Source organism: Crinia signifera, chromosome 3 (assembly GCF_055691185.1).
Source record: "Crinia signifera chromosome 3, ASM5569118v1, whole genome shotgun sequence".
Classification (NCBI taxonomy): domain Eukaryota; kingdom Metazoa; phylum Chordata; class Amphibia; order Anura; family Myobatrachidae; genus Crinia; species Crinia signifera.
The window spans coordinates 334,364,486-334,508,664 of NC_139219.1; the positions used below are offsets into that span (position 1 = coordinate 334,364,486).

The window sequence follows — 144,179 nt, forward strand, 5'->3', positions numbered from 1 at the left end:
CATATTCCAAAGCGCTGTACAGAGACTATTACCAGTTATTATATAGTGCACACATATTCCGCAGCGCTGTACAGAGACTATTATTACCAGTTATTATGTAGCGCACACATATTCCGCAGCGCTGTACAGAGACTATTATTACCAGTTATTATATAGCGCACACATATTCCGCAGCGCTGTACAGAGACAATTTCCAGTTATTATATAGTGCACACATATTCTGCAGCACTGTACAGAGAATATTATTACCAGTTATTATATAGCACAAACATATTCTGCAGCGCTGTACAGAGAATATCATTACCAGTTATTATATAGAGCACACATATTCCACAGCGCTGTACAGAGAATATTATTACCAGTTATTATATAGCGCACACATATTCCACAGCGCTGTACAGAGAATATTATTACCAGTTATTTATATAGCGCACACATATTCCGCAGCGCTGTACAGAGACTATTAGCAGTTATTATATAGTGCACACATATTCCGCAGCGCTGTACACAGACTATTATTACCAGTTATTATATAGAGCACACATATTCCGCAGCGCTGTACAGAGACTATTATTACCAGTTATTATATAGCGCACACATATTCCACAGCGCTGTACAGAGACTATTATTGCCAGTTATTATATAGCGCACACATATTCCGCAGCGCTGTATAGAGACTATTATTAGCAGTTATTATATAGCGCACACATATTCCGCAGCGCTGTACAGAGACTATTATTACCAGTTATTATATAGCGCACACATATTCCGCAGCGCTGTACAGAGACTATTATTACCAGTTATTATATAGCGCACACGTATTCCGCAGCGCTGTACATAGACTATTATTACCAGTTATTATATAGCGCACACATATTCCGCAGCGCTGTACAGAGACTATTATTACCAGGTATTGTATAGCGCACACATATTCCGCAGTGCTGTACAGAGACTATTATTACCAGTTATTATATAGCACACACATATTCCGCAGCGCTGTACAGAGACTATTATTACCAGTTATTATATAGCGCACACATACTCCGCAGCGCTGTACAGAGATTATTATTACAAGTTATTATATAGCATACACATATTCCGTAGCGCTGTACAGAGACTATTATTACCAGTTAATATATAGTGCACACATATTCCGCAGCGGCCCTGAGGAAGCTAAACTGCGAAGCGCGTGCCGGCTAGCGGTGCGCAGGCAGTTTCCTGTTGCTGACTTTGATACTTTTCATAATTGATTGATCTAAGCGCACTGTGAGACCTAATAGCCCTTATTAGGGCTCATACCTGCTTATGTGCTCCCAGTAGGAATACCCTGCACAGGGTTCCTTCCTTATTCTGCACAGTGGAGATTGCCCTGGAGGTTTTAGTGCTCCTGTCATTTATACAGGTCAGCTCTATACCCCGGAGGCGCCACTTTAATTGTGAATAATTTTGCTCATTTAGATACGTCTTTAAAAACTCTTTAACTGGCCACCTGGGGTTGAGGTCTCCCGGACATTTGTGCTAGAGAGACACCCCACTGACCAGGTTTCAGACCAAACTATTTCGGTGATTCCAACCAAATGTCACAGGGATACCATATATAGAGTTTCTTCTATTTCCAGTGTTACAAACGTCTCTCCCAAAGTCCTGATATTCACAGGACAAAAGGCTATACTACTGAGACGCTAATACACCTACTGTGAATACTAATAAACCTGTGACACAAGGCTCAGATCCTACTGACACCTAAATAGGGTACATATCCCATGACCCCCAGGATCTATATCCCGAATATCAGTGACCGTGATTAGCATAAACACGGCATCTGACATATGAGCAAAAACAAATCACAATCTAGGAGCACGTATTCAATCCATTCGGACTAGAGATTACGAATCCAATCCGTTAAGAGATTTAGTGTAACAGAAGAGGGTGTTGTGCTCGTATATATAATTGCAGAACCCACTGTTCGAAACTATCTCTGTCTCACACGCTACAACTCAACCATTCACTGTATTATTACAGGTCCAACAGTAACTACTGCCTGCCACCTTATTTTAAAGTGTGTCCACCCACCCTTGTATGTTATATGTTTTTAAAACATTTCGCAGCCTTTTAAAATTATCACAATAAAGGTTAAATTTTATTAGTTGATTCTAATTTTCTCCAAGGTGCACCCACCAAGAGGACACTCTTCTCTTTCTTTGTCTTTGTCCTTAAATCTCCGTGTCCAAGGGTAGCACACCCCGCCTTTTGATAAATATAATTTTCAATTGATGAATGTATAGGGGTCCTTTTTCACATCTCAGTCTTGTGCGATTGACCCCCAAAACCCCCCTTTTTCTGTACAGAGACTATTATTACCAGTTATTTATATAGCACACACATATTCCGCAGTGCTGTACAGAGACTATTATTACCAATTATTTATATAGCGCACACATATTCCGCAGCGCTGTACAGAGACTATTATTACCAGTTATTATATAGCGCACACATATTCCGCAGCGCTGTACAGAGACTATTATTACCAGTTATTATATAGCGCACACATATTCCGCAGCGCTGTACAGAGACTATTATTACCAGTTATTATATAGCGCACACATATTCCGCAGCGCTGTACAGAGACTATTATTACCAGTTATTATATAGCGCACACATATTCCGCAGCGCTGTACAGAGACTATTATTACCAGTTATTATATAGCGCACACATATTCCGCAGCGCTGTACAGAGACTATTATTACCAGTTATTATATAGCGCACACATATTCCGCAGCGCTGTACAGAGACTATTATTACCAGTTATTATATAGCGCACACATATTCCGCAGCGCTGTACAGAGAATATTATTACCAGTTATTATATAGCGCACACGTATTCCGCAGCGCTCTACAGAGACTATTATTACCAGTTATTATATAGCGCACACATATTCCGCAGCGCTGTACAGAGACTATTATTACCAATTATTTATATAGCGCACACATATTCCGCAGCGCTGTACAGAGACTATTATTACCAGTTATTATATAGCGCACACATATTCTGCAGCGCTTTACAGAGACTATTATTACCAGTTATTATATAGCGCACACATATTCCGCAGTGCTGTACAGATACTATTATTACCAATTATTTATATAGCGCACACATATTCCTCAGTGCTTTACCAAGATAATTTGGCCATTCACATCAGTCCCTGCCCCAGTGGAGCTTACATATTACATATATATTCTCTATACACACAGTCACACTAGGGTTTTTTTTTTTTTTTTTGGGGGGGGGGGTCAAATAACCAGTATATTTTTGGATCATGGGAGCAGTCATAGGGGGAAACCATTACACCACCCGTGTTGCCCACTTACTGTGCCATAGTCCATTTGCTGGCACTCCCAATCCACAGGTCCAACTACTGGGGTGCAAATCCTAGGCCGCAGTCCAAAGAGGGTAACAGCCAAATCTAGTAACACAGTCCAAAAGAGCACTCACCGGATTTCCAACTGAATTGAAATTTAAAGGTTTAATACATCACCAAATGTTCAGTATTAGGTCTGTCAATGTTCTGAGCCTCTCATGGCCCTTTGTCAAGACCAGGTTCAAGATGTTTCACAGCATCAGGACGTCCTTTGAACATTTTGGTGATGTATTAATCCTTTTAATTGCAATTCAGTTGGAAATCTGGTGAGTGCTCTTTTAGACTGTGTTACTTTATATATATATATATATATATATATATATATATATATATATATATATATTTGAGCAATTAGAGGTCAGCACAACCGGTAGTAGAAAAAAGTTTTTATAGGTGAAAAAAGTCATTCAAGACATCCATCTGACAGCGTTACAGCGTTACAGCGTTCAATTCAATGGTTCCATATACTTATCAACAACAAGGTGCAAGCATGAAGATGGCTGCCAGGGTGTCATGGTCAGGCGTGCTCTAAAGCTGTTTCGGAGGGTAGGTATCCGTCATCAGGAGCATGCCTGACTGACCAAATTACCAGGTATATATAGCAGTATAATTAGAATAAGCATACTCACCTGTGATCACGTAACAACCAGGAAGTGACTATTCATGCTGACTTCCGCCCGCACTCATACGTCATTTCCTCTTACTAAAGTAATGGGTGTAGGAACGTTCTCGTCACCAGGCACGTCCTGCAGCGTATCCCGGCTTCGCCGGAAATGGCAACAGTCACCATGGGAACAGTAAACATCCATACCGTCGTCGTCACCGGAAGTGATGTATCGCGCTGTCAGGTATGAGCCGACAGACGCGTCCATCACCATGGTAACGTTACGGCGGCCGCAAGTACATGATACATGGTAGAAGCTACCACACAAAGTGGCAGCCACCACCCGCATCAGTGCTATTTAGCGCACCCAAAAGATTAAAGCCATATGAGTTACAGCAGTCCAGTCCTGCAACGCAGGGCAACAGACCAGTGTCCTCATTGGTATTAGATATAAGAAGGATCACAGGTGTTAAATACCAGCCTCACATGCCTTACATATATACCTGGTTTACATGAGATAATACAAAAAATCAACACAAAAAACGAATAATTGCCACAAAATTTCAAACATGATTATAAAAAACAGTTGAGGGAAAACTCCTCATTGAGTCCCACGGGGGACATACAAGAAAGTTGTTTAATCCAGAAACACTCTTTTTGCAGTAACATTTTTCCACGATCCCCACCTCTCCGTAGGGGGGGAATATGATCGATCGGTAAGAAACAAAAGTCCTTTAAAGTATGTCCATGTTGAAAAAAATGTTTTGCCACTGGTGGTGTGTCCGAATCAATTTTTATCATAGCCTTTTTAATTGAAGATCGATGAAGTCCAATTCTTTCCTTCAATGTGCGTATAGTTTTACCTATGTAAACTTTCTGACAAGGGCAGACAATGGCATAAATAACGTATCTACTATCACAGTTTAATTTAAATTTAATCTCATAAGACTTCAACGAAACTGGATCAACAAAATGTGTACTAACTCTCATAAACTGGCAATTAACACATTTAGAACATTTATATGCACCTTTTTTAGGAGTAAGCCAGTTAGAGGCAGTGGCAGTCACAAGATCAGATTTGGCTATGATACTTCTGAGGTTGTTACTTTTTTTGTAACAAAACCTAGGTTTTAACTGACATAAGTGCCCAATTGATTCATCTGTTTGTATGATGTGCCAATGCCTCAAAACGGTATCTCTGATTTTTTTAGAAGCTATGGAATAAGTAGATACGAAGGTCAATCTGTCATCATTTTTTGAATCGTCAGAACGTGCTAACAGTTCGTCTTGAGTAAGTTGCTCACAATGTAAAATGGCTTCATCTATCTCTGATTCAGAATAACCCCTATCCTTAAACCTGATACCCATTTCATTCAAAGATTTTTTGGTTTCTTCAGGAGTGGAGGTGATTCGGACAACTCTCATAAACTGAGATAGGGGTAAACCCCTTTTAAGTGGCGCAGGGTGAAAACTGTCAGCAAAAAGTATAGTGTTCTTGTCGGTAGGCTTTCTATACAGACTAGTGGACAATAGTCCTTCATAATTAGTGATACAGACATCGAGGAAGTTAATGGTGGTGGCACTAAATGCCAGGGTAAATCTGATAGTAGATTCTAACGAGTTTAAATGGTCTATGAAGTTTGTAAGGAGCTCTGTGCCCCCAGTCCAAATCAAAAATAAATCATCAATATACCTAACGTAAAATAAAATATAAGGTGAAAATTGAGCACTGCCAATGATGTTTTGATTTTCATATAAATGCATAAACAAATTTGCATATGCTGGGGCCTATGTAGGGGCTGGTATTTAACACCTGTGATCCTTCTTATATCTAATACCAATGAGGACACTGGTCTGTTGCCCTGCGTTGCAGGACTGGACTGCTGTAACTCATATGGCTTTAATCTTTTGGGTGCGCTAAATAGCACTGATGCGGGTGGTGGCTGCCACTTTGTGTGGTAGCTTCTACCATGTATCATATACTTGCGGCCGCCGTAACGTTACCATGGTGATGGACGCGTCTGTCGGCTCATACCTGACAGCGCGATACATCACTTCCGGTGACGACGACGGTATGGATGTTTACTGTTCCCATGGTGACTGTTGCCATTTCCGGCGAAGCCGGGATACGCTGCAGGACGTGCCTGGTGACGAGAACATTCCTACACCCATTACTTTAGTAAGAGGAAATGACGTATGAGTGCGGGCGGAAGTCAGCATGAATAGTCACTTCCTGGTTGTTACGTGATCACAGGTGAGTATGCTTATTCTAATTATACTGCTATATATACCTGGTATTTTGGTCAGTCAGGCATGCTCCTGATGACGGATACCTACCCTCCGAAACAGCTGTAGAGCACGCCTGACCATGACACCCTGGCAGCCATCTTCATGCTTGCACCTTGTTGTTGATAAGTATATGGAACCATTGAATTGAACGCTGTAACGCTGTAACGCTGTCAGATGGATGTCTTGAATGACTTTTTTCACTTATAAAAACTTTTTTCTACTACCGGTTGTGCTGACCTCTAATTGCTCAAATACTACTCCTATTATGTGGTTTGGCACCCGAATGATGATTCCTTATGGTGTGCGGATTTCCTGATTGTCTCCTGGAACCTGTTTATGTGATCTGGCACCCGGCTTATGGATACAAATTTGTATATATTTTTTATATTTTTTCTACGTTTTTTACGTTTATTATATTCCTTTTGTGTGAATTGGACCCACATACATGGAATAATATTGATTAAACATCACAAAGATGGATGCCACTACGTCATTTGCTGAAGCTTTATCTGGTGTTAAGAGATTTGATACTAAAGATGCCACTAGAATACTGTTTACTGATACGGACTCCCTGCAATTTCATGTGGACTCCCCTGGTGAAATGTATGCTGATTTACTTAAATTAAGGAAAAGAAAAGTAGAGTTATCATTGCATGGACTTACTTTATCTCAATATTACAAGGAAAAATTAATTCCCAGGGGTTTTCGCATTAGGAATCAACCCACAGTGGGGAGATCCAATACTAATTTTTGTAAACAGTGGTGCCAAATTTTGAATGAGTGTTCTCTGCAATTAATGTTACTTGTAATCGAACAGGTTAACATCGACCTGGGTTTATTAGAGCAGGAAATAGGCACTTATGACGATGCAGCTATTGACTTGTTAAAAAATGACTCCACGGGAGACCTGACAGTAAAGTTGGAGGAGGCTATTAATGTGTTTTATTCAGATCTTTTGACTTTTAAAAAAAGTAAATATAAAACTGTGAAAGATGACTACAAAGACATGCGAGTGTATGGGTGGCTACAGGGCAGTGATTCTAGGAATTCATGGAGGGAAAGTGCTAAACCCAGGAGGAGACGTCAGGGTAGGAATGACCGTAATTTTACTGACATTGATACTCATACGTCGGCCAGCGATTCTGATCAGTCACAAAGACAGGTTTTTGGGAAGGGCAGTGTGACAAGATCCAAATACAAAGTACAACCAGTAAAAGACCTTGCAGAAGGGGAGGCAGGGGGAGGAGCAAAAATGCAGAATCAAAAATACAAAGGGAAACGGTAGTTTTCAATTTGTCCAATTATGAACCTACGGCCAGTGAACTTGAGGTATTGACCAAAGGTCTTACATTTGTAAGAACCTTTAGACAACATCCATTTGATTTTGAGGTGGAATTATTCCGCTTTCAAAGATTACTTAAACTTAAAGATTTTTTTGTTAAACATCCTACACCTGACCGTGATATATCACAGTTCAAACCTAAAAGTAACTTCGACCCTCCTTGCTTGAACCCCTCTATTGACACCTTCTTTAGACTAATAAAAAGAGATACTTTATCTTATATAAAAAATCAGAAAATTTCTTATTCTAATGTAACGAAGGATCAAAATAAAGCCATAAATACTCTTAAAGGCAACTCTGCAATAATAATACGTCCCGCTGATAAGGGGGGCGCTATTGTGCTCCTCAATCGGCTTGACTATGTAGATGAGATTAAACGGCAGTTAATCGACCATACTTGTTACAAGCCACTCACATATGACCCCACGTACATCTATAAAAAAGAAGTTGATTCTATAATTAAAATGGGACTCATGAACGGGTGGATTGATGAACCTACTGCTTCCTTCCTTACCCAGACACATCCAAGAACCCCTATTATCTACATTTTGCCCAAGGTCCATAAGACCTTGGTACGTCCACCTGGAAGACCCATTGTGTCTTCCTGTGGGTCTATTTGTCAGCCACTTTCCCAATTCATAGACTTCTGGTTACAACCAGTAGTGCAAAATACGCCTTATTATCTTAAGGATACCACCGATTTTTTGGTAAAACTGAAACTAGGAACGCTTCCCACATCGGCACTTTTAGTGACACTCGATGTTTCGAGTTTATACACTAATATACGCCATAATGAAGGGTTAGAAGCTGTAAGGAGCCTTGTGTCCTCCAGTCCCCATTACAAAGGGCCTAACGTTAATTATTTACTACTGTTAATGGAAATTGTGTTAAACAAAAATTATTTTCTTTTTGAGAATTCTTTTTTTTTGCAGACCCAAGGCACTGCTATGGGGTCAAATATGGCCCCAGCATATGCAAATTTGTTTATGCATTTATATGAAAATCAAAACATCATTGGCAGTGCTCAATTTTCACCTTATATTTTATTTTACGTTAGGTATATTGATGATTTATTTTTGTTTTGGACTGGGGGCACAGAGCTCCTTACAAACTTCATAGACCATTTAAACTCGTTAGAATCTACTATCAGATTTACCCTGGCATTTAGTGCCACCACCATTAACTTCCTCGATGTCTGTATCACTAATTATGAAGGACTATTGTCCACTAGTCTGTATAGAAAGCCTACCGACAAGAACACTATACTTTTTGCTGACAGTTTTCACCCTGCGCCACTTAAAAGGGGTTTACCCCTATCTCAGTTTATGAGAGTTGTCCGAATCACCTCCACTCCTGAAGAAACCAAAAAATCTTTGAATGAAATGGGTATCAGGTTTAAGGATAGGGGTTATTCTGAATCAGAGATAGATGAAGCCATTTTACATTGTGAGCAACTTACTCAAGACGAACTGTTAGCACGTTCTGACGATTCAAAAAATGATGACAGATTGACCTTCGTATCTACTTATTCCATAGCTTCTAAAAAAATCAGAGATACCGTTTTGAGGCATTGGCACATCATACAAACAGATGAATCAATTGGGCACTTATGTCAGTTAAAACCTAGGTTTTGTTACAAAAAAAGTAACAACCTCAGAAGTATCATAGCCAAATCTGATCTTGTGACTGCCACTGCCTCTAACTGGCTTACTCCTAAAAAAGGTGCATATAAATGTTCTAAATGTGTTAATTGCCAGTTTATGAGAGTTAGTACACATTTTGTTGATCCAGTTTCGTTGAAGTCTTATGAGATTAAATTTAAATTAAACTGTGATAGTAGATACGTTATTTATGCCATTGTCTGCCCTTGTCAGAAAGTTTACATAGGTAAAACTATACGCACATTGAAGGAAAGAATTGGACTTCATCGATCTTCAATTAAAAAGGCTATGATAAAAATTGATTCGGACACACCACCAGTGGCAAAACATTTTTTTCAACATGGACATACTTTAAAGGACTTTTGTTTCTTACCGATCGATCATATTCCCCCCCTACGGAGAGGTGGGGATCGTGGAAAAATGTTACTGCAAAAAGAGTGTTTCTGGATTAAACAACTTTCTTGTATGTCCCCCGTGGGACTCAATGAGGAGTTTTCCCTCAACTGTTTTTTATAATCATGTTTGAAATTTTGTGGCAATTATTCGTTTTTTGTGTTGATTTTTTGTATTATCTCATGTAAACCAGGTATATATGTAAGGCATGTGAGGCTGGTATTTAACACCTGTGATCCTTCTTATATCTAATACCAATGAGGACACTGGTCTGTTGCCCTGCGTTGCAGGACTGGACTGCTGTAACTCATATGGCTTTAATCTTTTGGGTGCGCTAAATAGCACTGATGCGGGTGGTGGCTGCCACTTTGTGTGGTAGCTTCTACCATGTATCATGTACTTGCGGCCGCCGTAACGTTACCATGGTGATGGACGCGTCTGTCGGCTCATACCTGACAGCGCGATACATCACTTCCGGTGACGACGACGGTATGGATGTTTACTGTTCCCATGGTGACTGTTGCCATTTCCGGCGAAGCCGGGATACGCTGCAGGACGTGCCTGGTGACGAGAACGTTCCTACACCCATTACTTTAGTAAGAGGAAATGACGTATGAGTGCGGGCGGAAGTCAGCATGAATAGTCACTTCCTGGTTGTTACGTGATCACAGGTGAGTATGCTTATTCTAATTATACTGCTATATATACCTGGTAATTTGGTCAGTCAGGCATGCTCCTGATGACGGATACCTACCCTCCGAAACAGCTGTAGAGCACGCCTGACCATGACACCCTGGCAGCCATCTTCATGCTTGCACCTTGTTGTTGATAAGTATATGGAACCATTGAATTGAACGCTGTAACGCTGTAACGCTGTCAGATGGATGTCTTGAATGACTTTTTTCACTTATAAAAACTTTTTTCTACTACCGGTTGTGCTGACCTCTAATTGCTCAAATACTACTCCTATTATGTGGTTTGGCACCCGAATGATGATTCCTTATGGTGTGCGGATTTCCTGATTGTCTCCTATATATATATATATATATAGGAGATTTGTGGTGAGGCACTCGTGGCAATTGTAATCCAGAACAAAGCTAGCCAACAGGAGATAGCAGCAACGTTTCAATTTATTACTTCAAATTTTCGTCAGGTTACCCTGTCCTCTATATATATACATATATATATATATATATTTAGGCATATTACCCAACGTTACCCCCAAAGGATGATAAGATTGACAAGCGTCACTCCACGGACTTGAAATAAATCAATTTATTTTAGTGCATAAAGAAATTCCATAGGACTCTGGCCAAGGACACAGTGACGTGGATTACCACACCTCTTGAGGGGTGTGCCGTAACTGACGGTGAAACCCGGAAGCCGGACCTTCACGCTGGTCACCACACTATATGTCTCTGAATGAGGTAAGAAATGTGCTTTATTGTCTGTGCACTATATATGTTATTATTAGACCTGATGAAAAGACCGCACCAGTCTTGAAACGTCAGCCCTGTGGATTTTCTTTATGCACAAATATAAATTGATTTATTTCAAGTCCGTGGAGTGCCACCTGTCAATCTCATCATCCTTTTGGGGTAACATTGGGTGATTTGCCTATAATATCACTTGTTTTAAGGCACCGCGGCATTCTATTAATTAATCTGGAGTGCCGATTACTACATCTGAAATATATATGTATCGCACTCACAGTGATGTCATTAGTCACTCACAGTGATGTCATTAGTCACTCACAGTGATGTCATTAGACACTCACGCGTTTCATGACTTTATCCCCACAGGCCGATTCCTCTGTATTACAAATATCTTCTAACTTTCATGTTTGTCATTGAGGAAATTAACAAAGATCAGATGCTGTTACCCAATGTTACTCTGGGATATCACGTATATGACTCATGTACTCAAACTAAAAAAGCTGTAAAAAGTGTCCTCCAGATTTTATCAGGATCAGGAACGATGATTCCAAACTATTCCTGTACGGTACGTAGAACGTTATCTGGTTTTATTGGAGATCAAAGTTCCCTAACGACACTGCCCATGGCTCAGATATTGGCATTATACGGATACACACAGGTATGGAAAGTATATCATTCATCTACAGTCATTTCATCAGTTAAAGTTAATATTCATTTGATGGATGATCCTTTAGATACAGATGGAGAGCCCGTGGTTCTTGCAAATCTCCCTGCAGCACAGATGGCAAGGGTTCACATCCCCCGCCGCCGGAAACTGGGATGCACATGTGTGAGTGGGACGCTCTGTGTTCCAGTCACTGCTGGCCACAGTGGTGGTAACTCAGGAGAGAGAAGCCACAGCTGTATTTCCATTACATTAGTTGCCAGGTGGCTGAGGAGGATGTGCTGTGGGCTGAGTGATCGGCTGTGGTCAGCAGTGACTGGAAACACCAAAGCCATCTGAAATACTGTTTCAGTGCTTGATGTGCTGGCATATAACACAGTTTCAAGCACTGTGTGTGTGTGTGTGTGTGTGTGTGTGTGTGTGTGTGTGTGTGTGTGTGTGTGTATTAATAAAGGTGGCATTCATAGATTATTCAACAAGTAAGAAAAACAACCAGACTGTGGCTTCTTTTTCAATAGTTCAGTATATGTTTTTGATAAAAACCATATTGGATTAAACATTTAAGGTGGAAGCCACAGGCCTGCTGTCATTAAAAATGCCCCTCACAAAATGGCTGATCACTCACAGCAGACAGTTATTGCGGCGGCCTCCTCTTGCATTCTTAATAACTGTCTACTGTGAGGCGAAGGCATTATGCAAGGGACATTTTTATGGTAGCAGTATGAGTGATGGGACCGCAGACACACTTCTGATGAAGGACAATATCGTCAGAAACGCCAGAAATTAAGTGTGTGAGGGTCCCGTCTGGTGTTGCTGCTTGTTGATCCCACTTCTTGGACATCTGGATCCTTGAGCTGGCACTTGGTCTCCAGTGATCTCCCTATATCCCATCGTGGGTGAGAAGTCTGGTGTGGGATTGGCCCAGCAGTATTTGCCATGTGGACATGTCTTGTGCATTTATATTCTTTGAAAATGTGAGTGCATTGTTTAATAAATTCATATCGTTCATCTTGAGATATTGCACCAATTGCTTTTCTACTTTTTGGTCTCCAATTCATCCTAATAAAACATTAAACATTGATGACATATGTTCAGAAACCCCAATAATTGTGGCAGAATTTGCGCGGTATTTTGAGGGAATCTATAAAACCAAGCTTACTTGTGAGGATAAGGAAATAGAGCATTATTTAAGCAAAATTGATATGCCCAGAATATCCTCGGATGCTAGAGAATTCCTAGAGCAGCCTATTAGGATGGAGGAGGTAGTTGACGCCATCAAAACGCTTAAAGGGGATAAGGCCCCAGGGTTAGACGGGCTGCCCGGGGAAATGTATAAAAAACATCTGAGTGTCATGGGACCATATCTGTTTAAGGTTTTTCAGGGTATGGGGTTGGTAGGAGATACTCCCCCCTCTATGATGGAAGCATCAATAATTATGCTGTTGAAAAGTGGCAAGGACCCAGTTAAGATGGATTCCTATAGACCCATTTCCCTAATAACCTCTGATGCCAAAATATACGCAAAGATCCTGGCAAATAGACTAAATAAAGTTCTTGGTCAGATTATACACCAGGATCAGACTGGTTTCATGGTAGGAAAATCTACCATGATAAATCTGCGGAGGGCCTTTGCGTATGTTCAACGCATGGAGTGGAGCTCAACGGAGTCAATACTTGCGTTGTTTGACGCAAATAAAGCGTTTGACTCCGTTGAGTGGAGATTTTTATGGGCTGCACTAAAGGCATTCGGGGTAGGAGAAAGATTTATTAGATCAATATCCTTGCTATATCAAAATCCAACGGCTCGGATATCAATAAACGGGTTTTTGTCCTCCCCCTTCTCCCTGACTAGGGGTACACGGCAGGGGTGCCCGCTATCGCCACTGTTGTTTGCGGTGGCAGTGGAGCCCCTGGCGTGTATGCTGAGGTCGGTATTAGGAGACGGTATGGGTAATTGCCTGGTTTCCCTGTATGCGGATTACCTTTTGGTGGGGATGGTTGAACCACATAAATACCTTCCAATGGTAATAGAGACAATACAAATATTTGGAACATATTCAGGTCTGTCAATGAACTGGTCAAAGTCCCACGTCCTGCAGATGGGAGGGGGGCGTAGGCTAGATTTACCACAGAATTTTCCACTACAAATAGTTGACAAGTTTAAATATTTGGGGATTACCGTCTCCAATTCATCAGCAAGTTTCATTCAAGATAATATCAATCCCTTGATAGAGGAGGTTGGGAGGAAATTCCGATGTTGGTCAAGACTGCCGATCGTTCAAGTAGGACGGATTAACCTGATAAAGATGACCATCTTACCAAAGTTTAATTATATCATGCAACAGGCCCCAGTATTTATAAAGAAGGATATTTTTAAAAGAATAAATAGTTTGATCTCTTCATTTGTGTGGCGTAATAAGAGTTCCAGGATTAGGCTGGAGACACTGTGTAGAGATAGAGATAAGGGCGGGCTTGCTCTGCCGGACCTAGAGGCATATTACATGGCCGCACAATTGGTCCACATATGTTCCTGGATCCGGCAGGATGAAGGGCTCAGGGAAGTGACCCAGCTTATAGAATTAACAGATCCAGGCATATCGCCTATGCAGAGACTAATGGTTAGGGGGTTGCATCGGAATCTCCCTCCGATTACCGTTCAAGCAATTAAGGTATGGAGATGGGTCAATAAACTAGTCAACTATCAGGGGATAGACCCAGATACCTCAATTTATTCCATACATACGGTAAAAGCCATTAACGCATCCCAAGGGAGGACGGTGTGGTGTAGACAGGGGATTAGCGCCTTGGGGCAGGTATACCATGACGGCACGATGAAATCTTTTCCTCAATTACAAAATGAATTTGATGTCCCGGCGACTATGTTTTTTAATTATCACCAATTACGTAGCGCGCTAAGGAAATTTAGCAAGAATGAACCCCTCCGGCTGGAGGAGTCCCCATGTAAAATATTCCTCAAACAATTAGCGCCGGGTAAAAGGCTTTCAAAAATCTACAAATATTTACGGATGCATAGACAAACGGAGATGCTCGGACCAATAAGGGATAAGTGGGTAAGGGATATGCCACAATTGGAGGAAATAAGCTGGCGTGGCGCCCTATGTGCTCCCTTGTCTTTTTCAAACTTGATGAGGGTGCAACAAATCCAGTTTAATATCCTTCACAGGATATATATGACCCCTGTAAAATTAAAAAGATTGAATGAATCAAGACGGGATGCATGCCCTAAATGTGGAGCAGGAGCAGCGACCTTCTGGCACCTCCTGTGGGAATGCTCATTGGTAAATAGGTTCTGGGTAGGGATAAGCGACATTATGGTTTCACTGGGTATACCAAGGGTCGCATTAAATGAATGTAATTTAATATTAGGAACCTGGAAGGTAGGCCGCCTAACGCAGGATAAAATCCAACTGGCTGGGAACTTATTGGCTTTGGCAAAGGTGATTATAGCCAGGCACTGGTTGGCAGCCGAGGGCCCTAAGGTGGATGAATGGATTAACATGGTGAATTACACCTTTGACCATGAAAGATTCATATTTGCCTCACGAGGGAAAATACAGAAATTCCAAAGGATATGGGCAACATGGTCTCAGTCAAGCCACTTTAAGGTGATGTATAGATGTGGATAATAGGGAAACAATGTTTGGTGGGATGCACATATTCAATGATGGTTGCACATGTATATCTATAAGTACGATAATATAGTAATCTTTTTTCTATTTTTTATTTTCTCAATCTGAGTGATTAATATATTTTAGTGACCTAAGGGGGTGGGAAAGCACTTTTATTTGAAATGTATAAATGTTTAGGATAGCTCCATAGGTTTTGGAAAAATGGAGCAACAGAAGACGTATTAGCACTGAAGGCACATAGCACTTATATATAGTAAAATATAACCACTTGAAATTACATAGTGTGCAGATTATATGGTTTAGGTAAATTCAGTTTACAACTGGGTAGGACTGTATGGATCGATGAAATATAGGCAAAAAAGGGTGATAAGGTGGTAGGTTTGAACGGCCATGTTGACATAGATTCGTATTTATGGGGGGGGGGGGGGGAATTTAACACAGAGACAAACCCAATAGGGTGAGGTAAAAAAAAAAAAAAGGGATATGCATAGTTTAAACAGGAATGTGTTTTGTAATGGTCTTCACGTCAAGCTTGTGTGAAAAGTGTTTGTTTTGTATGTATTTGTATGTTCTTATGTATAAAATTTCCATAAATAAAGACTGAATTAAAAAAAAAAAAAAAAACATTGAGATTTGGATGCTTTGGAGACTGATCTGATTTCAGATATGCTACATTTCATATGAAGAGGTTAAAGTTGGATGGAAAGCCCAGCTGTTATTCCCTTTTGGAAATATAAAGTGCGCCATATGCATCATATGAGTGCATTCTGTTGAATAAAATAATTTCCACCTTTGAAGAAATATTGCAGCAATTGTTGTTTCTTCATATCTCCAAAATACTTAAATTGTGGAGTTTTTGGAGATTATGTTTACAGGTTGTTTGGGGGCGATTCTCCTTTATTGCGATATATGGAACAACAGATACCTGTTCTATAAAACTTATTTATTTCATTCCATGTTAAAATATATGGTGTTGGTATACATATATAAATTGGAGGAAGCTATTACCTTTCACAGACCATGTTGGGTGGATTTAGAACAGGTTGTAAGAGCGACCACAGGCAGTGGGGAATGGAATATAATACAGAACTTGCCAAATGTCCCCATTGATGCCCTCCACACCGGGTTACCAGCCATAGAGAATATACCACAAAATAAATACACAACAGAAAGTGGGGTACAGTTAGGGGACAGAGTAACTCACAGATGTCATAGATTGGCAGCTCAGGCACCAGCACAGCCAGATATACAACAAAAACAAATGCCAGTAAAGGAATACCATGAAAAGGTTGTTACTAAGCAAGAGAATGAAGGTTACCCACTTTACAATCCAGCTATTGAAATACTGTTTAAAACTAAATTTTTGTATGGACTTCGTCCTGAATTGAGAGCTCAACTGCTTATTATACGACCCAAAGCTAACTTTATGGACATAAGTGCAATCTTGCAGATTCTGGAAGACAAGGAAGATACGGAAAGAGAGAAAAAAGAGAAGATCAACAAGACGCTGATTGTTCAGGTCAATGTCATTCAACCCTGGAACCAAAAAGACCCTACTAAAGATCCAAAGATGGCAGGTACCAAACCACCAATGGTAAGACTGGTACAACGTGATTCTGGGGGTAACGAAGGTGCAGGTACTGTCTCTCTCACCCTCCCCACAGGACACAAACTTGAATGCCTAATTGACACAGGCGCCAGTCTCACCATCGTGAGAGAGGAAGAAGTTCCAAGTGAGCTTTTGCCCGGAAGCACTATACAAGGTACAGGGTTGGGTGGACAGCCACTTCCACTCAGGAAAAGTAAGCCAACCCCTTTACTTATCAATGATGAATGCACGCCTATACCTATTGAATTTCTTACCTCATCTATTTGTCCAGTAAACTTGTTGGGAGCTGACATTCTGCAATTAATGCAAGCATCAATCGAATATACAGAGACTGGCATAAAATATAAATCCAATATATCCAAAAACTTACTACCTCAAATAGAGACAGCTGTGTATCTGTTTCTCTCCCAATCATCTATTACAGATTCTGCTGAAGTTATCATCCCAGACTGGATCACATCCCAAGTACCGGACAAGGTAAGGTCTAAGGGGAAGATGGACACTAGAAAGCTTAATGTACAACGTGTCCAACTGCAATTAAAGCCAGGAACAGTTCCAGTATCCATAAACCAATATCCACGGAATCCTGATCAAAGAGCCGCCATCACGAAGCAACTACAAGCTTACCTACAGTCTGGCATACTTGTTTGTTGTAGATCCCCATGGAATACTCCTCTGTTTCCTGTCCGAAAACGTGACATCAAAAGTTCTGGAGAAACCCAATTCAGAACGGTGCATGATCTTAGGGAGGTAAACAAGAGACTGTTAATAAATTGTCCCATTGGGGCAGATGTATTAAGCTTTAACAAGAGATAAATGCAAGGGTGTTAAGGAGAGATAAACGTCCAGTCAATCACCTGCTAACTGCCATGTTACAGGCTGTGTTTGAAAAAAGTCAGTAAGGAGCTGATTGGCTGGACGTTTATCTCTACTTATCACCCTTGCATTTATCTCTTGTCAAGGCTTAATACATCTGCCCCATTGTGCCTAATCCACACACCTTGCTGAACCAAATCTCACTTCAGGGGCTTGGGTTACGGTGATTGATTTGGCCAATGCATTCTTCTTTGTGCCCATCACGAAAGACTCTCAAGAACTGTTAGCCTTTACACATGATGGCAAACAATACTGTTGGAAAAGATTGCCTCAGGGGGGCGCCACCAGCGCCAGTGACTACTCTTAAGCCATGTCACTGGTTCTCCAGGCTTGGGGACCCCTTTACTCAGAAGAAACCCAGATTATCCAGTATGTTGATGACCTCCTGTTAACCACAACTTCTCAAGACAAATGCCAGCAGGAAACAGTGTCCCTACTCAAGTTCCTGGAGGAACAACACTGCAGGCTTCAAAAGATAAACTACAGCTCTGTAAACAAAAGGTAATCTTCCTTGGGCATTGTATCTCTCAAGGCACCAGACACCTGAGAGAAGACAGGAAGGAACTCTTACTGCAAGCCAAGATACCAAAGACTGTGAAACAAGTCAGGTCATTCCTAGGCCTGGTGGGCTATTGCAGGAATTGGATACCTCTCGCATCAGTCTACATGCAAACACTATACAATGCAATCAAAACAGAGTTTCCACATCCAACAGATGAAGACATGGCTCAAGCAGTTCAGCAACTAAAGTTGGCCATTGCCTCTTCACCCGCTTTAGGCCTGCCAGACTATACTAAACCCTTTACCTTATATTGCCATGATGAAAGAGGACATGCTCTGGGAGTGTTAACACAGGTCCACGGAACAAGACAAAGACCTCTTGCTTACTATTCTAGCAGGCTTGATAATATTATCCAAGGATCACCTACATGTATCAGAGCTGTAGCAGCGGCAGCTGTATTAAAAGACAAGTGTACAGACATTGTTCTTAATCATGAACTAACTATACAAGTACCACATGCTGTAACAGAATTCTTACAACAAGCAAGAACCAAACACCTCTCAGCAATTAGACTCACCAAATACAAAGTGTCCCAATTCGGTGTAACCAATGTGAAAATCAAGAGGTGTACCACTCTCAGCCCTGTCATACTCTTACCGGACCTATTGCAAGAACAGAAGGAGTGTGAACTTCAATGTTTAAAAGGAGGGTGAATAAGGGTACAAGCACCTTCTGTCAGCACAGTCTCATCTACAGCAGCCCAGAGAATGGAAGTAGATTCAGAGAAAGGAGGTGAAGGTGAGGAAGCAGAGGATAAAGAGGAAGATACTTGTACTCAAAATTTCCCCCATGACTGTCTTGCTTTGATGGAACAAGAAACCCAGCCATTGCCACATGTCCAAGACATGCCCATATCCAATGCTCATTATGGGTCCAGATACTATGAAAATGGCACACCCTACACTGGATATGCCGTCACTACCGACACTGAAGTAGTAACATCTGGAGCCCTACCAGCACACTTGTCATCACAAGCAGCTGAACTTGTGGCCCTCACAAAAGCATTGGAACACGCGGAGCATACAACAGCAAACATTTATACAGATTCCAGATACAGCTGGGGCAATGGACTATGGGTTTATCTGGAAAAGCAGAGATTTTAAAACAGTTACAGGTAAACTGTTTTAATGAGGTCAGCATGCTGACCTCATTAAAAAACTTTTCCAAGCATTAATGAAACCACACAAAGTTGCCATCATCAAGATCCAAGCACACACAAAGAATCAAACAAAAGAAACAAGAGGAAACAATCTTGCAGATGCCGAAGCTAAAAGAGCAGCAAAAGCCCAGCCAGTAAAAGAAAGAAACTACATGGTCGTGACAGAAATGGAAGAACCACAACACTTGGCAAATATGCAGCAATTAAAGAAATTCCAAGACCAAGCAGGTCCAGTGGAAAAAGCAGAGTGGCAAAGGAAATGAGCAGTAAAATATGAAGAAACGGAGCTCTGGAAAAGAGATGAACTGTTATGCATACCCAGAGTACTATACCCAGCCATGTGCCAAGTCACTCATGGACAGACCCACCTTGGGAAGGATCAAATGACTGCTATTACTAATGAGAGATGGATCGCTCCAGGATTCCAAGCAGCAGCAGCACTTTACACACAAGCATGCTGGATCTGTGGAACAAGCAATCCAGGGACAAGAGTAAAAACTCCACAAGGGGCAATACCAAAAGCAACAGCTCCATTTCAGAGAATGCAGATTGACAATATCCAGATTCCTAAGTGTGGAGTGTATGACTACGTCCTAGCAATAGTGGACATTCTTTCAAAATGGGTCGAAGCTTTCGCTGTGGCAAAGGCCACAGCAAGGAACACAGCTAAGAAAATCCTCTCAGTGGATTCAGTGTACAGACTACAGGCGAGTGGATTGGTGGAGAGAACCAATTATACTTTAAAGTCCAAGGTTATGAAGGCAATGAAGGACAAAGGTAAAACATGGTTAGAATGTTTACCTCTAGCACTCTTTAGCAGGAGGACCATTCCTCACAAGAAGTCAGGATACTCACCATATGAGATTCTATTTGGTAGCATACCTAGGATAGGATGTTACTACCCACAAGAACTTGTGCATAAGCATGCAGATCTAACCTGTTATGTAAAATAACTCACTAAAAGACTAACTCAACTTCATGTTGCAGCTTATGCTTCACTTCCATATTCTACAGCAGAGAACAATCCTCATCATCTCCAGCCAGGAGATTGGGTGTATCTCAAGAGACACGTTTGAAAATCGCTTGAGCCGAGATGTGATGGTCCATTTCAGGTCCTACTGACTACACCAACATCAGTAAAACTGAAAGACAGAGATTTCTGGGTGCACGCATCCCATTGCAAAAAAATTAAAAGTTAAATTTGATGACGCAGTTTGTTAAAATGTTACACGGGCCCAAACCCGATAAGGGTCTATGGGGATGCATTCTGTGTTTGGCAGCTGCAATAGTGGCAATAAAATGGTTATGTACAGTACTAGTGGCACCAGATTATGTTTCTAAGAACAGCACAGTTACCTCTATAGTCTACCCCAAATCACATTATGTGAGAAAAAGGGAAGTTGCAAACCCCAACCATGAATGTAGAAATTTGCCACTCATCTCAAGGTGTATTTGTGAGTATTGTGGACATCTACCTGAGGAAACGTGCATAGAATGGTTTAAGGCCCCTAGTGGAGTAAACCAAAACATGTTGCTGCAATTACATAATTTGGTAGGGAACGCCCTTAACACCACAAAATACGCCTGCAAGTGGCTTGCCTATGGCGGCTATGGAAATTGCACCCTAGGATGCATAGTACCTGCAGCGCAAGTCATAGACCATGAGGATCTAAAAGAGATGATCAGTGGCCAAGAAGGCCAGGTGAGGAAGTATAGTCCAACACACAGGGACAGAAGGGAAATAAAAAAGCAGGAAAAAAGGCTAAAAAAAATCTACACACCATGGCATGAGAGAATGGGATTCTTGGACATATTTGGGTCAAAATCATATTATAGAGTTGAATCACTTGCAGAACTATTAGATAACATTACTGAAATATATGACAACACTTTCAGATATGTAGAAAAAGATCTTCAAGAAGTGAAGAAAGAGCAGTTACAACACAGGCTTTTGCTTGATCATTTAACAGCACAGACAGGAGGCTATTGTATGACTTTACATACACAGACAGGAATATTGTGCTGTACATTTATTACTAATGAGACTGACAATGCTCAAGAGACAATAGAAAAACATGTACAAGAGAAAGAAGAATAAAAACGGATCTATGCCACTAAGCATAATACACCTGACACTCTAGGAGGTGATTGGGGCTGGCTATCTTTGCTGAACCTATCCACATGGTTTTCAGGAATCAGTGGATGGGCTATGGTAATTCTCATGTTCGGCATAAAATTTATAGGATTATGCATACTAGTTTATATTGCTTTCAAGATATTAATGTGTGTTTTCTCTGTCTGTCAAAAACGCTGTCGGTCTGCTGCAACTACAGCAAAGTTCAAGAAACTCATATCTGGAAGGGCACAGAAAACAGAGGATCAGTCTATTCCGATGGATGTGAGCGAAAGGCCAGTTGCCCTCTGACCTCAGGGAAGAAGTTACCCTGTCTCAGGGATATAACCCACTAGAACCATCCAATCAGACTTTTCCTTGCGTGGTTAGGCAGTTTGTATTGTAAGATGTCTGACCAGTATGAGTTTTCTAGATTTATAATAATTTTTTTGTTTACTACTGTATGTAAACAATATTAACTCAAATGTTTAATTATTATTAAAAGGAGGGAGAATGATGGATGATATCTTAGTAAAGATTATATTAGTTATATAATAAGAAGATTCAAGGTATCACAAGAACTAAAAGTTACAAGAATTAAGCAATATATTGGTCCCATCCTCCAGGATCTGTAACATGAACCAATGTATATTCTGAGTTTCAGACTTTGCTAGAAATCTCAATTAACATGAATAAAAAACAGATGTTGAGAGGCCCTAGTCACGAGAAAACTGCTGAAGGAACATTCGTTGGCAATGACCAACCATATATATACATTTGAAAGTAGAATGTACATTTCCATATAAGGTAATAGATTTTAATGGAACCCATATGTTTTTGGGTAGTTACTGAAGAAAGTATAATGTGAATTAGATTCCTGGAAGAATTACTCCCATTCTTAGAAGTTCACTCCTATTATGTCAAAAGAGACGGGACGAAAAAGCACACAAGAACCAATATCTGGATTTTAAACCCACCTAATACACCTATATTATTATATTTAAATATGTATGTTTTTTCTAATATCCCCTCCCCTGAAGGGAGGGGATGCCTCTATCTTATAGTATAAATATGAGGAAATGCCAAATAAAAGTTAGAACAATTCAAATGTTCTCCTGACATGTCAGCATTTGGTCCTGTGGTGTCTGAATGGTGTCTGTCATTATCATTCATTCATTTCAGAATGTTCTGTGGACTAGGGAAGGAGGGATTACACTGCTGCATGCTCCAATAAGAAATTCCACGGTGGTTGGAACATGTTCCTCACTTTTGGTCAATGGAGTCAGAAGATATGAGACCCGAATGTTAAATTAGACGCCCAACAATTTGGAACTACTGTTTCATGAAATTACATGGATTAGGTGTAAATTTACTAAAACTTCTAAAAATGAAAAGCTGATAATGCCAATGGAAACCAATCAGATACTGCCTATCATTTTCTATGATACAACAGAGATGTGATAGACAGAATTGGATTGGTTTTCTTTTCATTTTAAGAAGCTTTAGAAAATGTAGCCCTTGATGCTAAATCTGCTCAGAGCACAATGGTTACATTTTCCAGAAGATATATTAGAATAACTATACCTGTGGTATTTTTTTAATTATATATTTTCTTAAAAACCATCTTAAGTACATTACCTATGATAGGTTTCAGCTATACTTATCAACCTTCGATGTCAGCCAGAGGATTCATCTTCTAAGTGACGGCCGGAGATCAGTTGAAATGACACACACACACACCAATGGAGTATGCTAGTCAGACAGTGATCTGACGTTTAATCTTAGGGTGGTCATAGTTATACCAAAAATGTGGAATGCAATCCACGTCATTGCTCATAAAATGTTTCTTTTGAAGTTTTGAGCTAAAGCAATAAATTTACACTTTTTAATAAGATGTCAAAACAAAAGTTTGTTTATAATAGAAATAATTGTATCAATGTCTATAAGCAAGCAGTAACTTTGCCTCCTCCTTCTGATTCTCACAACATTCCAAAATGCTATCTTCATGTCGAAGGTGCAATATCTTCTGACCTTGGTAACATCTCTTGAAATCACCTCAAACTTTTCCATCTTATGCTGAAATTAAAATCTGTTCTGCTAGAAGCATTTTAAGGAAAAGTCATCTTAAAGGGACAGTAATAGAACTGAATCCCATATGTAAAACTTAAACCGTATATGTATATAAAAGGTGAGAATCATATCTATACTCTATAATTTCCTCCTGTTGATTCTACCTTTTACTGACTTAATATCACTATTGGTTATAATCCAGTGGCGGAACTACCGTGGGTGCAGGGGGTGCAGCTGCTATGGGGCCCGGCGGGTGGGGGGGCCCGGGCCCCATGGACAGCAAGCAAGCACTCCCCTGCACACCGTGACCGCCAATATACAGAGCCGCCATTAAGCAGGCCCCCCCTGGGCTTGCCTGTGCAGTGTGCTGCTCTATGCTGGGCTGGCCGGGGGAGAACTTGAGAAGGCAGGCAGGGGGGAGGACGACGCCGCCGTCGCCGCCGTGCACTTTGACCCGCGAGATGTAGCGTCATCATCCCGCGGGTCTGCTGCTGCTGCTGGCGTCCAGGAGACGTGGTATATTTAAAAGTCACATCTCCCGCTGGACCGCGCTAGCCAATAGACACTCGCGGTCCAGCAGCCACCAGTTGATTGGCTGCTGGACCGCGAGCACCTATTGGCTAGCGCGGTCCAGGGGGAGATGTGACTTAAATAGCAGCACCTGACCGTGCACAGTGGGGAGCTGGGAGCGGGCAGGCCCGGCGATAGCGGGGAGGGGGTTCGCGGAATGCACCGCCGCTGCTGCTGCTGCCAATAATCTCTGCATTAGTGTGTCCCACCCACCCTGCACTAGTGTGTGTGTCCCACCCACCCTGCACTAGTGTGTGTGTCCCACCCACCCACCCTGCACTAGTGTGTGTGTCCCACCCACCCACCCTGCACTAGTGTGTGTGTCCCACCCACCCACCCTGCACTAGTGTGTGTCTCCCACCCACCCACCCACCCTGCACTAGTGTGTGTCCCACCCACCCACCCTGCACTAGTGTGTGTGTCCCACCCACCCACCCTGCACTAGTGTGTGTGTCCCACCCACCCACCACTAGTGTGTGTGTCCCACCCACCCTGCACTAGTGTGTGTGTCCCACCCACCCTGCACTAGTGTGTGTGTCCCACCCACCCTGCACTAGTGTGTGTGTCCCACCCACCCTGCACTAGTGTGTGTGTCCCACCCACCCTGCACTAGTGTGTGTCCCCCACCCACCCACCCTGAACTAGTGTGTGTCCCCCACCCACCCACCCAGCACTAGTGTGTGTCCCCCACCCACCCAGCACTAGTGTGTGTCCCCCACCCACCCAGCACTAGTGTGTGTCCCCCACCCACCCAGCACTAGTGTGTGTCCCCCACCCACCCTGCACTAGTGTGTGTCCCCCACCCACCCTGCACTAGTGTGTGTCCCACCCACCCTGCACTAGTGTGTGTCCCACCCACCCTGCTGTGCACTAGTGTGTGTGTCCCACCCACCCTGCTGTGCACTAGTGTGTGTGTCCCACCCACCCTGCTGTGCACTAGTGTGTCCCACCCACCCTGCTGTGCACTAGTGTGTGTCCCACCCACCCACCCTGCTGTGCACTAGTGTGTGTGTCCCACCCAGCCACCCTGCACTATCTCACCCACCCTGTTCTGCACTATCATTTACTCACACCTTCCCTCCCTGCAAGCACATTTCAGTCCCCCTTGGCAACGCTCAATTTCAGTCCCCCTTGGCAACGCTCAATTTCAGTCCCCCTTGGCAACGATCAATTTCAGTTCCCCTTGGCATTAAGCATGAAGCCCCTGGCATCAAGCATGTAGGTAAGTGGCACTTATGTGTTAAATGTGTAATGGGCATTACGGTTTGTTAAATAGTGTGCAATGGGCATTGCGGTGTGTTAGTATGCGATGGGCATTACGGTGTGTTAGTATGCGACGGGCATTATGGTGTGTTCTATAGTATGCAATTGGCATCATGTGTGGCCTTATGTGTAATTGGCGTTATGGCTGTGGCATTATGTGTAATGGGTATTACAAAGTTCGCTAAAATGTGCAATGGGCATTACGGTGTGTGGTATAATGTTGGGCCATGCCCACTTTTCACGGAGCAGGAGCCTCACCTACTACAAATTGGGGGGGCGCGAAACATGCCCTTGCTCCGGGCGCCGTGGCACCTAGCTACACCACTGGCTGCGCTAGGGAGAGACTCAGGAGGGGGGAGTCAGGGACACTGCCTTTGCCTGCTGCCTGGAGTGGGCCTGTGGACGCACGTGCAAAGGGATCTGGAGTCTAGATCCATCATCCGGAGTGAGGACCCCTAAAAAAACATCATCTAATATATCTGGTGAACTGGGCAATATATTTTATTACTGTATTTTTCTGCATATGTGGGTCGCATAATGTGTAATGGCGGGTCGGGCACTGTGGTGGGTCACATAATGTGTAATGGCCACTGCGTTGTGTTGCGTAATGGGCATTACGGTGTGTTGCATATTGTGTAATGGGCGTTGCAGTGTGTCGCAAAAATGTGTAATGGCCACTGCGTTGTGTTGCGTAATGGGCATTGCGTTGTGTTGTGTAATGGCGGGCACTGAGGTGGGTCGCATAATGTGGGCAGGGGGGGGGCCCCATTATAAATTCTGCTATGGGGCCCACAAAGTTCTAGTTACGCCTCTGTTATAATCCATTATAAAACTAAAGTATATATGCAAAATAGTTGCTTAACATAATGCGGCTTCTCTCAGTTCCTCCTGTTTGTGACAATCTATCAGTACAGTTGGCCTGCCTAACGAGGAGCACACAGTCCACCATGATGGTGCTAATGGCTATGTCCACACGAGCAGATGCTGTCATCACTTCAGGTGGAGGGTAATGACCATTCACACATATCCATCATAGTAAACTATCTACCGCTCTTCCCTCTGTAAAGTGTTTGTGTAGTGTTATAAAACCTGGAGGTTTCAAACTGAGGTTTATAGCATTGCATCTATAGTTTCCATTATCTTTTTACATGTCATTTTCTTTGTCAGATTTCTCATCACTGAATCTTGTGAGATATACTTTCAGAATTAATTGTCCATTTATTAAGTCCATTTGCAATGTCCTTTCACTTATGATTTCCACCATAGTCCAACATGTTGAGTTCTTCTAGTACATTGTTGCCAATAGTAAAGAACATCTTGTCTATGTTGTGGCGACTTTATCTTGTAACACATCAATAATTAAAATTCATGCGATTGACGAAATCTTGTACATCACAGGGTGCGATTCTTTTTTCTTGTGTCTGGAACAAAAACCAAGTGTGAGTATTTTACCTATCAGTCATAATACAAGTTTTACCAGAATATAGGTAACTATAAATAAAACCTTTAAGCCAGGTTACTGGATTTTTCCATGAGTTTAGCCATTTATTTTCACTATAAACTTTGGCAACTTGGCTTTTTAACTCTTTAACTTGGAATAGGTGGTTCTCAATGGCTTCAACAACTTTATATGTGTCATTAAAGTAATTAAAACAAGCTTCTTTTACACCAATGCACATTCTCGCTTATTATGTACAGTTCTGGCGATTGTCATACTGTACTACATTGGATTAATTATCAATGACCAAACAAGGGTCACAATAATCACCATTAATGCAGCAGAAGACATTATACATCCCAAAAGACCCTTATCAGATTTTGAACCTATTGAACTGTATTTATGCATGGCACAGTACAATGATTGGATAATACTTCCTTTGAGGCTTTCTTTTATCCCAGTGTCCTTATTTGCCACTTTTTGATACAATCGGTGCAGTCAGCAGACCTTGGCATAGACTTTCAAATCAGGGATCAAGAACTTTTCTGATGTATTTCCTTTAGAGTCACTCAGTCTTCAAGTTGCAGCTTGTAACTTATATCTACATTAGTATCTTGGATAGACAAAAAAAACTTGACAATGGACATTTAGTCAAATCATCATATATACATTATAACTTCAAATATTCAAATTATGCCTTATATGATATTAACTATTATTTTATCTATTTTTCTTTATTTCTCCCATCATTAAATAACCTTTGAATATGTTTTTATACTGCAGCCTCAGTGTTTGCTGACTTGTAAAGCCATTTCTCCAGCCAGTGTCTGTATGTCTGTATTCACACAAGGGCAAATTCATATCTTAAGACCCTGGGCAACTGGGTGAAGATCACTTGTTTCCATCAATAGGGTGGGTACATTGTGTATGTTTACAACCTTTTCTCAGGTTCTATAATGCACACTTCAGCCTGTTGCAAAGGCCTGTGTGGACTCTAGGAGTTCTCTATTGTTTCCCACCTATAACTTTATACACATGCTGCCATGCATAATGTGGGCATTTGCCAGTGACTTGTTGGCAGACAGCGCTTTTTCCCAGACACCACTCGTCAAAGCCTTTCTCAGCTCCTTGTTTCTTACCTCCTTGCTCAGAGGCTTATTGTAGGAGCAACAAGTGTGTCTTCTGGCTTAGCACTTTTGGGTTCTATGTCCATCTGATGGTCGGGTATATTCAATAACTGTAACATGGCTTACCTGCCTTGCAGGATATTAGCCATACTATTGCCCATAGTCATAAGTGTCTGCTCCTCAGTGTGCTGTGACCTTACACCACAACTGGCTTAGACAGGCAACAAAGACAGCATCCTTGTACTAGAGCCTTCAGCTCTGCTGTTTATGTAGACATACAGTATATAAGGGTAGAAATTCCCATTTTTATACATTATGTATAGGATATCATTATCACAATGCCTTGGAAATCTCGGAAAATTTTAAAGGTGCATTTTTTCTTCTTTTTCCTTATGCTGAGATACTGTTACCACAGCATATTTTATACTTATTATGGAGCTCTGCAATTTCTCTGTAACACCTCCCCCCTTTTGAGCACAGCGTACAATACCGCTGAGATCAATATGATGAAACCTAAAGCAAACACTATCTATCAGCAATATTATTTACAGTACACATTTCTCTTATCTCTCTTTGGCTGCTTCTAATGTAACAGTCAGTATGTGAGACATCTGCAGCGTCCCCGATACACTCCTTTATTCTGACTCTAGTGTAAATAATGAAGCTGGTTTCAGACTTGTACAGCACTTAAGGATTACATTGGAGGGCATTAGGAGCGCTACTTCATATTTAGTTTGTTAAATGTTTATAAGAGTAAATCATTATCATACTAAAATAATGCAGTGTACAGTATTGGAATTTTCTGATAACCATTATAAGAGTGTGTCATTACCTTTATGAATACAAGTAGCTGATTTCTCTTAATACATGAAACAAACAAAACTTTTGTTAAATCAATTAGGATGAAATACACTTTATTTATCTTTTTGCAGACAAATATCTTATCTGTAGTAACAAATCATCTGCATTGAAAATAATACAATGCACGGGGACTCATAGCCCCTCCCTACAAAGTGCACACCTGCTGACACTTTTGTACACTGTGATATGACTGAACACAGTTAAATTAATCAAAATAAAATAGATTTTAGTTGATCTGTTCAGATTTTAACCAAATGTTCTGTTTTGCTCTATTAAATACACACCATACGTTGAGGTAGAAAACTGTTAAGAGATATATACAAAAGTTTTTTACACATTTTCAGAATTAATTATGTATATTTTCAGACTTTAAACATCATACAAGCACCTTGGACAGACAAAAGAACAGCTTCTGCCGAATTCAGGGAACAGTCATTTGCATAATCTGAGATAACATGTAATATTATTTTTGGGGAGTCACTTTTTGACTGTTCTTAAGGGCTTTTTATATTGGAGCTAAAACAAAAGCATTTCTTTAAATTACAGTACTAGTCAAGTGCTGATATGTGATATGCAAATCAGCTGTAAATGCAAATAACTAAACTTGCATCAATCTTTACAGATTATACAGATATCATTCAAATAACTTTACAAATAACGTATATACTTAGCAAAAGAGTTTCATATCATTAAAGATAAATCTGAGGGTTAAAGTATTCAGCACTGATCTTACAGCTTGCATTTCACAGTTAAAGTTCTAGCAACATATATTATTTTGCTAAGACAGAAGCCAACCCCCCCTTTTTTAACTCATCCTTGGAATTCCTTTGGTTAGCATCAAATACACATTTATTTAACAGTTTTTACTTAGGGTATCCCGCTGCACCTTACAATCAAAACCAAAATAATAGATCAAAACTGGGTCATAACAGACACACAAAGATTGGAAATCCATAATCAGTTGCAGGAATTATTTCATTTTATATTCAATGTGACTTAAGCTCACATACATGTATACTGTATTTTAAAGATTTCATTTAATATTTTGCTAAGTGTTCAAGTGTGTTAACAAATATTCTGGAAAGTATACAATCAGTATCCACTTTAGTGGTGTGATACAATTCTGTGACAACACAACTTGTACACTCTTTAACTGTTAACTGCTCCTTCTGATTATCTTTCCAAAATCTGTGCATATTCTCATGGGGGTCAAGGGTGCTAACTGTCGGTATGTTTCATACCTATATCTTTATGATGTCATTTTCCTTATAATTGATATATCTTGTCACTGTAACCTTGTGACACACCCTGTTTCTTCTAGCTGACAGTCAAATTAACCTTACTAACTACAACAATGTCTAGGGGAACTTAAAATTCAAGATAGAGAAATACTCTTCATTTAGACAAACATAAGAGTTATAATTATGGGCTTTAAACAAAAAATCAACCTAACGATTCCAGTATATCTGCAATTACATGTAACTGAAAAGCAGTTACTACAAATTTCTTATATACACAATACGGCTTTCCCCCCCAAAAAAAAATATATATAGCACAGTTCTGTCTGATAATTCATTAACAAGATAATTAAGATTTGGACGCATTTTTAGAAAATAACTAAAATAAACAAAAACCTTATTTTGATAACTGCAATAGTATAAATGTTTAAACAATGAAATCACCAATCAGCAGTTCTCCCTGTTTAAGGACACCAGACAAAAATATCAATCTACAATAGTTCTGCGAGTATATTATTTGTTTGCATAAACCTGTGTAATAATCTGTGTAAGTGCATGGACATAGGATGGTGGTGGAGAGGATGCTGTTTCTATCTCTCTCATTGGTGCACCTAGAAGTGGGGCCCCTGGTATTATGGGCGGCACAGGGTGTATTAATTGTAATGGGTTGTCATTATCCAATTTTTCCTGATTTCCTGTCTCTTTTTCTTTAGCTGCTGTTATCCAAATGGTCACCTGGTCACTGCATTTATGTTTTGCTATACAATTTTTATTACAGGAAGCAAATTTTTCCCAACTGTCAACATGTACACTGCCCTCTGGCGGAAAGCCAGCTCTTTTAAAAACCTTTTTTATTCTTTTTAGTGCCTTCTCCCCCTCACGCTGCCTAATGACATATATGGGTTTGTCTGGCCGTGACATCTTTCTAGACCGTGTTCCCATGACTTTATCCTCCCCTTATGGCCTTTTCTCCCCTCACACTGGTGTGAGTACCTTTATGGGAGACCTTATGGACTTTCCTCCCCTCACTGAAGTGAGTACCTTTATGGGAGACCTTATGGCCTTTTCTCCCCTCACTGATGTGAGTACCTTTATGGGAGACCTTATGGCCTTTTCTCCCCTCACTGAAGTGAGTACCTTTATGGGAGACCTTATGGCCTTTTCTCCCCTCACACTGATGTGAGTGCCTTTATGGGAGACCTTATGGCCTTTTCTCCCCTCACTGAAGTGAGTGCCTTTATGGGAGACCTTATGGCCTTTTCTCCCCTCACTGAAGTGAGTACCTTTATGGGAGACCTTATGGCCTTTTCTCCCCTCACACTGGTGTGAGTACCTTTATGGGAGACCTTATGGCCTTTACTCCCCTCACTGAAGTGAGTACCTTTATGGGAGACCTTATGGACTTTCCTCCCCTCACTGAAGTGAGTACCTTTATGGGAGAACTTATGGCCTTTTCTCCCCTCACTGAAGTGAGTACCTTTATGGGAGACCTTATGGACTTTCCTCCCCTCACACTGGTGTGAGTACCTTTATGGGAGAACTTATGGCCTTTACTCCCCTCACTGAAGTGAGTACCTTTATGGGAGACCTTATGGACTTTCCTCCCCTCACACTGATGTGAGTACCTTTATGGGAGACCTTATGGCCTTTTCTCCCCTCACACTGATGTGAGTACATTTATGGGAGACCTTATGGCCTTTTCTCCCCTCACTGAAGTGAGTACCTTTATGGGAGACCTTATGGACTTTCCTCCCCTCACACTGATGTGAGTACCTTTATGGGAGACCTTATGGCCTTTTCTCCCCTCACACTGATGTGAGTACATTTATGGGAGACCTTATGGCCTTTTCTCCCCTCACTGAAGTGAGTACCTTTATGGGAGACCTTATGGCCTTTTCTCCCCTCACTGAAGTGAGTACCTTTATTGGAGACCTTATGGCCTTTTCACCCCTCACTGAAGTGAGTACCTTTATGGGAGACCTTATGGCCTTTTCTCCCCTCACTGAAGTGAGTACCTTTATGGGAGACCTTATGGAGGTTTATGGACTGTATACACGGAACCCTACCTTATCTCCCCTAACACTGATGTGAGAATCCTCATGGGAGACCGAATTAGATGTATTAGTTTACAGTACCTTATGTGAGTACACTGTATGGGAGTATATGTATCCTTTAGTCCTCTCCTTGGGGACCTGTTCTGGTCAGTATCTCCTTCACCTTATGGAGGTACTGTATCTTTAAGTTTACAGGAGACCTGCTCTAGTCAGTACTCCTGTAATTCTTTCCCCAAGAGAAGCTTTAATGTCTGTCAGTGGGCAGAATAAAGGACCAGTGGGATCTTCTGCTTACTCCTGTTCTAATAATTTTTGTCAGGTATATCCTCCGTACAGCAGGAGTTTTAATGGGTTATTACTGTGGGTGCCTGTTAAAATGGTTATTTTGCTGTATGGGTTAGCCATTGTTTCAGCCACACATATTCCTCCTTTTGTTTGTTCGCCAGAGATTCCTTTCAAAACAGAAATCCCACTTTTTTTTTTCGTTTGCAACAGTATATTTGCTGTGCAGGCTGGACAATTAAATCTGGTTCTCCCTGTCTATTTGTTCTTTTGCCTTACACCCTGTGCAGTCAGGTGGGCACATATGCCTGAATGGCCCCCCCTGATCCACTATGTAGTGTCGGAATGTTATCTTTAATTCTCTGGGGGAGGAGATTTCCTCTCCCTGTCTGAGTGCGCTGGTTGCTTTGCCTGGGTGATAGGAGTGATATGTGTCTTATATTTGATATTGGACAAATGAGTGAGGGTCTGATATTTGTCCCGTTTTCCTGTATAGTGGGATATGTCAGTACCTCATGCCAGGTTCTTCCTATTACTGCTAATAGGTCACCTGCATTTACACAATGTGTTCCCACAGTTATAGTCAAATTACATCTAACATCAGGATTGGTAGCACCTCCTAGATAAACACTATTTGTTGCAATATGATCAGCCATCCCAACTAGATATAGATATCTAGTCCCTTGTGTTTAGAATATTAGATTCCCAGTAACACAGACGTAACTTGTTATAAAAAGTGTAGCATTCTTCAAAAGAATAGTGATAGAAATATCAACAATACACAACCTAATACAGTGAAAATATCAGTGGCAGTGTGGAGCATATATAATTTATCAGACTTCATACAACTGTATATTTTCAGTTCCACCAAGAAGTTTCTTAATGCCCATAAATCCTTTTGCTAAAATGTATCCCACATATCCCAGGAAGATAAGAACCATAAACAATAACGTACAGATAGTCATGATTTCAAACAGTTCAGTCATTTGAATTTTCTTTTAGTGTTCTCAAGACAAAAATATGCTTTATACTCCTAAAGCCTTCAGAAACCAAGGGCTACAAATATGAGGGATTTTTTACCATCTGCTGCTTGAGTATGTGGCAGCTTCTTAATATTATACTGACAAATGGGTTTTAAACCTGGGACTATATGATTCCTGGGCAAATAGATTAGGATATTAGAGTAATCATCTTCAATGTATTGTTCCAACAATTCCCTTTTTAAATGATAGCCTATTATGCAGTATACTTCATTATAATTTTCTACATTACCAAATGATACTTTAGTACTTGTACTTGCTACTAAACTTGGTACCACAGATCTCCTATATTCTTAAAACAACAACACAGATACACCGTCTACATACACCCCTCATTATGTAACAATCAAATTATTTACAAGCATCATAATCTATTTTATCCATATAACACTTTACAGTATTTACCTTAAAGAGAATTTCTTCTGACTGACATTGGGTTCTTTGAGATATTCTCTGATCCTCCCAACTGACATTCCACAGATACACACAAGAAGCGCTGAACCAGTGAGCAGGTAGAAATCTACACATTTATTCTCACTTACCGGTTTTTTGTTCAGCGGTTCCTGAGAGATCAGAGGAGTTTGTTGTCAGGTGGAGAGATGATGGAATATCCCGGACTCGCCCCCAAACTGATAGGGTCAGCTATACTTATCAACCTTCGATGTCAGCCAGAGGATTCATCTTCTAAGTGACGGCCGGAGATCAGTTGAAATGACACACACACACACACACCAATGGAGTATGCTAGTCAGACAGTGATCTGACGTTTAATCTTAGGGTGCTCATAGTTATACCAAAAATGTGGAATGCAATCCACGTCATTGCTCATAAAATGTTTGGTACTTGTTTCCTAGCACAGCCACAATCGCATTGATCTTGTGCCCTTAATAGTGGTATGCGATGGCCCCCGACGCGATGGACCCGATTTCCCATTGAAATGCATTGAAAAGTTAAAACATCGGGTCGGTCGCGTCGCATGCGGCTAAAAAGGCATTAAATGGTCCCGACGCAATGCCCCCGATTTCCCATAGGGAACAATGTTAAATGCCTCAATTTACCCAAATCAACAGGGAACAATGTTAAATGGTCCAGAAAGCCCCAAAAACACCCCTGAACAGTGAAATGGCCCCCCAAAATTAGTTAACGCCACCCCACGATCAACGTGAACCCGAAGCGTGGCGAGCGCAGCGAGCCCGCGAGGGGCGGCGGTACGCGTCCTGCGACCTTTTCATACCCCCACTATAAACGTCGGCGTGGAGTTGAGAATAGAATAGTGTGGCGAGTGCAGCGAGCCACCGAGCCCGAAGCGTGGCGAGCGCAGCGAGCCCCGCGAGGGGAAGCGGATACCTTCACAGGTAAACGCGTCCCTTCGCGGGCTTCACAGGTGTCCGCGTCGCCATGGACACCTGGGAAGCCCGCGAGGGGACGTGTATAACTGTGAAGGTATCCGCGTACCCTCGCGGGGCTCGCTGCGCTCGCCACGCTTCGGGCTCGGTGGCTCGCTGCGCTCGCCACACTATTCTATTCTCAACTCCACGCCGACGTGGATAGTGGGGGTATGAAAAGGTCGTAGGACGCGTACCGCAGCCCCTCGCGGGCTCGCTGCGCTCGCCACGCTTCGGGTTCACGTTGATCGTGGGGTGGCGTTAACTACTTTTGGGGGGCCATTTCACTGTTCAGGGGTGTTTTAGGGGGTTTCTGGACCATTTAACATTGTTCCCTGTTGATTTGGGTAAATTGAGGCATTCAACATTGTTCCCTATGGGAAATCGGGGGCATCGCGTCGGGACCATCGCATGCGATTTTTTAGCACGCATGCGATGCGACCGATCCGATTTTTTTACCTGCGATGCCCAAGATTAGAATCGGTGTGGCCGTGCTAGGAAACAAGTACCAAATGTTTCTTTTGAAGTTTTGAGCTAAAGCAATAAATTTACACTTTTTAATAAGATGTCAAAACAAAAGTTTGTTTATAATAGAAATAATTGGATCAATGTTGATAAGCAATCAGTCACTGTGCCTCCTCCTTCTGATTCTCACAACATTCCAAAACGCTATCTTCATGTCGCAGGTGCGATATCTTCTGACCTTGGGAACATCTCTTGAAATCACCTCAAACTTTTCCATCTTATGCTGAAATTAAAATCTGTTCTGCTAGAAGCATTTTAAGGAAAAGTCATCTTAAAGGGAAAGTGATAGAACTGAATCCCATATGTAAAACTTTAACCTGATATGTATATAAAAGGTGAGAATCATATCTATACTCTATCACCTAAGAAACAAGATAATGCTTTATCCATTTTCAAAATATGGAAGTTCTACTTTGAAAGAAGTTTAATATATTTAAACCTAGAATTGTAAAGTAGTAGTAGTAGTACGTTTATTTATAAGGCGCCGCAAAGTGTCCGCAGCGCCGTACATAGCAAACAAAAAAACAAATTACAAGGTAACGTACAGGGTGTGTTGAAAGATACAGTATAAATAGGGGTATAGCTGGTAGAACTAAAATCAGCATCAGTTCAGAAGTAGGTGTCAAAATTGTCAAGGAGACTGAAGATAAAGTAGAGGAAGGGAAGAACAGGACAGGAGCACAGGTGAGGTAATGAGGTAGGGTGAGTACGTGAGGAAGGAGGGCCCTGCTCATAAGAGTTAACATACTAAAAATAGGTGGGTGGACGAACAAAATACAATAGGATAAGTAGAAATGGAGGGGAACGGAGGCAGGATAGGAGGATCAAAAGAGGTTAGGAGGAGGGATAGGCTAGTCGAAAAAAGTGGGTTTTGAGGGAGCGCTTGAAGGAGGTAAGGGAATCAGATAGCCTGATGGGTGGCGGGAGGTTGTTCCAGTGCAGGGGGGCAGCGCGAGAGAAATCTTGGACACGGGAGTGGGAGGAGGTGATTAGGTGAGAGGTCAGTCGGCGGTCAGCGATGGAGCGAAGAGGACGGGAGGGAGTGTGGATAGAGATCAGTGAAGAGAGGTAGGGAGCTGTGGAGGAGGAGAGAGCCTTGTAGGTGGTGGTGAGGAGTTTAAAGAGAACTCGGAAAGGAATGGGGAGCCAGTGAAGAGATAAACAGAGGGGGGAGGCGGAGGTAGAGCGGCGGGAGAGGAAGATGAGCCTAGCAGCAGCGTTAAGAATGGATTGGAGAGGTGCGAGGCGGGTGAGAGGTAGCCCAGAGAGAAGGATGTTGCAGTAGTCAAGGCGGGAGATGACAAGAGAGTGAATGAGAATTTTGGTCGCGTCAGTGGAGAGGAATGGTCTGATGCGTGAGATGTTGCGTAGGTGAAAACGGCAAGACTGTGAGAGAGCACGAATGTGGGGGGTGAAAGAGAGAGAGGAGTCAATGATGACACCGAGGCAGCGCGTTTGGTCGGTGGACGTGATCTCGGTTTCACCAATGCTGATGGAGATAGTGGGAGAAGAGGGGATGTTCGGGGGATGGAAGATTAGAAGTTCAGTTTTAGCCATGTTTAGTTTCAGGAAGCGTTGGGTCATCCAGGCTGAGATGGCCGTGAGGCATTCGGAGACCTTGGACAGGAGTGATGGGGATAAGTCGGGGGAGGAGAGATAGATTAGGGTATCATCAGCATAAAGGTGGTAATGAAAACCATAGGAGCTGATGAGGGTGCCCAGAGAGGTGGTGTAGAGGGAGAAGAGGAGAGGGCCAAGGACTGACCCTTGGGGAACACCGACTGGCTGGGGGGTAGTAGGAGAGGAGGAGCTCGGAGTGGAGACGGAGAAGGAGCGATCGGAGAGGTATGAGGTGAACCAGGAGAAGACCGTGCCAGTGATGCCAAAGGAGCGGAGGGTGTTGAGCAGGAGAGGGTGGTCAACAGTGTCAAAGGCAGCCGACAGATCAAGCTGGATGAGGATAGAGAAGAGGCCTTTGGATTTAGCCGATAGTAGATCGTTAGTGACTTTGGTCAGGGCAGTTTCAGTGGAATGTAAAGGGCGGAACCCGGATTGGAGGGGGTCTAGAATGGAGTTAGCAGTGAGGTGGCTTAGGAGACGATTATAGGTCAGACGTTCTAGGAGTTTGGAGGCAAAAGGGAGGAGGGAGATGGGCCTGTAGTTGGATGGAGAGTTGGGGTCCAGATTTGTTTTTTTGAGAATTGGGGAGACAAGAGCGTGTTTGAAGGAGGAAGGGAAGATCCCAGAGGATAGGGAAAGATTAAAGAGGTGAGCCAGGTGAGAGCAGACTGATGGACTGAGACGACGGATAATATTGGAGGGGATAGGATCGAGCGGGCAGGTGGAGGGAGAAGCGGATTGGAGGATAGAGTGGACTTCAGCAGCAGTGGTGGGGTAAAATGAGGACAGGGGTTGGAAGGAGGGGAGTGGAGATGTAGGAGGGGAGGAGGGAGAGGGTGAGGTCATGGCAGCAGTGATGGCAGTCCTGAGAGAGGAGATTTTGGTTGAAAAGTAGGTAGCAAAATCAGCGGCTACGATGGAGGACGGAAGAGCTGGAGGAGGGGGGGAGAGCAAGGAGTTGAAGGTGGCGAAGAGCCTGCGGGGATTGGATGATTGGGAAAGGATGAGGGACTTAAAGTAGGATTCCTTGGCCAGAGCAAGGGCAGAGCTGAAGGAGGAAAGAATGAATTTGAAATGGAGATAATCCGCAAGGGAGCGTGATTTCTTCCAGAAGCGCTCAGCAGTGCGAGAGCACTTTTTAAGGAATCGGGTGATAGGTGAGTGCCACGGTTGGGGGTTGGAGCATCGAAGAGGGATAGAGGAGGGAGGGCAGGCAGAGTCCAAAGCAAAAGAGGCACCCCCAATTCAATTGGGGTTATCTCATTTGAGTATCTTTAGTACAATTGTATCTACAGTAAATGCTGAAATATTTCCCTCAAGGGATATTTACTAATTAATCCTGATTATGACAAATGGAGTAGATAAGGAGGCCGTTATTATGGACCTATTTTATATGGGTTATGGGTATGATTCTTTCTTCTCTTATTTGAAGGGCAATATCCACGAAAGATTAGTGATTAAGATGCTCCTGAAATGTAACCCAAAATAATTGGAATTTGGTGGAGGAAAATGTGTAAAATTTAAACATCCAAATAATGAAAAGATCTTCAATAAACCTGTCTGAGAACCAAGTTTGACATAAAAGGACTCCTCACAAATGTAAAATTCCTCTAAGAGTCTCATATACAAATTGGTGAATTACTCTACGAACTTGGTGCCCATGGCAATCCCATGTACTTGTAAATAAAACCATGTGTCAAATAGGAAATAATTGTGAGAAAGAATAAATTATACTTGATCCAAAAAAAAAATCTAAATTGGGTTGGACAGAAGACTCTTGAATAATTGTATTTAGGCTTTAGTAACATAATATGCTTAATTCTGTATAATGGTACCTCTTGCCTTACCAAATGCTCTTATTGTAGTGGAATCATTCTTCATCAGGCTTTTCAAGGACCTCATCTCATTAGCGTGTAAATTATCCTTGAAGCATTTCCTTCCATTTTAGTTAGCTTTTTTTATTGCCAAAGGGATTTTCTCAGAAAATCCAGGGTAACGTCTGATTGCTCCATGTACCTGTATTTGTAATATTGATGTGTATTAATATCAAGGATTAATTATTTTATTACCTAAGAGGGAGATATCGATAGCCTCATTGTCTAATATATCCAATATAATTGGTAATAGCAACCTTTCCCTTTTGTTTGAGTGATTTATTGATAAAATATCTCCTTCTACACGGGACACTAACATATCGATTTAACTCAGTAAACAGATCAAGATGTCAAGTACTTTAACTGATCCATATTTTACAGCTTTATCTATCAAGTTCTTTTCAGTTGCAGTTATTGTCCTTAAGTATAGGATGAACAAACATATTAATCACGGCCATCACAGATGGTTTAATAGTTAGCATTTCTGCCTCACAGCACTGAGGTCATGAGTTCGATACCCACCATAGCTGTGCAGTTTGTATATTCTCCCCATTTTTGTGTTGGTTTACTCCACTGGGGCAGGGACTGTTGTGATTGTTCAAATATTCCCTGTACAGTGCTGTGGAATACTGTATGTGTGCGCTATATAAGTGTCGCACGCCGCCGTCCGGGATCCCCAGCACCCGGACGGTCGGCGGATGTGCAGCAGAGCGGCAGGGCTGGGGACGTTGCCCAGCAACGTCCCAAGCCTCTCTCTGAGGCCGGGCTAGGCAACGTCCCCAAACTTCCGCCCAGCGGCAACCTATGCGTGCGCCTGATGTCACGCAGGCGGCGCCAGCAGGGAATAAGAAGCCGGCGTCTGCTGGGCACAGACGCCGGTTATAGTTCCTTGCTGCTTCAGCATAGCACTGTTACCCGGTCCCCGGAGCCCTTACAGCTCCAGTGCCTGATCCCCTGGACGCCTCCAGGATTCTTCATCTTCCGCTCCTGCGTTCCTGCAGCCCCTGTTGGCTGGGTCAGCCTTCCTGTCCTGGGTCTGAGCCTGTGTCAGATCCACATCGGTCATCCACCTGTGGGTCATGTAAGTTCTCCGTTGGAGCCCGGTATTTTCTACCAGGTCTGCTCGTTTGCCCTCCGTGGCTGTTCCTCTCCGTGGGCTAGTTTTCATTGCTCTCGTGTCTTCCTGTCACCTGTTTCATACTGTTTGGTTTTTGCTTGTGGCCCTAGCTTCCTTTAGGCAGGGGCTTACCCCTTTCCCACTGCTCCCGGCTTTGGGGGATCATTTTCCTTTGTGTGTCCCCGTTCCGTGATTCCCCATTGTATCTTTTGTGTCTGCGACTGGGTCGCAATTCCCCGTTCTCGGCCCGGTGCCAGTAGTCAGGGGCCTCTTCCCAGCTAGGCCCTTTTAGTTAGACGGTCCTTTTGAGATACCCCCTGGCGATTGCTCACCCCTTGTCATCACATAACACCTGGCTGCATCGGGGTCAGAGCTGGCCTAACTGGCTCTGTCGAACGCGGCGGCTACAGCCGAAGCCTAGCACTAGCAGGGGTATTCCATCTGCCCGGGGGACAACAGAGTCAGTGAAGGTTTCGCTGTGGCCGTCCTAAACAGCGGTCCCAGCTGCGGGCTCACGCCTGACCTTTTTCCCTCCTACCAGCTGTTGTATCATCCAGAGTCGAGCCGAGTTCGTAACAATAAGAAGCCATTAACAAATAAAAAAAGAATGAATGCAGCTTTCAGATTGCAAATGCCGGGTCACACTCAGAATTTGGACATGGGTCTGTCCTGGGAGCGACCCGGCACTTGCAGTGTTTAGCTGCTCAAAGCAACCCGGCTTTTTGCCGGATCGTTGAAGTCATCTGGGAGTGGTACATCAGATGGGGGCTGGGGAGGAGGCAGCACTGAGGAGAACTTGCTCCCTCCTACAAAAATAGAATGGGACATGCATTGCTCAACTCTGGTAACCCGTTCACACTGCCCAGCAACCTGGATCCGACCCAGGAATAACATTTCTTTTATCTTTACTCGGATTGCTGGGATCCCGGATATTCAAAATGTCCCTTTCACACTACCGGGTCGACCCAGGTTATTTGTGTGGTGTAAAAGGGGTATTATAGAGAGATCAAGCAGTTAATTTTGTTTTTGAATGCCACACTTTCCATGTTCAAAATGTTTTTAAGACAAACTCAGGTCATAAGGGTCATCAAGGGACCGATTGTAATGTTCTCCGCATCATGTTGGACTTAAACTGTTTTCTTCAAACATTGTGCTTTGTGTAGATCAGCTATGGTGGAACTAGTCATCTTCTCAGTGACCGCAACCTCTACCCAACGTTTTACCGCACAGTGCAAAGTGACCGGACCAGTTACTATGAGCTGTCTTATCTGATCAAGTTCTTTGGCTGGACTTGGGTTGGAGTTTTAGCTTCTGATGATGACAGTGGTAATGAAGAAACTCAGCTCCTGACAGAATATCTGACTCTCAGGAGCATCTGTGTTGCCTACACAATAAAAATGAAGTATTCTAAAATGCTTGTCTTCGATGAAATGAATGAGAAGAGAGCTGATATTATAAGAAAGTCATCTGCCCAGGTTATAATACTCTGTGGGACATACTCTTCATATTTAGCTGATTTTATTACAGCTGTGAGAGGTACGCTCAGGGATAAGACCTTAGTGTTTGGTCCGACTTTTGCCTCAATATTTTTTCTAGCAGAACATTACATGGATGTATTTAACGGAAGTTTGGCCATTGAACCAAAAATGTTCCCCATGCTGGACATGAGAAGTTTCTATGACAGTTACCAGCCCATAAATCACCCTGAGGACAAGTTACTAGAACATATATGGTTAATTTGGAAGAGTTGTTTGTCAAGAGATAGAAAAACGAATCAGTTATATAGCAGAATATATAATATATCACTTTACAAGTGTCCCGGGACAGAGCGTATAACAGATTTCAGAACCATTCACCATTTATGCCCAGGACTGACTGATAAAGTATATAAGGCGGTTTATTCCATGGCCCACGCATTACATAATATGCACATGTACCTAGGGGAACAGTCTCCCCATAGAAACCCTCCTTCCAATGCCTATAGACATCAGGTAAATATTTTTGTTCCACAGGTAATGTAACATCCTGTCTATGTCACAGTTATGCTAAAGAAGTAGCTGTCGGTGTGGTAGAGGGTCGAGCATGAGGATCCCCATTTAGTATACTTCATCCTTTGACATGGTTTGCTTTGCTCAACATACTATCGGTAAGGTCCCTAGCACCGCTACACACTTTACCATTCCCAATCAGAAACCACGTGGATGCCAAAATATGAAAACATTTAAAAATTAAAGATGAAAAAACACATTGTTTTGTACCTTTTGTCCATGTTGACCTTGTTTATGTTTATCTTTTGGTGTCCATACACCTGTCAATCATCTGGATACCGTCTTTCTGGTCTTTCATCGGTTATGCATTGAATATTGGTCAGTGCTGGCATCTCTCTTTTTTATTATAATAGCATGGTTTATTAGCAGTTAATATCAAGTACCGCTAGAATATGATAGATTCAATGGTGCTGAGTGATGCCGATTTAATCTATACAATGTCAAAAATATATTAAATGAAAAATTAAGTAAAAGTTTGAAAATGTAAAATGCATTAAATGAAAAATAAAGTACAAATGTATTGCACATGACCCCTTTCTCCACCACTGGGAGGGGTGCTGAGTCGGAGATTGGACGGACAGTAGTTCTGACCTCCGACTCTGGTCTGATGCGCACGGGACATCACATTGGACTAGAGAGGAATGTCTAACGCATCTGATTTGGTACGGTTTGTCGGCCCGATCCGTGGGGATCTGATCAAATCGGCCCAAATTGGAGTAGTGTAGGGCTCCTTAATGGATAAAAAGGGGCTCACTAGATGGGCCAAGTGGTCCTTATCTGCCACCATATATCTCTTTATATCTGCATAAGAAATCTCGGATGTGGACTAGAGCAGCTAGCTGGTCTAGCACAATCTCACATTAAGGAAATTGGGCTGCTGCAGAGAATGTACTCATAGAGTTGGGAAACAAGCCCAACAGCACAACCATAAAGGTGTAGAGCACTACATTGTATGGACTGACCCCAGAAGCCCCAACAGGGCTAGATCAATGTAATACTCAAATATTGGACAAACAGAAGTGAATCCTATCCAATACCACATAACTGATCCTAAGAATGAGATATAATCACAATTTACTTCATTAATTTTTTTACGACTTTCGCAAATCTTTGGCCTAGGGGTTCCATGAAAAAAATGTCTGATACTCTGGGGTGCCATGATTCAAAAAAGTTTGGGAATCACTGCTATAAAATATTATTTTTCAAACAATAAAATATGATACGATTTCAATTCTCTAATGTGAAATCTGCAAAGTAAAATATATCATAAACATCATTTTCTTAAAGGAGCCAAAAAGAAAGAAAAAATATTCATGTTTCCTCACTTGATTGTCAGCAAAATTATTTTAGTCTAATTCTAGAAAGGAAAAAAATGTTCTAAAGAAGTTCAGAAAATTGTTATTATTTTCCAAGAAATACTTTTATTAAACAATATGCTGTTCCCCTGGGATGTAAAATCAAATTAAAACTGTTACTGTATATTGGCTACATGGTATAATTTTAAGTAATTTATTTGTATGCTTCTTTGTACATTCAATATAATTTAATTGTAGAAATATGTCATAAGTTTTCACTCTTGATAAAGTCTTATCGTCCGTGTGACGACCCCAGGCTCATAATGTGCATTACTTTTGCCTCATGTATTTTCCGCCTTGAGAAAGGCAGCGTTTAGAGCTTTGCACGGGTCCTGGGGCCACACACGATTCTGCGATCACACAGAAAGCACGCAATAGCAAGGTCCAACGGAACCTTTATTACATAGAGACTAAATAAACATGTAAACCGTAACCACACTATGTACATATATATACAGGTAGCATTACATTAAACACAGTTATGAATAGACCAATATGACTAGAACCACACAAAGCAAGAACCCCTCCCCCAATACCAGGAATATCCACCTCAGGGAATACTTGCGTCTGCTGGATGTTGGTTGCTGGGAGGGCGATGATGGTGTCCTGCTGATCTTGGCCTGCGCCAATCACTACTCCTGGGAGTAGGGCACCCTGGAAAAGTCACCCAGCTCCTGCTGGCACACTTAAGCCAGGCACCTGTGATGCTCTGGTGGGGGCAGTATGCTTGGCTGTGTCCCCATCTACCAGCACCAGGCGGACAGGCTTGGTTCCTGGCAGCCGCCTCTCTCTGCAGTCTCTCAAACTCAACAACAACCCCCACCCCTGGTGCGTGCCCTCTTCAAAACTTCCATCCTCCCAGAATGCTCCGCTCCCCTGGTGACCTCACGGAGTGTCCTGATTGGAGGGATTTCAATCCTGCTCTTTAGAAGGTGTCTCAGAGCTATGTGGAGACCCCCTGTGGTTTTGGAGACATGTAGTCTGCAATGACTGCCCTTAGAACAAAGGCCAGGTAATTATGCTGATAAGGAAAATGTCCACTTTGGGATTGTATAATGAGCCATGTTAACCCCTTGTAGTCATTTGTGATGTCACAGCCCCCTCAGCTGATTGCTGCTTCCTGTGCAGGGGGGTTGTGAGCGCAGGGGGAGAGGGGGGGTCAGTCCTGGCTTTCCCATGTATCACTCACACACTGGATGGCAGGAAATTGCACACATGCAATAAACAGTACATTACGGAGACAGACATCTATCAGGCTCAGGGGTATATGCCCTGATAGGCACAACACTTATAAGAACAAGGGACTACTTCCCGAAACAACTGGTATCTAATAAAGTCACATTTTATTACTATAGAACACACAGTCCTGTGGATAGCTCCATTAGTGTGAGAGGCACGGCTCCCAGGAGGTTGCAGTCTATGAATTCAGCTAAGAGGGTGTCTGTGTCTCTGGGCTGTATTTAGGAATTTTGGGGTGTCTACCCCCTCATGATCCAGGTGCGGGGGTGCCCAAATTATGGTTCATGACACACCTCCCCCTTCCTAAATCCGGTCAGAGGGGCTAGCTCCGCGATCGGAGCCAGTCAGGATGACCGGGCCCAGAGATCGCATGCGGGCATGATCCCGCTCATCCTGTCGGGACAACCCACAACCCTTTGGGCGTTCCTTCTTCCTCTTGGGTTTGGCGAATCGTCCCAGGGGCTGCGGGTCAGGTATAACCACTACCCCTGTGGCCTGGGCCGACATCACCCCTTTCCCGCCTGGGTCACCCCAAGGTGTGCATATGTTACCCTTGGGGAGGACCGGCTCCTGGTCCGGGTGAGTGGGGTCTGAGGTCAGCAGTTTACCATTTGTAACACACCTTCCCGCATCCCCGTGACCGGGTTTTCCCCTGTCATGTGGAAAGCTTTCCTCCTCGCCTTCCCTTTTGGTTGTTCCTCCTCCCTCCGCCTCTGGCGCAACTGGGAGGGGCTTGATCTGCACACTCAGACCAGCATCATGGAACCTGGCCGCTCTCAACAACAGTGCTGATGTTGGCTGTAGAGGAGTGGTAGGTACCGACAATGTTCCTCCCTCCAACGCCTTCACATCCACCCCACTTGGGTCGGAAACCTCCCCCAGCCCCGGAAACTGTTGGGCCTCCACTGGGCAACCTTCCATCCCTGTCTGTTCATCCACCTCGCAGGGCTTCCGCACACTCTGCCCCCACCTGCCCCTAGCAATAGGCAGTGGCCCAGGGAATTCTCCTCCACCCCATGGCTGCAGAAGAGCAGGGGGTATCCGCAATCCTTCTCCTGCTCTTCCCTCAAAAGCTTCCCCCTTTGGGTCGAACACCTCCCCCAGCCCTTGGAACAACAACTGCTGGGCCTCCCCTGGGCAAACTTCCATCTTCCCCAGGGTGCACTGCTTCCCCAGCCTGGCTATGAGAGGGACTGGTGGGGTGGCATTGTACGGCAGCACTGCTGGCATCTCCCTTACAGCCCCAGGTGCAAACTCACATTCTCTTGCTCGTGCCATGCTGGGTAGTGAGGTGTCTTCCTCTGAGGCGCAGGGGGGTGATGAGCTATGCCTCTGACCATCCCCTCCATGTTTGCTTGCTTGGCTGCCTGTTTGCTGCAGTGGCTCCCCGGGCACATAATTACAGTTAGTCACTCTTGCAGGGGACTCACAGTAGCGCTGCACCCCAGCCTCTATTCCCTGCTCTGGCACCCCGGTCACGTACCTGCCTTTTAACTTCAGATCCTCCTGGCTCTGATGGCTAAGTGGGAACAGTCCTGGATAATCCTCCTGGGGGGGTGGAGCGGCGGAGCACACACCAGACACATTTTCTTCCATCTCCCCCTGCTGAATATGCTGGGGATCCTGTGGCAAGATGCCCTCATTCGCTGGGCCGCTGGTGGTCCTGTAAGGGAGAATTACTGCCCCCTCGGCTGGGGCACAATCATTGCAGACCCCCTGGCCGCTAGTTTCAAAGTCTCCATCTCCCACATCTGCAAAAGGGAAGATGTACTGCCATTCTTCCTGGGGTGCCATTTTTGGGTGCACCCCCATCCTTTGGCTAGCTGCTTGGAGCAGTGGCTGACCACTGCTTTGTACCTCCTGTGGCGAGGACTCAGCAATCACAGCCCCAGCCTCCGAGGTCTGCTCTGCTCTGGGGCTATTCTCTGGGGCAGCCCCTGCACTGTATACTGGCACTGCTCCATCTATCACGGGCTCCGTGTGCACCAGTCCATCATCACCATGTGGGGCCACAGTGCCCAGCTCTGCCACACTACTTGGCACAATGCAGGGGGAATAAATATCCTCTTCCCGATATCCATCTGCCACAATCACAGTCCATGATGATAGGGCTCCTTTAGAGTCCCAGGTCCCTGGTGCGATATCGCAGGGACACTCCACAGCTCGTTCCTCATTTCCCAACTCGCTGAATGGGAACAGTTCTGTGATTTCTCCCGGTGTCAGAGGGGAATTTAGTTCAGTGTCTCTGTGCGGATGCACAAGCTGCAGCAGCCGACGTTCCTCTGCCTCTACCCTCTGACACTGGTCCAGCCACTCTGGAGAATTCAGCTGCCCCTGTGCTAGGGCGACTCTCTCTGCATTCTCATAGCAATGCAGGAGACACTGCAACTGCTCCTGGACACTTCTCAGTTCCCCTGGACACAGGACCCAGTTTCTATACGCGCTGAACGCATGTAGCGGGTCCTCTTGCTGCTCGTACACCCATCGAATAAGAGTGCAGTGTGAGCGGCCTTCAGGGGGTGTGCTGCATCGTAGCCTCCATTCCGCAATTAGGTCCTCCAGACTCATTCTTGCTAATGGAGCTCCAAATTCTGCAGGCCACAGATCCTCCGCCTCCCCCCCTGGGATCTCGGTAGTGGACCCCTCGGTCATCCACCCCGGTGGCACCATCAACTCCTCCTCCCTTTGAGTTCTCTTCGCGGGCTCCTTCCCAGGACCCACTTTACCCGGTGCTGGCACGCTGGCCTCAGCGACCCGGCTTCTGTGCATTAGCTGATGCGTGGCGTTACTTACTTCTGTGACAAAAGCCTTCCACGCCACCGTATGCAGCAGGTTCCCTGCAGCAGCCTCAAATACATACTGCTCAAATTCATCGGTCAGGTAAGCTGCTTTCTCCTCTGTAGTAGCTCCTGTCCATACATTAATCCACCGATATGCTGCTTCCCAATCCTCCCAGAGGGGCTGCATCAGCGTGGATGGACTGCTCAGGTCCCATTCCTCAGCCAGACGACTCCATGACGATTCCTCATCTATGAGCCTCACTGCTCTGGGCAACTGTGGGCACCTCTTGCCTCTCTTTAGACGTTTCTGTCCTTTTCCTGGCCCCATTCTCCAAACGTGCTGCACTAGTAGGGCTTGGCCAGCGTCACTTGCTGAACCCCCTCACTTCAGCTTCCGTTTCTGGGCCACGGCACACTCCACCGTTCTCACGCTTGCAGGGAAAGTCCCCTGGACAAGCAGGCACTTAAGCGGAATTCTTCCCTCGCGTAATGCCCTCGCACAGGAACCTTTTTCTTCCTCCCCGGTGTTCCAGCTAGGTTTATCAGAGCTCTGCTCTGTGTGGTTCTATACTACTGGGTTACGGACTATTGCGCCTTTAGAGCTTGGCCGCATACCGATACGGACCCCTGGCTCTGCCCGGACGTCGGGCCTGTGTGATCCCCACTGCTTGCCACCAATTGTGACGACCCCAGGCTCATAATGTGCATTACTTTTGCCTCATGTATTTTCCGCCTTGAGAAAGGCAGCGTTTAGAGCTTTGCACGGGTCCTGGGGCCACACACGATTCTGCGATCACACAGAAAGCACGCAATAGCAAGGTCCAACGGAACCTTTATTACATAGAGACTAAATAAACATGTAAACCGTAACCACACTATGTACATATATATACAGGTAGCATTACATTAAACACAGTTATGAATAGACCAATATGACTAGAACCACACAAAGCAAGAACCCCTCCCCCAATACCAGGAATATCCACCTCAGGGAATACTTGCGTCTGCTGGATGTTGGTTGCTGGGAGGGCGATGATGGTGTCCTGCTGATCTTGGCCTGCGCCAATCACTACTCCTGGGAGTAGGGCACCCTGGAAAAGTCACCCAGCTCCTGCTGGCACACTTAAGCCAGGCACCTGTGATGCTCTGGTGGGGGCAGTATGCTTGGCTGTGTCCCCATCTACCAGCACCAGGCGGACAGGCTTGGTTCCTGGCAGCCGCCTCTCTCTGCAGTCTCTCAAACTCAACAACAACCCCCACCCCTGGTGCGTGCCCTCTTCAAAACTTCCATCCTCCCAGAATGCTCCGCTCCCCTGGTGACCTCACGGAGTGTCCTGATTGGAGGGATTTCAATCCTGCTCTTTAGAAGGTGTCTCAGAGCTATGTGGAGACCCCCTGTGGTTTTGGAGACATGTAGTCTGCAATGACTGCCCTTAGAACAAAGGCCAGGTAATTATGCTGATAAGGAAAATGTCCACTTTGGGATTGTATAATGAGCCATGTTAACCCCTTGTAGTCATTTGTGATGTCACAGCCCCCTCAGCTGATTGCTGCTTCCTGTGCAGGGGGGTTGTGAGCGCAGGGGGAGAGGGGGGGTCAGTCCTGGCTTTCCCATGTATCACTCACACACTGGATGGCAGGAAATTGCACACATGCAATAAACAGTACATTACGGAGACAGACATCTATCAGGCTCAGGGGTATATGCCCTGATAGGCACAACACTTATAAGAACAAGGGACTACTTCCCGAAACAACTGGTATCTAATAAAGTCACATTTTATTACTATAGAACACACAGTCCTGTGGATAGCTCCATTAGTGTGAGAGGCACGGCTCCCAGGAGGTTGCAGTCTATGAATTCAGCTAAGAGGGTGTCTGTGTCTCTGGGCTGTATTTAGGAATTTTGGGGTGTCTACCCCCTCATGATCCAGGTGCGGGGGTGCCCAAATTATGGTTCATGACAGTCCGTAGTACGGAAAATGATGGAAACTCTCTTAAAAGAAAGAGCTATAGATTATCTCAAATCCATTAACTTTCAGGATCCAAAACAGCATGGATCTACTCGGGGGAGATCATGTCAAACACACCAGTGGAGTACCCCAGGGATCTGTACTGGGACCAGTGCTTTGTAATATCTTTACATGTGACAATGCAAATGGTATTAAAGGGAAAGTATGCCTTATTTCTAATGACACAAAGGTTCGCAACAGGGTAGACACACCAGGAGGAATAACCCAAATAATGGGTGATCTACAGATGGAGCCATCCTTGGCCGGCGCTCGCCAGATCCCTTGCGCTGGTGAGCGCCGGTGATAGAGACTGGGACGCGCATGCGTGTCCCAGTATCACGTCGGCAAAGCAGCGTCTCCCTGCCCGTCTCTGCTTCAGGGAGATGCTGCCCAGTCCGGGGGGGCAGGGTGTCGTGGCGACAAGGGGGACCAGCGGGGAAGGCGGGGGCCACTTGCCAAGAGGCGCGTGAGCGTCTTGTGCGCCCCTGGTGGCAGCAGGCCACTGTCGGGGCTGGTGATAGAAAGTTAAAGCCGGCTCCATCTGTAAGTAGACTAGAGGAATGGTCAGGGGCATCAGGGGCAAACGCAGGATTTTCAGAAGGGGGTTTCCAGAGGGGCGGAGCAAAGCACGGAGGTGGACACTTAGGTGACTCAGTATATGCCGGGTCAGTTAAAGTATTATAGATGGACCGAATGTATATAAATAATAATAATAATAATAATAATATATATATATACAGTATATATATATATTATAAGGGCACGGTAGTGCCCTTATATTAAGGCTGAATCCAACGAACGGATTTTTCCCATAGGGAACTTTTCGGATGGGGGCATGGTGTTTGAGGGACTGCACCTCAAAAGTGACTGGGCGTACTGAGCTGAAATTTGGCATGTACGCGTAGAATCGTCAACCGGTGCTGCGTGCCAAATTTCAGGGCGAAATATAAAAAAATGACCAATTGGGAGCGATCTAAACTTCCAACTGCCAGTTTTTTTCTGACACTTCAGAAATGACACTTTGTCACCCATGTTAGTCTATGAGGGTTTTTTTGGGAAGGCATAACTCGGGGTAGGGGAACAATTGAGACTTGGGGTTTGTTTTATTAGGTAGATATTGTCCCAGTGGAGTGCCTTTTGGGGTTGAGGATTTTCAGATAGGTACAGTTTTTTTATAATTTAGTGAAACGTCCCCCATTATAGAGATAGGAGTTATCAACTTGTTGCGCAGCCGCAGTAGTTATCAGCTGGGGGAGTACACAGAGTGGCTTCTCTCTGGTGTACCAAGATGGCCGACTCCTGCTCACGAACAGAAATTCTTTTGTGTAAGTGGAATTTGCGGTGTTTATGTTATACATGGGAGTGTGGGTGGGTGTAAGGATGGGTGCTGGGTGATCATTAGCCCTGACATGGCTGTAATTATATAGTTTGGTAAGGTCCGTGCCGTGCCAGATATGGCTGTAAGCTGAGGGAGTGACGTCATTAATTTATTCACTGCACTGCCGGGAAATTCAAAACTGCTGGACGCTCCAGGCACATTACACTTGGGGCCGCATTTATCAAGGGGGGAGAAAAACTTTGCGATAAACAGGCAGTACCGTGACATGACAATATCATCCTGGCTGCTATCGCAGGTATTTTCGAAAGAATGAGGTGACAGATTTTGCATTTGTACACTTTACGCAGTTCCCATCTTTATAATGGGAACTGCTGTCTCTTGAAATGTATCAAGCTCCGAAATAATTTTTCTTTCGGAACTTGTTGCCCGATAGCTTCGCAAAGCTATAGTGGCGTTGTCCCTCTCTCCCCTGTCCCACTGCCATTGCCGCTCAGTATAGCATCGGAGCGGGTCCCGACAGGAGGCAGCCCTTATAGATGCGCTGATCCACTCAGGTCCCGGCAGGCTGATGATCCCCACTGCAGCGCTGAACAAGAACCAGGCAGGAGGACCCAAGAGGCAGCTGATCCCCTGTCCCACTGCCGCTCAGCACTCCCGACAGGAGGCAGCCCCCACTGCGGCGCCTATCCACTGAACCCCCGCCCCCGCAGCAGGTCCCGGTAGCCTGTCTCCGTCCCCACTGCGGCGCTGATCTGCAGACCCCCCCCCCCCCCGCAGCAGGTCCCGGCAGCCTGTCTCCGTCCCCACTGCGGCGCTGAGGAAGAACCAGGACCCCCCTGCAGCAGGTCCCGGCAGCCTGGTACCTATCCCACTGCGGCGCAGATCCACTGACCCCCCGCAGCAGGTCCTGGCAGCCTGGTCCCCGTCAATCACTGCGTCAATTATATCTGAAACAGCGCTGAGGAAGAACCAGGACCCCCAGAGGCAGCTGGTTTATGTCCCCCACAGCAGAAGCGGTCACCCATCTGCCCATTGAAGAACCGGGACCCCGAGGCAGCTGGTCTCTGTCCCCCAGCTGCTTCCACCGATCACCAGGAGCCGACAGGAGCAGCTACAAAGCAGGAGCCATAACATCCTCTGCTCCCTCGGTACAGGTTACTAATGACACTGCATATATGTTTATATGTATATATATGTGTGTGTGTGTATATATATATATATATATATATATGTATGTATGTATGTATGTATGTATGGATGTATGTTTGTGTATGTATAGGTATATGTAATATGTATGTCTAGGTATATGTAATATGTATGTATAGGTATATGTATGTATAGGTATATGTAATATGTATGTATAGGTATATGTAATATGTATGTATGTATAGGTATGTATGTATAGGTATATGTAATATGTATGTATAGGTATATGTATGTATAGGTATATGTAATATGTATGTATGTATGTATATGTAATATGTATGTATGTATAGGTATATGTAATATGTATGTATGTATGTATAGGTATATGTAATATGTATGTATAGGTATATGTATGTATAGGTATATGTAATATGTATGTATGTATAGGTATATGTAATATGTATGTATGTATAGGTATATGTAATATGTATGTATGTATAGGTATATGTAATATGTATGTATAGGTATATGTATGTATATGTATGTATATGTATATGTGTGTATATATATATATATATATATATATATATACATCTATATAGCTATATATATGTAACTGCATATTTATCTATATGTCTATATTTATGCATATTTATTTATATTTTTTAGATGTATATTTATATATGTGTTATATATTAGGTATATCTATCTATATGTATAAATGTAGTGGTCGCAGTGCTGCTGCTAACAATGCTTCTTTCCTCAATCGCTGTGCAGGGTGCTCCCGGGTCTCTTCCTACCGCCAACGTGCACCCAGGTGGGGTGTGCCTGGGTCCCTTCCCTGCCCTGACGTGCCTGCGTTTGGTGTCCCTTCCTGCCGCTGTTGGACTCGCTGGAGCCAGTCAGGTAAATAGGATTTTAATTAATGCTCAGTATGTTGAACTTCAATGCTCCTATTTTTTCCACAAGTCCACCCCACCCTGCATCACCCAACTTCACTAAAGTCCACCCCACCCTGCATCACCCAATTTCACCAAAGTCCTCCCCACCCTGCATCCTTCCTCCCTCCCTGCATCCTCCGCCACCCCACATCCTACGCCACCCTGCGTCCCCCCTCCCTGCATCCTTCCTCCCTCCCTGCATCCTACGCCACCCCACATCCTACGCCACCCTGCGTCCCCCCTCCCTGCATCCTACGCCACTCTGTATTCCCCCTCCCTGCATCCTCCACCACCCCGCATCCTACACCACCCTGCGTCCCCTCTCCCTGCATGCATCCTACGCCACTCTGCATCCCCCCTCCCTGCATCCTCAACCACCCTGCATCCTACATCACTCATCCTACACCACCCTGCGTCCACCCTCCCTGCATCCTACGCCACTCTGTATCCCCCTCCCTGCATCCTCTGCCATCCCGCATCCTACACCACCCTGCGTCCCCCCTCTCTGCATCCTACGCCACTCTGTATTCCCCCTCCCTGCATCCTCCACCACCCCGCATCCTACACCACCCTGCGTCCCCCCTCTCTGCATCCTACGCCACTCTGTATTCCCCCTCCCTGCATCCTACGCCACCCAGCATCCTACACCACTCTGCCTCCCCCCTCCCTGCATCCTACGCCACTCTGTATCCCCCTCCCTGCATCCTCCACCACCCCGCATCCTACACCACCCTGTGTCCCCCCTCCCTGCATCCTACGCCACTTTGTATTCCCCCACCCTGCATCCTCTGCCATCCCTCATCCTACACCACCCTGCGTCCCCCCTCCCTGCATCCTACGCCACTCTGTATTCCCCCTCCCTGCATCCTCCACCACCCCGCATCCTACACCACCCTGCGTCCATCCTCTCTGCATCCTATGCCACTCGGTATTTCCCCTCCCTGCATCCTCCACCACCCCGCATCCTACACCACCCTGCGTCCCCCCTCCCTGCATCCCACGCCACTCTGTATCCCCCCTCCCTGCATCCTACACCACCCTGCGTCCCCCATCTCTGCATCCTACGCCACTCTGTATTCCCCCTCCCTGCATCCTCTGCCATCCCTCATCCTACACCACCCTGCGTCCCCTCTCCCTGCATGCATCCTACGCCACTCTGCATCCCCTCCCTGCATCCTACATCCCTCATCCTACACCACCCTGCATCCACCCTCCCTGCATCCTACGCCACTCTGTATTCCCCTTCCCTGCATCCTCCACCACCCCGCATCCTACACCACCCTGCGTCCCCCCTCTCTGCATCCTACGCCACTCTTTATTCCCCCTCCCTGCATCCTACGCCACCCAGCATCCTATGCCACTCTGCGTCCCCCCTCCCTGCATCCTACGCCACTCTGCATCCTCCACCACCCCGCATCCTCCACCACCCTGCGTCCCCCCTCTCTGCATCCTACGCCACTCTGTATTCCCCCTCCCTGCATCCTCTGCCATCCCTCATCCTAGAACACCCTGCGTCCCCCCTCCCTGCATCCTACGCCACTCTGCATCTCCCCTGCCTGCATCCTCCACCACCCCGCATCCTACACCACCCTGCGTCCCCCATCTCTGCATCCTAAGCCACTCTGTATTTCCCCTCCCTGCATCCTCTGCCATCCCTTATCCTTCACCACCCTGCGTCCACCCTCCCTGCATCCTACGCCACTCTGTATTCCCCCTCCCTGCATCCTCCACCACCCCGCATCCTACACCACCCTGCGTCCCCCCTCTCTGCATCCTACGCCACTCTGTATTCCCCCTCCCTGCATCCTCTGCCATCCCTCATCCTAGAACACCCTGCGTCCCCCCTCCCTGCATCCTACGCCACTCTGCATCTCCCCTGCCTGCATCCTCCACCACCCCGCATCCTACACCACCCTGCGTCCCCCATCTCTGCATCCTAAGCCACTCTGTATTCCCCCTCCCTGCATCCTCTGCCATCCCTTATCCTACACCACCCTGCGTCCACCCTCCCTGCATCCTACGCCACTCTGTATTCCCCCTCCCTGCATCCTCCACCACCCAGCATCCTACACCACCCTGCGTCCCCCCTCTCTGCATCCTACGCCACTCTGTATTCCCCCTCCCTGCATCCTACGCCACCCAGCATCCTACGCCACTCTGCATCCCCCCTCCCTGCATCCTCCACCACCCCGCATCCTACAATACCCTGTGTCCCCCCTCCCTGCATCCTACGCCACTCTGTATTCCCCCACCCTGCATCCTCTGCCATCCCTCATCCTACACCACCCTGCGTCCCCCCTCCCTGCATCCTACGCCACTCTGTATTTCCCCTCCCTGCATCCTCCACCACCCCGCATCCTACACCACCCTGCTTCCATCGTCTCTGAATCCTACACCACTCTGTATTCCCCCTCCCTGCATCCTCCACCACCCCGCATCCTACACCACCCTACGTCCCCCCTCCCTGCATCCCACGCCACTCTGTATTCCCCCTCCCTGCATCCTCCACCACCCTGCGTCCCCCATCTCTGCATCCTACACCACTCTGTATTCCCCCTCCCTGCATCCTCTGCCATCCCTCATCCTACACCACCCTGCGTCCCCTCTCCCTGCATGCATCCTACGCCAATCTGCATCCCCTCCCTGCATCCTACATCCCTCATCCTACACCACCCTGCGTCCCCCCTCTCTGCATCCTACGCCACTCTGTATTCCCCCTCCCTGCATCCTACGCCACCCAGCATCCTACGCCACTCTGCGTCCCCCCTCCCTGCATCCTACACCACTCTGTATTCCCCCTCCCTGCATCCTCCACCACCCCGCATCCTACACCACCCTGCGCCCCCCATCTCTGCATCCTAAGACACTCTGTATTCCCCCTCCCTGCATCCTCTGCCATCCCTCATCCTACAACACCCTGCGTCCCCCCTCCCTGCATCCTACGCCACTCTGCATCTCCCCTGCCTGCATCCTACACCACCCCGCATCCTACACCACCCTGCGTCCCCCCTCTCTGCATCCTACGCCACAATGTATTCCCCCTCCCTGCATCCTCTGCCATCCCTCATCCTACACCACCCTGCGTCCACCCTCCCTGCATCCTACGCCACTCTGTATTCCCCCTCCCTGCATCCTCCACCACCCCGCAACCTACACCACCCTGCGTCCCCCCTCTCTGCATCCTACGCCACTCTGTATCCCCCTCCCTGCATCCTACACCACCCTGCGTCCACCCTCTCTGCATCCTACGCCACTCTGTATTCCCCCTCCCTGCATCCTCTGCCATCCCTCATCCTATGCCACTCTGCATCCCCCTCCCTGCATCCTCCACCACCCCGCATCCTACACCACCCTGCATCCCCTACCTGCATCCTACGCCACTCTGTATCCCCCCTCCCTGCATCCTCCACCACCCCGCATCCTACACCACCCTGCGTCCCCATCTCTGCATCCTACGCCACTCTGTATTCCTCCTCCCTGCATCCTCTGCCACCCCTCTTCCTACACCACCCTGCGTCCCCTCTCCCTGCATGCATCCTACGCCACTCTGCATCCCCCTCCCTGCATCCTATATCCCTCATCCTACACCACCCTGCGTCCACCCTCCCTGCATCCTACGCCACCCTGCGTCCATCCTCTCTGCATCCTACGCCACTCGGTATTCCCCCTCCCTGCATCCTCCACCACCCCGCATCCTACACTACCCTGCGTCCCCCTTCTCTGCATCCTACGCCACCCTGCGTCCATCCTCTCTGCATCCCACGCCACTCTGTATTCCCCCTCCCTGCATCCTCCACCACCCTGCGTCCCCCATCTCTGCATCCTACGCCACTCTGTATTCCCCCTCCCTGCATCCTCTGCCATCCCTCATCCTACACCACCCTGCGTCCCCTCTCCCTGCATGCATCCTACGCCAATCTGCATCCCCTCCCTGCATCCTACATCCCTCATCCTACACCACCCTGCGTCCCCCCTCTCTGCATCCTAAGCCACTCTGTATTCCCCCTCCCTGCATCCTACGCCACCCAGCATCCTACGCCACTCTGCGTCCCCCCTCCCTGCATCCTACACCACTCTGTATTCCCCCTCCCTGCATCCTCCACCACCCCGCATCCTACACCACCCTGCGCCCCCCATCTCTGCATCCTAAGACACTCTGTATTCCCCCTCCCTGCATCCTCTGCCATCCCTCATCCTACAACACCCTGCGTCCCCCCTCCCTGCATCCTACGCCACTCTGCATCTCCCCTGCCTGCATCCTACACCACCCCGCATCCTACACCACCCTGCGTCCCCCCTCTCTGCATCCTACGCCACAATGTATTCCCCCTCCCTGCATCCTCTGCCATCCCTCATCCTACACCACCCTGCGTCCACCCTCCCTGCATCCTACGCCACTCTGTATTCCCCCTCCCTGCATCCTCCACCACCCCGCATCCTACACCACCCTGCGTCCCCCCTCTCTGCATCCTACGCCACTCTGTATCCCCCTCCCTGCATCCTACACCACCCTGCGTCCACCCTCTCTGCATCCTACGCCACTCTGTATTCCCCCTCCCTGCATCCTCTGCCATCCCTCATCCTATGCCACTCTGCATCCCCCTCCCTGCATCCTCCACCACCCCGCATCCTACACCACCCTGCATCCCCTCCCTGCATCCTACGCCACTCTGTATCCCCCCTCCCTGCATCCTCCACCACCCCGCATCCTACACCACCCTGCGTCCCCATCTCTGCATCCTACGCCACTCTGTATTCCTCCTCCCTGCATCCTCTGCCACCCCTCTTCCTACACCACCCTGCGTCCCCTCTCCCTGCATGCATCCTACGCCACTCTGCATCCCCCTCCCTGCATCCTACATCCCTCATCCTACACCACCCTGCGTCCACCCTCCCTGCATCCTACGCCACCCTGCGTCCATCCTCTCTGCATCCTACGCCACTCGGTATTCCCCCTCCCTGCATCCTCCACCACCCCGCATCCTACACTACCCTGCGTCCCCCCTCTCTGCATCCCACGCCACTCTGTATCCCCCTCCCTGCATCCTACGCCACCCAGCATCCTATGGCACTCTTCGTCCCCCCTCCCTGCATCCTACGCCACTCTGCATCCCCCCTCCCTGCATCCTCCACCATCCTGCATCCTACACCACCCTGCATCCCCTCACTGCATCCTACGCCACTCTGTATTTCCCCTCCCTGCATCCTCCACCACCCCGCATCCTACACCACTCTGCGTCCATCCTCTCTGCATCCTACACCACTCTGTATTCCCCCTCCCTGCATCCTACACCACACTGCATCCTACACCACCATGCGTCCCCCATCTCTGCATCCTACGCCACTCTGTATTCCCCCTCCCTGCATCCTCTGCCATCCCTCATCCTACACCACCCTGCGTCCCCTCTCCCTGCATGCATCCTACGCCACTTTGCATCCCCCCTCCCTGCATCCTCCACCAACCGCATCCTACACCACCCTGCATCCCCTCACTGCATCCTACGCAACTCTGTATTCCCTCTCCCTGAATCCTCCACCACCCCGCATCCTACACCACCCTGCGTCCCCCCTCCCTGCATTATACACCACTTTGTATTCCCCATCCCTGCATCCTCCACCACCCCGCATCCAATGCCACTCTGCATCCCCCCTCCCTGCATCCTCCACATCCTCCACCACCTCACATCCTACACCTCTCTGCATCCTACTCCACTCTGTATTCCCCCTCCCTGCATCCTCTGCCATCCCTCATCCTACACCACCCTGCGTCCACCCTCCCTGCATCCTACGCCACTCTGTATTCCCCCTCACTGCATCCTACGGCACTCTTCATCCCCCCTCCCTGCATCCTACGCCACTCTGCATCCCCCCTCCCTGCATCCTCCACCACCCCGCATCCTACACCACCCTGCGTCCCCCCTCCCTGCATTCTACGCCACTCTGTATTCCCCCTCCCTGCATCCTCTGCCATCCCTCATCCAACACCACCCTGCGTCCCCCCTCTCTGCATCCTACGCCACTCTGTATTCCCCCTCCCTGCATCCTACGCCACCCAGCATCCTACGGCACTCTTCGTCCCCCCTCCCTGCATCCTACGCCACTCTGCATGCCCCCTCCCTGCATCCTACGCCACCCCGCATCCTAAACCACCCTGCATCCCCTCACTGCATCCTACGCCACTCTGTATTCCCCCTCCCTGCATCATCTGCCATCCCTCATCCTACACCACCCTGCGTCCACCCTCCCTGCATCCTACGTCACCCAGTATCCTGCGTCCCCCCTCCCTGCATCCTACGCCACTTTGCATCTCCCCTGCCTGCATCCTCCACCACCCCGCATCCTACACCATCCTGCGTCCCCCCTCCCTGCATCCTACGCCACTCTGTATTCCCCCTCCCTGCATCCTCCACCACCCCACATCCTACACCACCCTGCGTTTATCCTCTCTGCATCCTACACCACTCTGTATTCCCCCTCCCTGCATCCTCCACCACTCCGCATCCTACACCACCCTGCGTCCCCCATCTCTGCATCCTACGCCACTCTGTATTCCCCCTCACTGCATCCTCTGCCATCCCTCATCCTACACCACCCTGCGTCCCCTCTCCCTGCATGCATCCTACGCCTCTCTGCATCCCCCTCCCTGCATCCTACATCCAATATCCTACACCACCCTGCGTCCACCCTCCCTGCATCCTACGCCACTCTGTATTCCCCCTCCCTGCATCCTCCACCACCCCGCATCCTACACCACCCTGCGTCCCCCCTCTCTGCATCCTACGCCACTCTGTATCCCCCTTCCTGCATCCTACACCACCCTGCGTCCCCCCTCCCTGCATCCTACGCCACTCTGCATCCCCCTTCCCTGTATCCTCCACCACCCCGCATCCTACACCACCCTGCATCCCCTCACTGCATCCTACGCCACTCTGTATTCCCCCTCCCTGAATCCTCCACCACCCCGCATCCTACACCACCCTGCGTCCCCCCTCTCTGCATCTTACGCCACTCTGTATTCCCCCTCCCTGCATCCTCTGCCATCCCTCATCCTACACCACCCTGCATCCCCTCACTGCATCCTCCACCACCCCGCATCCTACACCACCCTGCGTCCCCCCTCTCTGCATCCTACGCCACTCTGTATCCCCCTCCCTGCATCCTACACCACCCTGCGTCCCCCCTCCCTGCATCCTACGCCACTCTGCATCCCCCTTCCCTGCATCCTCCTCCACCCTGCATCCTCCACCACCCTGCATCCCCTCACTGCATCCTACGCCACTCTGTATTCCCCCTCCCTGCATCCTCTGCCATCCCTCATCCTACACCACCCTGCGTCCACCCTCCCTGCATCCTACGCCACTCTGTATTCCCCCTCCCTGCATCCTACGCCACCCAGCATCCTACGCCACTCTGCGTCCCCCCTCCCTGCATCCTACGCCACTTTGCATCTCCCCTGCCTGCATCCTCCACCACCCCGCATCCTACACCATCCTGCGTCCCCCCTCCCTGCATCCTACGCCACTCTGTATTCCCCCTTTCTGCATTCTCCACCACCCCACATCCTACACCACCCTGCGTTTATCCTCTCTGCATCCTACACCACTCTGTATTCCCCCTCCCTGCATCCTCCACCACTCCGCATCCTACACCACCCTGCGTCCCCCATCTCTGCATCCTACGCCACTCTGTATTCCCCCTCACTGCATCCTCTGCCATCCCTCATCCTACACCACCCTGCGTCCCCTCTCCCTGCATGCATCCTACGCCTCTCTGCATCCCCCTCCCTGCATCCTACATCCAATATCCTACACCACCCTGCGTCCACCCTACCTGCATCCTACGCCACTCTGTATTCCCCCTCCCTGCATCCTCCACCACCCCGCATCCTACACCACCCTGCGTCCCCCCTCTCTGCATCCTACGCCACTCTGTATCCCCCTCCCTGCATCCTACACCACCCTGCGACCCCCCTCCCTGCATCCTACGCCACTCTGCATCTCCCTTCCCTGTATCCTCCACCACCCCGCATCCTACACCACCCTGCATCCCCTCACTGCATCCTACGCCACTCTGTATTCCCCCTCCCTGAATCCTCCACCACCCCGCATCCTACACCACCCTGCGTCCCCCCTCTTTGCATCTTACGCCACTCTGTATTCCCCCTCCCTGCATCCTCTGCCATCCCTCATCCTACACCACCCTGCATCCCCTCACTGCATCCTCCACCACCCCGCATCCTAAACCACCCTGCGTCCCCCCTCTCTGCATCCTACGCCACTCTGTATCCCCCTCCCTGCATCCTACACCACCCTGCGTCCCCCCTCCCTGCATCCTACGCCACTCTGCATCCCCCTTACCTGCATCCTCCACCACCCTGCATCCTACACCACCCTGCATCCCCTCACTGCATCCTACGCCACTCTGTATTCCCCCTCCCTGCATCCTCTGCCATCCCTCATCCTACACCACCCTGCGTCCACCCTCCCTGCATCCTACACCACTCTGTATTCCCCCTCCCTGCATCCTACGCCACCCAGCATCCTACGCCACTCTGCGTCCCCCCTCCCTGCATCCTACGCCACTTTGCATCTCCCCTGTCTGCATCCTCCACCACCCCGCATCCTACACCATCCTGCGTCCCCCCTCCCTGCATCCTCCACCACCCCACATCCTACACCACCCTGCGTTTATCCTCTCTGCATCCTACACCACTCTGTATCCCCCCTCCCTGCATCCTCCACCACTCCGCATCCTATACCACCCTGCGTCTCCCATCTCTGCATCCTACGCCACTCTGTATTCCCCCTCACTGCATCCTCTGCCATCCCTCATCCTACACCACCCTGCGTCCCCTCTCCCTGCATGCATCCTACGCCTCTCTGCATCCCCCTCCCTGCATCCTACATCCAATATTCTACACCACCCTGCGTCCACCCTCCCTGCATCCTACGCCACTCTGTATTCCCCCTCCCTGCATCCTCCACCACCCCGCATCCTACACCACCCTGCGTCCCCCCTCTCTGCATCCTACGCCACTCTGTATCCCCCTCCCTGCATCCTACACCACCCTGCGTCCCCCCTCCCTGCATCCTACGCCACTCTGCATCCCCCTTCCCTGCATCCTCCACCACCCCGCATCCTACACCACCCTGCATCCCCTCACTGCATCCTACACCACTCTGTATTCCCCCTCCCTGAATCCTCCACCACCCCGCATCCTACACCACCCTGCGTCCCCCCTCTCAGCATCTTACGCCACTCTGTATTCCCCCTCCCTGCATCCTCTGCCATCCCTCATCCTACACCACCCTGCATCCCCTCACTGCATCCTCCACCACCCCGCATCCTACACCACCCTGCGTCCCCCCTCTCTGCATCCTACGCCACTCTGTATCCCCCTCCCTGCATCCTACACCACCCTGCGTCCCCCCTCCCTGCATCCTACGCCACTCTGCATCCCCCTTCCCTGCATCCTCCACCACCCTGCATCCTACACCACCCTGCGTCCCCCATCTCTGCATCCTACGCCACTCTGTATTCCTCCTCCCTGCATCCTCTGCCACCCCTCTTCCTACACCACCCTGCGTCCCCTCTCCCTGCATGCATCCTACGCCACTCTGCATCACCCTCCCTGCATCCTACATCCCTCATCCTACACCACCCTGCATCCACCCTCCCTGCATCCTACGCCACCCAGCATCCTACGGCACTCTTCGTCCCCCCTCCCTGCATCCTACGCCACTCTGTATTCCCCCTCCCTGCATCCTCCACCACCCCGCATCCTACACCACCCTGCGTCCCCCCTCTATGCATCCTACGCCACTCTGTATCCCCCTCCCTGCATCCTACACTACCCTGCGTCCCCCCTCTCTGCATCCCACGCCACTCTGTATCCCCCTCCCTGCATCCTGCGCCACCCAGCATCCTATGGCACTCTTCGTCCCCCCTCCCTGCATCCTACGCCACTCTGCATCCCCCCTCCCTGCATCCTCCACCACCCTGCATCCTACACCACCCTGCATCCCCTCCCTGCATCCTACGCCACCCTGCATCCCCTCCCTGCATCCTACGCCACTCTGCATGCCCCCTCCCTGCATCCTCCACCACCCCGCATCCTACACCACCCTGCATCCCCTCACTGCATGCTACGCCACTCTGTATTCCCCCTCCCTGCATCCTCCACCACCCCGCATCCTACACCACCCTGCGTCCCCCATCTCTGCATCCTACGCCACTCTGTATTCCTCCTCCCTGCATCCTCTGCCACCCCTCTTCCTACACCACCCTGCGTCCCCTCTCCCTGCATGCATCCTACGCCACTCTGCATCCCCCTCCCTGCATCCTACATCCCTCATCCTACACCACCCTGCATCCACCCTCCCTGCATCCTACGCCACCCAGCATCCTACGGCACTCTTCGTCCCCCCTCCCTGCATCCTACGCCACTCTGTATTCCCCCTCCCTGCATCCTCCACCACCCCGCATCCTACACCACCCTGCGTCCCCCCTCTATGCATCCTACGCCACTCTGTATCCCCCTCCCTGCATCCTACACTACCCTGCGTCCCACGCCACTCTGTATCCCCCTCCACTCTGTATCCCCCTCCCTGCATCCTACGCCACCCAGCATCCTATGGCACTCTTCGTCCCCCCTCCCTGCATCCTACGCCACTCTGCATCCCCCCTCCCTGCATCCTCCACCACCCTGCATCCTACACCACCCTGCATCCCCTCCCTGCATCCTACGCCACCCTGCATCCCCTCCCTGCATCCTACGCCACCCTGCATCCCCTCCCTGCATCCTCCACCACCCCGCATCCTAAACCACCCTGCATCCCCTCACTGCATCCTACGCCACTCTGTATTCCCCCTCCCTGCATCCTCTGCCATCCCTCATCCTACACCACCCTGCGTCCACCCTCCCTGCATCCTACGCCACTCTGTATTCCCCCTCCCTGCATCCTACGCCTCCCAGCATCCTACGCCACTCTGCGTCCCCCCTCCCTGCATCCTACGCCACTTTGCATCTCCCCTGCCTGCATCCTCCACCACCCCGCATCCTACACCATCCTGCGTCCCCCCTCCCTGCATCCTACGCCACTCTGTATTCCCCCTCCCTGCATCCTCCACCACCCCACATCCTACACCACCCTGCGTCCCCCATCTCTGCATCCTACGCCACTCTGTATTCCCCCTCACTGCATCCTCTGCCATCCCTCATCCTACACCACCCTGCGTCCCCTCTCCCTGCATGCATCCTACGCCTCTCTGCATCCCCCTCCCTGCATCCTACATCCAATATCCTACACCACCCTGCGTCCACCCTCCCTGCATCCTACGCCACTCTGTATTCCCCCTCCCTGCATCCTCCACCACCCCGCATCCTACACCACCCGGCATCCCCCCTCTCTGCATCCTACGCCACTCTGTATTCCCCCTCCCTGCATCTTCTGCCATCCCTCATCCTACACCACCCTGCGTCCCCCCTCTCTGCATCCTACACCACTCTGTATTCCCCCTCCCTGCATCCTCCACCACCCCGCATCCTACACCACCCTGCGTCCCCCATCTCTGCATCCTACGCCACTCTGTATTCCCACTCCCTGCATCCTCTGCCATCCCTCATCCTACACCACCCTGCGTCCCCTCTCCCTGCATGCATCCTACGCCACTCTGCATCCCCCTCCCTGCATCCTACATCCCTCATCCTACACCACCCTGCGTCCCCTCTCCCTGCATCCTACTCCACTCTGTATTCCACCTCCCTGCATCCTCCACCACCCCGCATCCAATGCCATTCTGCATCCCCCCTCCCTGCATCCTCCACATCCTCCACCACCTCACATCCTACACCTCTCTGCATCCTACTCCACTCTGTATTCCCCCTCCCTGCATCCTCTGCCATCCCTCATCCTACACGACCCTGCGTCCACCCTCCCTGCATCCTACGCCACTCTGTATTCCCCCTCCCTGCATCCTACGCCACTCTGCATCCCCCTTCCCTGTATCCTCCACCACCCCGCATCCTCCACCACCCTGCATCCCCTCACTGCATCCTACGCCACTCTGTATTCCCCCTCCCTGAATCCTCCACCACCCCGCATCCTACACCACCCTGTGTCCCCCCTCTTTGCATCTTACGCCACTCTGTATCCCCCTCCCTGCATCCTCTGCCATCCCACATCCTACACCACCCTGCATCCCCTCACTGCATCCTCCACCACCCCGCATCCTACACCACCCTGCGTCCCCCCTCTCTGCATCCTACGCCACTCTGTATCCCCCTCCCTGCATCCTACACCACCCTGCGTCCCCCCTCCCTGCATCCTACGCCACTCTGCATCCCCCTTCCCTGCATCCTACACCACCCTGCATCCCCTCACTGCATCCTACGCCACTCTGTATTCCCCCTCCCTGCATCCTCTGCCATCCCTCATCCTACACCACCCTGCGTCCACCCTCCCTACATCCTACGCCACTTTGCATCTCCCCTGCCTGCATCCTCCACCACCCCGCATCCTACACCACCCTGCGTCCCCCCTCCCTGCATCCTACGCCACTCTGTATTCCCCCTCCCTGCATCCTCAACCACCCCACATCCTACACCACCCTGCGTTTATCCTCTCTGCATCCTACACCACTCTATATTCCCCCTCCCTGCATCCTCCACCACTCCGCATCCTACACCACCCTGCGTCCCCCATCTCTGCATCCTACGCCACTCTGTATTCCCCCTCACTGCATCCTCTGCCATCCCTCATCCTACACCACCCTGCGTCCCCTCTCCCTGCATGCATCCTACGCCTCTCTGCATCCCCCTCCCTGCATCCTACATCCAATATCCTACACCACCCTGTGTCCACCCTCCCTGCATCCTACGCCACTCTGTATTCCCCCTCCCTGCATCCTCCACCACCCCGCATCCTACACCACCCTGCGTCCCCCCTCTCTGCATCCTACGCCACTCTGTATCCCCCTCCCTGCATCCTACACCACCCTGCGTCCCCCCTCTCTGCATCCTACGCCACTCTGCATCCCCCTTCCCTGCATCCTCCACCACCCTGCATAATACACCACCCTGCATCCCCTCACTGCATCCTACACCACCCTGCATCCCCTCACTGCATCCTCCACCACCCCGCATACTACACCACCCTGCGTCCCCCCTCTCTGCATCCTACGCCACTCTGTATCCCCCTCCCTGCATCCTACACCACCCTGCGTCCCCCCTCCCTGCATCCTACGCCACTCTGCATCCCCCTTCCCTGCATCCTCCACCACCCTGCATCCTACTCCACCCTGCATCCCCTCACTGCATCCTACGCCACTCTGTATTCCCCCTCAGTGCATCCTCCACCACCCCGCATCCTACGCCACCCTGCGTCCCCCATCTCTGCATCCTACGCCACTCTGTATTCCTCCTCCCTGCATCCTCTGCCACCCCTCTTCCTACACCACCATGCGTCCCCTCTCCCTGCATGCATCCCCCTCCCTGCATCCTACATCCCTAATCCTACACCACCCTGCGTCCACCCTCCCTGCATCCTACGCCACCCAGCATCCCCTCACTGCATCCTACGCCACTCTGTATTCCCCCTCCCTGCATCCTCTGCCATCCCTCATCCTACACCACCCTGCGTCCACCCTCCCTGCATCCTACGCCACTCTGTATTCCCCCTCCCTGCATCCTACGGCACTCTTTATCCCCCCTCCCTGCATCCTACGCCACTCTGCATCCCCCCTCCCTGCATCCTCCACCACCCCGCATCCTACACCACCCTGCGTCCCCCCTCCCTGCATTCTACGCCACTCTGTATTCCCCCTCCCTGCATCCTCCACCACCCCACATCCTACACCACCCTGCGTCCCCCCTCTCTGCATCCTACGCCACTCTGTATCCCCATCCCTGCATCCTACGCCACCCAGCATCCTACGGCACTCTTCGTCCCCCCTCCCTGCATCCTACGCCACCCCGCATCCTACACCACCCTGCATCCCCTCACTGCATCCTACGCCACTCTGTATTCCCCCTCCCTGCATCCTCTGCCTTCCCTCATCCTACACCACCCTGCGTCCACCCTCCCTGCATCCTACGCCACTCTGTATTCCCCCTCCCTGCATCCTACGGCACTCTTCATCCCCCCTCCCTGCATCCTACGCCACTCTGTATTCCCCCTCCCTGCATCCTACGGCACTCTTCATCCCCCCTCCCTGCATCCTACGCCACTCTGCATCCCCCCTCCAGGAACATCACCTGGATACTACTGGACAAGGGGACCAAACTACTAGCAACATAGGTAAGTATCTAAATCATACCTCCCAACTTTCTGTGCGCCGGACCCGGGACTATGGGGGCATGACCCAGAGGCTCTGTGAGCCTCTAGCCATGCCCCCAGTCCCCTGGCATGTGCACAGCGTTTATTCCCCGCCGCTTAGCAGCCGACAGGGGGGGACTCCCAACAGCCCCCCCTCAACGCGTGACACTGCCGCCCGCGGGTGAGACAGCGGGACAGGCCCTAATAATCGGGACTGTCCCGCTAAAATCGGGACGGTTGGGAGGTATGTCTATATGAATGGGCTCTGTATGCATTAAAGTTTTATTTTTCAGGTGTGTGTGTGTGTGTTTTTATTTAACTATTTGTACTGATGTGGGACTACAAGTCCCAGCAGGCCCTTTATTGCCCTGCATGGTGGGACTTGTGGTTCTCCAAGTCCCACCATGCGGTGCAGGCTTGCTGGGTCTTATAGTTCCACAGCAATACACAATAGTTTGTTCTTTTTTTACATTTTACATCAGCCCGATGGGTACAGCCCTGGGCTTCAGCATGGGCAGGTAAGTTCTAGAGGGGGAGTCCCCACTTTCCCAGGATTCCTGCCCATGCTGACCGGTCAGGGGGAAAATGTTTTGGCAGGGGGGACTTGTATAAAAAGTTTCCCCCCGGCTATGGCATTACCCTGCTTTCTGGCTGGACCCGTGCTGGTTCTTGAAATACGGGGGACCCCTACTCATTTTGTCCCCCGTATTTTGGTAACAAGGACCGGCCCTTGAGCCAGATTGGCTGTTGGCATCTCCATGGAGACACCAAAAGCCAATCAGGGCTGAATGCTTCCAAAGCACCCCCCCCCCCCCCCCAGTCAGTGTGGGGTGAGCTGCTGCAGGACATGAGAGGCAACGCTGGAACCTGGAATTTATAAGTAGAGGTGTAAAATTAGTGTGTGTACAATAAACTTTTACTTTTCACTGTGTCTGTGTTTTATTTCAACATTCTTTTTACAGGTGGACTACAAGTCCAAGGGTTCCCATTAATGGCCCGCCGCATGCTGGGATTTGTGGTTCGCCAGGTCCAAGCATGCGGGGGGATGCCTGCTGGGACTTGTAGTTCACCTGCAAAAAGCAATGTTTTGTTTGCGTGATTGTACCATATCAGCCCGGCGTCCACCGCCCAGGGACGCCGGGGACAGCCCCGGGCTTCAGCCCTGGAAGGGTGAAGCCTATTAGGGGGGGGGGTGACTCCTTTATTGGGGGGGTCCCATCTCCCCCAGTGACCCCATCCAGGGCTGACCAGCCACAATGAGCATGATACGGCCGGGGGACCTTTCGTAAAAAGTGTCCCCCGGCTGTGGCATGACACCACAGGCTGTTGGAGCCCGGTGCTGGTTCCAAAATATGGGGGACCCCCAGTTTTTTAGTCCCCTGTATTTTTGGAACTAGAACCGGCCCAAGAGTCCGGGGCTGGTTTCAGAAATACGGGGGAACCCTAAACTTTTTGTCCCCTGTATTTTTGGAACCATGTCAGGCTCAATGAGCCCGGGGCTGGTTATGCTCAGGAGGGGGAACCCCACACCATTTTTTTCTCACCCTTTGATTCTCATCTGTATAAATACCAACTAATCATATTTATGTCCATTTTTTTATATATTGCAGACTTAATTTAGATATGGAGATCATGATAGAATTCATGTGTACCCTGTCCCCCCACTGTCCCTGTATGTACCCTATGCCCCCGTGTGTACGCTGTGCCCCCCGTGTGTACGTTGACCCTCCCCAGTGCCCCCCGTGTGTATGCTGCCCCCCGTTTTCGCGCTGTCCCCCTCCCAGTGCCCCCGTGTGTACGCTGTGCCCCCGTGTGTACGCTGTGCCCCCACTGCGGCTTCCTTCCTACTACTGCCTGCTCTATCAGACCTCAACTAACCCCCCTTCTACTCCCGCACCCCCGGCACTGCACCTGCCTGTGCCAGTGCGGATTCCTCTGCCCGCTGTGGGCTCTGACCATGACCCAGCTCTTTTCCACCGGCTCCATCACCATCCTGCCTGAGCTTCAAGTGAGGTCTGCTGCTGATACGTTCATTACTTTTAATTAATTGGGACACCAGCACCTTAGGTTACATTGTTTTACCATTAATTACATGTGATTTATGTATATTTTTGTATATGACTTTATTATGTGTTTATAAAATATTTTTGTTATTTCAATTGAACTGAGTCTTGTGCCATTATTGAAAAGGGGGACCTATATTACATTTAGTTTTCAACTTTAATCAAAGGTATAATTGCTAATGCTGTATGTGCTTTCCAATTATCTTTTATTTCTTACAAGCTGGTTTGCTTGTTGTCATATGCGGCTTTCCTTGGCTATTATTATTTTTATTCAATATAGCACCAGAGGTATGGTGTGACTCATTACCTCCCTCCCTTTTTTTTAGACTAAAATAGGTCACATTTCTCTTAGCAGAATTTGATCGTACCCAAAAAACAAACTTGATCATTGCACAAAACCAAAATGGCCCCGGGAGGGCTGCTGAGTATGCAAGAGTCGTGTATAGCTCCTGCCCTGGTCCTTTGCAGGGAGGACTATGGGAGGAGGCACATGCGCAGCAGCCCTCCGCAGGGAGCCTGCTGCCCTGGTCACCCCATCGACACTCACCTTAACTCCGGCGATCCATTCTGGAGACAGCACCACTGCCATGCCAGAAGGGGGAGGCCTTGCTCTGTGTTCCCTGCTCAGCATCTGCGGACACCGGGGAATAAGAGAGCGGCTGCCTGGAACTCACTGCTGGAGGGGAAACCATCAAGTCAGACAGAAGGAGCAGACTGGTCCCCATCTCCGGGAGGAACCCCCAGCCTGGTAAAGTTCCATGACCTGGTAGGGTCAGCGTGTCATGTATAGGTAGGCATCATTGACACACACACACCCATAGCCTATCCATACATTCATACATACGCGCACACACACACACATATATGTAGCCTATCCATACATACTCACACACCCGCAGCTGATCCATGACCTGGTAGGGTCAGCGTGTCATGTATATATCATTTGTTATTTGATCTCTGCCCCAGGCAAGGGGCGTGGTCTCATTAAAATGGACATGGCCTCACCGGAGAAGACTACCTTACACCCCAGTTTTTGGCTCTTCACAAACAGACCTTTGCCACCACAGGAAAAACATTTTTTCACCATATTAAGCCCCATACAGTAATGTCCCCTGCACCATATGCCCCACACTGCAATGCCCGTGATACATTATGTCCTAAAGTATAGCTTCTACACACTGGGTGTCATGCTCATTGCCAGTGCTTTCATGCTCTGGAACGGGTGTCATACTCCTTGCCAGGGGTTTGTAATGCGTGTAGCCAGTGGTAATGCTTGTTGCCAAGGGTGTGTTATTGTTAAACATTTTTAAAAATCCAATGTTTATTCTTAGAGTGTGTACACACGGTTCGATGTTCTGTGCGATCCGATGTACGATTCGATGTTTTGTCCGATTTTTACTTTTCCCTTTTTTTTTTTTTTTTCTCTACTCCTTAAGATATGCCTTAAGATATGCTTAAGATTTTGACTTTTTACCATACAATTTGCTATGCGATTTCCTATTTGATTTACTATGCGATTTCCTATGTGCCTTAAGATTTGCTTAAGATTTTGACTAAGCGATTTTGACTTAACAACAGGATGGCTGACAGGGCCCTGGAAATCGTATAGCACATCGCATCTTAAGCATATCGCAAGGCACATACGATGCATGCGATATGCTTGCGATTTGTGCTAGATAGAGTGGGCAGCACACTCTATCTCCCCTCCGATCTCTCCTTAAACGGGAGCGCGCATCGGGCTAGGAAGCCCTTACAATGCATACAATCAGTATGCGATATGTATACGATATGGCTTCCGATGTTGACGATATCGTCAACATCGGAAGCCATATCGAACCGTGTGTACACACTATAACAGTGAAATTTTACATTTCTGAATAAAAATAAATAAATTGAAAAAAAGCTATGAAATTCCATTGACAAAAAACCTTACGGTTTCACATGTCCCATTAAGGCTTCTTAAACATGATCTGGCATTTCTGAAACCTGTTGTAACTCTTCCACTCAAACTCCAAAAAGCAATGAAATTCCGATCATTAAGGCTGGCGCCTTAATGGACGTGTTCCTTGCGCAGTACAGATATGGTACGCCATCACAGCCTGTGGGTAAGTGCAGATTCAGCACTCTCACAGAGTGAGATTGCTGTCACTCACACAATGGTGGAGCTGCTAATTCACAGATTTGTGTGCTCATTGGAATACACACATGCAGTCTATGCAACTGAAGGTCTGAGCAGTAAACAGAGCCGAGAGGATGGGGTAAAAGTGGTGTTGATTGGGGTAGGAGGCAGTGTGGTGCGGATGGGGAATAGAAATGCGTAGATGGTAGGAAGGCTAAGCAGCACTGATGGGGGACTAACTAAGCAGATGGGTGGAAAACAGTGGCACAGATTGGGGAAGGTAAGACAGAGTGATGCAATTGGGTAGGAAACAGAGGAGCAGTTGGAGGAAAGACAGCACTGATGGGGGAGGGGGTTCGGAGCAAAGGGGATAAAGGTAAAACAGAGCAGTACAGATGGAGAGGGGAGACAGCAGTACAGATGGAAGGAAACTGTGTCATGGATGAGGCAGGCAGAGCAGCATGGATGGAGGGGGAGACAGAGTACCACTAATAGAGGGGAAGCCAGTGGCACAGATAGAAGGAAACAGTGGCACCTGTGTGAAAAGACAGGGCAGCGCAGATGGGGAAAGACACATTGGTGCAGATGAGGGAATACACACAGCAGTAGGTATCGGGGAAGACAGAGCAGCATGAAGGTGGGAGAAGAAAGTGTAGATGCATAGTAGTTGGGAGTATTATAGTTTTTGCAATTATGAAAGATGTTTCTGGTAACTGCATGTGAATACTAAATGAAATGGATATACAGTATGTAGTGAGTGTGAAAGATGTTGGACTCTCAGTGGGATAGTTCTAGTAATAGTGTTTATTCTAGCACTCGCTATCTTTGAAAACCCATGCAGTTCCTCTACCCTGTCTGGGGTGTTGCTGTCTGCTGTAGTGTTTCTAGCACAGGTCTGGTTTGCAGTGCTGATATACAGATCACACTGTGCTAGAAGCACTACAGCAGACAGATACACCCCAGGCAGGGAAGCGGAACTGCATGGGTTTTCAAAGATGGCGGGTGCTAGAATGAACACTATAGTAACTCAGTGGGCTAGACCGTTTTAGATGATTGCAGGTACTTATTAGGATGAGTGCGCCACATAACTGTTCAGACCTTTAGTTGCATAGACTGCATGTGTGTATTCCAATGAGCACACAAATCTGTGAATTAGCAGCTCCACCATTGTGTGAGTGACAGCAATCTCACTCTGTGAGAGTGCTGAATCTGCACTTACCCACAGGCTGTGATGGCGTACCATATCTGTACTGCGCAAGGAACACGTCCATTAAGGCGCCAGCCTTAATGATCGGAATTTCATTGCTTTTTGGAGTTTGAGTGGAAGAGTTACAACAGGTTTCAGAAATGCCAGATCATGTTTAAGAAGCCTTAATGGGACATGTGAAACCGTAAGGTTTTTTGTCAATGGAATATATATATATATATATATATATAGAGAGAGAGAGAGAGAGAGAACACAAAGACCGGCAGCAATCCACAGGCTCCTAGGCTGAAGTCCTTTGCTGGGTGCCCTTACTAGTGGATAGCATAAGGTAGGAGACAGGTATGACACTCGCAGACAAAAAAGAGACACGAGACACTTGCAAGCAGGTAGGCAGCAACATTTCAATGCTTTACTAGCATTATCATCAGGCTCGAAATACAAATGAATGTACACATACCTTTATACACCAGTGCAGTGTTCAAACGGCGCCCACACCAGTAAGTCCGGACTTCCGGGTCCGCGGCGTGTGACGTCATCGCGCGTACGGCGCACTATCTGTGACAGCAACCCATCACCATGACAACCCCCTACACAAATGAGGGAAAACAAGACGGACAAAAATACACATTAAAAAACAAGCATTACAAGTCATAGCAATAGATGGATATAAATATAGCACAGCAATGCATATAGTTAGGTGGTTTACAGCTTACAATGAATACACAGACGATACATGATGGAGTAGGGGAACGCTAGAAACCAATCAAATGAATTGGTTCATATATAAAAAAGGGACGTGTCCTGAATAGATTAAGATATGTATACTAATATAGATGCTTCTGACAAGCAGAAAGGACAAATGAACCAAATGATCGGGGATACGCCATTTGGATAAATGATCGGGGATACGCCATTTGGTTCATTTGTCCTTTCTGCTTGTCAGAAGCATTTATATTATTATATATCTTAATCTATTCAGGACACGTCCCTTTTTTATATATGAACCAATTCATTTTATTGGTTTCTAGCGTTCCCCTACTCCATCATGTATCGGCTGTGTATTCATTGTAAGCTGTAAACCACCTAATTATATGCATTGCTGTGCTATATTTATATCAATCTATTGCTAGGACTTGTAATGCTTGTTTTTTAATGTGTATTTTTGTCCGTCTTGTTTTCCCCCATTTGTGTAGGGGGTTGTCATGGTGATGGGTTGCTGTCACAGTGCGCCGTACCCGCGATGACGTCACACGCCGCGGACCAGGAAGTCCGGACTCGCTGGCGTGGGCGCCGTTTGAACACTGCACAGGTGTATAAAGGTATGTGTACATTCATTTGTATTTCGAGCCTGATGATAATGCTAGTAAAGCATTGAAACGTTGCTGCCTACCTGCTTGCAAGTGTCTCTGTTTTGTCTGCGAGTGTCATACCTGTCTCCTACCTTATATATATATATATATATATATATATATATATATATATATATATATAGAAAGGGGGGGAGATCAGAGTGCGCTAGTAGAACAATAAATGTCACTTTGTAGAAAGAAGTATATTTAATATAAAATACATATAAAAGGTACACATATATATCATGTACAATAAAAGAACAGGATAAGAGACAGACCAGCACTCAGTGAATAGGTGAAAAAAATCAGTGTATTAAAGTTGTATCACAGCATAGTAACAATAGGTAATTACAACATCACAGCTGACCCGACAGCTGTTTCAGACTGGATCACACGTCCAGTTCTCATCAGGGGTACTGACAGTTACTAAGGCAGCTACATTTATAGTACAAATAAAGGCGCCAAGTACGCCCAGAATCCAGTACTAGCGCTGTCACTCAGCACCACGGGGTGTGCTGTAGCGTCCAGTTGCTAGGCGACCAAGAGGGGGCGTCTAGCTGCTCAGCGCGTCACAGGGGAATCCCAGTCACGGCTGTGTTGAACTGTCAGTGCGGCTAGATGTATTAATATCGGCAGATAGTAGCGCTAGCGCTATTGCCGTGCCTCTAGTGAAGGGGGGGTGAGTGTGCAGTGACCATGTTTCTGAAAGAACGGGGGTGGGAACAAGTCCACGGTACATGACTGAAATGGGAGCTTTATCAATGCAGCTGCTGGGACAGGGTGATGGAGCCGTCACTTTACAATTAAGCGTTGCGGTGTCAGCGTGCGTATTGAATGCTGGCACTGTGGAATCCATATTGGAGCACTGGTTTGAAATTATGGCCAAATAACTGCTAAGTGTTGAAAGGTAGTATCCTGTGTGGTTACAGATGTATCTCCTAATACCCAGAATGCCACGACCTGGCTATCCCGCAAACATGGAGTATACAAATGCTCAGGTTGCACCAATTGCAACTTTCTGGTCACCGGGAATGAATTCACAAACCCAGCAACTGGACAGAAATACAAACTACATCACAGGCTAGACTGCAATAGCAGATACGTAGTCTATGCGTTAATATGTCCTTGTAAGTTGATTTATATCGGCAAGACGACCAGAATGATCAAAGAGAGACTTGGACAACACAGGTCATCCATTAAGAAAAGCTCATCTACTACTAATGCAACCGTGGACCTCAAACAACTCCCTGTGGCAAGACATTACCTTGAAAAAGGACACAATATCGGACACCTCAAATGTCACCTCATTGACCACATACCGCCACTTAGGCGAGGTGGGGACAGAGACAAACTCCTATTACAGCGTGAACTCAAATGGATTTATCGTTTGAATACCCTCACTCCTCATGGCCTAAATGAGGACTTTAAAATGGGCTGCTTCATCTAGCAGACACCTCACGGACAGTGCCTGAGTGTACTCATCTATGGACATTCTTAAGACACATGTCCAACCCCTTTTTTGACTAGCGCTTAAACACATACCACTAAAATAATGTACACAAACTGAATTGGGAACAGGTCGGGCAGTCTTCTCTGATGCCATGGCTTGTGATTCTTTTCTTTTAAAAGCACAACAGACACATTACAATAACCCGGCCGTGGGTATGTGAGCTGGACTTTATGCTATATATTAACCCCGCCGTGGGCATGTGAGCTGGACTCTATGTTATATATTAACCCCGCCGTGGGCAAGAGAGCTGGACGTTGTCTTTATACTATCTTTTGTGGACTAACGCTGTTATATGCATTTTGGGCTGATTCAATGACTATACATATTTATTTAAGTCATGCTATAATCGGTCGACTTAATTTTGTGCTGACACCGCTGTGTGTCAGGTTATTCATTGACCTGATGATTCGTACTTTATCAAAGCCACCATGTTGATTTTGTGTACTAACACTGCTATATGCCAATTGGGCTGATTTAATATATCTACATTATGCTTTAAATGGTCGACATTAGCATATGCTGACACCGCCGTGTGTCAGTATGGTTATCAACCTGTAGATACGTGTTTTATTTAAGTCGCCCTAATGACTTTGCTGCCCATTGTCTACACACTCAAAAAGTTGACACCACCGTGTGTCCGGGTGTTTGTTCCTCAGACTGCGCTATAATTATGCATATATGCAGCAAATACACAGGATACTACCTTTCAACACTTAGCAGTTACTTGGCCATAATTTCAAACCAGTGCTCCAATATGGATTCCACAGTGCCAGCATTCAATACGAACGCTGACACCGCAACGCTTAATTGTAAAGTGACGGCTCCATCACCCTGTCCCAGCAGCTGCATTGATAAAGCTCCCATTTCAGTCATGTACCGTGGACTTGTTCCCACCCCCGTTCTTTCAGAAACATGGTCACTGCACACTCACCCCCCCTTCACTAGAGGCACGGCAATAGCGCTAGCGCTACTATCTGCCGATATTAATACATCTAGCCGCACTGACAGTTCAACACAGCCGTGACTGGGATTCCCCTGTGACGCGCTGAGCAGCTAGACGCCCCCTCTTGGTCGCCTAGCAACTGGACGCTACAGCACACCCCGTGGTGCTGAGTGACAGCGCTAGTACTGGATTCTGGGCGTACTTGGCGCCTTTATTTGTACTATAAATGTAGCTGCCTTAGTAACTGTCAGTACCCCTGATGAGAACTGGACGTGTGATCCAGTCTGAAACAGCTGTCGGGTCAGCTGTGATGTTGTAATTACCTATTGTTACTATGCTGTGATACAACTTTAATACACAGATTTTTTTCACCTGTTCACTGAGTGCTGGTCTGTCTCTTATCCTGCTGCAAGGTTGGGTAAGTGCTTTCTTTATCTACTAAATTGGACCCTGCACCAAAACGTTACCATATGCTACAGAGTGCCGTTTTGAGAACCCCTTGCTATATATATATATATATATATATATATATATATATATATATATATATATGCATAACAGCAGTGTAGACCCCTGGGCATAGCAATGTATTGGGGCCCCTACCTATCCTCCAGCGGTAGGGGTGGGTGCTATGAGCGGAAGCTTTGATGTCCCGAGGGTGGTAGGGGGTATTATATCAACCGCTCAGCATGTAGGGCCTGGATCAGTAATTTCCACTAATTACCCCTTTACTGTACAGATTGTGGGAGATGGGGTGGGAGAAGGGGGCATTGGGCTGAATGAAGGTGTCCCAATACATAACTTCCAGGGTGGTACAGGATGTTTAATACGCAGAGGAGGGGTGTATAGTGGAGTGGGCTTATTATTCATAATTTTCTGGTGGGAGTACATCTTGCTTGACTGCAGATATCTCCAGTTCCCAGAAATAGATTTCTTAGCTTTAAATGGAATTGAAAACTAGAGAATCCCACCTACCAAATGCTATTTGGGAACTAGGGGATCAGAGTTCAGGAGGCAGAGCAATCTGCCAACGAGGTTATAAAACTACATACCAGGTGTGTGGAGCTGGAGCAGTAACCAGCTGCTGGAAGGCTGATATCTCTTGTTCTGGGCACAGTAGAGACCAGCTTCTAGTGTACATCAAAGAGGGAGAGTTCCAGCTTTTGGAATATACCCTCATAAAAACTCCATGTCAGACAGAACCTGAAATATCTGACTGGGGAGAGCAATTAACAGGCTTGGATGGGACCACTGATTTGAAGTCAGATATCTCCGGTTCCCCATGGCCGATTTTTAAAATTCTTGTACCCATGGAAAGAGGGGACGCTCAGCTTTCAGAATAGGGCCCTCAGATTCCTGGGGGGTTTCTGGGTACTCAGAAACCCCCCCCTGCGTGCGCTCCTGGGCATGGTAAAAAAAAAAAAACAGATTAATGTAAAAAAATGCAAAATCATGCACTTGGTCACAAAAACCCAAAGGCTAAATATAGTATTAAAGGCACTATATTGGGAACTACTGAGGAGGAGAGGGATCTAGGTGACACTACTACAGGTGTCATAAAGGCAGGTAAACAATGTAACAAAGCAATGAGTAGGCAAGTCATGCTTGGTACTCAAGTAAAGGATTCAGCAGCAGAAATAAGTAATAATGCCACTGTATAGGTCACTGGTGCGGCCTCATCTAGATACTGTGCCCAGTTCTGTATAGGTCATTGGTACGGTCTCCTCTATATACTGTGCCCTGTTATGTATAGGTCACTGGTGCAGCCTAATCAAGATACTGTGTCCATTTCTGTATACTGTAGGTCACTGGTGCGGCCTCATCAATATATTGTGCCCATTACTGTATAGGTAATTTATATGACCTTATCTAGATACTGTGCCCAGTTCTGTATAGGTCTCTAAAATGACCTCCTCTAGATACTGTGCGCAGTTCTGTATAGGTAATTTATATGACCTTATCTAGATACTGTGGCCAGTACTGTATAAGTATTTTATATGACCTTATCTAGATACTGAGCCCAGTTCTGTATAGGTCACTGGTACAAACTCCTCTAGATACTGTGCCCAGTTCTGTATAGGTCACTGGTGCAACCTCATCTAGATGCTGTGCCCAGTTCTGTATAGGTCACTAGTGTGGCCTCATCTACATACGGCGCTCAGTACTGTATAGGTCATTGGTACAACCTCATCTAGATACTGTGTCTAGTTCTGTATAAGCCACTGGTATGGCCTCATATAGAGTAATGTTCACAGTTATGTATATGTTATTGATACAAGCTCATCTAGATACTGTGTCCAGTTGTATATAGGTCACTGGTACAGACCTATATCTCCAGACAGGGGCGGAACCAGGAGAAAATGACAGGGGGGCAACATGATCGTGAGAGTTTGGGAGGGGGAGGGTGTTAGAGGTGCCAGTGTACATGCTAAGAGAGCAGTGAGACAGAGGAGATAAGAGAGAGGGTGGAAAGTAGGCCCTGGCTTTTATAGTAAAAAGGCCCAACTTGGCGACAAAAGTGAAGGATTTAGTTGTGCGTACGTCGAAGGCCCACTCCAGAAAAGGAGTTGTGGCCACACAAAAGGGGGCATGTCCTTGAGTGTAGATTACCACACCATATACAAATTCTTCACATTATGCAACAAAATAATAAACCCCAATACACTAGCCCCTTACACATGATGCCACACGGATTGTGCAAAATTCACATAATGCCACACGGATTGAGCCAAAATTCACATAATGCTACATGGATTGAGCCAAAATTTACAATATGCTCCATAAACAGGGACGTTACGTGACAAAGGCGCGCATTAAAAATTTACACCATAATGCCCATTACATGTTAAGCCACACACCATAATATCCATTACGTATTATGACAAACATCATAGTGCATATTAAAAACTATGCTACATAAGTGCTGCTTACCTAAATGCTCATTGCCAAGGGTTCCATGCTCATTGCCAGGGGTTCCATGCTCATTTCCAAGTGGGAATACATGCTCGCGGTAACCGAGGGACCGCCGCCGCCAGGCAGAAGTGACAGCCAATGACATCCAGGCAGAGAGTGGGGGCTGCCCGGCTGTATATTTAGAGCACTACAGGTCCTGGCTATTTAAAATAATACCCCTTTCACACCAGGAAATGCAGGGATTTACCTGGGAATATGGTCACAGGATGATGCAGGAACATTCCCAGGTTGGCCCCTTGTACACCGGCCTAGTCCCTGCATTTTCTGGTGTGAGTGGGAGAGAAAACCACCCCCCCCCCCCTTTAACTGGCTATATCATTTAACTGGCTATATCTTTGGAACCTACTGACCCATTTACATGAGAACAGTATCATAATGAAGAACTTTGGAGTGATTTTAGTCCTGTGAAACTGGGCCATGTGGTTCCAGATAAATCTGCCCTCAAACAACATGAACAACCATGAAATTACATTTCAGAAATAAAAAAAAATTGGTTTACCCGCAATATCTCCGAAACCAATTGACCCATATGGACCAGCCTGGTATCAGGCCCAACTATATGGGTTTGAATAAGATCAGCCATGAGCTTCTGTGATAATGGGGGGGACTGGCAGCTGTTGGAACTGGGTGGGGGTTGGAATTAGCGGGTCCCATGTTATCCTATGGGGAAAACGTTCCAGCTTTGCCCGTCGGTATCTCCGGTTCCAAGAGGGCTAGCGATGCTGGGCTTGGTTTGTTGCGCTATGTCAAAAATTACAGGGGGGAGGGGGGCACCTGGGCCCCCCATTTCCGCCCATGTCTCCAGATGCATATAAATACATTAGAGACTGTACATTAGAGACTGGCCAACTTAAATGGTACATGACCCGATAGTCTAAAAAAAAATGTATAATTTGGAGAAAACAAGAGAAAGGGAGAACATGATAGAAACTTTAAAATACACAGTAACAAGGGTTTTGACAAGGTCCAGGAGAGATATATTTTTTCAAATGAAGGGAAGAATTAGAACAAGAGGAAATGCACTGACACAGGGGGAGGGCCGTTCTGGGGAAATTTGAGGAAAATTACATTATAGAAATGGTAGTGGACAAGTGAAATAGCCTCCGGTCACAGGTGGCAGAAGATAAGGCAGTAGAGCAATTTTAACATGCATGGGATAGACATGGGGAAATACTTACACACAGGGCTATTTTTCAGCAGGCTCCAGCAGGAACTGAGGCCCTTATTCTAGTTCACTCTTTCTGACAAAATATTTTTTAGATGGACAAAACCATGTGCACTGCAGGTGAGGCAGGTGTTACTTGTGCAGAAATAATTAGATTTGGGTGGGGTTTTACACCTGCCTCACCTGCAGTGCACATGGTTTTGTCCATCTAAAAAATATTTTATCAGAAAGAGTGAACCAGAATAAGGGCCTCAGTTCCTGCTGGAGCCTGCTGAAAAATAGCCCTGCTTACACAGAATTAAGAGGTAAAAATATGGTTATAAAAGGGGCAGACTAGATGGTTCTTATCTGCTGTTACAGTCTATGTTTCTATGTTACAATATGTCCTCTCAGAGGAACTATTACACTGACCCTCATTAATGTATTCTTTTCTCTGTATAAAGTGAATTAAAGAAGACATATCTAATCTGGTATTCCAGATACTTCTTTCCACATGCCCACCACCCAGGGCTCTAGAGACAGACATTGTATTATTATCACATAGCTGCAGATAGTGACCTGATATCCCTACTAAATATGATGACCAACCTAAGACAATATGGTGAATGGATATAACATTGTGCCTAATACCCCTTTCACACCAGAAAATGCAGGGACATACCCGGGAATACAGTCCTGGAATCATGCAGATACATTCCCGGTTTGGCCCCTTTTACACCAGCCTAATCCCTGAATTTTCTGGTGTGAGGGGGGAGATAACCCCGACCACTCTATTACCTGAAGGCAGATTCAGGGAATCCCTCCACCTGCATGTGGACACCGTAGCACTGTCACCAGCCCCTGGCCGCACACCAGGCGGATACCCTCTGCTGCTCCCGCTGTCTCTTCTATGTGCCTGCTGCATCCCAGCCACTCATATCTCAGGCACCGGCGGGAAGGGGAGAGGCACACTCCGTCCCCAGCAGTCATCCGATGGCTTCCCCAGGGGTGGCCCCCGGAGCAGGGCTGCCCGGACCCTTCCCCCTGGCTACACTTCCCCCTGGGTGGGGGACGACAGTGCAGGATGTGTTTCAGCGTCACTTAGCGGTTGCTTAGCAACGGGGGGTGCGGGGCGACGCACGCTCAGCCACATGAGAGTAATAGTAATTACAGGGGGCTGATTGGCCAGAGTATCCCTTTTAAGGGATCTGGCCCAGCTCAGTCCCACCAATGATATTGTTCATGCAGTAAGTCCTGGCCTTACTGCTGTCCTGGTCTTGTCCTAGTCTTGTGCTGGTCTTGTCCTGGTCCTGTTTTGGTCCTGTCCTGGTCAGCGTTCCTGTCTTGTCAAGTTTTACAGAATAAACATTACTAAATGAAAGCGCATGTACAGTATACCAATGTATGAAATTTATTAAAGGAACAATATTAAAATGATGTTTATAAGCAATCTTGGATAATGTCCCTTAATTTAGTGTCAATGTCCAGAGACTGGTGTGCACCACAGTCTCTATTTTAAATTCTGGGACTAATAAAAGTCAATAATCCTTTGTAAAGTCAGACAATATTATGATTATTGTAGAACAAGATATCTCACCACTTGTTGCTCCTTAGGATACTGGTTTGCGGGCATTAAGGATCTTGTAGTTTCACACACTTATGATGTTGAAAAAGTCTCTTGGCCGGAGCTTAGCCGGAGCTTACCGGACCTAGGCAGTACTCGGTGGGACGTTTGTAAGGCTCCAATAGATGTCTGCAGGGTGCGCTCCTCAATAACGGCACGGCAGGTGTTAGTAGAATGCTGTGTCTGGGAAGGTTTTATCAGCCGCGTGCAGATAGAAGCCCTCAGCGCCGCACATCAGGTGGCTGACGGTGCTGGATTGACGAGCCGGACCGGACTGCCCCTACCGCCGGGAAGATGTTTCATGACCACGGCTGGGGATATCGACCTGTAGTGCTCTGTGCGTAGCAGCAAGGATGGAGATAAAGTTTCTATATAGCCCGAAGGGGGTGCACGGCTCTTTCCTTGATGCGTTTCTCCGTCTGTTTCTCTGTCTGTTATATCGGACAGTTTCCTCGCACCTTCTGAGGAAACTGTCTGATATAACAGATGGAGAAACGCTCCCAGGAAAGAGCCCTGCACCCCCTTGGGCTATAGAGAAACTTTATCTCCACCCTTGCTGCTACGCACAGAGCACTACAGGTCGAAATCCCCAGCCGTGGTCATCCAACATCTTCCCGGCGGTAGGGGCAGTCCGGCTCGTCAATCCAGCACCGTCAGCCACCTGATGTGCGGCGCTGAGGGCTTCTATCTGCAAGCGGCTGATAAAACCTTCCCAGACACGGCGTTCTACTAACACCTACCATGCCATTATTGAGGAGCGCACCCTGCAGACATCTATTGGAGCCTTACTAACGTCCCACAGAGTACTGCCTAGGTCCGGTAAGCTCCAGGCCAGAGATCTTTTCAACATCATAAGTGCGTGAAACTACAAGATCATTAATGCCCACAAACCAGTATCCTAAGGAGCAACAAGTGGTGAGATATCTTGTTCTACAATAATCATAATATTGTCTGACTTTACAAAGGATTATTGACTTTTATCAGTCCCAGAATTTAAAATAGAGATTGTGGTGCACACCAGTCTCTGGACATTGACACTAAATTAAGGGACATTGCCCAAGGGTACGCTATATATTAGTTTTATCCAAGATTGCTTATAAACGTCATTTTAATATTGTTCCTTTAATAAATTTCATACATTGGTATACATGCGCTTTCATTTTAGTAATGTTTATTCTGTAATATTGTTGTTTTTTGTTGGGAGCTGCATATATATACCAATTTCGAAGCACCCCAGTGAATTGGGATATATATCCACTTAAGCAACTTATCTGTATATTTTTTTAAATCTGCGCCTGATTTTTTAGTTCCGTTCAAGTCTTGTCTACCATTCCCATCCTATACTCCTGTACGTAAGACCTGGTTGCATCGGGGTTGGAGCGGTCCTAACTCACTCCTTTGAACACTGCAACTATAGGAGAATCCTAGTTACCAGCAGACTATGGTCACCTGTCCAAGGAGGTCAACAGAGTCAGTTTAGGGTGTGACATGGCCGTCCTAAACGGGCAGTCCGGGCTGAGGGCTCTGCCCACTACCACACTAATGTACACACTTACGTTACAGTGTACATGCGCAGGTATCTCAGAAAATGCCGCAATGCCATTTTCTCAGTGATTTTTGCACCACTGCGGATGCCAGGACTGCTGAGTGTAAGTATTTATAGCAATTCCAGTGCTTTGTATTCTCTGTTACACTACATACAGAAGACAGTGATGTTCTAGATGTTATTGTCCAAAGTTTTTACAGTAAAGTTTTTGGAAATATTATTTGTATTTTACAGCTACATCGTTATCTGCGGAATGAGAGACGTATGGATGGGGATCCACTTTTTAATAACAATAGAGATTTAGTTACCTCATATAAAATTATAAATTGGCAACTTTTCAAAGAGACTTTCTTCATAACACATGTCGGTCATACAATGGAAAAAGATGAAAAACACCTAAACTTTTCTATTCAGCCGAATAAAATTTTTTGGAAAAACAATGAGGTCAGGCAGATATGCACCTTTTATTTATTATTTAATATAACAATGTGTAATCTGCCAAGCTCTTAATGCTTAGTAGAACTGTCATGGAAACATTTGCAGAATTGGACCCACTTCTGATGCCTGGACTGCGCCCTCCCAATGCCGCATCGCCGCCCTTCCCCGACACACAAGATATGTTTGCATCGTTCTGGGATGTGACCACAGTTAGACACTTCGTGGCTGAATATAAAAGAAGTGCAAAAATCGGCTAATAATGATTTTTTGCATTTCTGCGATCAAAGCCGAATCAGGCCCAATGTACTTTGACACCGCTTTAAAAAGAATAAATGTCGGGAAGAAATAGTGTCCGTGTTTGCTGGAGGTGCAAGAGACCGGCCAAACTCGGACATAGTTTTAAAGCGGCAATCATTTACGAGGCTTGGTTTTGCTTGCAAATGATTGCTGTTCTATAAAATGCCCTAGTTCAGCCCGGTCCTGGGCCAAGGGATATATACACCAGAAAAGTGTAACGCGTGAAACTATTTTTTCCCAAAATCATGCAGAACAAAATAAGCTTTTATGGCAGCGTATTAGAAGAAGTAAGGACACCTTCAGTGTCAAACATTATCCACTGTGTATGAGGAGGACGACCGTATCAATCTCTAAGTCTGGTCTCTTGTCTGCTCTGGTTCTCCTCCCTAACTGAGCCCATGAGTCTCCTTTTGTTGTGTTGCTCTACTAGGTTATGGAATGGAAATTGCTGGTAGCCAGTGTATCAGTTTATTAGGCAAACACCATTTGATCCACTCCTCACAGCAAAGATGAAACGTTGAATAGGGGACTCTCCTATTGTGGGAGAAAATCAGCTCCTGTATGTATGAACATAAGGAAGCCAGGTATAAAGAAAAACTTGCCCACCAATTTTCTTTCTGCAACAAAGCTGCCGTCCAATCCTTAAAAAAGACAAATAAATTTTTATGACCTGTTTTGGAGAGGTCCATTGAGACAAAATGTTTTTTTTTCTTTTTTAATGGCCGATGTCAGCTTTACTAACAATGAACGAGAACCTTTGGAGAGTACATTAATATTTTTCTTTGTGAAAAATATTATTAATGCTGCAAATGGGAACAATACCTATCTCAGAGATTGAACCAGGCCCCCCCAGGCCTGGAAAATAAGTGCCCGCCCTCCTCTTGGCATGTGTGCATCATCAGAAGGAAATACATTGACATTGACATTCTTATCTCTAGGTCCCGAAGTCTCAGTGCTCAGAGAACTGTAAGCCAGGAGCTATGAAAGTGCTGATGTCCGTTATATATTCCTGCTGTTATAGCTGTGTCCAGTGCTCCGAGGGGGAAATATCCAATGTAACCGGTATGAGTTAGATATACATGTGTTTATCCTTCAAAATGACCTGCATTATTATTATTATCCTTCATGTATCTTCCATGTTAAATTTGCAGCGGAAAAAAAATGCAAAAGAAAATATGCCCAACGCTAGCAGTCTATGAGACACGGCATGCCAAGCGGGGCTGTCTTACATGACATCAGCAAAGATATACAGTCAGAGGGTACCTCTGTTACACCATGCCATTTGGCCCCAGGCCTGGGTTGCCTGGTAGTATCTGAGAAGTTGGTTCCACTGCTAGGTATACCCAGATGTATTGCCAGTAGATATAGGTCTCATTCTATAACCTTATAGCAATGGGCAGGCCCACCATTAGCGGCAGTACTGTGGGTCCTGGTGTCTCAGGCACAAACAGAGGGGAGGTGCCTCCTGTGGCAGCAGTGTTGATTGGTGCCACCTGCTGATTGCATTTTACATATGGAGCAGGTTGTGTGCCAATCAGAACTTGCAGACTGGCTGCTGATCAGGAGCTGCCATAGCACTAGCTCCTGATTGGCTTCTGGTCCACAAGCTCCGATCGTCTTGGGGCCTTTTATCTTTAGCACAATACCGCTTTCAGATTTTCCTAGTGCCTAAAATAATAACTAGGGCATGCTAGAACTTTTAGAACCATTCCCCATCCCACGCATAGTCTGCTGATATTCATATTACTGTGAAAAAAACAGATTGATATATCCTCCACTGGCGCCAATATCATAGGATAATACGTTCTTGTATAATGGGAAACATTCCTCTTCTCCAAAATGGGAAAAGCCAAATGCCTGTATATAAATACCGTACGTCCCTCTGTGAATATAAGGGCTCCTCTTCTCCGAGTATACACAGCTCAAATGAATCCTAAGGGAAACCACCAAACTGATATAGATAAGCTTCCTGAGACTTCGTCCCTCATAGAGTCCGTACTCATTCGATGGTGACCCAAAACAAAAGATGATTGGGGAGGTATATAGTGTAAAATCATTTATTGGATAAAATTAACATTTAAAATTGGAAGACAGCTGAAATAAATGGCATATTACCGTTGATGTTAGAGAACCAGACAAAAATCTAAGTTCTCAAATTAAGCAGAGATGAGCGGGGCTGGTCCCGGTGATAGCGCAGAGATTTGTTTGATAAGATTAGATATGATTGATAACCCAAACCTGTATATATTTACTTTATTACCTTTAAATATAACGGCAGCGCTGAAATGATTGCACACCCACCAACCTTGTTATAAAATGTATGACAATGCTTTACTTGAAAAATCGTTTCATGACAGGTATTTGCAAATGCAGACTAACACAAGAAACATACAATTTATTAGCTAATACTTAAACAGTAATTCTAACTCAAATCAAAATGGACACATTTCAAGGACAGTGATCAGCCATGATTAAACCTCCTTCATAATTACCTCCAGCCCCCCGTGCTTGCTGGTTCTTCCTCAACTGCCCTTTTCCTCCTTCTCTAACTCTGATATTTAAACCCTAATCACATTAATTAATTACTCATAAGCATTAAGTTTATTGGCAAGCTCTGCTTTCAATCATGATGTCATAATTAACCCAACACCCAACTTCAGTGGCCTTGGGGGTCTACGCATGTGTGGCCTTGTTCCCATATAGTTGATGTTTGTGAAGTCTAGGTGTCTGTACTTGCTCCATTATACTGTCAACATCACATTCTTAAGCTTCTAAAACCAAAAACAATTCTCTATAAGAAATCACTTTTACAGAACTGTTCTGAATGATCAGCCATTTTATAATGTTATTATGCAAGTCATGCCTAACAAAATGGCCGCCGTTTCTGACATATTATAACTGTTCAGCGCAAAGGGAAGGCCTCATACGCAGTGAATAGTACATTGTGCAACAAGCTAAAGTCACCTGCAGCAATAAATAACAATATTTGAGAAAACAGAGTATAACAAAAGTATAGAATTATTGATGCGTTATTTCTGTTTTAACACCGGGATGACAGCCACCATTCCTTCTAGGTGCTTAGTGGTAAGTCCAATAAGTCCAGAGATCCTCCAAAGAATAGTCCTGAATACTCCAAACGCATTTTTGCCTGCTTGATGCAGTCTTTTTCAAGTATTAGGACTCTCAAGTGCACCTTAAATACCCCTCCCATCCAATCCAGAGATAGAAAACAAAGATAGACATGCATGGTGTCCAATAATAATTGTTCTCGCAATGTGCGAGTGCAACATCCAGTTAGCGGGTGACAGCTTCCGGTATCGCTCCTGAACGCGGCGCTGCTTTGTGGAGATGCATGCGTCCATACAGCATAAACTTCCTGTCAAGTGTGGCAAAGCTCTCCACAGTATAGATGGATTGTAATGCCGTAGTGTGATAGAGACAATGCCCCACTTCCGGTAGAGTGTTTGGTGGAAGATGCACAGAATAATTTCCAGCCATTATCATGGATTTGTCCATATACTATGGGTGGAAGAACAGAGTATTAGTAATGATTATATTGTGCAAATTTGCCAAGCATATGTAAAATACAGAATACAATATATAACATATATAAAAAACATGTAATAAAATACGTTAAAATGTAAATGATTAAATAAAATCGGAAAGTGACAGTGCAAATTCATAAAAAACATTTAACCTCAAAATCGAGGTTAAGACCTCCTGGTTTCAATGTGTTAAAATTATATATGCACTTCTTTTCCTCCTGTGCCAATCTGGTAGCGAGATTTTTGGTGCGTGCATTGCTATACATTTGTTTGATGCCCAGAAATCTCACAATATGATTGGTAGATGAACAGTGTTTAAGCTTAAAATGATGTGAAAGGGAATGAGATTCCAGACCCTTTGTTATATTTTTGAGATGTTCCCCTATCCTCACTTTCAAGGGTCTGGAAGTACGCCTTATGTATAATAAGTGGCATGAACATTCAATGGCATAAACAATGTTCTTGCTGTTGCAAGTCATGAATTCCCCAATCTTATGTTGTACTCCATTGATGGTTATTTCAGCATATTTGGTAATGCCCCCATAATCCACTGTTCTGCAGCCTTTACAGCTGCCACATCTGTGGAATCCCTTAGTAGCAATATTCCCAGTGAGTTTAGAAGTTATGAGGGCACTGCGGACCAATTGATTACTAATATTGGGCGCCCTACTATAAATTAACTTAGGATGGGCAGGAAGATGGGTTCCCAAATCGGGTCCTTTTTGAGGATGTTCGAATGTTTCCTAAAGGAACGTTCAACAGTTTTATACTTAGCATTAAAATTAGTTATAAAAGCCAATTTAAAATCCTCATTTGGATTGATTTGTCTCACTGTGTCAGTGAGGAGGTCAGTTCTATTGAAAAGGTCAGTAGCAGCTAATTTTTCTTCGATGATAGTCGTATCGTAGCCGCTCTTAATAAATTTATGTGACATATTAGTGACCTGTTCTTTGTACACAGTATCATCGGTACAATTCCTTCTCACTCTCTTGAACTGACCCCCTGGTATGGCATCCAACCATTGTGTATGGTGGCAACTGTCACGTTGGATGTATGCCTGACAATTGGTTGGTTTGGTAAAAGTTTTAGTTTTAAAAATACCATCTTCTACATAAATACTGACATCTAAAAAAATCAATGGAGCTATTGCTAATATTAAAAGTGAGTTCTATGTTTCTGTTGTTTGAATTTAGATGTTGGCAAAACTTTTCCAAATCTGCTTCATCCCCTCTCCATAAAAACATGATATTGTCAATGTATCGTTTCCAGGTCACCAGATTTGCCCCATATGGATTATTGGTCCATACAGATGGGGTCGGGCTCTTCTTTGCTGGCGAATCGCCAGAACGTCACCTCTGGCGATCCGCCAGCAGCCCAGCTCACCATCTGACTGAGATATACACTCGGGGGAATCGATCGGAAGGGGACGCGCATGCATCTCGTGCAGGTGCGTCCACTTCACACTGTACAGATGGCGGCTGGAGGGGGTTGGCGGCTGGTGTCGCCATCGCCATCCCCTGCACGGATGAGTCCTGCACTATCTGTATGTTCTCTTGCTCCCAATGCCCCATAAAAATATTGGCATATCTTGGGGCGAATCTGGTGCCCATCGCGGTGCCGTTTTTTTTGTAAATAAAAGCAATCTTGTAATAAAAAGTAATTTTTGTTAAGAATAAAATCTACACTTTTCCCTAAAAAATCCTGAAGGTTACCATCAATATTACTCTCCTGGAGATATTTCTTGACTGCAGTGATGCCATCTTGATGCTTAATAATAGTGTATAAAGATTTGACATCAGCAGTCACCATAAATAAATTTTCCTCAAATTGGATGGTGGAGAAAACATTTAAAATATTTTTTGTGTCTCTGAGATGGGAGGGATTGGTCAGGACTAACGGTTGGAGATTGAAATCAATATACTCCGATAAATTGGCCATGATCGAGTTTGTGCCTGACACAATGGGTCTACCAGGCAGATGGGTAATACTTTTATGGACCTTGGGAAGCAAGTAGATTACAGGAATGGAGGGTTCCTGGTTGAGGAGGTGTTTTCATCGAGGACGCCACGTTGTCTATATGTATCTAATAATGTAATCAACTTCTTGGACATGTTCTCGGTGAGGTCTGCTCTCAATTTCTGGTATGTTGTCCTGTCCTCAATATGTGACAGTTCTTCCCTAACATACCACCCCTTATTCATAAGTACGATACCCCCCCTTTATCGACAGGTTTGATAATAATTTCCTGGTTGAAGGGCATCTCTTTCTTTTTTAGTGAGATTATATCTAATGCCAGTGTATTGTATGTTCCTGACATCCTCTTGTATAAGAGTACTGAAGGTCTCCAGGAAATTCCCTTTTACATGTATAGGGTATAAGATGGATTTGGGTTTGAACCTACTCCCTGTCTCTACCTTTGGGACCACAGGTGTAGAAACTATGGTTTTGGTGTCTTTCTGTAAGAACTTTTTGAGACATAACTTCCTCATATATTTATGGATGTCCACAAATGTTTGGAACCTGTTGATATTGTTAGTAGGGGCATATTTAAGGCCTTTCTCTAACACCGACATTTCTGAGGGGTTAAGAGCATAGGAGCTGATGTTCAATATTTTGATCGCAGGAGTTTCTTCCCTTGTTGGGACCACGGCAGGTTGTTCTGACAGGGTATTTCTTTTAGCCCTCCTCTTTTTCTTAGTCTTTTTGGGCCTTTTTGTCCCTGCTCGTTTACCCCTCCTAGTTCTAGTAGGTTTTAACGTCTCCACAGGGGATCTGTGTTTCCGTCCCCTAAAAAAGGGACCCGATTGGATTCCCTTCATAGAGGTTGGAATCTATTTCTGAAATGTAGGGGTGAGAAAGATGTTTCCCTAAGTCTTGATCTCTCTACTCTTTCAGATTTATTAGAGTGACCGGTGAATTCATTATAGTGGTTAACATATCTTGACTCCCTATGACTGGGAGGCGGTTCCCTGTTATCAGATTCGGGATGGGTACGCCAATTATCGACCCTTGGGTTATTGGGCCTATTTCTGAACCTCTTATTAATCCTATATGGGGAGCATGATCGATGTGATTGATGGAGACTCGATCTATCATGATAGTCGCTCTCATCCCTTTGCCTCCGTGGTGGTGATCTCATTCTATTGGGCTGTTTTTTTTTTTTTTTTGGGGGGGGGGGCGCTAGGTACATCCTCTATTTCCTCAGGATCATCACTTGAATCAGCTTCCCTCTTGAATTTTCGCACTTTTCTGTCAACTAGTGTTCTTTCTGATTTTTTTATGTTATAACGTATCTGTTTCTCATGTTCTAGGTATTCAGGGAGGGTAGATAAGGGTTTCAAAAGATCTTTGAATTTATTGATTTCCTCATCCAAGTTTTTTAAGTTCCCTCTTCCTTTTGGTAATAATGAGTTCTATCAATCTGAAAGAGCAACTTTCTATGATTTTATCCCGTTATTCTTTAAAAGTTTCACTATTCCAAGTTTCACGGTGCTAAAGGAGGCTTGTTTATTTATTTTAAGTCCCCTAGGTATCAAATGGTGGCTGAGGTATTTCTCTAAGGTTACTATTTCCCACCATATTCGATTTTCTTTTAAAAGAGTGCTTTCTAATTTCCTCATAATGTTATCCAAACTTTCATCAAGTAACTCTATTTGATCTTCATCATAATTAAATACATTCTCAAATAGAGACATTCTGTGTTCTCTGTAATTAAACATCATAGCAGCACAAATTACCAATAAACTAATAGGGTAAACAATACAATGCAAAAGAAGGGGAAGTTTATGGTGAATGTGCGCTGGATTGGCTGCCTTGTGGGGGTTATATCAAATAGTGGTAAGCCTATAACCACTCGAAACCAACATCTGAAAAAAACAGATTGATATATCCTCCTCTGGCGCCAATATCGTAGGATAATATGTTCCTGTATAGTGGGGAACGTGCCTCTTCTCCAAAATGGGAAAAGCCAAATGCCTGTATATAAATACCGTACGTCCCTCTGTGAATATAAGGGCTCCTCTTCTCCAAGTATACACAGCTCAAATTAATTCTAAGGGAAACCACCAAACTGATATACAGTAGATAAGCTAAGTTTGCACAATATAATCATTACTAATACTCTGTTATTCCACCAATAGTATATGGACAAATCCATATACACCACACTCTACCGGAAGTGGGGCTTTGTCTCTATCACACTACGGCATTACAATCCATCTATACTGTGGAGAGCTTTGCCACACTTGACAGGAAGTTTTTGCTGTATGGACGCACGCATCTCCACAAAGCAGCGTGCTGGAGCGAAACTGGAAGCTGTCCGGATGTTGCACTCGCACATTGCGAGAACAATTATTATTGGACACCATGCATGTGTTATGATGCCCACGGGGACCTTGGGTATTACGGCTGGTTGATGAATGCAGGAGGTCAGCCGGGACCGCCGGTTAGGATGGCCACAGCGGATGCTACTCTCACTCTGTTGAGACCCTGAGGCAGATGGTAAACCACTGCAGAGCTAGGCTTCACCTGTGGCCGCCGCGTCTGAAGGAGGGAGTTAGGCCCGCTCCAACCCTGATGCAGCTAGGTCTTATGTTATGGACAAAGGGTAGACGATTGCCACAGGGTACTCAAAAGGACTGCTAACTACTGAGCCTAGCTGGGAGATGAGCCCCTGACTGCCGGCACCAGGCCAAATCGGGGAGCGACCGAGTCGCAGACACAAGTGGGCCAGAGGAGGAGTCCCCAGCAGAAGCACAACAGGGAGGACGACTCCTCAAAACACAGAAGACCAAAAGGAAAGTTCCCTGCCAAAAGGATCCTAATAGAAGGTACAGATGTAGAGACCCGGAGGGGTAAATACTACAGAACCCATGGAGGGGCACGGCCACGGCGGGCCACGGGAATTTGCTGGACTATAAATACTGAGCCCACAGAGGGCCACCGACTTCAGGAGAAAAAGACCCAGGCTCTACAGGAGCACTTACATGACCCACGAGAGATGGAAGATGAGGGCCGAACGTAAGCGCCCACTGAGGCTGGATACAGGAAGAACCAGGACAACGGAACACTGGATACTGAAGAGCCAGACACCGGAAGGCTGACACAGGAAAACGGACACTGGAAAACTGAGCCACTGGAAAGCTGACAAGGAACACTAGGACACTGGAAAGCTGACAAGGGAAACTGAGACACTGGATCGAAAGATCCGAGACCTAGGAAGCCTAGGGGACCGGGTATGGAGACGGAACACATAGCAATAAACTCTGGGAACCCAAAGCTATAACCGGCGTCTGTGCCCAGCAGACGCCGGCTATTTATTTAAAACTCGCGACGCCTGACTGACGTCAGGCACGCAAACTTGCGTCCGACAGGCGGAAGCTCGGGGACGTTGCCTGGCAACGTCCCGACGCTTCGTCCGAGACCGAGGCTTGGAACGCTGCCCGGCAGCGTCCACGGCCTCCTCACTCTGCCTGATGTCCGCCGTCCGTCCGGGTGTACTGTAGCCCGGACGGCGGCTTGCAACAGTACCCCCCCCTTCAGGAAGGGTTAACAACCCTTTTCCACCGGGCTTATTGGGAAATTGTCGGAAAAAAGACCTTCTTAAGTTGGGCGAATGTAAGTCTCTATCCGAAACCCAAGACCTCTCCTCGGGACCGAACCCCCTCCAATGTACGAGAAATTGCAAAGAACCCCTCACAAGTCTGGAATCAAGGATTTTCTCAACACAGAACTCTTGTTGGCCTTGCACCATTACTGGGGCGGAGCCCTTCCTCAGCCTGCACGGAAATCTTTGTGAAAAGACCACTGGCTTGAGGAGCGAAGCGTGGAAGGTACTAGAAATTCTGAGGGACTTAGGTAGAGCAAGACGGAATGCTACCGGATTAACCATCCTGACAATCTGGTAAGGGCCAATAAACTGAGGCCCCAGTCTCGCCGATGGTTGGTGAAGCTTAATATTACGGGAGGATAACCACACCCAGTCACCAACTTTGAAACGGCAAGGATGTCTGGATTTGTCAGAAAATACCTTTTCTCTAAACGAGGCTTCTTTAAGGGCCAGATGGACCTTTCTCCAAGTAACTCTGAGTCGAGAGGCTGCTGAAGAGGATGGACCGGGGGCATCAGGTCCCAAAGAGTTAGCCCGAGGATGAAATCCATAGACCGTAAAAAAGGGCCAGGCTTTGGACGCTGAATGATGTGCGTTATTATACGCAAATTCAGCTAACGGCAGGAAACTGACCCAATCATTTTGCATTTTGGAAACAAAGACTCTAAGATATTGTTTAAGAGACTGATTGAGACGTTCCATTTGCCCATTTGCCTGTGGATGGAATGCAGAGGTGAGACTGGTCTTTACTTTCAGGGCTGCACAAAACAGTCTCCAGAACTGTGCCACGAATTGTGGCCCACGGTCGGACACTATATCACTGGGCAATCCATGCAACCGAAAAATGTGCTGAAGAAATAAAGTGGACAGTTCCTTGGCCGAAGGTAACTGTCTTAAGGCCACAAAGTGTGCCATTTTGGATAATCTATCGATCACGACCCAGATGACCTGGCACTGGGACGAGATCGGAAGACCAACAATAAAATCCATGGCCAGATGAGACCAAGGCCTGCTGGGAACAGACAGAGGCAACAATTCTCCTAATGGTCGGACGCGTGGAACTTTATGATGGCACAGTCCGGACAAGACAATACAAAGTCTTTATTATCCTTGGCCATCCCTGGCCACAAGACCACATGAGAGAGGAGAGCGAGCGTTTTATACACTCCTGGATGGCCAGCAATTTTGGAGTCATGACATTCTGCCAGAACCCTGCGTCTTAGTAACGGAGGAACGAACAATCTGTTCTCTGGTGTTTGGGCTGGAGCTTGTCCCTGTGCTTGACGGAGGAGACCCTCCAAGGTTTGACTCACTCCAGCATGAATACAGGACGTGGGAACGATGGACCCCAACTTGACTGTACTCTCCTGTTGAGGTAGAAAACATCTAGAAAGGGCGTCAGCTCTGATGTTTTTTGATCCAGGCCTATACGAAATAATAAAATTAAATCGCATAAAGAAAAGAGCCCACCGAGCCTGGCGAGCATTCAGTCTTTTGGCTGACTCGATGTACTGTAGATTCTTATGATCCGTTAAAACAAGAATCTGATGAGCTGCACCTTCTAGCCATTGTCGCCACTCGTCAAAGGCCCATTTTATGACAAGTAATTCCCTGTTGCCTACGTCATAATTGGACTCTGCCTGAGAAAATTTTCGGGACATGTAGGCACAGGGGTGGAATTGTAAAGACTCAAGATCTCTCTGAGAGAGAACCGCCCGGGCCCCTACTTCCGAGGCGTTGACCTCCACGACAAAAGGCAGCTCGGGATTGGGATGTTTAAGAATCGGCGCCGAAATAAAGGCTTGTTTCAAAGTCTTAAAGGCTTGCTCCACCTGCGGACTCCACACTGATGGATCCACCCCTTTTTTGGTTAGGGCCACCAAGGGTGCCACAATAGATGAAAAAGAATGAATAAAGCATCTGTAATAATTGGCAAAACCAAGAAACCGCTGGACTGCCTTTAAATTAGAATCAAGAATGGCCTGCAATTTCTTAGGATCCATTTGGAACCCCCGGGAAGAAATAATATAGCCAAGGAAAGATACTTGGGTCACCTCGAATTCGCATTTTTCTAATTTAGCGAACAACTGGTTCTCCCTCAGTTTCTGTAATACCTGGCGCACTTGTGCTCTATGTGAGTCCAAGTCTCGGGAAAAAATTAAAATATCGTCTAAATAGACCACTACAAACTTGCCCAGGAATTCTCGAAGAACGTTGTTTATAAAATCCTGAAAGACGGCTGGGGCATTGGAGAGACCGAATGGCATTACTAGGTACTCGTAGTGCCCCGTCTGAATACTGAACGCCGTCTTCCATTCGTCCCCCTCCCTGATTCTTATCAGTTTATAGGCCCCTCTCAAATCTATTTTAGAAAAAATAGTAGCGGATCGTAGCTGGTCAAACAGAACCGTAATCAAAGGAAGGGGATAGGTGTTTTTTACCGTAATTTTGTTGAGGGACCGGAAATCTATGCAAGGCCTCAACGGCCCATCTTTTTTTGACACAAAAAAGAAACCGGCACTGAGAGGAGATTTTGAGGGTCGAATAAAACCCTTTGCCAGACTTTCTTGGATGTATTCATCCATTGCCTTAGTTTCTGGACCAGACAAGGCGTACAGCCTGCATTTCGGAAAAGGGGCATTGGGGATGGCACAGTCCTATGGCCAATGAGGAGGCAAACTATCGGCCTTGCCTTTAGAAAATACGTCACTAAAATCCTGGTATGGAACGGGAACCCCTGCTAATGAGATGGAATTTACTGGGAGTGAGGAATGGAACCACTGTTGCTGACAATGGGAACTCCAGTGGGCAATCTCCCTCCGATGCCAATCAATGATGGGATTGTGCTTCGTCAACCAGGGGAAGCCCAATATTATGGGCACTGAAGGACATGATGTTAAAAGAAAGGTAATCTCTTCCTGGTGAAAAAGACCAATTTTTAATAGAACGGGAGGAGTCTGAAATGAGACCACCCCATTGGAAAGCACTCCACCATCTAAACCCCGTAGGGATATGGGAACCGGAAGCGGGAGTTGGGGAATCCCCAAGCTCTGGGCGGTGGCTACATCCAGGAAGTTTCCTGCCGCACCACTGTCAATAAAAACAGACCCTGAAAACTTACACCCCTGGAAGGATAAATACCCCGGTACTAATAGTGAATATAGAGAGGAAAATAACTGAAGGCCAAAGTGAACCCTCTCCCCGCTCACTTGGCCCGGCCTTTTACTGGCCTATTGGGACAATTTCTCAAAATGTGACCTTTACCACCGCAGTATAAGCAAAGGCCTGAGCTCAGTCGGCGAGCCCTTTTCCTCGTGGGAAATGCGGGTTGCCCCAAGCTGCATTGGCTCCTCACTTTCCTCAGAGGTCATCGGCATGTAAGGAACAATTCGAGTGAGAGAGCCCCGTTCAGACCTCCGCTCACGGAGGCGACAGTCGATTTTAATGGCTAACTCCATTAACTTATCCAGCGTTTTAGGAGCTGGATATTGAATAAGACAATTCTTTATCTTGTCAGCCAGACCACAGCGAAATTGGCTGCGTAAGGCTGGGTCATTCCAGCCGCAATCGTTTGCCCATTGGCGGAACTCAGTACAGTAGGACTCAGCTGGATCTCTCCCTTGCTTAAGGGCTCTAAGATGAGTTTCCGCTGAGGCCTCTCGATCAGGGTCATCATATAATAACCCCAAGGAGCTGAAGAAATTGTCCAGCGAGGTCAAGGCTGGGCTGTCTGATGGTAGTCCGAAGGCCCAGGTCTGAGGGTCACCTTGAAGTAGAGAGATAACAAGACCAATGCGCTGGGCCTCGGAAGAGAATGAGCGTGGCTTGAGCCGAAAATACAGCTTACAGCTCTCACAGAAATTAAAAAAGGTTTTGCGATCCCCCGAAAATCGATCTGGAAGGTTCATCTTAGGGTCTGAACCCCCTGTCTCTGGGGGACGCATTCTTTGCTCTTGGGCCGTTACTTTCAAGGACAACTCCCGCACCATCTGAGTAAGCCCTTGGAGCTGATCCGAGAAGGTCTGGGGAGTACTCATAATAAATCACAAAGAAAAAAAAAAAACAACACGACATAAAACACAGTAAGAGACCAATATGGTCTGTAGATTCTGGCCGGTTATAATGTTATGATGCCCACGGGGACCTTGGGTATTACGGCTGGTTGATGAATGCAGGAGGTCAGGCGTGAGCCCGTAGCCGGGACCGCCGGTTAGGACGGCCACAGCGGATGCTACTCTCACTCTATTGAGACCCTGAGGCAGATGGTAAACCCCTGCAGAGCTAGGCTTCACCTGTGGTCGCCGCGTCCAAAGGAGCGAGTTAGGCCCGCTCCAACCCTGATGCAGCTAGGTCTTATGTTATGGACAAAGGGTAGACGATCGCCACAGGGTACTCAAAAGGACTGCTAACTACTGGGCCTAGCTGGGAGATGAGCCCCTGACTGCCGGCACCTGGCCAAACCGGGGAGCGACCGAGTCGCAGACACAAGTGGGCCAGAGGAGGAGTCCCCAGCAGAAGCACAACAGGGAGGACGACTCCTCAAAACACAGAAGACCAAAAGGAAAGTTCCCTGCCAAAAGGATCCTAATAGGAGGTACAGATGTAGAGACCCGGAGGGGTAAATACTACAGAACCCACGCAGGGGCACGGCCACGGCGGGCCACGGGAATTTGCTGGACAATAAATACTGAGCCCATGGAGGGGCTAGAACCACGGCGGGCCACCGACTTCAAGAGAAAAAGACCCAGGCTCCACAGGAGCACTTATGTGACCCACGAGAGATGGAAGATGAGGGCCGAACGTAAGCGCCCACTGAGGCTGAATACAGGAAGAACCAGGACACCGGAACACTGGATACTGAAGAGCCAGACACCGGAAGGCTGACACAGGAAAACGGACACTGGAAACCTGAGCCACTGGAAAGCTGACAAGGAACACTGGGACACTGGAAAGCTGACAAGGGAAACTGAGACACTGGATCGAAAGATCCGAGACCTAGGAAGCCTAGGGGACCGGGTATGGAGACGGAACACAGAGCAATAAACTCTGGGAACCTAAAGCTGGGCACAGACGCGGCCATTTATTTAAAACTCACGCCGCCTGACTGATGTCAGGCGCGCGCGCTTGCGTCCGACAGGCGGAAGCTCGGGGACGTTGCCTGGCAACGTCCCGACGCTTCATCCCAGAGCGAGGCTTGGAACGCTGCCCGGCAGCGTCCATGGCCTCCTCGCTCTGCCTGACGTCCGCCGTCCGTCCGGGTGTACTGTAGCCCGGACGGCGGCTTGCAACAGCATGTCTATCTTTGTTTTCTATCTCTGGATTGGATGGGAGGGGTATTTAAGGTGCACTTGAGATTCTCCTTGAAAAAGACTGTAACAAGCAGTCGAAAACGCGTTTGGAGTATTCAGGACTATTCTTTGGAGGATCTCTGGACTTATTGGACTTACCGCTAAGCACCTAGAAGGAACCGTGGCTGTCATCCCGGGACCAGCCCCGCTCATCTCTCCTTAACTTGAGAACTTAGATTTTTGTCTGGTTCTCCACCATCAACGGTAATATGCCATTTTGTTCAGCTGTCTTCCAATTTTAAATGTTGATTGTATCCAATAAATGATTTTACACTATATACCTCCCCAACCATCTTTTGTTTTGGGTCACCATCGAATGAGAATGGACTCTATGAGGGACGAAATCTCAGGAAGCTTATCTATATCAGTTTGGTAGTTTCCCTTAGGATTAATTTGAGCTGTGTATACTCGGAGAAGAGTAGCCCTTTTATTCACAGAGGGACATACTGTATTTATATACAGGCATTTATTTATTTATTTATTTATTAGCAGTTTCTTATATAGCGCACACAGATTCCGCAGCGCTTTACAGAGAATATTTGACCATTCACATCAGTCCCTGCCCCAGTGGAGCTTACAATCTATATTCCCTACCACATGTACACGCACACACAGACATTCTAGGGTTAATTTTGTTGGGAGCCAAATTAGCCTAGCAGTATATTTTTGGATTGTGGGAGGAAACCGGAGTACCCGGAGGAAACCCACGCAAGTACGGGGAGAATATACAAACTCCGCACAGTTAGGGCCATGGTGGGTATTGAACCCATGACCTCAGTGCTGTGAGGCAGTAATGCTAACCATTACACCATCCGTACTGCCCCATTTGTCTTTTCCCATTTTGGAGAAGAGGAACGTTCCCCACTATACAGGAACGTATTATCCTACGATATTGGCGCCAGAGGAGGATATATCAATCAGTTTTTTTCACATGTTGGTTTTGAGTGGTTATAGGGTTACCACTATTTGATATAACCCCCACAAGGCAGCCAATCCAGCGCACATTCACCATAAACTTCCCCCTTTTTTGCATGATATTAATTTTACTGGCATTGTACAAAAACATGAATTAGGCCCTAAATGGCACCCATAAATTATTTTTATTACAGTAAGAATGTATCAATGTTTTTATTTGTTGATTAGTTTGTTGCGCCAATGTCAGTAATCAGCCGTTCTGTATGTGGTTTTATTGTTCCAGACAGTGAAAATTGCCTGAAGTGTGCTGACCATGAGTGGCCCAATGAGAAGAAGACTCAGTGTGTTCCCAAAGAGCTGGAATTTCTGTCCTACACAAATGACACAATCGTTGTTGTTATATTGATAGCATCTTTATTTCTTTGTATTTTAACTTTTATGATACTTATTATATTTATTTTGCACCATGACACACCTCTGGTGAAAGCCAATAACAAGAACCTGAGCTTCCTTCTCCTGGTCTCCATCATGCTGAGCTTCCTCTCTGTGCTCCTGCATGCTCCGTCAGATCTCCTTTGGAGTCCTCTTCTCAGTGGCCATATCTTGTGTCTTAGGAAAAACGATCATGGTTTATATTGTATTTAAAGCCACCAAACCTGGAAGTCCATGGAAAATTTGGGTCAGCACCAAGCTGTCTAATTGTGTAGTATTGTTGTGCTCATCCATCCAAGTGATAATATGTGTGAGTTGGTTGACTATCTCCCCACCTTTCCAGGAGCTGGACACTCATTCTTATCTGGGAAGGATCATTGTTCAATGTAATGAAGGATTAGTTGTTGGATTCTACTCTGTCCTGGGTTATATGGGAATCCTGGCAGCCATTAGTTTTATTACAGCTTTCTTGGCCAGGAAGTTACCAAACAGCTTTAATGAGGCCAAATACATTACCTTCAGCATGCTGGTCTTCTGCAGTGTCTGGACTACCATGATCCCAGCTCTTCTCAGCACCAAGGGGAAATATATGGTGGCTGTGGAGATCTTTGCGATACTAGCTTCATGCGCTGGACTTTTAGGTTGTATATTTTTTCCAAAATGTTACATTATCTTATGGAGACCGGAACTAAACACAAGAAAACATCTACTTGAGAAAGAAAATAATCTGTGTTACTCATGAACATTCGCTAAAATATTAACTAATACTAATGATAATAATGATGACAATGATGATGATGATGATTATATGACTCATGAGTTGTGGACAAGTCTGACTGGATGAGGAGGTCATTCTAGAGTTTAAGGGAACTCAGGTGGTGGTCATTAGCAGAATAATGTGTAATGAGAGAGAGTCTGAGGAAGCTATGGTGTAAATGTTGGGGGAGGAGATAAGTTGTAGGCTTTGTAGGTTAATGATGGTTATTACATTTGCTGTGAAGAATATGAAGCCAGTTGAGGTACTGGTAGCAGGATGGAAGCAGAATAGAAGAAATAGAATGGGAAGTAGATTTGAGGAAAGACTGAAAAGGGAATGAGATGTGAGTTCAGAAGGCCAAAGAGGAGCAGAGCACAGTGGTCTAGGTGAAAATGATGATGTTGAAGGATGGTGTTAAAGGTTGAGGAAGGTCTGATGCAGGAGATACTGTATTATTGAGGTAGAAGTAGCAGGAGTGGGAGCGGGATTGAATGTAGGGTTAAAGATAAAAAGAGGACAGAATTGAAGATGACACCTCGAGAGTGGACTATGGGAACATATTACATATAGATGGAGAGAGGGACATTTTCAGGAAAAAAAAACACAATGACTTTTCTTTTAACTATATTGATTTTAAGTAAGAAGGTTTCATAGGGAGTGCAAATAAATCCTTTGCATACAATTTAACCTTGTACCAGTTCTTTTTAATTTCCCACATCCTCAAATACATTGCATAACTGTTAGATTAGAATTATGAGATTTTAGACATAAACAGTGGGTACCATAAGTTTGTCCTGACTTGGTGAATGGTCCGTATAATTTTCATGGTCCTCTCATGTTTAATGGGACAGTGGTTGAAAAACGCTGGTGTAAATAATCAAGTATATTCAGGAGAGAAATAGCTTGGGGCAAAGTGATAATATAATGATGGGGTCACAAATTCAAAGAATTGTTTGATACTTGGAAATTACATGGGGAAACTGATACTCAGATCAAATACTTTGAAGCCAAGCTGAAGACCTTTGTCACTAAAATGGTGAAGTTAGAGAGTGATGGAGGGAAGGATGGGTTGCCCCATAATGGAAGATATGGTGATTTTTTGGTAGATCTGTGATTATTTTGTTTTATTGCTAACCAAGAAAGATAAGTCCTGTGAAAAAGTAAATTGTCAAGGATAGTAGAGGGTATGTCCTTGGTTTTGGCATGTAGTGAGACATGAGGAGATTAAGGGATGAACCGAGCTAAGTTGCCATAAGAATTAGACATTCCATAGGTCACATTAGTTGGGTCTATTTTGTGGAGGCAAAATGGGAGTATTTACATGAAGAACATCATTTTGGTGAAACTTTACTCTTACCCCATAGCAGAAAAATAGGGCAGTTTCCAATTTTAAAGCATATCTATAATATTCATTATGAAGGGAGAGAAATTGGCATACTGAAGGTTGGAGAGATCCAAAGTGATTCGGATTCCTGAATTCTGAAACTTAGAGATGTTCCATCTAAATAGTTGTAAACTTGGGGCATTTGAGAATGAGAAGCTGAGGCTAAAATCAACATCACTTCAGCCATGTCAATCTTAATCTTAGAGCCAGACACCAAACCTAACAAATAAATAATTTTTAATAACTCTGTATGAGAGGTTTCATGTTCAGGGAGGAGCAGAATAACATCTTCAAATAGTATTAAATTAAGTTTAATATTTACCACATGAATTCCATTTAAAGTAAGAGAAATATGAAGGACAATAGCCAGGGGTTCTAAGACAATAGCACATAGGGGAGACAATCGGCAACCATGGATAGCACTGCTTTGGATTTGAAATAGGGAGGACAAATATTGGACAATACTGTGGTCGTGGTCCTGTCCTGATGAAGCCCAGTGTTTGGCCAAAAAATCAACCTAAAATCTAACTTTAATGCAGTAAGTAACACAAACTTTCAGTCAACAAGTACCTGGTGCGTATACTCTTATTTACAGATATTTGAATATATATATCAGTTTGGTAGTTTCCCTTAGGATTAATTTGAGCTGTGTATACTCGGAGAAGAGTAGCCCTTTTATTCACAGAGGGACGTACTGTATTTATATACAGGCATTTGTCTTTTCCCATTTTGGAGAAGAGGAACGTTCCCCACTATACAGGAACGTATTATCCTACGATATTGGCGCCAGAGGAGGATATATCAATCAGTTTTTTTCACATGTTGGTTTTGAGTGGTTATAGGGTTACCACTATTTGATATAACCCCCACAAGGCAGCCAATCCAGCGCACATTCACCATAAACTTCCCCCTTTTTTGCATGATATTAATTTTACTGGCATTGTACAAAAACATGAATTAGGCCCTAAATGGCACCCATAAATTATTTTTATTACAGTAAGAATGTATCAATGTTTTTATTTGTTGATTAGTTTGTTGCGCCAATGTCAGTAATCAGCCGTTCTGTATGTGGTTTTATTGTTCCAGACAGTGAAAATTGCCTGAAGTGTGCTGACCATGAGTGGCCCAATGAGAAGAAGACTCAGTGTGTTCCCAAAGAGCTGGAATTTCTGTCCTACACAAATGACACAATCGTTGTTGTTATATTGATAGCATCTTTATTTCTTTGTATTTTAACTTTTATGATACTTATTATATTTATTTTGCACCATGACACACCTCTGGTGAAAGCAAATAACAAGAACCTGAGCTTCCTTCTCCTGGTCTCCATCATGCTGAGCTTCCTCTCTGTGCTCCTGTTCCTCGGTCGTCCTGTAGATGCCACCTGCATGCTCCGTCAGATCTCCTTTGGAGTCCTCTTCTCAGTGGCCATATCTTGTGTCTTAGGAAAAACGATCATGGTTTATATTGTATTTAAAGCCACCAAACCTGGAAGTCCATGGAAAAATTGGGTCAGCACCAAGCTGTCTAATTGTGTAGTATTGTTGTGCTCATCCATCCAAGTGATAATATGTGTGAGTTGGTTGACTATCTCCCCACCTTTCCAGGAGCTGGACACTCATTCTTATCTGGGAAGGATCATTGTTCAATGTAATGAAGGATTAGTTGTTGGATTCTACTCTGTCCTGGGTTATATGGGAATCCTGGCAGCCATTAGTTTTATTACAGCTTTCTTGGCCAGGAAGTTACCAAACAGCTTTAATGAGGCCAAATACATTACCTTCAGCATGCTGGTCTTCTGCAGTGTCTGGACTACCATGATCCCAGCTTATCTCAGCACCAAGGGGAAATATATGGTGGCTGTGGAGATCTTTGCGATACTAGCTTCATGCGCTGGACTTTTAGGTTGTATATTTTTTCCAAAATGTTACATTATCTTATGGAGACCGGAACTAAACACAAGAAAACATCTACTTGAGAAAGAAAATAATCTGTGTTACTCATGAACATTCGCTAAAATATTAACTAATACTAATGATAATAATGATGACAATGATGATGATGATGATTATATGACTCATGAGTTGTGGACAAGTCTGACTGGATGAGGAGGTCATTCTAGAGTTTAAGGGAACTCAGGTGGTGGTCATTAGCAGAATAATGTGTAATGAGAGAGAGTCTGAGGAAGCTATGGTGTAAATGTTGGGGGAGGAGATAAGTTGTAGGCTTTGTAGGTTAATGATGGTTATTACATTTGCTGTGAAGGATATGAAGCCAGTTGAGGTACTGGTAGCAGGATGGAAGCAGAATAGAAGAAATAGAATGGGAAGTAGATTTGAGGAAAGACTGAAAAGGGAATGAGATGTGAGTTCAGAAGGCCAAAGAGGAGCAGAGCACAGTGGTCTAGGTGAAAATGATGATGTTGAAGGATGGTGTTAAAGGTTGAGGAAGGTCTGATGCAGGAGATACTGTATTATTGAGGTAGAAGTAGCAGGAGTGGGAGCGGGATTGAATGTAGGGTTAAAGATAAAAAGAGGACAGAATTGAAGATGACACCTCGAGAGTGGACTATGGGAACATATTACATATAGATGGAGAGAGGGACATTTTCAGGAAAAAAAAAACACAATGACTTTTCTTTTAACTATATTGATTTTAAGTAAGAAGGTTTCATAGGGAGTGCAAATAAATCCTTTGCATACAATTTAACCTTGTACCAGTTCTTTTTAATTTCCCACATCCCCAAATACATTGCATAACTGTTAGATTAGAATTATGAGATTTTAGACATAAACAGTGGGTACCATAAGTTTGTCCTGACTTGGTGAATGGTCCGTATAATTTTCATGGTCCTCTCATGTTTAATGGGACAGTGGTTGAAAAACGCTGGTGTAAATAATCAAGTATATTCAGGAGAGAAATAGCTTGGGGCAAAGTGATAATATAATGATGGGGTCACAAATTCAAAGAATTGTTTGATACTTGGAAATTACATGGGGAAACTGATACTCAGGTCAAATACTTTGAAGCCAAGCTGAAGACCTTTGTCACTAAAATGGTGAAGTTAGAGAGTGATGGAGGGAAGGATGGGTTGCCCCATAATGGAAGATATGGTGATTTTTTGGTAGATCTGTGATTATTTTGTTTTATTGCTAACCAAGAAAGATATGTCCTGTGAAAAAGTAAATTGTCAAGGATAGTAGAGGGTATGTCCTTGGTTTTGGCATGTAGTGAGACATGAGGAGATTAAGGGATGAACCGAGCTAAGTTGCCATAAGAATTAGACATTCCATAGGTCACATTAGTTGGGTCTATTTTGTGGAGGCAAAATGGGAGTATTTACATGAAGAACATCATTTTGGTGAAACTTTACTCTTACCCCATAGCAGAAAAATAGGGCAGTTTCCAATTTTAAAGCATATCTATAATATTCATTATGAAGGGAGAGAAATTGGCATACTGAAGGTTGGAGAGATCCAAAGTGATTCGGATTCCTGAATTCTGAAACTTAGAGATGTTCCATCTAAATAGTTGTAAACTTGGGGCATTTGAGAATGAGAAGCTGAGGCTAAAATCAACATCACTTCAGCCATGTCAATCTTAATCTTAGAGCCAGACACCAAACCTAACAAATAAATAATTTTTAATAACTCTGTATGAGAGGTTTCATGTTCAGGGAGGAGCAGAATAACATCTTCAAATAGTATTAAATTAAGTTTAATATTTACCACATGAATTCCATTTAAAGTAAGAGAAATATGAAGGACAATAGCCAGGGGTTCTAAGACAATAGCACATAGGGGAGACAATCGGCAACCATGGATAGCACTGCTTTGGATTTGAAATAGGGAGGACAAATATTGGACAATACTGTGGTCGTGGTCCTGTCCTGATGAAGCCCAGTGTTTGGCCAAAAAATCAACCTAAAATCTAACTTTAATGCAGTAAGTAACACAAACTTTCAGTCAACAAGTACCTGGTGCGTATACTCTTATTTACAGAGATTTGAATATATATATCAGTTTGGTAGTTTCCCTTAGGATTAATTTGAGCTGTGTATACTCGGAGAAGAGTAGCCCTTTTATTCACAGAGGGACGTACTGTATTTATATACAGGCATTTGTCTTTTCCCATTTTGGAGAAGAGGAACGTTCCCCACTATACAGGAACGTATTATCCTACGATATTGGCGCCAGAGGAGGATATATCAATCAGTTTTTTTCACATGTTGGTTTTGAGTGGTTATAGGGTTACCACTATTTGATATAATCCCCACAAGGCAGCCAATCCAGCGCACATTCACCATAAACTTCCCCCTTTTTTGCATGATATTAATTTTACTGGCATTGTACAAAAACATGAATTAGGCCCTAAATGGCACCCATAAATTATTTTTATTACAGTAAGAATGTATCAATGTTTTTATTTGTTGATTAGTTTGTTGCGCCAATGTCAGTAATCAGCCGTTCTGTATGTGGTTTTATTGTTCCAGACAGTGAAAATTGCCTGAAGTGTGCTGACCATGAGTGGCCCAATGAGAAGAAGACTCAGTGTGTTCCCAAAGAGCTGGAATTTCTGTCCTACACAAATGACACAATCGTTGTTGTTATATTGATAGCATCTTTATTTCTTTGTATTTTAACTTTTATGATACTTATTATATTTATTTTGCACCATGACACACCTCTGGTGAAAGCCAATAACAAGAACCTGAGCTTCCTTCTCCTGGTCTCCATCATGCTGAGCTTCCTCTCTGTGCTCCTGTTCCTCGGTCGTCCTGTAGATGCCACCTGCATGCTCCGTCAGATCTCCTTTGGAGTCCTCTTCTCAGTGGCCATATCTTGTGTCTTAGGAAAAACGATCATGGTTTATATTGTATTTAAAGCCACCAAACCTGGAAGTCCATGGAAAAATTGGGTCAGCACCAAGCTGTCTAATTGTGTAGTATTGTTGTGCTCATCCATCCAAGTGATAATATGTGTGAGTTGGTTGACTATCTCCCCACCTTTCCAGGAGCTGGACACTCATTCTTATCTGGGAAGGATCATTGTTCAATGTAATGAAGGATTAGTTGTTGGATTCTACTCTGTCCTGGGTTATATGGGAATCCTGGCAGCCATTAGTTTTATTACAGCTTTCTTGGCCAGGAAGTTACCAAACAGCTTTAATGAGGCCAAATACATTACCTTCAGCATGCTGGTCTTCTGCAGTGTCTGGACTACCATGATCCCAGCTTATCTCAGCACCAAGGGGAAATATATGGTGGCTGTGGAGATCTTTGCGATACTAGCTTCATGCGCTGGACTTTTAGGTTGTATATTTTTTCCAAAATGTTACATTATCTTATGGAGACCGGAACTAAACACAAGAAAACATCTACTTGAGAAAGAAAATAATCTGTGTTACTCATGAACATTCGCTAAAATATTAACTAATACTAATGATAATAATGATGACAATGATGATGATGATGATTATATGACTCATGAGTTGTGGACAAGTCTGACTGGATGAGGAGGTCATTCTAGAGTTTAAGGGAACTCAGGTGGTGGTCATTAGCAGAATAATGTGTAATGAGAGAGAGTCTGAGGAAGCTATGGTGTAAATGTTGGGGGAGGAGATAAGTTGTAGGCTTTGTAGGTTAATGATGGTTATTACATTTGCTGTGAAGGATATGAAGCCAGTTGAGGTACTGGTAGCAGGATGGAAGCAGAATAGAAGAAATAGAATGGGAAGTAGATTTGAGGAAAGACTGAAAAGGGAATGAGATGTGAGTTCAGAAGGCCAAAGAGGAGCAGAGCACAGTGGTCTAGGTGAAAATGATGATGTTGAAGGATGGTGTTAAAGGTTGAGGAAGGTCTGATGCAGGAGATACTGTATTATTGAGGTAGAAGTAGCAGGAGTGGGAGCGGGATTGAATGTAGGGTTAAAGATAAAAAGAGGACAGAATTGAAGATGACACCTCGAGAGTGGACTATGGGAACATATTACATATAGATGGAGAGAGGGACATTTTCAGGAAAAAAAAAAACACAATGACTTTTTTTTAACTATATTGATTTTAAGTAAGAAGGTTTCATAGGGAGTGCAAATAAATCCTTTGCATACAATTTAACCTTGTACCAGTTCTTTTTAATTTCCCACATCCCCAAATACATTGCATAACTGTTAGATTAGAATTATGAGATTTTAGACATAAACAGTGGGTACCATAAGTTTGTCCTGACTTGGTGAATGGTCCGTATAATTTTCATGGTCCTCTCATGTTTAATGGGACAGTGGTTGAAAAACGCTGGTGTAAATAATCAAGTATATTCAGGAGAGAAATAGCTTGGGGCAAAGTGATAATATAATGATGGGGTCACAAATTCAAAGAATTGTTTGATACTTGGAAATTACATGGGGAAACTGATACTCAGGTCAAATACTTTGAAGCCAAGCTGAAGACCTTTGTCACTAAAATGGTGAAGTTAGAGAGTGATGGAGGGAAGGATGGGCTGATGGAGGGAAGATATGGTGATTTTTTTGGTAGATCTGTGATTATTTTGTTTTATTGCTAACCAAGAAAGATATGTCCTGTGAAAAAGTAAATTGTCAAGGATAGTAGAGGGTATGTCCTTGGTTTTGGCATGTAGTGAGACATGAGGAGATTAAGGGATGAACCGAGCAGTAGCTAAGTTGCCATAAGAATTGGACATTCCATAGGTCACATTAGTTGGGTCTATTTTGTGGAGGTAAAATGGGAGTATTTACATGAAGAACATCATTTTGGTGAAACTTTACTCTTACCCCATAGCAGAAAAATAGGGCAGTTTCCAATTTTAAAGCATATCTATAATATTCATTATGAAGGGAGAGAAATTGGCATACTGAAGGTTGGAGAGATCCAAAGTGATTCGGATTCCTGAATTCTGAAACTTAGAGATGTTCCATCTAAATAGTTGTAAACTTGGGGCATTTGAGAATGAGAAGCTGAGGCTAAAATCAACATCACTTCAGCCATGTCAATCTTAATCTTAGAGCCAGACACCAAACCTAACAAATAAATAATTTTTAATAACTCTGTATGAGAGGTTTCATGTTCAGGGAGGAGCAGAATAACATCTTCAAATAGTATTAAATTAAGTTTAATATTTACCACATGAATTCCATTTAAAGTAAGAGAAATATGAAGGACAATAGCCAGGGGTTCTAAGACAATAGCACATAGGGGAGACAATCGGCAACCATGGATAGCACTGCTTTGGATTTGAAATAGGGAGGACAAATATTGGACAATACTGTGGTCGTGGTCCTGTCCTGATGAAGCCCAATGTTTGGCCAAAAAATCAACCTAAAATCTAACTTTAATGCAGTAAGTAACACAAACTTTCAGTCAACAAGTACCTGGTGCGTATACTCTTATTTACAGATATTTGAATATATATATATATATATATATCAGACCAGCATTCTCCCTGAATAAGTACAATAACCTGGGTGCCCCCTGGACCATTAATGTAGTGCTCCGTCTCGAACAAGCAGCGGCACTCCACAGGATTGTTCGAGATATATATATATATATATATATATATATTTATTTAGACAAACTTTATTTCCAGGGATATAAACAAGACAACACTCCTATTTCAATGTGAATTCAACACAGAGAGATTTATTTATCCATATAATTTGAGCATATTATGTCTAATGCACAGTATTCTGTCTTTGTGGCCCTTTTATATGAGATACATAGACAATTTGTTTTTGATCTGGACTGGCACTCGGGAACAGCTAGATGAGTTTGTTCTATATCTCAATGGACTTATTAGGTTTACATGCACCAGTGACCCGGTGACCATAAGTTTCCTTGATGTAATGATATCTGTCACTAATGGACACTACAGCACAAAGGTGTACAGAAAACAAACAGATAAAAACACACTTCTGGCTTTCAACAGGTTTCATCCTCAACCCTTAAAAACAGGGTTACCCTTTCCACAGCTAATTAGAGTTACTAGTATAACATCTAACCATGATGATCTTCAGAATGATCTAAACAGTATGGCTCAAAAATTCCTGGATCGAGGATATGACGAGAAAGAAGTTCAGTCGGCAGTACGTAAATGTATGACACTAAAACGGGAAGAGTTATTAAAACCTTCCATCAAGGTCCTTACTCTGGATAAAGTTGTATTCCCGACTACGTACTCTACCAACTCAAAATTATTGAAGACAGCAGTTCAGAGACCTTGGCTTATCATGAGCTCTGATACAATTCTGGGTGCCGATTGCAAGGATGTCCTCCTCTTCAGTTATAAATGCAGCAATAACCTCAAACAGAGGATAACCTACTCAGACATCAGCCCGATAAAAAGTTCCAATAGTTGGCTGACCATAAAGAAAGGCGTTTTTAAATGCACGAGATGTGTTAACTGTAATTTTTTGATCTTGGGCACAAGCTTCACCTATCCAGTTTCTGGAAAGAGCTTCCCAATTTTTCATACATTTTTTTTTTCAATGCATCAATATGGATTTCTTTTTGTCCACTTTCTGGAAATATAGAATTAATGGACAAAAAGAAAAGCAAATGGATGATATCAGCACTAAGAAAACCAAGTACTATTAGCAAGTAAATGAGTTAAATAAACAATTATTTATTCCACAAATACATAGACAATTAAAAGTTGATTAAAAGCAATAGTAATTAGGAACCACATATAGGGAAACTGGAGTCACCAATCTGTAGATAAGATACAGTAGCAGCGTCCCAAATAGACCGCAAACTGTGCCTTAAATAAAATTCAAATAATTACTAGTTCATATCACCGTTGGAGGCAGAGATCTGGGCAATTGTCCCAAAGATCCAAAATGGGTGATGTCCTGATTAGGAACAAATAATTGGTTTCCTTACTAGGATTGTAGTGGATGGGTCCAAGGTGGTGGTATTGATCACAGTTAGAAAGGTGACATACATGGACTTAAATAGTGGGTATAAGGCAAGTCCAGGATCTGGGTACCTAAGGCCTGGGGCTAGTTATACTTGGGGGACCTCATGTTGTTTTGTTTATGTCAACAAAAATCTGCACACTCCCATTGATAAAAAAGTCGCACATTACATAGTTACATAGTTACATAGTAGGTAAGGCTGAAAAAAGACTTGCGTCCATCTAGTTCAACCTGGTATAAACCATATTACTAAAAGTCACCAGAAATGGCACATGATTTCTAAAAATTCACACCATATTACACGTGTGAATTTTGAGGGAAAAAACACACATTTGACATATGCAATATGGTGCGATTTTTTTTTGCTGTCTAAAAATATCACCTTATTACATCTAGCCCCTAGTGTCTTGGAAATGGGATAATATGTTCAGGCTCTAAAAAAATATTAAAGAGATTGTTGTTTTTAAACAGCTGCCATGGGGGCAGTTATAATAAACGTGAAGGAGGTACTTGGAGCACGGCGCCCACGATATTAAGTTGTATGGCATTGCTTCGCATCGCATACAATATGCCCACATGCCATGTGATGCGATGCTAAATTGTATAAGCCCCTATATGGTTTTTAATTGTATAAGCACCCTAATGGGTGCTTACAATGTTAAATGCACCCCCACGCCACCCCCACTATCAACACCAACCCGAAGCGTGGCGAGCGCAGCGGTACGTGTCCTCCGACCTTTTCATACCCCAACTATCCATGTCGGTGTGGAGTTGATTTTATATAGTGTGGCGAGCGCAGCGAGCCCCGCAAATTACTTTACATGTATTCGGCGTCCGCTCGCCACGCTTCGGGCTCGGTGGCTCGCTGCGCTCTCCACATTATCTAAAATAAACTCCATGCCGACGTGTATAGTGGGGGTATGAAGAGTTTGGAGGATGCGTAGCGCTGCGCTCGCAACGCTTCAGGTTGGCATTGATAGTGGGGGTGGCGTGGGGGTGTTTTTAACATTGAAAGCACCCATGGCGGTGCTTATACAATTAATTATCTTATAGGGGGCACATTTGACATTGAAAAGACCCATTAGGGTGCTTATACAATTTTAAATCATATACCATTGTATATGGCATACAATGGTATACATTGCGATGGTATACAATTTAGAATTGCATAACATCGGCTGCCATCGCGTAACATCGCATCACATCCCATCATATGCCTTATGGTATGCGATGCGATGGGTGCGTGTCACACGTAGCCGCGACGGAGCGCGGCGGGTACAGTACTCACCCGTCCATGCCCGCCGCCGGCTAGCGTGTGCAGGCTCCGGTCTGCGGTGTGCGGGTAGCGGCAGCTCTGGGTAGGGATGGCAGCAGGGGAGCGTCGGGTAGCGGTGTCTTTGCAGATAGTGGTGCTGGGAGGCCGGCGTCGCCATCTTGGTTGAGGGCAGGAGACAGATTGGCCCAGAGTGGAGGTTCCCTCCTCATCCTGCGCTGACAGCCAATGGTAGCCGTCCCCTGGGGATATAAGGGATCTGCCTAGGCTGTTCAGTGTCAGTGCAATGAGTCTTTGGAGTCATTCACAACTCCTAGCTGATTCCCGGATCCTGGCTCTTTCTCTCCTGACTCTGGTGCCTTGCTCCCTGCATCTTGCTACAAGGAAGTTTTCTCCTGACACCAATGCTGCAAGTCCTACCTAGTGCTTGTTCCTGCTTGTGTCCCAGAATTACCCTGCACAGCATTCCGCTGCCCTCCTTCATACAACTCATTCATTCCATCATCTTTCAGTCATCCGGATCCATTTCTTCTGTCATCAAATCAACCTCTTTCCGGATCTTCCTCTATGTACTCTGGCTCATCAAGTACACGTTTCCAGATTTACCTGCTTGTTATTAATATTGTGCTGGACTCTATTTAATTTATCCCAACTGTCACTTAAAGAAGTATTTGAGTGAAGTTTATCATTTATGAAATCTGTTATTAAACCTGCACGTTTCAATCCTACTCCTCCTGGTCCGTCTCCGGCTTCTGTGCACCACACAACTCCATCCAGTCCTTTAGCCGTGACAGTTTGCACTGACCCAATGGAAATGGGTGAAGCACAGGCCTCCATGACGGATGTTCTTCAAGGCATCATGGCTCGCTTGGAACAGGTAGAGGCTACCCAGCGTCAAGTGGCTCAATTTCTCCAGATCATGTCACCACCTCAGGCGACTCCCCCAGTTTCGGCAGCACCAACCTCCGGAGCTTCGACCTCTGCTGCTCCTCCTGGGCCAGCTGCTCCTCACCATCTACAGCTATCAACCCCCAGTAAATATGACGGGTCCCCGAGGGGGTGTCGAGGATTCCTGACTCGGGTGGCTTACATCGTGTCCCTACTGGCGGGTCCAGCCCTGGAGTGGGTGTCCCCCCTTTGGGAGCGTGCGGATCCCATCCTCAACAACTATGAACAATTTGTGGCCTCCTTCCATCGCATCTTCGACGAGCCTGGCAGAGTGTCCTCCGCAGCCACGGAGATCCTAAGGATTCGTCAGGGCAGTCGCCCAGTGGGACAATATGTCGTACAATTTCAAACCCTGGCTTCCGAACTCAGATGGAACGAAGAGGCTCTCGTTTCTGCCTTCTGGAACGGCCTAGCCGGGCGCATCAAGGACGAGTTAGCAACTCGCGATTCTCCTTCCACCCTGGCTGAACTCATTTCATTATGTAACAAGGTCGATCTGCGACTCCAAGAACGCCAACTTGAGAGGAATCGCTCTGATCGCCTTCGCCCTCGATTCCCTTCCAATGTCACACCAGCTTCCAAACCAACCCCGCCTCCTGCGGTGTCAACAGATGAGCCCATGCAAATCAACCACTCCCGTCTTTCTCTCGAAGAGAAGTCCCGAAGACGGCGAGAGAATCTGTGCATGTACTGTGGTTCCTCAGCTCACTTATTGGCTTCCTGCCCGCTGCGGCCGGGAAACGACCGCTCCTAATCTCCCCGAGGGAGGTCCGATTAGGAGTCTTGCTTCCATCTCCCTCTTCTTCTGATTCCACCATTCCGGTTACCCTTGTGTGTCCCCAAGGGAGAAAAAGAGTTCAGGCCCTATTGGACTCTGGAGCAGCGGGAAACTTCCTTTCTTCCTCTTTTGTCACCCAACATGCCCTGCCTGTACAACCCCTGGATCACTCGCTGGTCCTCACTGCAGTGGATGGGAGTCGAATTCGTAGTGGACAAATCACCCATCAGACCACCCCGGTGACACTGCTCATAGGAGCTCTACATCAAGAGACCCTCGAATTCTTCATTCTTCCACAGTCCTCACACCAAATGGTCCTGGGCCTTCCCTGGCTCTCCAAACATAACCCACACATCGATTGGACCAATATGGAGGTCAAGGCCTGGGGAACAGATTGCCAGTCTACTTGCATTCCTCAGATCCTTCCGGTCTACCAGACCCATCCACAACGTGAGGGTAACTGTCCTTCATCCTCTTCAGCTCCACCCTTGTCGATACCCGCACCATATCGTTCATTTACAGATGTCTTCAGTAAAGGTGGTGCCAACACCCTGCCTCCTCACCGTCCTTGGGACTGCCTGATAGAGCTGGTGGCCGGGAAATTCCCTCCTCGTGGCCGCATCTATCCCCTGTCGCTACCCGAGACTGAGGCCATGTCCTCGTACATTCAAGAGAACTTAAACAAAGGTTTCATTCGACCATCTACTTCTCCGGCCGGGGCCGGGTTTTTCTTTGTGAAAAAGAAGGATGGCAGTCTTCGGCCATGTATCGACTATAGGGGCCTGAACGACATCACCATTAAAAACCGCTATCCCTTACCCCTTATCGCAGAACTATTCGACAAGATCAGAGGGGCAGTAATCTTTACTAAATTGGACCTGCGAGGGGCCTACAATTTGATCCGGATCCGTCCAGGTGACGAGTGGAAGACGGCTTTTAATACGCGCGACGGTCACTATGAATACCTGGTGATGCCCTTCGGCCTTTGTAACGCCCCCGCCGTCTTCCAACAGTTTGTAAATGATATCTTTCGGGACTTGCTGTACCACTCCATCGTAGTCTATCTAGACGATATACTCATCTTCTCTCCAAATCTTCAACTTCACAGACAGACAGTGTCCGAAGTCCTACGACGTCTTCGCCAAAATCAACTGTTCTGCAAGTTGGAGAAGTGCATTTTTGAGGTCACGTCCATTCCATTCTTGGGTCACATTCTCTCCGCCACTGGGATAGAGATGGACCCAGAGAAGGTGAGAGCCATCCAAGACTGGGCAGCCCCCACAACACTCAAAGGAATTCAGAGATTCCTAGGGTTCTCAAACTATTACCGGCGATTTATCCGGAACTTCTCTACTATCGCTGCTCCCCTCACTGCTCTCACTTGCAAGGGAGCTGATCCAAGCCAATGGTCGCCAGAAGCATCCTCTGCCTTCCAGCAGTTAAAGAGAGTATTCATGACGGCACCAATCCTCCTCCAACCAGACCTCGACAAGCCCTTCATTCTCGAGGTGGACGCATCCTCGGAAGGGATCGGGGCCATCTTGTCACAAAAAGGTGAGGATCAAGAATTACACCCTTGTGCCTTCCTCTCCAAAAAATTCCTCCCGGCAGAGAGGAATTACCCCATCGGGGAACAGGAGTTGCTTGCAGTCAAAACTGCGTTAGAGGAGTGGCGCTACCTTCTGGAGGGGGCGCGGCATAAGATCACCGTGTATTCAGACCACAAAAATCTGTCCTTTCTCAAACAAGCTCAGTGCCTTACTGCCCGCCAAGCCCGTTGGGCCATGTTCTTTGAACGCTTTGATTTCCAAATTAAATTCCGACCTGGAACCACGAATACTAAGGCAGACGCTCTATCCCGCTCCTTTGAGATGACCTCTGACCTAGAGACACCTCCTCGTCCAATCCTCGATCCGGTGGTCTTCGCCCAAGTAACCGTACAGCCATCTCCTCCTCCAGGTAAAACCTTTGTTCCCCCCGAACTCCGCAAGAAAATATTGTCATGGGCACACTCTTCCCACTTCGCAGGGCATGCAGGAGCACAAAAGACCTTGATGTTCCTGTCACGTTCTTATTGGTGGCCAACCATCCGCCACAACGTAACCAACTTCGTCGCCTCTTGTGTAAAACGTGCTCAGCATAAGGTGCCCAGAACAACTCCCGCTGGTCCTCTCCGCCCTCTAACCATTCCCACAGAACCATGGACCCATCTGTCAATGGACTTCATTTGCGAACTACCTCCCTCAAAAGGTCATACTGCAATCTGGGTAGTGGTTGACCGATTCTCTAAAATGGTCCATTTCGTCCAACTAAAAGGTCTCCCCTCTGCTCCAGTACTGGCTCAGCTATTTATCTCAACCATTTTTAAACTTCACGGACTGCCCAAAGAGATTGTATCCAACCGCAGAGTACAGTTCGTTGCAAAGTTCTGGAGAGCTCTCTGTGCCGTGGTACAGGTCAAACTCAAGTTTTCAACTGCCTTTCATCCACAGACCAACGGCCAGACAGAACGGGTGAATCAAGACTTGGAGGCCTTTATCCGACTGTTTGTCTCGTCTTCCCAAGATGACTGGGTGGATCTTCTCCCGTGGGCAGAACTATGCATAACAACTCCTATCACTCTTCCTCCGGAACCACCCCCTTCTTTACAGTATTCAGCAAACATCCACGATCTCCAGATTTCTCAGAATTATCCTCTTCCGAAGTTCCTGCAGCAACCACTTCATTACAACGCTTTGCTAAAATCTGGTCGGATGTCCACACCGCTCTCCTTAAATCTTCCGCCCGATACAAGAGGATGGCAGACAGGAAAAGAAGGGCAGCGCCCAGATTGAAAGTCGGAGACCGGGTATGGCTGTCTACCCGCCATATACGCCTCCGTCTGCCCTCTATGAAGCTGGCTCCCCGGTTCATTGGACCATACCCTATCACCCAAGTCATTAATCCGGTCGCTTATAGACTTCAACTTCCTCCTTCCCTAAGGATTTCCAATTCCTTCCATGTGTCCCTCCTCAAGCCTTTAAGGTTGAACTCTTATCAAAAGAAGATTCCCAAACCGCCCAAAATTAACTCTGAAAGTGGGGCTGAATTCAAGGTAAGACGCATTATAGACTCTCGTTGCCGCAATTCTCGTACCCAGTATCTGGTGGAATGGGTTGGGTTTGGTCCCGAAGAGAACTCTTGGGTGGATTCCATTGATTTGCACGCTCCGGAACTGATAAAGCAATTTCTCCAGAGAAATCCTCACAAGGCCCATAGGCGCCCTGGGGTCACCCTGAAAAGGGGGGGTACTGTCACACGTAGCCACGACGGAGCACGGCGGGTACAGTACTCACCCGTCCGCGCCCGCCGCCGGCTAGCGTGTGCAGGCTCCGGTCTGCGGTGTGCGGGTAGCGGCAGCTCTGGGTAGGGATGGCAGCAGGGGAGCGTCGGGTAGCGGTGTCTTTGCAGATAGTGGTGCCGGGAGGCCGGCGTCGCCATCTTGGTTGAGGGCAGGAGACAGATTGGCCCAGAGTGGAGGTTCCCTCCTCATCCTGCGCTGACAGCCAATGGTAGCCGTCCCCTGGGGATATAAGGGATCTGCCTAGGCTGTTCAGTGTCAGTGCAATAAGTCTTTGGAGTCATTCACAACTCCTAGCTGATTCCCGGATCCTGACTCTTTCTCTCCTGACTCTGGTGCCTTGCTCCCTGCATCTTGCTACAAGGAAGTTTTCTCCTGACACCAATGCTGCAAGTCCTACCTAGTGCTTGTTCCTGCTTGTGTCCCAGAATTACCCTGCACCGCATTCCGCTGCCCTCCTTCATACAACTCATTCATTCCATCATCTTTCAGTCATCCGGATCCATTTCTTCTGTCATCAAATCAACCTCTTTCCGGATCTTCCTCTATGTACTCTGGCTCATCAAGTACACGTTTCCAGATTTACCTGCTTGTTATTAATATTGTGCTGGACTCTATTTAATTTATCCCAACTGTCACTTAAAGAAGTATTTGAGTGAAGTTTATCATTTATGAAATCTGTTATTAAACCTGCACGTTTCAATCCTACTCCTCCTGGTCCGTCTCCGGCTTCTGTGCACCACACGACTCCATCCAGCCCTTTAGCCGTGACAGTGCCGTGCTAGGAAACAAATACCGTGAAGGATTATATTGAAGAAATTCTACAACAATTATCAGAGAACTTCATGTACAGATGGCGCCGGGCTTGTCTTTGCTGGGGATGGCGGAGGACTCGCCACCCGCCATCCCCCGCCCCGCGCCATCTGTATGTCGGAAGGGGACGCGCGTGCACGAGGTGCACGCGCGTCCCGTTCCGACGGTGCTTTTGCCCGGGTCCCCGCCGGCTTCCCCGGGTCCCCGCCGGTCCACACCGCCCCCCCGCAGCCCCCCGCAGCCCTGCCCGTCTCCCTGAAGCTGGAGACGGGCAGGACTGCACCCGCCGCGCCGCCTCGCCGCCCGGCTATTGAGACGCTCGTGCGTGGGAGACGCACGAGCGTCTCATTCAGCCAGAGCGCCAGATTGCTGGCGGATCGCCAGGGACACGGTCCTGGCGCTCCGCTAGCAATAATAAGGCCAGCTCCATCTGTATAAAAAGTTAAGAACCAACCCCCCTCTGATAAAATATAAAAAATATGAGAACTATTATTGGTCTTATGCTGTACATCCAAAATATTGTTATAGAAAAAAAGGTTATGCATCAAATAGATAAACCTTCTATACTAGTCCTATGTATTTTACCCAAATGTCAATTACAATATTAGTAAGCCACCTGGAAGACCAACAGTGTCTGGTACTAATACACTACCTCAAATTTCTCACAATTTATAGACCTTTTATAACAACCCCTAGTTCTAAAAACACCAACTTATCTAAAATACACAATTTCAGATATAAATAAACCTTCACCAAGTTTATGGGAAACAGGGTGGGTTTTGGTGACAGTTTATGTCATCTCTTTGCATACTTTACATAATAAAAGCTGATATTTTAAAAACAAGACTTATTGTTCATCTTGGAAGGAATCACAAATATAATAGAAAGAAAATTGGCACAGCCATGGGCACAAGACTCATACCACATTTTCCCATGTTTTTATGGCATAGTATACAGCCAATATAGTTTGCAGTTGCCTCCACTCATCGCTAGTCTGGCATTAAGAACAAAATGCATTGCTCATGTTATTTGTTATTCTTAATTATATGGGAGATCTAGCAACCTTGGATGATCTTTGTTCTTATCTGACTTATAATCAAATATTTCATGAACTTTTGAAAACAGTAGTATATATATATATATATATATATATATATATATATATATATATATATATATAAATATATATATAAGCACTTACCCCCTCTGTGTAGAAGGAATTGAAGCCAGCACTCAGCGATGTAAGTGAAAAAACAAAATAGCTTTTATTGCAAACACATCATTGCAAAAAATTACCGCTGTAGAGACCTGACAGCCGTTTCAACTGCTCCCAGGCAGATTCAAACAAATAAAAACTTATGTGATTCTCTCAAACAACAATTCATTGCTAATTGTTATAAAATGGAGAAAAAAGTAAACAAGAAGTGTTTAGAAACAGATAGAACCAATATTTAAAAATCTACTAAAGACTAGAAGTAACCACAGGCGTAGGGGCTGGCTGATGCTGGAACTTGGGAGCCTTGATGAGGGTATGGTGCATGCCAGGGACTCTCAGACAGTAGCAGACGTGACCACTTGAGATAAAAGAAAGTCTTTATTGACTATAACAGATAAACAATTGATAAGCTGAGGAATGGTATTGCAGATGATAACAGGCAGTAATGAAGAAGCATAAATGACATTAGCAGGATTGGTATTTAGCTGCAGTGTGTATGCACTGATGAAGTCCAATGATATATAGCATCGATGGAAAGAACCTGGTGCAGTGCTGACGCACTGAAGGAGTCCAGAACATATACAAGGAGCTGTGTAACAACACAAATGAAGTACACTATATATTACGCAATGCAGATGTAAAGGATACTGACCACTGTGAGAAGCTGGATACCAAGGAGGATGGTCACGGGATGGAAATATTAACGGTAATGGGCACTTCTTGAACAGTCATGGGAAACCCAGAGAATCACTGATACAATATCGATGATGGCAGCAATCGAGGTAACAATGGTAATGGATATCGATTTGGAAGGTACCTGTGTGATCAGCTGTGATGGGATGACAGTGATGGTGACGTGGAAGGATGAAGCACCCAAATGATGAAGTTGGTGTTTCGATGGCGGAGAACTGTTGGTGAGAAGGAAATGATGACGGAGCACTGATGATGTGGAGGAATGATGACAATGCACCACTGTTGAAGAGGGATGATGATGAACGATGTCAGAGCACCGATATTGGAGAGGAGCGATGATGAACGATGTCAGAGCACCGATGTTGCAGAGGAGCGATGATGAAGGATGTCAGAGCCCCGATGTTGAAGAGGAACAATGACAGAGCATCGATGTTGAAGTGGAACGATGACAGGGCACTGATGTGGAGATGAACGATAACAGAGCACCGATGTTGGAGATGAACGATGACAGAGCATCAATGTTGGAGCCAGGCAGCCACTTGCAGGAGAGGACATGAACTGGAAGAAGTAGAATCCTCAGGGACTGGAACCTGCAACACAGCTTGGAGACAGAACACACAAACAGGTAATAACCTCAGGATGATATCAGTAGCACTGGCCCAGCTCTGATGTCACCCAGTCTATTTATAGGAAGCAGTGGAAGTGGAAAGGCGGGGCACTGACCCAGACTGAGGGATCTCCAGGATTGGCTGAGACTGGAACATGTGACAGGAAAGACATGGCTGCTCCCATGTCTAGGAAAGGCAGGAAACCTTGTTTGTTTGGCACATGGTCTGAGCTACTGTAATGGCGATGGCATGGAAGCCGCAGGAGGCTGAAGCTGAACCTCTGGAGTGACAGGCAGGGAGTGAAGCGCAAGCACTGATTCCACGGCAGGGGGCAATGACAGATGATGTACAGTGCGGGCAGCGTGGACATGGCGCAAGTGGAAACCATGTCTGGAGCGCAGCGCCAGTCTTCTCAAGCATCTGAACGGTAAGTACGTTTGTTGTGATACCCGGATCATGACAAAGGGTTAGGTTTACGACTGAAGAAAAGGAGGTTAGGGTTAGGCTGCAGGAAAGAAGGGTTAGACTGTAAGAGGGGTTAACATTAGGCTGCAGGGTTAGGGGGAGTTTGGTTGGAAAGTTAAAATACTTACCCTAGAACTGTTGGGATTGTGGCGGTCAGGATGCTGCATTGGTTTTTGGCTGCTCTCAGTGCTGAGACCCATACTCCACCTGTTGCTCATGGATGGCCTCTATCATCTGGTACACAGTAAATATGATCAGATGCAGATCAGATGCAGAACAAAATGTGGTCTTTATTTGCTCAAAAATTATTTTATTCATCTTTTTTTTAAACTCTTTTTCCAGGACATGCATTGGAGTAAGAGCAGTTCTACGTTTGAATACAACAAGCGAGAGCATAGACTTTCATAGCATCATCCAGGGATTTCCAGTGCTCTGCCTGTGTGACCTGCTCCTTGCTCCTGTCTGCCCTGTGCTCCATCCCTTGTTGTCTAGGGGATATATGTTATTATCATACAAGGACATGGGAGAACAGACAGTTTTTGTAGAAAACATATGAAATACATCTTACAGGAAATAACCTTGAGCAACGCAGCCTTGAGCAGCAGCAGACTGTCACAAAGCAGAATAGAAACTTGTAATTTTCCACTCACTATAAGGCATTTGAGACAAGATGGAGAACAGCATACAAAATGGTGCATAAATCCTTTCACCGCCTTCCATGTGCTCCATTCCTGATTCCTAATGTCTGCCCCCTGTTCCTGTCCAGCTCTGACCCAGTCTGTCATCTTTGTGTCTATAAGCATTGCAGTGAATATCCAAAGCATAGCAGCCACCATGGGTAGGAACCGAGATGGGAGCCAATGACCTGCGTGACAGGTGCAGAAAAGCCAAAACCTCCATGCTGGGGTCTCTGGTGTTAACTGCCAGCATTTAAGAACCTCACTTCTGGATCTCTGAAGAGAAAACTGGACCACCTGGGTTACACTATAACGTTATTAATATCTAGAAGCAATGAGGCATTCAAGTATCAATTGTTATTCATGGTGTTATGTGACCAGTGGCCCCTTTGAACAAATGCCATTGGTGTTAGCAGTATGGGGTATTGGGATACATCTAGCAATTCAAAATATGATGCTCTGAGCATATTGCTAAACCATCTCACAGCCCCTGACACTTTGTGACCAACGCGTTTCAGTATAATGACTTTGCCAAGTAGAAGTGAAAGACGTTGAGATCCAGTTTTTTAAAATGTCCTTTTGCAGCATCTCTACAGTATTTGTATTGGGAAATTAAAAATAACACACTTTGGGCATATACCGCTAAAGCAATGTCAATGCTTTTGTCACAGTGTGGCTATCAGGACACAACACATTTCTCACTGTGGAACCTTCAGGACAACTTTTAGGAAAGTACAAAACTTTTCTTATCGATATTTCATATTGTCTTAGTTTTAATAGTATTCTCTATGGGATGTGACACTTCCCAAATAGTGAAATATTATTATTCTGTTCATTTTTTTTAATCTTTTTTGAAGATAGTGATTATCGTGCTATAAATTATATTTTAGTAACAGAAAAAAAGAGTTCCCAGCACAAACACCTGCAGCTAATTCCAGCACACATTGTCTTGTATCACATTATACTGTATAAAAACAGGGGAGAGGCTCAGTCCTATTACACTGTCACACAGATACTACAGGCTCATACAGGATGCGTCATGACCTCTACTGGCCCCGGGTTCTGCACTATACTGAAGACGTTCATGTTAGCTGGGGAAGTATTTCTCAGATGTTTAGCGTCATCCCACATAAATACAATGCTGGTATTTGTGGGCGTCCTGTGTGTGCTACCGGTGACCCAGACTCAGTCACCAGCCTGTTCCCTGACACTAGCCGAAACATTTGAAGATTATGAATATTTTCAAGACGGAGACATTATTGTCGGAGGAGTTTTCACTGTCAATAATTTTATGAATTACATGGTGAAGGAAGGAGGTGTCATTGAAGACATTTGTTTGAGGTGAGGTTTTTTTTAATGAAGATTGCAGTGATAAAAACATATTATGTTATGTAAAATGTATTATCAGAGAACTTATTGTATTAAGTCAGGGGGGCAAGTGGGTCCTCAAGATCTACCAGCTGTTCGCGTTCCTCTGTCCACCTAGCTGGTGCACTGGTGGAGTCATTACTAACTCACATTTTCTAGACCACCTGGACAGGGCACAGGTGGTGTAATTACTGTACTAACTGTCACATTTCCCACACATCCTAGCTGTTGCACATGTGTAGTCATTACTATCTGTCACATTTCCCAGAGCACCTAGCTGGTGCAGAGGTAGAATCATTACTATCTGTCACATTTCCATGCCACCTAACTTGTGCACAGGTGCAGTCATTATTAACTCACCTTTTTCTAGACCACCTCGATGGGGCACAGGTGGTGTCTTAACTAACTGTCACATTTCCCACACATCCTAGCTTGTGCACGGGTGAAGTCATCCTAACTGTCACAATTCCCAGACCACCTAGCTTGTGCACAGGTATACTAATTGCTAGCTGTCACATTTCCCAGACCAGTCACATTTCCCAGATCACCTAGCTGGGGCACAGGTGCAGTCATTGCTAACTGTCATCTTTTCCAGACCCACTAGTTGACACTAAGGTGCAGTCATTACTAACTGTCACGTTTCACAAACCACCTAGCTGGTGCACAGTTCTAGCCATAACTAATACCCCATTCTCTCCACAGCGAGTTATATATATGTTGTGTAGTTCACATTGGGTTAAGACCTTTTTTTGTATTGTACAGTAACATCCAAGTTTAAGTGTTTTCTGATAATAATACAATTCATACAGTGACAAGAAATCACATTGACTGGATTGAAACAAAGTCTGGTTCTTTATTTGTATCAGGTAGACAGCATACCAGGACAACAGCTTGGCAATTCTTAGGTTACAGCAATGGCAGTGTTCAGCAGTCAACACACAGGTTTCACAATAGGGGTACACTCCAGAGAATCCCTAACATAATCCCCACATTCCTCCCAGCCTATGGCCCAGCCACTAAAAGGCATTGGGAACACTGACTCTCTGCTCTGGACAAACATATAACAGGAAGTGACAAGTGTTGTTAATTAGCAGACTGTGATTCACAATACATCTTAGGAAAACCCGGATGGGATTTCACTAGCCCTGCTGCTGCTGTTCTAAATCCTGGACTGGATCTTCCACATTTACCTTATGTGGAAGTATGCTGTCCCTGTCACAGTACCCCCAGCCACAGGATAGTTGTTTTGCACTACATATATGTCATTGACCCATTTCTGCTTAAACAGATTCATAGTAATCGAATGATCCTCGTACAAAAGAAAAACCTCAATGGGGAGTAATGCGCTGCTGGGTATAATATATATATATATATATATCAGAGGATTTGTTCGGCACTCCAGACGAAGAGTCATATACCGTGGTGCCTTACTTCCAATGAGCATAAAATGTAGACCAAGGGCTTTTGACAGACCCTATGGAATAAGGCGGCACTCCACGGATTTTAGTAAAGGTCAAGTGAAGATTTTAATGTCAATAGACAGTACACATGATGCTGGTCGTCAACGTTTCAAGGCCACCTGGGCCTTTTCATCAGGACGTGCAAATCGGTGCATCCTACGGAGTGAATACCTTCAATCCAGCGGTGCATGCCGCCTACAGTGGGGTGAGATATACAAATATTGGCATTGTACAGAAAGTCAATTCATTGGCGGGAACTTTAACTGATCCAAGGGAGAGGATATAAGCTTCAACATACTGCTTTATAATAACTCTGCCCATTATCGTAATACAGCTGAAACCATTATATATGCGTGTTTGACTACATGCTAAAGAGATATAGATTCATGTGGATTCATGTGATTTGTAACTGCTAACAGCCTGTGGATACTAATTGCAACTACATGTGAGCCTACGATACACGCTCCTTGTTCGTGTGCTACATAGAGAAACGCGGAGACCCAACCGTAAAATTGCTGCTATTTGAGCCTATTCGATTTTTTCATGTATTATTATTTGCTTTATTGTGTACATTGTATCTTGAATTTTATGTGACCTTTTTATGAACAATATAGGATATAAAATGTGATACTATCTGCAAACAGTGTGTCCGGGTTCATTTTGTGCAGACAGACATAATCGGAGTTTATTATATATATATTATACCCAGCAGCGCAATACTCACCATTGTGGGGTTTTTTTGTACGTGGTTTTTGTGAGTAAAGGCATACTCACTGGTGATGTGCACAGCAGCGGGGTATTCAAATATTGTTATTGATATTCAATCTATATATCCTCATTAAAGCGCCAGGTACCTTTTTGCGAACTGGTGAGGGGTTGGTCCTTTTCTAACCCAATCCCAGTGAGCAAAGTTTGTTTTTTCTTAATCGAATGATCCTGTCCAATAAATGGTCTCATCCTTGTGTTGGGGATTTGGGGGTTCTTTGCCTTTCTGCTATGCTGTGAAAGTGAGAAGAGCCTGTATGGACAGAAGGACGATCCACACTGCAATACGCACACACACCAGTAGGGGTGTCTCATGAGGAATTCATCTACAAACTTCAAACGTGTGTTTGTTTAATTTTCAGTCAAACTTACCCAAACTTGGGGCTCACATGTAGACCCCAGTCCCAGATCATGTATTCCAGACAAGTTCAGACCTCAAAATGAGCCAAAATGTAAATTTCCTGGAAATCTCAGATATTAATTGTTCTGGATTCGATATAATCCAGTTCTGGATTCCATCAGGATCAGTTGTCAGTTCACATTGTCGAGTGGAGGGAGAGGGTGTAGGGTGTCACGTAGTAGCGGCAGAATATATCCCACATTACGAGCCCATTCACAGGCAGGTTGCACTCTGTATCACTGGCTTCACTAAGAGGTATACCAGTGATAGTTTTTTGGGGGAGAAAACTTGGGATGTGATAGGAAAAATGGCTTACCCCACTAAGACTCTCGGAGGGACTGGATGCGCTAATTACACATATAATAAGAGGTACTATCCTGCTGAGATTTGTAGTTTCACAAAGAAATACAATTTTTGCCCCCCCAAAAATGAAAACCCACCAAACAACTTCTAGGACAACTCGTCTCTAGTGGGTCCCTCATACTAAGTTTAAGTCTAGGGGACAGTTTTGGCTCAAGCGGAACTCAATAAAACCAATCTACTCGTCGCTACTTTCATAGACATAATAATGAAGGTTTAGGCAACAGAATGTGGGGGAAATTTACTAAGATGTGTCTTCTACTTCACATGTGATGTTGCTATGGGCAACCAATTAGATCCTGTCTACTATCTTCTAGAGCAGGCATGTCCAACCTGCGGCCCTCCAGATGTGCTAAAACTACACATCCCAGCATGCATTGCCATCATTCTAGCATTCCCTAATAGCCAAATTGTGGCAAGGCATGCTGGGATGTGTAGTTTTAGCACATCTGGAGGGCCGCAGGTTGGACATGCCTGTTCTAGAGCATGGGTCCTCAAACTGCGGCCCTCCAGATGTTGTGAAACTACAAATCCCAGCATGCCTTGCCACAGTTTTAACACTCCCTTATAGCAAAACTGTGGCAAGGCATGCTGGGATTTGTAGTTTCACAACATCTGGAGGGCCGCAGTTTGAGGACCCATGTTCTAGAGGGTGCTAAATAAATAAGAAGTACTGTAGATTCTGATTGTTGCCCATAGCAACATCACATGTGAAGTAGAATACACATCTTAGTAAATGTCCTCCTGTGTCTCTATGAGAAAACATTGATGTTTGTTTTGGGATGATTTTTCTTTAATATATACATGTTTATAATGATTTCTACCTTTAATAAATCTCCAGTTTGCAAGAGATACAAAAAAATCAGTAAAAAAAAAGTGTTAAAGGGCATACACACGTAGTGATCTGTGCTAAGCTATTTTACTAAGCAATTTTGCTGGTGTCAAGATCTCCCATGGAGAGCACATACATACACAGAGATTTGTGCTAAGCAATTTTGCTTAAGCAAAAAAAGGCCAGGTAGTTGTTCAGAATGAGAGATTGCAATCAGTATCTCTCATTTTGTACACACAGAGAGATTTGCAGTAATTTGCTAAGCAATCTGACTAGATTTTGACTACATGCACTGACTTAGTTAGCAAGAGATATTTAATCTCTCGGAGCATACACATGGAAAGATCTGTGCTTACTTTCTAAGCAATCTAGTCAGATTGCTTAGAAAATGGCACAAATTTGCTCCGTGTGTACACCCCTTTAGAAAATGAAATCGATCTTTGGTAACTATTTTGCTAATATGATATAGTAATACAGGGCCTGGTTCTGGGATGGACAAAGTGGTGATGTGAGATGCAAGCAGACGTTGTTTTCATTCTGTACATGTTTCTGAGTTCTACATCTATTTCCCCCCACTGCATTTCCTGCAGGTAATAGGGTGGTGGATAGCCAGGAGCACGTGTGTTGTGGGCGTGCACAGTCAGATTGCCTCGAAATTTGCAGTTACACAGACACAGGCAGCACCCGCTATAGGCCCTTATTCTGGTTCACTCGCACAGGCAAATAACTTCTCAAATGGACAAAACCATGTGCACTGCAGGTGGAGCAGATGTAACATGTGCAGAGAGAATTAGATTTGGGTGGGGTTTTATTTTAAAGTGAGATCTATTTTGCAATGTAAAAATAAAGCAGCCAGTATTTTCCCTGCACAGAAACAAAATAACTCACCCAAATCTAATTATCTCTGCCCATCTTACATCTGCCCCCCTGCAGTGCAACATGGTTTTGTCCATTTGAGAAGGAATTTGTCTTTGCGAGTGAACCAGAATAAGGGCCATAGTGTAGTCTTCAACTGTGGAATAATGGTGCACTCTGGGGGTCTCCTGCCTCTGGGGGTCTCAGTAACCTCAGAATCCATCTCAGACTTAGCACAGGGATGCAGACTAGAGGGGAAATGTAATAGGATGAGAGATTCAGAAAGTCAGAGATTTGGCAAGAAATCTCCAGTTTTTTAAAGCGGCAATCATTTACACTTCCAAATCAATCTGGTTTTGCGATGTAAATGATTGCCGCTTTAACAAAAACCTGGAGATTTCTTACTAAACCCCTCACTTTTTGAATCTTTCATCAAATTAACTTTCACCCATTGTTTCCTAAATAGACACTGTGCCTGATTTGTAATCCGGTGGAACATTATTCAACAGATAACACCTAAGATCGTGGATCAATGACTATTTACCCATAGTATGTACTACCGCTATTTCTGTTTGTTATTACGCAGCTATTTATTATCACTACTATTTCCAATTGTAAAGTGTACTGGAATTTGATGCACTTTATAAGTAACTGTAAATAATAATAAGAATAATAACAATAAATGATGATTATGATAAGGCGCCCATAGCTTACTTGTGACATACCTTTACTTTAATTGAAAAACAGCCTAACTAAAATAATTGACACGGACACCAATATTCAAACCGACCATAAATAAAGACACAGACAACTGAGAACTTAGTTCAAAAGGTCAACAATTATTTATTGTTTGGTGACCGTGTTTAACTAAATTTCAAATTTGGTCATTTGGAATTTTAAACTAGATTTCCCTAACTTTAAACTAAATTTTGGAGGATGGCAAAAAATAAGTCGCTACCAAACGCCAGCCCAGTCAACTTGATCTACGAAACAAACGACTCCAGGAGGGGCTCACCACCACCTCCTACCTGCATAACCTGCATTGTGCGGGACTCACCACCCCTTAACTTGGCTGAGCCAATAGGCGCTCCCTTGTCCACCCGCATGGGGAGGACACACCCACCGTCCTACAAAAAGGGTGGTGCCCCACAATGTCCGCTTATGCCCTTCTTTGACCTCTGGCTGGTAGCGACTTCCCGCCAATCTGGCTGAAAAGCCCCAAAAATCACTGAGCACCGTAAGGACGAAAAAATACCCAAACGTGCAAGCATAAAACAAAACAAATCCAGGGAGGGCGGGAGGGCTTCCAAAAAGGTAAGAGGAAGTTGGTCACCTGCAAAAGCTATTTATACCCCCTAACTTGATACGCCCCTTTTTCCCTGATAGGCCAACCTGCCCTGTCACCAGGCTATCACTGGGCAGAAAATTACAGCTGACTTTTTCACCTCTTGAACTCTAAATGACCCGAAGCTAGGGCTCTTATATGGCCTCTGGCTTATGCAGCCTTCAGCCATTTTAATTAATAATAATAATAATAATAATAATTTCAGTTAATAATACTTAATATCCTTATAGTTGAACTTTGCTTAGAACAACTATTCCTCCATGAATCTTTATTTTGAATTTACATTCCTTGTCCACTCTACTGTCCTCTTTGCTTGTCATCATTAAGGTCCATACACATTGGGCGATTATGGACAGCGATGATCGCATTCTTCGCTGCGGGGAAGCCGCTCAGTGCATACACACTGCATACACACTGAGCGGCTTTCCCCCTGCTGCCGCCTTCAGCAGGGGGAGGCGGCTTTGCATAGCGCTGTTTTGAGCGACTTTAAGTTCAAAGTCATACCTTGATCCACTGTTTTTCTAATTTCTCTGAGCCAAATAAAACTCTTAAAATCCTTTGTTTCGTCTATTGAAATTACCCTTATATTTAATTGATTTTCTTTCTGGTGTTAATATATAATATTTAGGACAATCCAATTTACTACAGAGCAGAACAGTAAAACCTTTTAAATGTGTATAAAATATATCCTACATTTCATAAAGGATATAGAGCAAAAAATAGTAATAATAATAAATAAATACATTTAAAAATAATGAATATAAAAAATAAAAAGGATAAAAAAAAGGCTTCTTATTGTTAGTTAAAAAGTTTTGTTAAATGGTTAATTGTTTATTTTATCCATTGAGTGCGCTTTTAACAATATTTCCTTTTGTGAAAACCAATAAAATTCTACAGCACTAATATATAAAGTAATAGGGTAAATCTACATGAAAATGCATGAATACAGATAAAAGGATGGTATATCGTTGATGCTAGCTTTTAAGCGACCATTGTTTATGTGTAGAGCAGCTACAGAGAACAAAAAAAATAAAATAAGCAGCACTGCTCATCCTCTCTTCCATGAAGTATCAGGACTTCACTATAACCAATGACAATTATTTAAGAAAGAAGCAATAATTAAAAAGAAAACATACAAAAAAATTGTAAAAATGAGAGGTGAGCAGTCCAGGTTTGCCAAAAGCTGAACATAACCACACTTTGGGGTTTTAAATCGAATTTAGTCTAAACTCAAGTCTGGAACTTGGATCTTTAAAATGGATACTGTCAGATTTGGAGAGCATGTGTTAAAGCAAAACTATATACATGAATTACTTTGGCCTAGTTTTAGGTTTCACTAGACATCACTTAATTGGTAATTGGTGGATCTCCATTAACAACTTCTGCTTGTAACTCCTCAAAGTATCTTTCAAGTCTGGACAATACCTCACAGATCTGCTGAGTGTATGGAAGTTGATATCCATTTCCTGCGTTATGTATTGTCTTTAGTAAATAAACAATCAGGGGGAAATTTACCAATATGAAAAACCTAGTTTTTCGTATTAGTATTTCCCCTACAACTGCATACGACTGTTTCAGTCGTATGTAAAGTCGTGTTCCGGAGGGGAATGTACAAAGCAGTCATATACGACTGCTTTGTAACCCTCCGATGTCATAGGAATTCATATTAGCTGGCCATATATACGGCCGCTAATACGAATTCGTACAGGCAGTCTGCACGGATCAGTCAGATCCATGCAGGCTGCAAGGTGTAAAAAAAAAATAGAAAAATTAAATAAATAAAAAAAAAAAAAAACAGCGTGGGGTCCCCCCCACAGCTGTAACCAGCACCAGGCTGAAGGAGCCAGGCCGGTAATTAAAAATCAGGGAACCCGACAAATAGGGGTTCCCCGATTTTTAACAACCAGCCCCAGGCTCCTGCTCTGGGGCTGGTTCCCAAAATACGGGGGACAAAATGAGTAGGGGTCCCCCGTATTTTAAGAACCAGCACCAGGCAAAACCAGCCAGCAGGGTAATGCCACAGCCGGGGGGAGACTTTTTATGCAAGTCCCCCCGGCCAAAGCATTCATCCCTACCGACTAGTCAGCCTGGCCAGGGGCCCTGGGGGAGTGGGAACACCCCCCAATAAAGGGGTCCCCCCCTCCAGGACTTACCTGACCAGGCTGAAGCCTGGTGCTGTCCCCGATGCCCCTGGGCGGTGGGCATCGGGCTGATTCAAGTGTAAAAAAAAGATTAAACTATTGTTTTTTACTGTGGCACTACAAGTGCCAGCAAGCCTCTCCAGCAAGCTGGGACTTGGAGAACCACAAGTCCCATCCTGCTGGGCATTAAAGGGCCCGCTGGCACTTGTAGTTCCACAGTTAAAAAAATAGTGCACAAAACACACTGACACAAATTTTAAATAAAAGTTTAATACACACATCACACACACACTGATACTTACCTATCTTGATCCCGTCGGTAGGTTGCTGGCTTCGGTGTCGGCGGCTCCAGTTTTGGCAGCTCCGGGGGCGGCGTCCTGTCTGAAGAAAATCCATGGTGGACCTGTGGAAGGAAATCCTACTCACCAGGTCCTCCATGGATGGTCTTGTGTCTTCTGTCTTCTTTTCCAGGGCTTATTTCTTTATCTTCTTTCTTCTTCTTTACGCTGCTGGGCTCCCGGGACTTTCAGAGCTTCAGAGATGTTTCCTCCTCGACGTCTGGACTAAGAATGAATTTTAGCCAATCAGGAGCCGACTTTACTGGCTCCTGATTGGCCGCTAGGCGGCTCCTGATTGGCTAGCATTCATTCTTAGTCCAGACGTCGAGGAGGGAACATCTCTGAAGCTCTGAAAGTCCCGGGAGCCCGGAAGCGTAAAGAAGAAGAAGATAAAGAAATAAGCCCTGGAAAAGAAGACAGAAGACACAAGACCATCCATGGAGGACCTGGTGAGTAGGATTTCCTTCCACAGGTCCACCATGGATTTTCTTCAGACAGAACGCCGACCCCGGAGCCGCCGACACCGGAGCCACCGTCACTGGAGCCAGCGACCTACCAACAGGATAAAGATAGGTAAGTATCAGTGTGTGTGTGATGTGTGTATTAAACTTTTATTTAAAATTTGTGTCAGTGTGTTTTGTGTACTATTTTTTTAACTGTGGAACTACAAGTGCCAGCAGGCCCTTTAATGCCCAGCAGGCTGGGACTTGTGGTTCTCCAAGTCCCAGCTTGCTGCCACAGTAAAAAACAATAGTTTAATCTTTTTTTGGTACTTGTGAGTTATCCGGGCTGCCGATTTTTTGATTGTATGCCTTAAGTTAAGGCATACAATCAGATGCGATGCGATATCGCATCGCATCGCATCGCATGCGACCATCGGATGCGATGACCCGATTTTTCCATAGGAATCAATGTTAAAATGATTCCTATGGAAAAAGGGGTCCTTTTCATACCCCTACTATCCAAGTGGGCATGGAGTTGGATATAAACCTGTGGCGAGCGTAGCGAGCCACCGAGCCCGAAGCGTGGCGAGCGAAGCGAGCCCCGCGAGGGGACGGTATTCTGTGTCCCCTCGCGGGGCTCGCTACGCTCGCCACGCTTCGGGCTCGGTGGCTCGCTACGCTCGCCACAGGTTTATATCCAACTCCATGCCCACTTGGATAGTAGGGGTATGAAAAGGACCCTTTTTCCCATTGAATTCCATGTTAAAATGGACTCAGTCCATTTTAACATTGATTCCTATGGAAAAATCGGGTCATCGCATCGCATCGCATCGCATCCGATGGTCGCATGCGATGCGATGCGATGTCCCGATCCGACCCGATTTAAAAATCGGACGCCCGGATAACTCATAAGTACCCTTTTTTTTACACTTGAATCAGCCCGATGCCCACCGCCCAGGGGCATCGGGTACAGCACCAGGCTTCAGCCTGGTCAGGTAAGTCCTGAAGGGGGGGACCCCTTTATTGGGGGGGTCCCCACTCCCCCAGGGCCCCTGGCCAAGCTGACTGGTCAGGGGGTTAATGCTTTGGCCGGGGGGACTTGCATAAAAAGTCTCCCCCCGGCTTTGGCATTACCCTGCTGGCTGGTTTTGCCTGGGGCTGGTTTTTAAAATACGGGGGACCCCTACTCATTTTGTCCCCCGTATTTATGGAACCAGCCCCAGAGCAGGAGCCTGGGGCTGGTTGTTAAAAATCAGGGAACCCCTATTTGTCGGGTTCCCTGATTTTTAATTACCGGCTCCATGCTCTGTCAGCCTGGTGCTGGTTTCGGCTGTGGGGGGGACCCCACGCCGTTTTTTTATTTATTTAATTTATTTTTACACCGCAGCCTGCACGGATCTGACTGATCCGTGCAGGCTAAAACGAGAATACGACAGGAAAATGGTCTTCTATTTTTCTGCCGTATTTTCATGGACAAAAGCAGCCGTATTTTCTATACAGCTGCTTAGTAAATCAGGAACCACCATTCTTTTGAATGGTGATTTCTGTCGTATCCTAACGATGGTGTAGACATTCGGATTTGTAAATACAAATACGAATGTTCCTTCCCTAGGACTACGAATTGTTGTATTTTGGGGATAGAAAATCCCGAAAATACTAATTCGTAAAAAAAAAGGTGTATTTCTCCCTACGAATACACCTTTTTTCTACGAATCCATATTAGTAAATTTCCCCCTCAATGTATAATGTGTGTAATCATAATAAACAAAACTAGATGGCCCGATCAAAAATTTCTCATGCAAATAGGCCCAAAAGTCAAGATGTAACCTTGATTTTTTAAATAAACAAAAAAATGTGTAATTCTACATGAAAAATTAATCAGAAGCGGATAATTTAATTGTTAAAACACTATTTATCGATTTTGGTTAGGTATAAAGGGAGAAACAGGGATCTCACCAAAAATCACCTTCTAGAAATAATATACAGTATATGATGTTCATATTATCCACTAGGTGATTCATCGCGCCCTACGGGCGCTCTTCACACCGTTGTAAGGGGCTGCGCCCCCTTAATTTGTGAACATTTGTATATGAGAAAGATGGTTAGAATTGTATGACAGATGCCTTATTGCAACTTGAGTAATAGGTGAAATGTGTTAAATAGAGAGCATATGATGTGGAAGGGGGTGTGTATTGTTTTGTTTAATTAAAAAGCGATTACAGAGTAAGATGTACATTGATAGTGTGGATGGTACAGTGACATTTGTGGGTGGGGGGAGGCTGTGTGTGCATGTTGTTTAGGTGTGTGTGTGTGCAATAGTATAGCAGGGTGTTTTTGAGTCAGCGGCTCCCCACTGGCGGAGGTCACGACACAGGAAAACAGGAGGCTGGGTAGTGATAGGGGTGTGTGGACATAAGGGGGACTAAAGAGGAGGGTGGGAGATACTGTGCAGCTTCTGCCAGTGGGTGAGGGTCCAGTGTGGCAGTACAGGAGTACAGGATGGTGGCCCTGAGTCAGTGTCTCCTCCTACTGGGTGGGAGTTAGGGAACATGAGAGCAGGAGGCGTGGCTATGAGGCATGATAGGGGCATGTGGGCAAAACAGCGTCAGCAACTCCCCAGTGGTGGAAGTGACGGTTCAGGAGAGCAGGAAGCTGGGTAGTGATAGGGGTGTGTGAGTATACAGGGGACTAAAGAGGGGCTTAGGGGTGCCGTGAATTGTGGGAGCGGCATGGGGGGTGCCGTGAATCAAGGTAGGGAGGGGGCGCAGGTGTCCGCAGATCGCGGGAGAGGGCGGGGGTCCGCAAAGCGTGGGAGGGGGCGTGAATTGCGGGAGGGGGGGTTGCGAATTGCGGGAGGGGGGTGTGTGCGGGGGGTGACGTGAATTGTGGGAGGGGGCGTGAATCGTGGGGGAGGGGTGCGCGGGGGGGGTCCGTGAATTGCGGGAGGGGGGGGGCACGGGGCGCAATAAATCACCTAGTTGGTTATATATTCTTGTAGAAGGATGGTAGGATGCTGCTGTCATTCAGAAAGCATTTACATAAACAGTTATAGTAGCAGTAAAAGATCTGACTTAAAACACCTACAGTAAAACAGAACAGGTGTTATATATTATACAAAGAATTGGTTGATGATGTGTAGGTTGACGTGCACATAGTTGTCACTGTAAAAAAATTGCTACAAGAAAAAATCAACACAGAAAGGTCAACACATGTAAATGTTGACATAAGTGTGGCACTTCATTGGTGTCCATGTCGACACATGAGAATGAATATGAAAACATTCAAAAAAGAAAAATAAATCTTCAAAAACTCATGTCAACCTTTTTCATTGTCGACCATAGCCGTGTCAGTGTTTTGCATGTGCCATTTAATCCTGGGGTTGCCGTGAATCGCGAGCGGGGGTGTGGGGGGGAAGGAGGTGAGGTGTGTCCGCGAATCAAGGGAGGAGGGGTCGTGGGTGGATGCCGTGAATTGCGGGAGGGGGGGTCGCGGGGGTGGGGGTGTGGGTGCCGCAAATCGTGGGAGGGGGGACGCTGGGGGTTGCAGTGAATCGTGGGAGGGTGGGTCGCAGGGGCGGGGGGTTGCCGCAATGACAGAGGGGGAATCGCGATAGGGGGGGTCGCGGGGGGTGGGGGGTACCACGAGGAAGGGGGTGCCTGGGGGGTTGGCACAAATCATGGGAGGGGGGGTCGCGGGGTGCCACGAATCGCAGGAGGGGGTGTGTCACGGGGTGGGGCCGCAAATCGCGGGAGTCGCCGCGAATTGGGGGGGTGTGCTGTAAATCGCGGGAGGGGGGTCGCCAGGGGTGCCGTGAATCGCCACAAGAAAAAATCAACACAGAAAGGTCAACACATATAAATGTTGACATAAGTGTGGCACTTCATTGGTGTCCATGTCGACACATGAGAATGAATATGAAAACATTGAAAAAGTGAAAAATAAATCTTCAAAAACTCATGTCAACCTTTTTCATTGTCGACCATAGCCATGTCAGTGTTTTGCATGTGCCATTTAATCGTGGGGTTGCCGTGAATGGGACGGACACATTGCTCTGTTTCTGGACTTTCTTCTTAATTTATGGATTACCATCACCTGTGCTTAAACACCTTTCTTATCAATTACCCAGTTTAAAACAGGTGATGACAATCATAAATTAAGATGGAAGTCCACAAACAGAGCATTCCGTCCCTCCTGGAGAGGGTCATGTTGGGAGGTATGGAGGTGTGGGGCGCTCACCTGGTGTGTCTGGTGAGTAGCTGTGTCTTTGCTGTGTAACATGGAGAGGCAGAGGGTGTCTGGCACTGTCTGTGGGCTCACTGTGCTGGTTCTCTGTCATGTGAGTCAGTCATGTGAGTCAGAGGCTCCACCCAGCGTTACAGCTCCAGGCACACTTTGAGTGACAGATGTAGCCAAATATATAAGAGATGGTGGAATGATGCATCTTAATCAGAATCAACTTTATTGGCCATGTATATTTGCGCATACTAGGATTTTGCCTTGGTTTGCTGTGCAACAGCCAGTTAGGTACAGTTAAACAGTGACAGATATTCAAACACATACAGGTATAGGCTAGAGGTACCCTGGGGGATATATTTGCACTAACACTAACTGTACCGTGTACATTGCAGCCTGCCATTGTTAATTTTTTTGTGCAAAAGGAATTTGCAAAGCACCAAATTATTTTGTTGATTAAAATATGAAAAAGAAAATAGTACATAAAAAAAAAAATTGTACCCCACTGTGGATCGAACCAGTATTGCTGCTAACAGTATACAGTAACTGTGTCTTTAACCGCTAGGCCACAGAAACCTGTGATTTCAGTTGCTCCATTGGTATACAATATACTGTACAGTCAAGTATGAGACATGCCCAGTAGATTGCGCTGTTTTCATGGCGCAGTACAGCATAATGATAGACACCTCCGTAAATAATATACCATGTGAAAGTTTCCAGCATTAGTAAAGGTTAGCATGGATTCCATATTTATACAGTAGCAATCTGTACCAATGACATGTATAACTGATCATATCTCCTCCTGCGAATTTAATCCAAGAACTCTTTCCCTAAAGTAAGTACTCTTTCCCTAAAGTAAGGACAAAATCTGTAATGGGAAGTGGGACAAAATCTTTAGTGTGAAGTTCTCTTATAAAGAAAGTTGATTGGCCAGCTTTCTTTATCCCCCGTATTTGTACCTTATAAATGAGCGTTACAGAGTACTGTACAGTATGTGTGAATTACTGTATACAGTATTACAGAAGACACCAATGACATGTACATGCATGCGAATATGTATTCCTTCAAGGGCAATTAATCTATACAAGGAGGAATAAGAAAAACGAAAAAAATGAAAAAATGTATATACACAAATGTATCACAAATAGTCTGTATAATTTTAAACAATTGTCACTGCTTCAAAATGATGTTATTGAACCGACAGTACAGGATAGTGGAAATGAGAATCGTGCAACCAATTTATGATGCCGATTGTCTGTCAGATGAATTGCGTGGTGTGTACCCGCTCAAATGGCGAGTGCGCAATATTTGTCCTAATATTGGGAAATAAGTAACTTTAAGTATAGTGAGTAAGTTCAGCGGCGTCCCGCTATTTGTAATCCTTATGATTTTACGTTCTGTGCAGTGTTCTGGTACCTTAAATATTCGTGTTCGGGAACGGTGCCACTTTAGGAGGTGGCTTGGGGAGCTGGGGGTCCCGGATAGTTGAAGCTCCTTCTGTCTCCCGTTCGTCACCGGTAGCTAAGTGCGATGCACTGCTGACCGAGACACGGGACTCTCGGGAGTAATAACACCCATTTCTAATAATGAAACAACAGTTTGACTACTAAGTAACGATAACAATGCAATTAACAGAACAGCTATGGAATATTAAAATCCATTATTTGCACACCACAATGAATAGAAGAAACAATAACAATGTAATTAACTGAACAGCAGTGGACACCATACGTAACTGCAGACTGACTCATGCATGTATTGGCCCAATCAAAGACAGAACACCCGAGCCAATCAAAAAATTCTTCCGTTAGCGTCCCGGAACTGTCTGTGCTGCTGCGTCTTGTGGTTGTCAAGGAGACGTCTTTACACACGGCCAGTACACACGGCCAGTACGACCCACAGCATACCTCACTTATGCATAATTTGCTCATATGCCCCGTCTGCCTATCTTTTTAGACGGAACCGGATGGCTGACACCGCACTGTTCTGACAGCGGCTGCTGTCATGGCCAGGAGACGCCGGCTCGTGCATCCTCGCAGCAGGGAAAACGTCCCGAGACGTCTCCTTGACAACCACAAGACGCAGCAGCACAGACAGTTCCGGGACGCCAACAGAAGCACCGTCCTCCCCCGCAGCGGCTCATTATCAAACACCAGGTATTTAAACACTGTCACACTGCACAGATTTTGTTCTTGTTTTTGTTGTCCTGCACACCCACTACCCTGTTGGTCGTCCTGAGGAAGGGGATTACTCCCCGAAACTGTTGACACCTATGACCTGATTTTTTGCACGTTTTGCCTGTTATGCTTTGAATACAATTGATTTTGCACCAAATCCGGAGAGTGCCGTCTCGTGATTCCACAGTTGTGGATCCAAAGCCATTGCTATATATATATATATATATATATATATATATATATATATATATATATATATATATATATATATATATATATATATATATATATATATATATATATATATATGTGTTTGTTTGTATGCCGGCACTCCGTTGCTGACAAACGATGAACGCCCGGTGCCCTCCTCGGGAATTACCCACTGTGTAATGGGCTTGATACAAGGTGACCAGGGTGGCGGCACTCACGGACGAGTTTGAAGAAACGACTCAGAGTCTTAATAGTGATCAACGTTTCAAAGCTTCAATGGCTTTTTCATCAGGATCCTGATGAAAAAGCCATTGAAGCTTTGAAACGTTGATCACTATTAAGACTCTGAGTCGTTTCTTCAAACCCGTCCGTGAGTGCCGCCACCCTGGTCACCTTATATATATATATAAGTTGTAACACTGTAGGGGAATTTGGATGTAGAAGGCAGCCAGCAGCAGCTGAGAAATCATATAAGTCCAGTCTTTGTGGTGCAACTGGCCGCAACCAGTTTTATTCAGCAGAAAATAAAATAAACAACAAAAGAAAATACCTTGCCTGTCCGGCACTAACTAAACACAGGATATTTCCTAACTATCTCTAAACAAAACACAAAGTTTCCCAGTCAACACTGGGTGGCTCACTTGTATAAGGCAGCTTGTTTCTCACACAGAGATTCTGCAGTTCCCCAGGCAGTCTGCACACACTGCTGATTCTGGCAGCCTTTTCACAGCTTGCTTGCTGATTAGCAATCTGTGAGGCAAAACACCTGTTTCTAAAAGGTGTAGGACAAGAACCTGGGAGAAATATACCTGCCCTCAAACACTACTCCAGTGTTCTTGTCACATATCCCCCTCCCCTGTTTCGACCTAGGGGCCGGAACACTTGTAGCCCCCAAACAGAAGGTGCGGGACAACGCATCTGCATTGGCCAACTGTGAACCTGGTCTATGTTCGACCTTAAACTTGAAATCCTGTAATGCTAGAAACCATCTGGTTACCCGAGCATTCTGACCTCTGTTTACATGCATCCATTTTAAAGGGGCGTGATCTGTCACTAGCCTGAACTGTCTTCCCAAGAGGTAATACCTCAAGGTATCCAATGCCCATTTAATGGCCAAAGCCTCCTTTTCCACAATGGCATACCTTTTTTCATGCTCATTGAGTTTCCTACTCAAATAGATGATAGGGTGTTCATCCCCATCTCTGGTTTGGGACAACACAGCCCCTATCCCTACCTCTGAGGCATCTGTCTGTACAACAAATTCTTTTGAAAAATCTGGCGTTATCAGTACAGGTTGTGAACACAAAGCCACTTTTAACGCTTGGAACGCTTTTTCTGCATCAGGGTTCCATTTCACCGTATTTGACTGCTTCCCCTTGGTAAGGTCTGACAAAGGCACTGCTGTGGCTGCAAAATTAGGAATAAATCGTCTGTAATACCCAGTTATTCCCAAAAAAGCCCTTACTTGTTTTTTATTCACTGGCCGAGGCCAGTTTTGGATAGCATCAATTTTATTTAGTTGGGGCTTAATCAGACCTCTACCAATGGTGAAGCCCAAGTACTTAACCTCCTCCATTGCAAGGCAGCACTTCTTTGGGTTAGCAGTAAACCCTGCTTCTCTGATTAAGTCCAGTACTGCTTGTACTTTAACCAAATGGGACCCCCAGTCCGTACTGTGAATTACCACATCATCCAAATATGCAGCTGCATATTTTCTATGGGGCCTCAGAATTTTATCCATCGTCCGTTGAAAGGTTGCTGGAGCCCCATGCAACCCAAAAGGTAACATTTTATACTGAAACAGCCCCTCTGGAACTGAAAAGGCTGTTTTTTCTTTTGCGCTATCAGTTAGGGGTATCTGCCAATAACCTTTAGTCAGGTCCAATGTGGTGAGAAACCTGGCTGTTCCCAGCCTTTCTATAAGCTCATCCACACGGGGCATGGGGTATGCGTCAAATTTGGACACCTCATTTAATTTACGAAAATCATTACAAAAGCGTATGCTACCATCTGGCTTCGGGATGAGAACTATAGGACTGGACCACTCACTGTTGGATTCCTCTATGACTCCTAGTTCTAACATGTTTTTAACTTCTTTAGAGACAGCTTCTCTCTGAGCTTCAGGAATCCTATATGGCTTTAAATGAACCCTGACCCCTGGTTCAGTGACAATGTCATGTTTTATTATGGTCGTTTGGCCAGGCAGCTCTGAAAATATCTCCCTATTTCGGTTAAGAAATTCTTTAACCTGATTGTTCTGATCAGCTGACAATGTCTCTGACACCTTCACCGCGGGAAGCAACTGAGGTGAAGACGCCAAAGAGCAAGGCTCCGCTGACAGAGACAACCTATCTTTCCAGGGTTTGATTAAGTTAACATGGTAGATTTGTTCAGGTTTTCTCTTACCTGGTTGGTATACTTTATAATTGACCTCATTCACTTTTTCCAAAATCTCAAATGGTCCCTGCCATTTAGCTAAGAACTTGCTTTCCACAGTGGGCACCAACACAAGAACTCTATCCCCCGGAGCAAATTCCCGTATCTTGGCACTCCGGTTATAAACCCTCTGTTGAGCACTTTGGGCTTGTTCCATGTGCTCTCTGACAATAGGTACCACAGTTGCAATCCTATCCTGCATTTGTGATACATGTTCAATAACGCTTTTATAAGGGGTGGGTTGTCCTTCCCACGTCTCCTTGGCAATGTCCAACAGCCCTCTGGGGTGTCTACCATACAACAAATCAAACGGAGAAAACCCAGTAGAGGACTGCGGAACTTCTCTGATGCCCATCAACAAGTAGGGCAACAAACAATCCCAGTTTTTCCCATCTTTGTCAACAACCTTTTTTAACATACTTTTTAACGTTTTATTAAATCTTTCCACCAACCCATCAGTTTGGGGATGGTAGATAGACGTCCTGAGGTGGGTGACCTTAAACAACTTGCACAATTCTTTCATGACCCTTGACATAAATGGAGTACCTTGGTCAGTCAAAATTTCTTTTGGTATTCCCACTCTACTGAAAACCTGCACCAGTTCCCTAGCTATCGCTTTGGTTGTGATAGTGCGTAAAGGGACAGCCTCAGGATATCGAGTGGCATAGTCCATTATTACCAAAATATACTGATGGCCCCGAGCGGATTTTAACAAGGGCCCCACGAGATCCATGGCTATTCTGTCAAATGGGACCTCTATAATAGGCATGGGAACTAGTGGGCTAGTGAAATGAGGTCTAGGGGCATGATACTGGCATTCAGGACAGGAAGAACAATATTCAGACACTTCTTTATACACCCCTGGCCAAAAGAACCTTTGTAAAACTCTTTCAGTGGTCTTTTCTGCCCCTAAATGTCCTGCTGCAACATGACTATGGGCTAAATCTAGTACCGTTCTCCTATAGGGCTGGGGAACTACCAGCTGATCCACCACTTCCTCACCCTTTTTGACAACGTGGTACAAAAGCTCATTACAAATAGCCATGTGGGGATAAGAAATCTTGGCACCTGGTACCACGGGTTCCCCATTAACAACTTTAACATTTTCTCTAGCCTTCAATAAAGTAGGGTCCTTTAACTGTTCAGACATAAATAAATCCTTCTTTACCTCTAGATCGGGCACTACTATCTCTCCGTTTCCAGCAAGAGGATCCTCACTGGACTCTCCATCTGTCCCCTCCCCAGCCAAACTAGCAAAAGGTAAAGGGTCAGAAGGTTCAAAGGACCCATATACATCCACAAAATCATTGGCATTAACTACTGACTCTTCACTTCTCCCATCTGTGGCTAAACGTGATTCCCACAGCTTCCAAAAATGAGGAAAATCCCTCCCTATTATGGCCTCATGCACCAGAGAGGGAACCAGTCCTACTTTCACAATTGCTGACCCACAACAAGTTTCTATATGTACTTCAGCAGTGGCATAATGTTGGGTATCCCCATGTATACAAGTAACCCCAATAGGTATTTGCTGGACCTTTAAGGGATTCACTAATCCAGCTTTCACAAGGGTAACCAAACTTCCTGAGTCCAGCAAAGCCTCTACCCGGTTACCCTCTAAGAACACATCACACATTTGTCTTTCGAGTTTAGGAGAAGGCACCACAGTACAAGCTAATCTAGCAAAGAAAGACATTCTGCGATTTTCAAAGGCAGCATCACATTGCATGGGTTCCTGCGTAACTGGGCAATTAGCAATAACATGACCTGGCATTCCACACCTGAAACATTTAATCACACGATTATCAACCCGTTTGGGCAGCATAGACCTTTCTAGTCCCAATGGCCTGTCTCCAGGGCCACTGTTTACAGTCTCTCCAGCTTTGCGCTCTCTTAACCGCCCAGCAACATTTTCCCATGGAACAGTCTTACCAGTCTTCACTGAAGGGCGCTGTCGGGGATCTGTGGGGTGCTGGGTGGTCATCAGTAACTCCTCTGCCGCCAGATACCTCTCTACCATGTCCACTAACCGGTCAGCAGTATCCGGATTTCCATGGCTCACCCACTTGCGCAGGACCACAGGCAAGGATCTCAAATAGCGGTCCATGACGACTCTTTCCACCATCTGGGGACCAGTTAATGTCTCTGGCTGTAACCATTTTTTGGTTAGCTGAATAAGGTCGTGCATCTGTGAGCGAGGAGGCTTCTCCAGGGCATATACCCAGCGGTGCACCCGTTGGGCTCTTACGGACAGTGTGACTCCCAGGCGGGTTAGGATCTCAGTTTTTAACTTGTCATAGTCCCGAGCATCTGCAGGGCTTAAATCAAAGTATGCTTTTTGGGGCTCACCCGAGAGAAAAGGTGCTATCAGACTGGCCCATTGTGCTTCCGGCCAGTTCTCGCGCTCAGCAGTCCTTTCAAACGTGGTCAGATAGGCCTCCACATCATCAGTCTCTGT

General features: G+C 45.7%; 1 protein-coding gene and 1 pseudogene across 1 annotated transcript; both read left to right on the top strand.

Annotated features, from left to right (window-relative positions):
• Positions 1-11,447: 11,447 nt before the first annotated feature.
• LOC146063091 (vomeronasal type-2 receptor 26-like) lies at positions 11,448-109,063 on the top strand. The gene is made up of 6 exons (XM_083175105.1): positions 11,448-11,803; positions 41,406-41,717; positions 85,569-85,692; positions 103,706-104,335; positions 107,691-107,996; positions 109,005-109,063. The coding sequence occupies exons 1-6, from the start codon at positions 11,549-11,551 to the stop codon at positions 109,061-109,063; spliced, it is 1,686 nt and encodes a 561-aa protein (XP_083031231.1). The 5' UTR covers positions 11,448-11,548.
• LOC146062435 (vomeronasal type-2 receptor 26-like) lies at positions 100,287-101,220 on the top strand (annotated as a pseudogene).
• Positions 109,064-144,179: the final 35,116 nt, after the last annotated feature.

Excerpts from the sequence above, each read along its gene's own strand:
- LOC146063091 (XM_083175105.1), top strand. The coding sequence starts at position 11,549 with ATGTTTGTCATTGAGGAAATTAACAAAGATCAGATGCTGTTACCCAAT. Across the intron at positions 11,804-41,405 it reads CATTATACGGATACACACAG|ATCAGCTATGGTGGAACTAG; the intron begins GTATGGAAAGTA and ends TGCTTTGTGTAG. Across the intron at positions 104,336-107,690 it reads GGGAATCCTGGCAGCCATTA|TTGTTGGATTCTACTCTGTC; the intron begins GTTTTATTACAG and ends ATGAAGGATTAG.